This window comes from Oncorhynchus clarkii, chromosome 29 (genome assembly GCF_045791955.1).
Source record: "Oncorhynchus clarkii lewisi isolate Uvic-CL-2024 chromosome 29, UVic_Ocla_1.0, whole genome shotgun sequence".
NCBI classification, from domain to species: domain Eukaryota; kingdom Metazoa; phylum Chordata; class Actinopteri; order Salmoniformes; family Salmonidae; genus Oncorhynchus; species Oncorhynchus clarkii.
Window position 1 is genome coordinate 36,108,223 of NC_092175.1, and position 118,018 is coordinate 36,226,240.

The following is a 118,018-nucleotide window of genomic DNA, read 5'->3' on the forward strand; positions in this document are numbered from 1 at the left end:
TATATATATATATATATATATATATATATATATACACACAACATAATGGCAGCTGTTTTTAATTAAACAATTAAATACATATTATGTAAAGTGAAAAACACCTTGTTTACCATGTCATTCTCCAGTCTTCTTGGTTCGCTTCACTAGTTGTTTGTAACTGGGTCAGTTTGTATCACTAGTTGTTTGTAACTCGGTCAGTTTGTATCACTAGTTGTTTGTAACTGGGTCAGTTTGCTTCATTTACACCTGTATTTTTCCTACTTCTGGTTGAAAATAAATTCTATATCTGTTTTAAATCCGTGTGTATTGTATTTGTGTGTTGTAGTACTTGAGTCCAGGACTCGGACTCAAGTCACGATTTTCATGACTCGTGACTTGACTGGTATGACTGTCAGAATCTCCCTCCCTTGCATAATTCAACATGCTAGCTACAACAGCAGATGTTTGGATAGCTGCTGTATAAGCAGTCTAACGTTGCTTAGCTGTATACATATTTAAATATACTGTAGCTTCAAAGATCGTTGGACTGCAGCTTTTAGCGCTACCAAGGGACTCGTGACTCCAAACACTTGGACTTGAGTGACTTGAATGCTAGGGACTTGGACTTGAGTTCAGTGACTTGACTACAACACTTGTGTGTTGTTGTACACCGGCGTGAATCTGTGACTTTGGTAATGTGAGTTATGTCTTGTTCTAGTTGCAGATCCCTATGGGGACAGGCGTGACTGTTTCAAGGTACATCTCAACTGATATTTAACAACATTTCCTTCAGGAACATGCAGTGCAACAGTCTGGATAAATAAGCAGGGAAATGTTTCTCCTATTAGGTCCCACAGAGGGGATTTCGCCAATCAGAAAATCGTGACTGTGACAGTCAGCCAGCAGATGGTGTCTATGTACCATCGGTTAGAAAGCTCAATCTGATTTGAGGTGGTTTATGAATGGTTTGATTTCCAATAATTCAGCATGTTAGGGAAAAGATCAAAGACCGTTTTCTCTGGGACACGGTTGAATACATAGATCGAGGTTCTGTCTTGTGAATGTGAAACTCAACTGGATCCCAGATGAAACTCTATTGACTGTTGTTTCTTCTCACAGATGGCCGCTGTATCTCCTTGAGTCTGGCGAGAGAGACTACTGATTGTAGCTGCTGCATCGGCATGGTCTTCTGTCTGAGCAGCATCTGTTGCCGTGGGGTTAGGAGGCAAGCTGGGAGGAGGGGCCAAGAAATGTAAAGAGACATCTACATTTCTTGGGAGGGGCATGCGAGTATGAACTTGATACCAGCTCTAGACCCAGACCCTTCTCCATGCTAGGAGAAAGGGGGTTATTTCCTATACGCAGGGGAACATTCACAGCAGATGTTACTAATGGCTTTGCTGTAAACTCTGTGAAATCAATCCATTAGCAGGTTCTCACAATTGGCACGCTCTCAACACTCTTGCCTTGTCTCTGGCATGTCATTCTGTCACCAGAACAGTTAGTATTGTCAGTACTCGAGCTGGGAAACTGCCACTTTGATCTACTTGCCAGATTGGTATGAGGAGAGGCTCAGAGAGTGAGTTTAGAGCTGCTAGCATTAATCCCTTCAGCACAGAGCAACAGTTTGATTCCAGCTCTGTGTAGTTAATCAACGCTGCCATTAGTCTTGATAAGGACAGATTCCGCTCAGCAAACCAAGGAATGTTCTCACTGGAGCATGCCGTTGGCCCACAGAAACACGGATTGCCTCTGGTGGAGCTGTACATGGCTGGTGAAGGAGTGCTTTGCTAAAGTTAGATTTGTTTCTAACATTCCCAGGAGATAAAATGGTTTTATTATAAAACATTTAGAAAAAAACTTTTGTAAATCTATAAAGTAGAAAATCAAGCTTGCATCTCAAGGCCAATAGTGGCATGGTTTGATACAAATGTTATTGTTGCACAGTGCTCTACGAGAGCTGTCCGTGGGAGCACTGACACCTATCTGCCTCTCTGGCCTGTGCTGAGGTTCATTCACCTTGAAACACCATGAGCCAAAGTTAGTGGATTGCACATTTATCTTTTCCCCAGAAAGCACTCTCCCTATGTTAGTAATGTCACTGTTCAGTTTTTCCTCAAATTACATGGCTTCAGATTATTGGGAGATTATGGTCCACGGTTGGTTTGGGTCAAGAAGGCCAACGCAGACAAATCAAAGTGTATTGGTTGCGTGCACAGATTTGCAGGTGCAGCGAAATACTTGTGTTTCAACCTCCAACAGTGCAGTAATACCTAGCAATAAAAAAACAATACATACATAATCCAGAAAAAAATAAAATTAAGAAATATCAGAACGAGCAATGTCAGAGGCCGGAATATATATACATATATATATATATATATACACACACACACAGTACCAGTCATAAATTTGGACACACCTACTCACTCAAGGGTTTTTCTTTATTTGACTATTTTCTACATTGTGGAGGTGATTGTGGAGGTCAGGTCATCTGATGCATCACTCAATCCCTCTCCTTCTTGGTCAAATAAATAGCCCTTACACAGCCTGGAGGTGTTGTGGGTCATTGTCCTGTTGAAAAACAGATGATAGTCCCACTAAGCACAAACCAGATGGGATGGTGTATCGCTGCAGAATGCTGTGGTAGCCATGTTTGTTAAATGTGCCTTGAATTCTAAATAAATCACTGACAGTATCACCAGCAAAATACCATCACACCACCACCTCCATGCTTCACGGTGGGAACCACACATGCGGAGAACATCCATTCACCTCCTCTGGGTCTCACAAAGACACGGTGGTTGGAACCAAAAATCTAAATTTGGACTCATCAGACCAAAGGACAGATTTACACCGGTCTAATGTCCATTGCTTGTGTTTCTTGGCCCAAGCAAATCTCTTCTTCATATTGGTGTCCTTTAGTAGCAATTGGACCATGAAGGCCTGATTCACACAGTCTCCTCTGAACAGTTGATGTTGAGATGTGTCTGTTACTTTAACTCACTGAAGTATTTCTCTGGGCTGCAATCTGAGGTGCAGTTAACTCTAATAAATGTATCCTCTGCAGCAGAGGTAACCCTGGGTCTTCCTTTCTGTGGCGGTCCTCATGAGAGCTAGTTAACTCTAATAAATGTATCCTCTGCAGCAGAGGTAACCCTGGGTCTTCCTTTCTGTGGCGGTCCTCATGAGAGCCATTTTCAACATAGAGCTTGATGGTTTTTGTGACTGCACTTGAGGAAACTTTCAAAGTTCTTGAAAAGTTCTGTATTGACTGACCTTCATGTCTTAATAATGATGGACTGTCATTTCTCCTTGCTTAGTTGAGCTGTTCTTTCCATAATATGGACGTGGTCTTGTACCAAATAGGGCTATCTTCTGTTTACAACCCATACCTGGTCACAACACAACTGATTGGCTCTAATGCATTAAGAAGGAAAGAAATTCCACAAATTCACTTTTAACAAGGCACACCTGTAGTTTTAGATTCATTACAGGTGACTCATGAAGCTGGTTGTGTGAATGCCAAGAGTGTGCAAAGCTGTCATCAAAGCCCTAAAGGGTAGCTACTTTGAAGAATCTAAAATATATTTTCAAACACTTTTTTGGTTATTACATGATTCCATATGTGTTATTTCATAGTTTTGATTTCTTCACTATTATTCTACATTGTATTAATAAAGGCAAACCATTTATTTTTTTTATGCATGCCAGCAAAGCTTCTGCACAACACAAAACAAAACTTAACAGTACATTAGTTGCACTATAATGGTGACAAACGGTGCCCACAAACTGTTAGGGCCTACATAAAGCTGTCCCAACAGCAGAACTTTGTTTTCAGCACCAAATTATTAGGGTGATGCACATGGTCGACTAACAGTTTACTACACAACATACACTTAGTATTTATTTTGGAGCTACAATATACATACTGTGTCTTCCTGGCATATTATATAATTTATGCAGCAGCATACAAGACATTTTTGGACTCACTGTTGAGCTGTGTTCACTTGAACAGGAAGGTGGTGCGAAAGTCCTTCTTGTGGGCAAATGGTGCTTTATAGACAACTGGGAACTCGAGAAAAAAAACAAGGTTGAATCATGACGTCAGTGATCTTCAGGCCAGAGCCCTAGAAAGAGGCCCGAGTTTCCGACTTGGAATTCAGAGTTGGATGACCGTTCAAAATGTGATTTCCCAGTCGGAGCACATTTCTTTCAGAGTTCCCAGTTGTCTTGAACTCACTGAAGTCTGAGATTTCCCAGTTCTGAGTTTCCAGTTGTTTTGAACGCAGCAAAAGTTATGCTGGATTGACAGCATGGCCAATGGTATTCAACCTGTTTTTGCCCACTGTGAATGTTTATTCTTTTAAGCCTGGAAAAGAGACCCTTAAACCCAGACCTGGACCACACACCCTCTCCACCAAATATAAGGCAGGGAAAGGTCATGGAAGTGATTGCTTTGCAAACGCTTACAGTTAGCCACTGATTCTTTCCAAACCACTCATTGTTGAATTTGCGATTTCCAACTTGTCTAATGTTTATGTCCAACAGGCGATGAGCACCAATACATTCTATCTTGAAAAGGATCTGTCAGTAAATTCTCGACATAATTCATGATGATGACTGCTTGTCTAGCTCGCTAGCTAAGATTTTGAAAGTATGTAGACATGATCAGTCCAATCAAAGCTACGGAATATATAGTGTGATTTGATGTAATTTTATCTGTAGCCAATGACCTTCAGCCTTCTTGGATAGGCACTTCTAATGTAAATACTGTATATGGCAGCACCCAAGGGGTTTGAACTTTCTAGCTCTCCCTGTAGATTTTGCAGTGATGTAGTGTCCCCATGAGTGACAGAACACTGAGACAATCACGGCGCAACTAGAGAAGATTACCAACCCCAACACTCTGTGTTTTCCGTTGGCTGATCCGTTACCACAGAAAGCACTGAACTAGGCTGAAACTCCTGTATTTTGAAGCTGCTTCACTCAAGAAAGCAAATAAGAGACCATGTTTGTATGCGGCTTTATTAACTATATGGCTCTGCCCCTCCTGGCCTGAATGACGGGTCGTCACTGGAGGCAAGCGTAAATGACTTACTCACGTCGGCCATGGAGAATGAGAGTGCACAGTCCTCGAGCATCGGGGGCCGCATCAGGGGCTGGATGTTTTCCTCAAAGTGGGCAAAGAAGGTGTTTAGCTCTCGTCCGAGAGCTCTGTTGTATAATCACAACAGAGTACAAAATCAAGCTCGTTGCTATCCGGGTTCCTTGGGATGTCCCAACTCTGATGTTACCCCATTGAAGTTGGGTTAGGTAAAGGTCACAGTTAAGGTTAGGTTAGGGTTAGGATTTAGGGTAGGGATGTCCCAAGGATCCCAGATATCACAAAATCAATGTTGGCTCTTAAAGGGGCATTAGCCTACATTGGTGTAAAATGTTCAATGGCAATGTTGCATAAAGATGGAGGCTTCCATGTGCTTATCTCAACGCCTCATTTGCTAAGTTCACCGTATTGTATACTGCTGTCCGTTACTCTTTGTTTTCTACTGCCATTAACACAGTATACAGTGTATACTGCTGTCCGTTACTCTTTGTTTTGTATTAGGAAAATACCGCTTGACTTTTCCCCAAAGTGTTTTTACGTTACAGCCTTATTCTAAAATGGATTCTTCCCTCGTCAATCTACACACAATACCACATAAGGACAAAGCAAAAACAGGTTTTTAGAAATGTTTGCAAATACTGAAATATCCCGTTTACAGTATACAGACCCTTTACTCAGTACTTTGTTCACACCTTTGGCAGCGATTACAGCCTTGAGTCTTCTTGGTATGACACCACAAGCTTGGCACACCTGTATTTGGGGAGTTTCTCCATTTTTTTCTACAGATCCTCTCAAGCTCTGTCAGGTTGGATGGGGAGTGTCGCAGCACAGCTATTTTCAGGTCTCTCCAGAGATGTTCGATCGGGTTCATGTCCGGGCTCTGGCTAGGTAGGGCACTCAAGGACATTCAAAGACTTGACCCGAAGCCACTCCTGCGTTGTCTTGGCTGTGTGCTTAGGGTCATTGTCTTTTTGGAAAGTGAACCTTTGCCTCAGTCTGAGGTCCTAAGCACTCTGGAGCAGGCAGCCAGCTCTGGGCAAAGTCTTGGTGGTTACAAACATCTTCCATTTACGAATGATGGAGCCCACTGTGTTCTTGGGGACCTTCAATACTGCAGACATTTTTTGTTTCCCTTCCCCAGATCTGTACCTCGACACAATCCTGTCTCGGAGCTCTACAGACAATTCCTTCGACCTCATGGCTTGGTTTTGCTTTGACATGCACTGTCAACTATGGGACCTTATATAGACAGGTGTGTTTTTTTTCCAAATCATGTCCAATCAATTTAATTTACCACAGTTGGACTAAGTTGTAGAAAGATCTCAAGGATGATCAATGGAAACAGGATGCACCTGAGCTCAATTTCGAGTCTCATAGCAAAGGGTCTTATTAATATTTATGTAAATAAGGTATTTTGTTTTTTATTTATTAGTACATTTTTAGTAAATGATAACACTTTCTAAGGTATTATACATTTTGTATTGTAGATATGAAGTGGTGTAATAATTGTGGCAAATGTTTTTGTGTATATAGAACATTTTATGTTTAGGGTTTTCAATATATCACAAACTGATTCTGCATATGGGTTTACTGTTTTATCTTTTGTTTCTATTGTAATGTAAGTTTGTTTTAATGTGTTTGGACCCCAGGAAGAGTATCTGCTGCCTCGGCAGCATTTAATAGTGATTCCTAATAAATACAAATACAAAATACAAATGTACAAGGTATGACAGCGATCAGCTTTGGTTTAGTTTCCCTGACAGTGGTAGGCACTCTTTCCAAATGCTAACGTTTTAGCATTTGTGGCACAAATCCTATTCGTCATGGGACGAATTAGCATTTTTCATGCGTCATGTTCAAATGATTTATTGGTGAACTTCACAATCAATTTCAGATACTTTTGGATGATTTGGACATGATGCACTAAAAATGCTAATGTTGGTCCCATGACTTGAATGGGATTTGTGTCATGAATTCTAAAATGTTAGCATTTAGAAACAGTGCCAGGGAAACTAAACCACAGCATGGATTGCTGTCCTAACTTGTACTTTTGTATTTGTATTTATTAGGGATATCCAGCAGCTACTCTTCCTGGAGTCCAAACAATACAAAGGCAATACAAAATGTATAATACCACCATACAACATTATTTCAATGTACGTGTCTGTAGAGTGCTAGTGTTTGTGTGAGTATGCGTGTGCCTGTACCTGTGTGTCTCTTCACAGTCCCCGCTGTTCCATAAGGTGAATTTTTATCTGTTTTTTAAAATCTGATTCTATTGCTTGCATCAGTTACCTGATGTTGAAAAGAGTTCCATGTAGTCATGGCTCTGTGTAGTACTGTGCACCTCCCGTAGTCTGTTCTGGACTTGGGGACTGTGAAGAGACCTCTGGTGGCATGTCTTGTGGGGTATGCATGGGTCTCCGAGCTGTGTGCTATTAGTTTAAACAGACAGCTCAGTGCATTCAGCTTGTCAACACTTCTTACAAAATAAGTAGTGATGAAGTAAATCTCTCCTCCAATTTAGCCATAAAAGATTGACATGCATATCGTTAATGTTAGCTCCCCGTGTACATTTAAGGGCCAGCCGTGCTGCCCTATTCTGAGCCAATTGTAATTTTCCTAAGTTTCTCTTTGTGGCACCTGACCACATGACTGAACAGTAGTCCAGGTGTTACAAAACTAGGGCCTGTAGGAAATGCCTTGTTGATAATGCTGTTAAAAAGGTAGCGCAGTGCTTTATTATGGACAGACTTCTCTCCATCTTAGCTACTGTTGTATCAACATCTTTTGACCATGACATTTTACAATACAGGGTTACTCCAAGCAGTTTAGTCACCTCGACTTGCTTAATCTCCACATTATTCATTACAATTTTTTGTAATGAATAATGTTTTAGGGTTTAACTAATGATTTGTCCCAATACAATGCTTTATTTTTTATTTTTTATATTTAGGATTAACTTAATCCTTTCCACCAATTCTGAAACTATCTCAAATCAAATCAAATTTAATTTGTCACGTGCTGAATACAACAGGCCAACCTTACCGTGAAATGCCTACTTGCAAGCCCTTAACCAATAATGTTTTAAGAAAATAGTTAAAATATTTATTAAATAAACTCAAGTAAAAAAATACATAAATAAACACAATAAAATAACATTCAGCTTTTTTCAAAACCAGTGGCATAGTAAAGATTAGTAAAGTAAAGATTGAAAAAAGTAAGGGGCTTAGAGAGCTGCCCTGGGGAATTCCTGATTCTACCTGGATTATCGTGCAGAGGATTCCATTAAATAACACCCTCTGTGTTCTTTTTGACAGGTAAGTCTTTATCCACAATATAGCAGGGGGTGTAAAGCCATAACACATACGTTTTCTCCAGTAGCAGACTATGATCGATTTTGTCAAACAGCCCCCACAATCTTTTTATCTTACATTTTTCTCAACCAATAATTTGTGTAAGTGCAGTGCTTATTGAATGTCCTTCCCTATAAGCGTGCTGAAAGTCAGTTGTCAATTTGTTTACTGTAAAATAGCATTGTATCAGGTGAAACACATTTTTTTCCACAAGATTACTAATGGTTGGTAACAAGCTGATAGGTCGGATATTTGTGCCAGTAAGTACTCTTCTTAGATAACGGAATTACTTTTGCTTCCCTCCAGGCCTGAGGGCACACACTTTCTAGTAGGCTTCAATTGAAGATGCGGCAAATAGGCGTGGCAATACCGTCCGCTATTATCTTGAGTAATTTTCCATCCAAGTTGTCAGACCCCGGTGGCTTGTCATTGTTGACAGACAACAATACATTTTTCTCCTCTTCCACACTCACTTTACAGGAATTGAAAACTACTATGCTTGTCTTTCATAATTTGATCAGATATACTTGGATTTGTAGTGTCAGCGTTTGTTACTGGCATGTCATGCCTAAGTTTGCTAACCTTGCCAATGAAAAAATAATTAAAGTAGTTGGTTTTGTGATGAATGAGTACATACAGTGCCTTCAGAAAGTATTCACAACCTTTGACTTTTTCCATTGAATGCGTAAGGAAACCAACATATCATTCTGGAATTTGGGTGAACTATCATTTAAGGCTGATATTAGAGCTTCAGAGGGTAGGGCCAAGGCCGTTATGAGAGCTTCAGAGGTTAGGGCCAAGGCCACTATTAGAGCTTCAGAGGTTAGGGTCAAGGTCAAGGCCGTTATTAGAGCTTCAGAGGTTAGGGTCAAGGCCGTTATTAGAGCTTCAGAGGTTAGGGCCAAGGCCGATATGAGAGCTTCAGAGGTTAGGGTCAAGGCCGTTATTGGAGCTTCAGAGGTTAGGGTCAAGGCCGTTATTAGAGCTTCAGAGGTTAGGGCCAAGGCCGTTATTAGAGCTTCAGAGGTTAGGGCCAAGGCCACTATTAGAGCTTCAGAGGGTATGGTTAGGGTCAAGGCCATTATTAGCGCCTGAGGACAACACGATTCCAGACTGACAGACAGACCCCTTTGGGGATGTGGCACACCCTCCCCCTCCCCCTCCCCCTGTATCCACCCTGCAAGGGCGGTGGATTGAGGTGTTTCAAATCAACTCCAAGGACAGGCCATGTCAGTCTGATGAATAGGGAGCGTTGAATTTTGTTTGAGCGAAAGAACGCAGGCTGTAAATCACTCTGTAAAGGCTTTCTGCTGCCATGGGGCTGCCCTGATAGTAAATCATCTGTCCTATTTTCCATGGAGTCCATTAGTATTAGACGTGTCCTCGCTTGTCTCGGCCTGATACAGTAGCTCTGTTCACCCCAGTAACTCTCCCTCTGCCTGGGAAGATACCATAGATACCAGAGAAGGGCAGCTTAGTTTAACTTCTATGGTTACTTTCGTGTTGCTGTATTTATGAAGACACGTTTGAATCTATGTTTCGTCTAGTACTTATGCCTTGTACTTGTCTATTGGTGTCTGTAAAAGTGGGAAAAATAGGGGCATGTGACTAATTAAAAGTAAACCCCTGATGAATCAAACCCACCAGCAGTAGCATATGTTTTAAATAAGTGAACTGGATGAAAAACCTCAACCCATCTCTCTCCATCTCTCCATCCTCCCTGTATCCTGCCTCCATCCTCACTCTATCCTGCCTCCAGCTAAAAATAAGAGCCAAGAAGAACCCACCATCATTACAAGAGTTGCAAAATTCTGGTAACTTTCCCATAATTCCGGATTTCCTGCTTATTTCCCCGATTCTGGGAATCTGCCAAACGGGATTTCTGGAAAACCTGGGAATAGATATGGGAATGCTAGATTGTTTTCCTGTAGGTGTTTTGATGGGATATCATCTGTGATCCATACAGCCTCGTCTCCTTTGCCCTGCCCTTGACGAGCCAAGGAGAGCGCTTGCAGGAAACTAACCACTGGACTGGAAATTGGATCATGTGGTCTGTCTTTTCTGCTCAAGAACCAAACATCGTTGAGCTAAAGCTGCAAGCTCCTCACCATGCAAGCTGACCGCTGACCTTAATGGGAAGCATGTGGAGCTGCAGCATGAAACAATGAAACAAGTCTCCACTCAAATGCTCCAATAAAACCAATCCCAAATTGTTAGATTGTCTATAGATCGCAAATGATACAGATGCATGGATCAATTGGTTGGCCTCCTATGCATCTGGTAGAGGTAAAAGCCAATTTATGCTTGATCAGAAAATGTAGTCAGAGGCTTCGTATGGAGGGTGGGACACAATTGCACAGCCCCTGGAGGCATGCAGAGGCCAAATGCAGCTCCGTACTGCATCGCCCTGCACCACTCAAATGTTGTAACAATGTGGAGGACTCCGTAGCTCCGCATTGACATGATTGGTTGACGGTAGATGGAGGCGGTACATCCTGTATAAACACAAACTCACTTCCTTGACAACTTCCTTCACAGTAACTCTAAACGCAAGAAGTATAAAATCCCTGACATCTACGGAGGCTGCATCGCAGTAAATGCCTGTATGGCCACTTCAGATGTCGGATTGACCATGCAGAAACGTTAAGACGGTGTCGATTACAGGTCTATAGCTACGCATGTGTTTTTCCTGGTCTTGGAGAATGTTTGACTGTTGTCCTCAGGACAGCCTACATTGGGAGGTTAGAATGAGGAGTTTATAATTGTTTTCAAGTTAAGTCTCTCTCTCTCACAAACAAACACGCACACAGAGTCACAGATGGATCCTGGCGAGGGTTGCCGCAGTCGGGATACGTTTTGATGTAAACGGCCATGGACAGCGCCGCCTGCTTCTCCTTGCATCCACTATACTATAATCAGTCTCTCTCAATGTCACCAGAAACTCATTTTAAAAAAGAGAGCTCCCTTTTTACGTAGCAGATTGATTTGGTTTTCCCCGCCTCTGTATTGCTTCTGTTTTGTCACCACCGATTCCCATTGATATTCATCTCCATCACTGCAGAGCAGCTGTAGTTGTTGCTGAAGTTTGTCTCAGTTGTGTTGAATTCGCTCAAAACAGCCAGAGAGAAGCTATCATTCATCATAGCCTAGGACCCTCCAGAACATTGGTGTTGTGCAGGTGGTGGGCTTAGGGCAGTGCAGGGCGGGGCAGGGCAGGGCAGGGCAGGGCAGGGCAGGGACACCTGGAGGGAGAGGCTATGGTGTAGAGTATACAGTGTGACAGAGGCTGTAGAGAGTATACAGTGTGACAGAGAGGCTGTAGTGTAGAGTATGCAATGTGACAGAGAGGCTGTAGTGTAGAGAGTATGCAGTGTGACAGAGAGGCTGTAGTGTAGAGATTATGCAATGTGACAGAGAGGATGTAGTGTAGAGAGTATGCAATATGACAGAGAGGTTGTGGTGTAGAGAGTATGCAATGTGACAGAGAGGCTGTAGTGTAGAGAGTATGCAATGTGACAGAGAGGTTGTGGTGTAGAGTATACAGTGTGACAGAGAGGCTGTGGTGTAGAGAGTATATAATGTGACAGAGAGGCTGTAGTGTAGAGAGTATGCAATGTGACAGAGAGGCTGTAGTGTAGAGAGTATGCAATGTGACAGAGAGGCTGTAGTGTAGAGAGTATGCAATGTGACAGAGAGGATGTAGTGTAGAGAGTATGCTGTGTGACAGAGAGGCTGTAGTGTAGAGAGTATGCAATGTGACAGAGAGGATGTAGTGTAGAGAGTATGCTGTGTGACAGAGAGGCTGTAGTGTAGAGAGTATGCAATGTGACAGAGAGGCTGTAGTGTAGAGAGTATGCAATGTGACAGAGAGGCTGTAGTGTAGAGAGTATGCAATGTGACAGAGAGGCTGTAGTGTAGAGAGTATGCAATGTGACAGAGAGGCTGTAGTGTAGAGAGTATGCAATGTGACAGAGAGGCTGTAGTGTAGAGAGTATGCAGTGTGACAGAGAGGCTGTAGTGTAGAGAGTATGCAGTGTGACAGAGAGGCTGTAGTGTAGAGAGTATGCAATGTGACAGAGAGGCTGTAGTGTAGAGAGTATGCAGTGTGACAGAGAGGCTGTAGTGTAGAGAGTATGCAATGTGACAGAGAGGCTGTAGTGTAGAGAGTATGCAGTGTGACAGAGAGGCTGTAGCGAAGCAACTTCCACTTTAGTCAATTCAAATTTTCACTTATAGTCATGCATTGACGTCAATTTTGGTGAAAGGGTTTTCATAGAAAGTGACATGGATATTTACCAGTGGAAGTGGTTTGTGTCTAGATAAGCTGTTATGTGTTACTTACGCATAATGATGAACTACATCATCTCTAGTTATTATTGGTAGGTCTTGTCTATGTGGATCTTTCGGTGGCCAGAACTAAAGTGGGGAGGGGATGTTGGATCAGAGTGTTTATCGTTATTTTATAATGATAAGAATTCATCTAGAGTGCCTTCAGAAAGTATTCACACCCCTCGACTTTTTCCACATTTTGTTGCATTACAGTCTGACTTTAAAAAGGATTACATTTGTTGTGTCACTGGCCTACAGGCAATACCCCATAATGTCAAAGTGGAATTGTGTTTTTAGATACGTTTACAAATGAATTAAAATGAAAATCTGAAATGTTTTATGTCAATAAGTATTAAACCCTTTTGTTATGGCAGACCTAAATAAGTTCAGGAGTAAAAATGTGCTTAACATGTCACATAATAAGTTGCAAGAACCCCCTCTGTGTGCAGTAATAGTGTTAACATGACTGTTTAATGACTACTTCATGTCTCTACTCTACAAACACAATTATCTGGTGCGACAGATAGCCCAGTGGTTAGAGCGCTGCACTAGTAACCAAAAGGTTGCAAGATCTGTAAAAAATCTGTTGTTCCGCCCCTGAACAAGCAGTTAACCCACTGTTCCTAGGCCGTTATTGAAAATAAGAATACACATTCAACCACAAAGACCAGGGAGGTTTTCCAATTGCCTTGCAAAGAAAGGCACCTATTGGTAGATGGATGGTGTATCAATACACCCAGTCACTACAAGATACAGGAGTCCTTCCTAACTCAGTTTCCGGAGAGGAAGGAATCCGCTCATAGATTTCACCATAATGCCAATGGTTAATTTTAAGGAGTTACTGAGTATAATGGCTGTGATAAGAGAAAATTGAGGACGGATCAACAACATTGTAGTTACTCCACAATACTAACCTAAATGACAAAGTGAAAAGAAGGAAGACTGAACAGAATAAAAATATTCCAAAACATGCATCCTGTCTGCAACAAGGCACTAAAGTAATACTGCAAAAAATGTGGGAAAGCAGTTAACTTTTGATCAGAATACAAAGTGTTATGTTTGGGGCAAATCCAATACAACACAGTACTGAGTACCGCTCTACATATTTTCAAGCATAGTGGTGGCTGCGTCATGTTATGAGTATGCTTGTAATCGTTACGGACTGGAGAGTTTTTCAGCATAAAAAATCAACAAAATGGGTCGAAGCACAGGCAAAATCCTAGAGGAAAACCGTGTTCAGTCTGCATTCCATCAGACAGTGGGGGATTAATTAACCTTTCAGCAGGAGAATAACCTAAAACACAAGGGCAAATCTACACTGGAGTTGCTTACCAAGAAGACAGTCAATGTTCCTGAGTGTCCGAGGTACAGTTTTGACTTAAATCTGTTAGAAAATCTATGGAAAGACTTGAAAAAGATTGTCTAGCAATGATCAATAACCAATTTGACAGAGCTTGAAACATTTTGAAAAAAATAATGGGCAAATATTGTACAATCCAGGTGTGCAAAGCTCTTAGAGACTTGCCCAGAAAGACTCACAGCTGTAATCTCTGCCAAAGGTGATTCTAACATGTATTGACTTAGGGGTGTGAATACTTTTGTAAATGAGATATTTCTGTATTTCATGCTCAATAAATTTTCAAATATTTGTAAAAAACATGTTTTCACTTTGTCATTATGGGTATTGTGTGTAGATGGGTGAGACATTTTTATACATTTTGAATTCAGGCTGTCACAGAACAAAATGTGGAATAGGTCAAGTGGTGTGAATACTTTCTGAATGCTCTGTATTTATTGAGGGATTTTTCAGGGTTTATTTTTTCAATTGGGCCTTACAGGTCTGCTGCTCTGGTGTTAAAACTAGCTGTGAAAACAAACTGTTCTGGTAAACCCTGGTGATACTCTTCATTGCAACGTTCCCTTCCTTTCCATTCCACTTCATTCCTGTCCAACATTTCAACTGCTTTGATCATGGAATTGGAGACAGCACGCTTGGCACACTTTGCCAGCAAGGATCACATGCTGTTTCTGCTTAGCTCTCAGACTATCACAGGACCAATCTCTCTTTCTCAATTCATTACATCTTCACATACTCTAAGAGGGGAGAGGAGGAGGGGGAGAGGAGGAGGAGGCGAGGAGGGGGGGGGGGGGGAGGAGGAGGAGAGGGAGGAGAGGAGGGGGAGGATGATGAGAGGAGGGGAGAGGAGGAGGAGGCGAGGAAGGGGAGGGGAGAGGAGGAGGAGGGGGAGGAGGATGAGAGGAGGGGAGGAGGATGAGGGGAGGGGAGAGTAGAGGAGGAGAGGGGGGAGAGGATGCTCTGCATAGCTCTGCTATGTTGTTTTCCGCCTTTTACATCTGCGTGAAGACTAATTAACTAACAACAGACACCAGGGAAGCCCTGTGGGCCTTCTGGACCTACAGTGAGAACCAATCACATATTGCAGCAGACTACCACTTCCTGGGAGTTAGCCAATCAGCTTAGTGAGCTGACAGAGAAGTAGTGTCTGAGTCTGGTATAGTTCACGTTGTCAAAGTGTTAGCATGCGGTAATGGCAGCGCGGCTTGTACCATGCTTTACTGCTCAGACCTGCAGTGGTTCGTCTTCACTTGAAGAGCTTTTCTCTATGTCAGCATACCGTGCCTTGTTATTCCTGACTCTGTATTGAAATAACACATATGGAATCATGTAGTAACCAAAAAAGTGTTAAACAAATCTAAATATATTTTACATTTGAGATTCTTCAAAGTAGCCACCCTTTGCCTTGATGACAGTTTTGCACACTCTTGGCATTTTCTCAACCAGCTTCACCTGGAATGCTTTTCCGACAGTCTTGAAGGAGTTCCTACATATACTGAGCACTTGTTGGCTGCTTTTCCTTCCCTCTGCGGTCCAACTCATCCCAAACCAGATGATTTGTTCACTTACTCTGTGTCTCACAAAGGCACGGCGGTTGGAACTAAAAATCTTAAATTTGGACTCATTTTAGATGTAGCTATTCTAACAGAATATAACCCCATATAAAGATTATAGTAAACACAGTGCACAAATACGTATGCATGTATCTGTGGACGTGTGCTCTCCAGTGTTAGTGCATGTGTATCCTAGTGCATGTGTCTGTCAGTTAGTCCGCCTGCCCTCCCACGCATGTGAACCAGCCGCAGCCTCTGCAGGGATGTGATGTGCAGGGCCCGTGCCAGGCTAGTGCTGAGCTTTTCTGGGGGAGCAGGGAGCGAGGGAGAGAGGGATGGAAGAAGGGACGATTGGAGGGAATAGGAGAGTAAATGGGAAACACACGGCCTGGCAGGACACTCAGACTAGGCGGCGCTCCAGTTGTGGGCCAGCAGTTATACAACTGCAGCCCTTCTTAATAAAGAGCACACAACAGTTACAAGTCCCACTAGAGGGTCCCTCTCTCTCCATGGGACTAGCTTGGGCATCTATCCCCCAGTTGGGATCAAGTCCAGTGCACAGGGGTCAATCAAGGCCGAATATTGATTTTATAATAAAGAGACTAATTAATGCTCCTGTTTTTTTTTGTTTTTGAAATCAAACCATTCTAAGGGCAACAATTGGTTTGTGAGGTTTGGTATTAAAGTAGAGAAGAGCTTAGGCTGATCATGACACTACTAGGAAGCATCCAGTGTAATTATTAGGACAGTGAAATGTTTGTTGTTTTGTCTCTGTACTCCAGCACTTTGGATTTGAAATGATACAATGATGATGAGGTTGAAGTGCAGACTGTCAGCATTAATATGAGGGTATAATCATCCATGTCGGGTGAATTGTTCAGAAATTACAGCACTTTTTGTATATAGTCCTCCCATTTTAAGGGACCAAAAGTTTTGGGACAAATTCACTTACACTGTATGTGTATTAAAGTAGCCAAAAGATTAGTATTTGGTCACATATTCCTAGCACTTAATGATTACATCAAGCTTGACTCTACAAACTTGTTGGATGCATTTGTTGTTTGTTTTGGTTGTGTTTTCAGATTATTTTGTGCCCAGTAGAAATGAATGGTAAATAACGTACTTTGTAATTTTGGAGTCACTTTTACTGTAAATAAGAATGTAAATAAGAATATAATGTTTCTAAACTCTTCTACATTCATGTGGATGCTACCATGATTATGCATAATCCTAAATGAATTTGAGAATAATGATGACTGAGCAAGTTACAGAGGCAGGGGCTAAAGGAAAATATTCCTGCATATGGGAATATGCCTCTGGGGTTCGGTATTATAGCAAGTATTAATATACATGACCATCTGCTTTTACAAACACACTTTTCAACTAACATACTGTAGAGGCAGTCAGACAACTGGCCACGGTGTCAAATATTAATACACAATCCCTCATTTGGCAGGATGAGGAACATGAGGTCATGCACATCATATTATTTTTTAACCTTTATTTAACTAGGAAAGTCAGTTAAGAACAAATTCTTATTTTCAATGACGGCCTAGGAACAGTGGGTTAACTGCCTGTTCAGGGGCAGACCGACAGATATGTACCTTGTCAGCTTGGGGATTTGAACGTGCAACCTTTATGGTTACTAGTTCAACACTCTAACCACTAGGCTACCCTGCTACCCTGCCTATGGAGGCCTTTGGCGTGGAGTTCACATCTTGTTGGTTGTAGCTCGTCCTTGTGTAACGAGGTGGTTTGATGAACCACACTGTGTGATGAGCAACCCGTGCCTGAGATCTGAAGACTTAGGTTAACTCCTTGAGCAAATGCCAAGGCTTTAGCTCAGTAGGCTAACATAGTTGTGCCACCCAGACAAATTCAGGTTCACATAATCCATCTTGTTCACTTCCTTTAGAACAGTTTTTTTTATTTTTTTTATTTTTTATTTCACCTTAATTTAACCAGGTAAGCTAGTTGAGAACAAGTTCTCATTTGCAACTGCGACCTGGCCAAGATAAAGCATAGCAGTTCAGAGATACTGTGGTGTAAAAGGAGCAAAATAAATAAATACAGTATGGGGATGAGGTAGATAGATGGGCTGTATACAGATGGGCTATGAACAGGTGCAGTGATCTGTGAGCTGCTCTGACAGCTGGTTCTTAAAGCTAGTGAGGGAGATGGGAATCTCCAGCTTCAGTGATTTTTGCAGTTTGTTCTAGTCAGTGGCAGTAGAGAACTGGAAGGAAAGGTGACCAAAGGAGGAATTGGTTTTGGGGGTGACCAGTGAGATATACCTGCTGGAGCACGTGTTACAAGTGGGTGCTGCTATGGTGACCAGCGAGCTGAGATAGGGTGGGGCTTTACCTAGCAGAGACTTGTAGATAACCTGTAGCCAGTGAGTTTGGCGACGAGTATGAAGCGAGGGCCAGCCAATGAGAGCGTATAGGTCGCAGTGGTGAGTAGTGTATGGGGCTTTGGTGGCAAAACGGATGGCACTGTGATAGACTACATCCAGTTTGCTGAGTAGAGTGTTGGAGGCTATTTTATAGATGACAGTTTTACGAGGGTATGTTTGGCAGCATGAGTGAAGGAAGCTTTGTTGCGAAATAAGAAGCCGATTCCAGATTTCATTTTGGATTGGAGATGCTTAATGTGATTCTGGAAGGAGAGTTTACAGTCTAGCCAGACACCTAGGTATTGCGTAGTTATCCATGTATTCTAAGTCAGAGCCGTCCAGAGTAGTGATGCTGGATGGGCGGGCAGGTGCGGGCAATGATCGGTTGAATAGCATGCATTTAGATTTATTTGCGTTTAAGAGCAGTTGGAGGCCAAGGAAGGAGAGTTGTATGGCATTGAAGCTCATCTGGAGGTTAGTTAACACAGTGTCTAAAGAAGGGCCAGAAGTATACAGGATGGTGTCGTCTGCGTAGAGGTGGATCAGAGAATCACCAGCAGCAAGAGCGACATCATTGATGTATACAGAGAAGAGAGTCGGCCCGAGAATTGAACCCTGTAGCACCCCCATAGAGACTGCCAGAGGTCCGGACAACAGGCCCTCCGATTTGACACACTGAGCTCTATCAGAGAAGTAGTTGGTGAACCAGGCGAGGCAATCATTTGAGAAACCAAGGCTGTTGAGTCTGCCAATAAGGATGTCGTGATTGACAGAGTTGAAAGCCTTGGCCAGGTCGATGAATACAGCTGCACAGTAATGTCTCTTATCGATGGCGGTTATGATATCAGTAAGGACCTTGAGCGTGGCTGAGGTGCACCCATGACCAGCTCGGAAACCAGATTACATTGCGGAGAAGGTACGGTGTGATTCAAAATGGTCAGTAATCTGTTTGTTAACTTGGCTTTCGAAGATCTTAGAGATGCAGGGTAGGATAGATATAGGTCTGTAGCAGTTTGGGTCTAGAGTGTCTCCCCCTTTGAAGAGGGGGATGACCGCGGCAGCTTTCCAATCTTTGGGAATCTCAGACGATACGAAAGAGAGGTTGAACAGGTTAGTAATAGGGAACAAAAAAGAAAGAGAGGGTCCAGATTGTCTAGTCCGGCTGATTTATAGGGGTCCAGATTTTGCAGCTCTTTCAGAACATCAGCTATCTGGATATGGGTGAAGGAGAAATGGTGGGGGCTTGGGCGGGTTGCTGTGGAGGGTGCCGGGCAGTTGACCGGGGTAGGGGTAGCCAGGTGGAAAGCATGGCCAGCCGTAGAGAAATGCTTATTGAAATTCTCAATTATAGTGGATTTGTTGGTTGTAACAGTGTTTTCTAGCCTCAGAGTAGTGGGTAGCTGGGAGGAGGTGCTCTTATTCTTCATCGATTAGAAAGGCCTGCTCGCAGAAGTGTTTTAGGGAGCGTTTGACAGTGATGAGGGGTGGTCGTATGCACGCAGACCCATTACGGATGCAGGCAATGAGGCAGTGATCACTGAGATCTTGGTTGAAAACAGCAGAGGTGTATTTGGAGGGTAAGTTAGTTAGGATGATATCTATGAGGGTGCCCGTGTTTATGGATTTGCGGTTATATCTGGTAGGTTCATTGATAAATTGTGTGAGATTGAGGGCATCAAGCTTAGATTGTAGGATGGCCGGGGTGTTAAGCATGTCCCAGTTTAGATCACCTAGCAGCACGAGCTCAGAAGATAGATGGGGGCAATCAAATCACATATGGTGTCGAGGGCACAGCTGGGGGCAGAGGGTGGTCTATAGCAAGCGGCAACGGTGAGAGACTTGTTTCTGGAGAGGTGGATTTTTAAAAGTAGAAGCTCAAATTGTTTTGGTACAGACCTGGATAGTAAGACAGAACTCTGCAGGTTATCTTTGCAGTAAATTGCAACACCGCCCCCTTTGGCAGTTCTATCTTGTCGGAAAATGTTATAGTTAGGAATGGAAATTTCAGAATTTTTGGTGGTCTTCCTAAGCCAGGATTCAGACAGGGCTAGGACATCCGGATTGGTGGAGTGTGCTAGGGCAGTGAATAAAACAAACTTAGGGAGGAGGCTTCTAATGTTAACATGCATGAAACCAAGGCTTTTACGGTTGCAGAAGTCAACAAATGAGAGAGCCTGGGGGATGGGAGTGAAGGTAGACACTGCAGGGCCTGGATTAACCTCTACATCACCAGAGGAACAGAGGAGGAGTAGGATAAGGGTACGGCTAAAGGCTAACAGAACTGGACGCCTAGTACGTTCAGAACAGAGAGTAAAAGTTGTGCTGAATTTGACACACAATTCACAATTCAATTATTATTTTCAACAATCCAATGGTCATGAAGGGATTTATCTTATCATTCTATGAACTTGGTGTCCGCACGTTTCAATGAATTCCCTTTCAGGGGCCCATCGAAAATGATCTGCGGTGGAAGATAACAGAATATGGCCTGCCATGTGAGCCATGTGCGTAGTAGCAGTGAATTTATACCGCACTGTCACATAATATGATGGAGATTGTAAAGGCATGGAAAGTATATTTTAAACGCTACAGTGGCCAAATCTTCACATGTACAAATGTAGGATCTTAATTTGAAAATAATCCTGCAGGAACAGGAAATGTGAGTTACTATGTGAATTATAATTAATGGACATTTTTGTAGGCATTGGTACATTTTTTGGTGAGGGGAAAGTCAAGCCTAACATTTTTTTGTGGAAATTACAAACTCAGAAGCCTTTTTAAACCTCAAATACACTACACATTTTAAATGTCCTGCATTTCAGGGATGTTCTCCTTCAATAGGGTGATCCAATTAAAATCCTACACCTGTAATAAGAAGAAATGGGTTGTCTGCTTGGGTGGGAATAGCAGTTCTACTGTATGTTGGTTACTGTCATAATTCAGTCAAACGTAAAAGTAATTCACCATAATTTTTCTGTCACGTTCTGACCTTAGTTCCTTTTTTACGTCTTTATTTTAGTTGGTCAGGGCGTGAGTTGGGGTGGGCATTCTATGTTGTTTTTCTATGTTTTGTTCTGTTGTTATATTTCTATGTGTTTGGCCTAGTATGGTTCTCAATCAGAGGCAGGTGTCAGTCGTTGTCTCTGATTGGGAGCCATATTTAGGTAGCCTGTTTTCTATTGTGTTTTGTGGGTGGTTGTATCCTGTGTTAGTGTTTTCACCATACGGGACTGTTTCGGTTGGTTGTTTGTACTTTTGTTATTTTGTTCAGTGTTCTGTTGATTTATTAAATATATCATTATGGACACTTACCACGCTGCACATTGGTCTGATCCTTGCTACTCCTCACCTGAAGAAGAGGAATTCCGTTACATTTTCTAAACCATTGAAAGCTATTTTCAACTCAACTTGAAATATTACTGAACAAAAAATTAAAACGCAACATGTAAAGTATTAGTCCCATGTTTCATGAGCTGAAATAATAGATCCCAGAAATTTTCCATACGCACAAAAAAATGTATTTCTCTCAAATATTGTGCACACATTTGTTTACATCCCTGTTAGTGAGCATTTCTCCAAGATAATCCATCCTCCTGACAGGTGTGGCATATCAAGAAGCTGATTAAGCAGCATGATCACAACACAGGTGCACCTTGTGCTGGGGACAATAAAAGGCCACTCTAAACTGTGCAGTTTTGTCACACAACACAATGCCACAGATGTATCAAGTTTTGAGGGAGCATGCAATTGGCATGCTGACTGCAGGAAAGTCCTCCAGAGCTGTTACCAGAGAATGTAATGGTTATTTATCTACCAAAAGCTGCCTCCAATGTTGTTTTAGAGAATTTGGCAGTACGTCCAGCAAGTCTCACAACCGCAGGCGAAATGTAACCACGCCAGCCCAGGACCTCCACATCCAGTTTCTTCACCTGCGGGATCGCCAGCCACCCGGACAGCTGATGAAAATGTGCGTTCACACAATCAAAGAATTACTGGACAAACTGTCATAAACAGTCTCAGGAAAGCTCATCTGTGTGCTCATTGTCCTCACTAGGGTCTTGACCTGGCTGCATTTTGGCATCGTAACCAACTTCAGTGGGCAAAATGCTCACCTTCGATGGCCACTGGCACGCTGGAGAAGCGTGCTTTTTACAGATGAATCCTGGATTCAACTGTACCGGGAAGATGGCAGACAGCGTGAATGGCGTTGTGTGGGCGAGTGGTTTGCTGATGTCAACGTTGTGAACCTGGTGGCGGTGGGGTTATGGTATGGGCAGGCACAAGCTCCGGACAACAAACCCAATTGCATTTTGCATACACAGAGATACCGTGATGATATCCTGAGGCCCATTCATCCGTCGCCATCACATCCGTCGCCATCACCTAATATTTCAGCATGATGATGCATGGCCCGATGTCACAAGGATCTATACACAATTCCTGGAAGTTGTTAGTATCCCAGTTCTTTCATTGCCTGCATACTCACCAGACATGTCATCCATTGAGCATGTTTGGGATGCTCTGGATCGACACGTACGACAACATGTTCCAGTTCACACCAATATCCAGCAACTTCGCACAGCCATTGAAGAGTACTGGGACAACATTCCACAGGCCACAATGAACAGCCTGATCAAATCTATGTGAAGGAGATGTCACACTGCATGAGGAAAATGGTGTTCACAACAGTTTTCTAATCCATGCAAAAAATGTATTCCCAGTCATGTGAAATCCATAAATTAGGGCCTAATTAATTCATTTCAATTGACTGATTTCCTTATATGAACTGTAACTCAGTAAAATATTTACAATTGTTGCATTGACATTTTTTTCTAGGTGTAGTTTGCAGTGTTTCCCTAAGGTGCCATGGGTGAACAGTGTTATCCCCAGTGGCTGCAATGTGGGCAGTAGAAAGACAGTTCATCTGAACATCACTGATGTAAGTCTGGAAAACCACCTGGGTAATTGAATAATTTATGATTCTACCCCAAACAATCCATCAGTGGCCAGGAGAGTTTAGGGCTTTGGTGGCCAAATCACAAGTAATACAACTTGCAGACAGCGTCAGATGATGGGGTGGAAGACATAGCCCCCCTTGGCTGTGTGGATGGAGCATGTGAGGAGGGGGACAGCTGGCATAATGGAGTTGGATGATTCTGGATATCTATGTGGTTCATTCTAGGACCAGCCATCTCCCTGCTCCATGGGCTTGGAGCCCCCAGTCTAGGGCTAGCCTCCTCCCTGATCCATGGGCTTGGAGCCCCCCAGTCTAGGGCCAGCAGCCTCCCTGATCCATGGGCTTGGAGCCCCCAGTCTAGGGCCAGCCTCCTGAGCCCATGTCACTCCTCTAGAATAGTGACCTCCCTAGGGACATTGTTAAGCAGTCCTCTAGTCTGTAGCTCAGTTGGTAGAGCATGAAGCTTGTCATGCCAGGATAGTGAATTCAATTTCCCCCTAAAATGTAAGCATGCATGACTGTAAGTCACATTGGATGAAAGTGTCTGTCTAAATGGCATTTATTATTACTATTATTATTATTATTATTAGTAGTAGTAGTAGCAGTACTAGTAGTAGAAGTAGTAGCAATAACAGTAGAAGTAGTAGCAGTAGTAGAAATAGCAGTAGTAGCAGTAGTAGAAGTAGCAATAGCAGTAGTAGTAGTAGTAGTAGTAGTAGAAGTAGTAGCAATATCAGTAGTAGTAGTAGCAGTAGTAGAAGTAGTAGCAATAGCAGTGGAAGTAGTAGTAGTAGCAGTAGTAGTAGTAGAAGTAGTTGTAGTAGCTTTGGAAGTAGTAGAGGTAGTAGTAGTAGTAGCAGCAGAAGTAGCAATATTATTATTATTATTAGTAGTAGTAACAGTAGAAGTAGTACTAGTAGTAGCAGTAGTGGATGTAGTAGCAGTATTATTAGTAGTAGCAGTAGTAGTACTAGCAGTAGCAGCAGTAGTAGCAGCAGTAGTAGCACTAGTAGTAGCAGTAGCAGCAGTAGTAGCAGCAGTAGCAGTAGTAGTAGCAGTAGTAGCAGTAGCAGTAGCAGCAGTAGTAGTAGTAGCAGTAGCAGCAGTAGTAGCAGTAGCAGCAGTAGCAGTAGTAGTAGCAGCAGTAGTAGTAGTAGCAGTAGTAGTAGTAGCAGTAGCAGCAGTAGTAGTAGCAGCAGTAGTAGTAGCAGCAGTAGCAGTAGTAGCAGTAGCAGCAGTAGTAGCAGCAGTAGTAGTAGCAGCAGCAGTAGTAGTAGCAGCAGTAGTAGTAGTAACAGTAGTAGTAACAGCAGAAGTAGCAGTATTATTAATATTATTATTAGTAGTAACATTAGTAGTAGCAGTAGTAGTAGCAGCAGAAGTAGCAGTATTATTAATATTATTATTAGTAGTAACATTAGTAGTAGCAGTAGTAGTAATAGTAGTAGTAGATGTAGCAGTAGTAGCTATAGTAGTGGAAGTGGTCCTCTAGTCTGTAGCTCTGATGGTAGAGCAAGGCGCTTGCAACGCCATGATAGTGGGTTGCATTTCCCCCTGAACATCCGTACTTAATGTAGGCATGCATGCAATGTAAGTCACATTGGATAAAAGTATCTGTCTAAATTGCATTCATATGTATTATTATTATTATTAGTAGTAGTAGTAGTGGCAATAGAAGTAGCAGTAGTAGTAATAGCAGTAGTAGTAGTAGTAGTAGTAGTAGTAATAGCGGTAGTAGTAGCAGTAGTAGTAATAGTATTAGTAGTAGTAATAGCAGTAGTAGCAGTAGTAGTAGTATAGTAGTAGTAGTAGCAGTAGTATTAGCAGCAGTAGTAGTAGTAGCAGTAGTAGCTGTAGTAGTAGTAGTAGTAATAGTATTAGTAGTAGTAATAGCAGTAGCAGCAGTAGTAGTAGTATAGTAGTAGTAGCAGTATTGGTGGTAGTAGTAGTAGTAGCAGTAGTAGTAGTAGTAGTAGCGGTAGTAGTAGCAGTAGTAGTAATAGTAGTAGTAGTGGTAATAGCAGTAAAAGTAATAGTGGTAGTACCAGTAGTATTAATCATATCACTTGGGCTCCCGAGTGGCGCTGCGGTCTAAGGAACTGCATCTCAGTGCTAGAGGCGTCACTACAGAACCTGGTTCGATTCTAGGCTGTATCACAACCGGCCGTGATTGGGAGTTCCATAGGGTGCTGCACAATTGGCCCAACGCCGTCCAGGTTAAGGTTTGGGCGGCAGAAGGCCGTCATTGTAAATAAGAATAAGTTATTAACTGACTTGTTTAGTTAAATAAAGGTTAAATCAAATAAACCAAATTGTAGAAGCAGTAGTAGTACTAGCAGTAGTAGCCGTACCATTAGCTGTAGTAGTAGCTGTAGTAGTAGTATAAGTAGTAGTAGTAGTTGTAGCAGTAACAGTACTACTTGTAGTAGCAGTAACAGTACTACTTGTAGTAGCAGTAACAGTACTACTACTTGTAGTACTAGTAGCAGCAGTAGTAGCCGTACCATTAGCTGTAGTAGTAGCTGTAGTAGTAGTATAAGTAGTAGTAGTAGTTGTAGCAGTAACAGTACTACTTGTAGTAGCAGTAACAGTACTACTACTTGTAGTACTAGTAGCAGCAGTAGTAGCCGTACCATTAGCTGTAGTAGTAGCTGTAGTAGTAGTATAAGTAGTAGTAGTAGTTGTAGCAGTAACAGTACTACTTGTAGTAGCAGTAACAGTACTACTACTTGTAGTACTAGTAGCAGCAGTAGTAGCCGTACCATTAGCTGTAGTAGTAGCTGTAGTAGTAGTATAAGTAGTAGTAGTAGTTGTAGCAGTAACAGTACTACTTGTAGTAGCAGTAACAGTACTACTACTTGTAGTACTAGTAGCAGCAGTAGTAGCAGTAGCTGTAGTAGTAGCAGTAGTAGTGATATAAGTAATAGTAGTAATAGCAGTAGTAGTAATAGTAGCAGTAGTATCAGTACTAACAGTAGTAGTAGTAATCGTAGTAGCTGCAGTAGTAGTAGTACTAGTAGTACTAGCAGTAGCAGTAGTAGTAGTAGTAGTAGTCGTAGTAGTTATAGTAGTAGTGGTAGTAGCAGTAACAGTGCTAGTAGAAGTAGTAGTAGTAGTAGTAGTTGTAGTAGTAGTAGCTGTAGTAATAATAATAATAGTAGCAGTAGTAGAAGCAGTAGTAGTATTATTATTATTAGTAGTAGTAGATGCAGTAGTAGCAGTATTAGTAGTAGTAGCAGTGGTATAAGTAGTAATAGTAGTAGTAGTAGCAGTAGCTGTAGTAGTAGCTGCAATAGTAGCAGTAGTAACAGTAATAGTAGCAGTAGCAGTAGTAGTAATATCTGTAGTAGTGATAGTAGCAGTAGTAGTAATAGTAGCAGTAGTAGTAGTAATAGTAGTAGCAGTAGTAGTATTAGTAGCAGTAGCAGTATTACTATTATTAGGTTATGCTCCACAGACCATGGAAATGTCATTGGGTGATGGAAAGTGCTGGTTCCCACACCGATATGTCTTATGTCAATTTGTAAAGTTTGTAATCGATTTAAAGTGGGCAAATATTTGAGCTATATCGTTATCAATGTTCCCTGTAAGTGAGAATGTGACATTTAATAGCAATTGAGAGAGTGGATGTTTTTCAGCTGTCACTGTGAACACTATCAAATATCGAGAGAGAGAGAGAGAGAGAGAGAGAGCTTTAAGATCTGTTCGGGAGGGTTAGGGGCTGGTAGATCGTTTATCTAGAATCTCAAAGTCCGCCTCTATCCTGTGCGGTCTTTTTCTTCGGACCTGCAATGGATGTGACGACTGGATTTGCATTCTTTATCATTTTTCTGCAACTAATTCACGCGAATGGACTTTATATATCCAATAGCATAGGTATGTGGGATTTGTGATATTATAGGCTACGTTTAATACAGTTGTGTAAAGCTTAACCTAGGCACCACGGTTGAGAATATGTTCTGATCACGATTCGACTCTTGATGCACGTCAATTTTACAGAGGTTATTTCGTAGCCCAGAAATGTTCAATAATATTTGACAGAAACATACATATCCTGGAGTTGGTAAGGCTCTGTAGTTTGTTTATAAACAATGCAGTGTCTCAGTAAGGTTTCCATTTCTTTTGCATGACACCAACTTTTTCCACATTTATTTTGCATCCAAACACAGTTTACGTGCGCTCAAATTCAGCATGTAAAGAACATTCTAATGGCAGATTAATCATGCACTATTGATAAATCGTAAATTTGCTAATTTATAGTTGAAGTTTTTACAGCAGTTAGGCTATTAGTTTGCCTAACAACAACAACAACGACCTCTCCAAATAATAATTTACATTTTGACTTGAAAATAAATGGTTGGAATTAAATTAAACTTGACACTTCAATTTAATTCATTTAAATACGACCTCGATTATTTCAAATTGACAGCTTTGAGCATCACACTGTCTTGACGCGTGCTTCCCTGCGTCACCTACTGGGTGGGTCACTGCTTCCAATCTAAACTGAAGTGGACAAAAGTGATGGATACAGTCGTGTGTAGTCTTGTTGTAAACATAGAATTTGAAATTACTAAAGAATGATAGTCTGCCTACCTACCTACCGTGTAAAACGCATGCTCATCTGCGCGCGGGGAACGGGCGTGAACACTTTGGTAATTGGCACACCGAAGTTTAAAACGCTGTTTGATAGGCCTATTGTCCAGGTTTCTTGTTGCCTGTGGTTTATTTGATATGGTAGGGAATATACCAAAGTCAGTTGTGGCTGTAAAATATCTGATCTATATTAATCACAGATTCACATTGTATGATGTCATGTTTATCAAGTGAGACCCAGCATATTTATTTATTTACCCATGCTATTTAGATACCAAAGCTGTACCTGCTTGAGTGTGTGTGCGTGCTTGTGTGACTATGTGCATCTGAGCTCCTATGCATGATTGTGTGTGTATTGATCAGTGTGTGACTGTCTCTCCCTTTGCACACAGAGTCTCTGCAGCATGTCCTGAGGGAATATGGGGTGGTGAGGCCTGTGAACACTGACGCAGAAGGCCGCTTCCTCTCAGGTGCTGTCTCCGCAAATCAGCTGGACAGCCAGCACCAGCAGGTCTACAGACGCTGGAGGAGGGAGGCTGCAGCCACCTCAGACCCCAACCATGGAGACCTGGAGGAAGGAGATGGCACCGCCAGGCACAGGGAGACACTCTTCTACAACGTCACTGTGTTTGGCCGGGAGCTTCACCTGCACTTGCGCCTCAACTCCAGGCTGGTGGCCCCCGGAGCTAAAGTGGAGTGGCATGAGGAGGGCAACCAGACCCGCTACGAGCCTCTACTGGAGAGCGACTGCTTTTATGTAGGAGAGGTCACCAACGTCAGGGACACATCCGTCGCTCTCAGCAACTGTGATGGCCTGGTAAGTGCTGCATTGTTGAGGAATGTATCCCTCATGTATAGTTATTAACCTGCTAGTACGCCTGTAGAACGTATTAGGTAGCTTCAGTTGATCGACAGAGGGGGAAATGCCATAGTAATAAAGAGGGTTAGACTGAGGTCATCCAAGAGGCAGGAGAGGTTGAAAAGTGGAACCACTGCCCTGGTAGATTGTTGTGGTTGTGTATCTCTGCACAGAAGGACTGAGGATATTTTCCATGTAGGCAGATGTTTTTCATATGGTCTGCATCAAAATATAGGATTGTAAACAAAACTAAAGCTGTAATCTCATAATGAAACAAACTTCTCCCTGCTTGTCATTGCTGGTTGGCCTCCACCAGGCAGGGTGGCAGTATTCAGTATGCAGGTCATTGCTGATTGGCCTCCACCAGGCAGGGTGGCAGTATTCAGTATACAGGTCATTGCTGATTGGCCTCCACCAGGCAGGGTGGCAGTATTCAGTATGCAGGTCATTGCTGATTGGCCTCCACCAGGCAGGGTGGCAGTATTCAGTATGCAGGTCATTGCTGATTGGCCTCCACCAGGCAGTGTGGCAGTATTCAGTATGCAGGTCATTGCTGATTGGCCTCCACCAGGCAGTGTGGCAGTATTCAGTATGCTTGTCATTGCTGATTGGCCTCCACTAGGCAGTGTGGCAGTATTCAGTATGCAGGTCATTGCTGATTGGCCTCCACCAGGCAGGGTGGCAGTATTCAGTATGCAGGTCATTGCTGATTGGCCTCCACCAGGCAGGGTGGCGGCATTCAGTATGCAGGTCTCTGTGCTGTTGGAGGTGGGAGGCCCAGGGGAGGTTTTAGTGCCTGGAGGCTAACACTTCATATCTCAAACAGCTGCTTCATCCCCTCTCCCTCCCACCCTGCAGGAAATAAACCACGTCTCCTTATTAATGATCACATGAAATAGTTTAGCTGAAATCCCCTCTGTTTAATTAAATATACTCCTTAGAGACACACACACTAATACTCTCTCAAGGTAAGTTTCAGACAAGTCTGCGTTTAGAATTAGCGATAAACAATTTGTTAAAAAAAGACACCACTGTGATTTTCTTTCTTTACACCGCGTTGTTTCCCATGTCCCCTGGACAAACCACTCCGCAGTGCTAGGATCAGAACTGTCCAATAAACAGGTCCAGATTGCAGTGTCAGAAAACAACCATCAAGGGAAAGACTGGTCTTCAAACACGGACAGTCTCATTGGCGAGTGTCTGTCCATGAGTGACTTCAATTACTAGCTTCAGTTGATCGACAGAGGGGGCAATGCCATAGTAATGAAGAGGGTTAGACTGAGGTCATCCAAGAGGCAGGAGAGATTGAAAAGTGGAACCACTGCCCTGGTAGATTGTTGTGGTTGTGTATCACTGCACAGAAGGACTGAGGATATTTTCCATGTAGGCAGATGTTTTTCATATGGTCTGCATCAAAATATAGGATTGTAAACAAAACTAAAGCTGTAATCTCATAATGAAACAAACTTCTCCCTGCTTGGCATTGCTGGTTGGCCTCCACCAGGCAGGGTGGCAGTATTCAGTATGCAGGTCATTGCTGATTGGCCTCCACCAGGCAGGGTGGCAGTATTCAGTATGCAGGTCATTGCTGATTGGCCTCCACCAGGCAGGTTGGCAGTATTCAGTATACAGGTCATTGCTGATTGGCCTCCACCAGGCAGGGTGGCAGTATTCAGTATGCGGGTCATTGCTGGTCGGCCCCAGGTCATTGGTACTGCAGGCCAGGCATGAGTACCACCATTAGCAGACTGCAGCAGACCAGCAGCAAAGTGGAGCTTGTGTACATAAAGTGTCTCAGAGAAGGAAAGAGTGCTGATCTAAGATCAGGTCCCTCCGTGTATTCATTATGATCTAAAATATAAAACTGATCCTAGATCAGTACTCCTACTCCAAGATTCTTTATGAATACGGGTCCAGAGTAGGCTGCTGCACTGAGAAGGGCAGGGGCATGATGCTGGTCCTGGACCCCTGCTAAGAGACAAGTGAGTAAGGAATGCCCTACAAGCAGAGGCACAAGCTGTTGCCATTGCCACAGTATCTGTAGGAGGAAGTTACATCCACCAAATGATTCTCAGAAAAAAAGTGATGTGTTGGTATGGCCTCTTAGGTTAGATTTAGTGTGATTACCAGTCTCTTTAGCTAACATTTCACCCGCCACTCCTTGTCATTGCCAAAAAATACTGGTCTTTCGGCAATGTCAATGTTAAATATGCGCTGAATTTACAGCGGAGTTGCTCATTGGTTGTTGGAAAAAACATTATTATTTTCCATGACATCATGTGGAGCTTCGAAATTAGAATTTATAACAAAGTAAGTTGTATTTTGATGCTTAAAATCAAAACATAGACATTTTGTGGTTGAAATTGCTGTATGTATTTAGTTTGAGAATTTAGATGTGAGCATCTGAACAAACAAAAAACTGTTGCTTAGCAACCGAATACCAACGTGTTCTGTGGAGAAAAAAAGATAAGAGTTCCAAAATGTGCATACATTTTTTGTTGTGATTGGAAGATAGCTGTGAGGGTGATCGAATCATGATCAAATCCTCTGTTTTCCTCGAGCTCATTAATGATAGAACGTTAATATTTGAAGATGGCAGAAAGGCCAGTCTCCTTGGCACATGACATGGAGTGGATTAGCTAAAGAGACTGGTACCCAGGCTAAATTAGATTGGGTGGCCTGAGCAAATCTGCTGTGGCCTATGCTACAGACAGTTGTCATGGAAACCATCCTCTTATGCAATTTGTCCTGAGGGGTCAGCCTGTCAGTTTAAAGTCTCTGTGTGTGTGTGTGATATCTATCTATTTTTTCCCTCATCCCTTCTCTGTGTGATCTGTCCCATTTGACCTTGTTCCAGAGATGCATTGCGTTGCTGAATTATAATTAAATATAACTTACATATCACTTTCTCTGTGTTATAATATCATAGCAGTCAATCCTCTACTACAAGGGTTCTTAAACTTTTACAGCTCGAGACCCGAATGAGACATTGACCGTTCCACCATGACCCAAATCGTCCTCCAATGACACAAATTAAGAATAAATAGTGTATGATTATAGATGTATTGTCATAACTCACAGCCCACCTCTCACATGCCCAGGACCCACTTTGGGTACGGATCCATAGTTTAAGAAAGCCTTCTGTACTACAAACAGTAAGAACAGCTGGTAGTCTTATCCAACTTTCAATCAAGCCACCAAAGACACCATAATCCCATACAGACCACACGCTTCCCAAAAGTTCAGGAAATGAAGCAATTTTGCGTTGTGATGGTTTCTGTGTTGGTTGGAAATCCTTCAGCCTTTGCACGACATAGCCTATGTCAGCTGTGTTTAACCTAGTGACAAAGCTGCAACCTTTCTCAAGTTTCTGTCGTCCCAGGGGTCTTTTCTCAACATAAGCGGCGGCAGGGTAGCCTAGTGGTTAGAGTGTTGGACTAGTAACCGGAAGGTTGAAAGTTCAAATCCCCGAGCTGACAATTCTGTCGTTCTGCCCCTGAACAGGCAGTTAACCCACTGTTCCTAGGCCGTCATTGAAAATAAGAGTTTGTTCTTAACTGACTTGCCTAGTTAACTAAAGGTAAAATGAAAAAAATGTCACTTATTTAGTTGGGTTAACTTTTGTGCTATAATCAAGTTGTATGAATTTTGTTCATGTTGCTCATGTTGCTCCTCCTGTGGCTGGGGTGTTTGGAGCTGTGTCAGTAATTACACAACCTCTGAGCCTTCTCAAATCAATGTTGAGCCAAAATGCACCAAATTGGACCAGGGCTAACTGTTTCAGCCATCTGTCGCACCTCTCCCTGGTTTGGGTCACTCTCTTTGTGGTGTTGAGCGGGCCATGGAGAGGGGTGAAAGAGGAACACTTTTCGGGTATGGCCATTCCAGAATCCCCTGGCTCTCTATGGAGTAGCTGTGGCCTTTGGTTATTCCATTGGAAGGACAGAGTGGGGAGCCCACTGTGACTACACAGGCACACTTTCTTTCCTCTCACCAGGAGTTTAGATTCGTTTCTGTTTGAGTGTGGATGGAAACCTCAGTCCTAATTGTAGGATACAAGATGGCATTCTTCTGGTGTTATTTTCTTCCCTCTCTCCATCGCTCATCCATCTGGCTGTAGGCCCAGTCCAGCAGGCTATAGACCCAGTCCAGCAGGCTGTAGGCCCAGTCCAGCAGGCTATAGACCCAGTCCAGCAGGCTGTAGGCCCAGTCCAGCAGGCTGTAGGCCCAGTCCAGCAGGCTATAGACCCAGTCCAGCAGGCTGTAGGCCCAGTCCAGCAGGCTATAGACCCAGTCCAGCAGGCTATAGGCCCAGTCCATCTGGCTGTAGACCCAGTCCAGCAGGCTATAGACCCAGTCCAGCAGGCTGTAGGCCCAGTACATCCAGCAGGCTGTAGGCCCAGTCCATCTGGCTGTAGGCCCAGTCCAGCAGGCTGTAGACCCAGTCCATCTGGCTGTAGGCCCAGTCCAGCAGGCTGTAGACCCAGTCCATCTGGCTGTAGGCCCAGTCCATCTGGCTGTAGACTCAGTCCAGCAGGCTGTAGGCCCAGTCCAGCAGGCTGTAGGCCCAGTCCAGCAGGCTATAGACCCAGTCCAGCAGGCTGTAGGCCCAGTCCAGCAGGCTATAGACCCAGTCCAGCAGGCTATAGGCCCAGTCCATCTGGCTGTAGACCCAGTCCAGCAGGCTATAGACCCAGTCCAGCAGGCTATAGACCCAGTCCAGCAGGCTATAGACCCAGTCCAGCAGGCTGTAGGCCCAGTCCAGCAGGCTGTAGACTCAGTCCAGCAGGCTGTAGACCCAGTCCAGCAGGCTGTAGACCCAGTCCAGCAGGCTGTAGACTCAGTCCAGCAGGCTGTAGGCCCAGTCCAGCAGGCTATAGACCCAGTCCAGCAGGCTATAGACCCAGTCCAGCAGGCTGTAGGCCCAGTACATCCAGCAGGCTGTAGGCCCAGTCCATCTGGCTGTAGGCCCAGTCCAGCAGGCTGTAGACCCAGTCCATCTGGCTGTAGGCCCAGTCCATCTGGCTGTAGGCCCAGTCCAGCAGGCTGTAGACCCAGTCCATCTGGCTGTAGGCCCAGTCCATCTGGCTGTAGGCCCAGTCCAGCAGGCTATAGACCCAGTCCAACAGGCTATAGACCCAGTCCAGCAGGCTGTAGACTCAGTCCAGCAGGCTATAGACCCAGTCCAGCAGGCTATAGACCCAGTCCAGCAGGCTGTAGGCCCAGTACATCCAGCAGGCTGTAGGCCCAGTCCAGCAGGCTGTAGACCCAGTCCAGCAGGCTGTAGACCCAGTCCAGCAGGCTATAGACCCAGTCCAACATGCTGTAGACTCAGTCCAGCAGGCTGTAGGCCCAGTCCAGCAGGCTATAGACCCAGTCCAGCAGGCTATAGACCCAGTCCAACATGCTGTAGACCCAGTCCAGCAGGCTGTAGACTCAGTCCAGCAGGCTGTAGGCCCAGTCCAGCAGGCTATAGACCCAGTCCAGCAGGCTGTAGGCCTAGTACATCCAGCAGGCTGTAGGCCCAGTCCATCTGGCTGTGGGCCCAGTCCAGCAGGCTGTAGACCCAGTCCATCTGGCTGTAGGCCCAGTCCATCTGGCTGTAGGCCCAGTCCATGTGGCTGTAGGCCCAGACCAGCAGGCTGTAGGCCCAGTCCAGCAGGCTGTAGGCCCAGTCCATCTGGCTGTAGGCCCAGTCCATCTGGCTGTAGGCCCAGTCAATCTGGCTGTAGGCCCAGTCAATCTGGCTGTAGGCCCAGTCAATCTGGCTGTAGGCCTTGTCTAGTAGGCTGCGTGTTACATTCAAAGGGACATATTGACATGCTTGTCAGGATTTATAGTTGAGAGAACAGGCCCAGCTGGAGTGAAAAGAGCATCTTTGACCTGGAAGACACAAGGCCTCTGCGGTTGCGGTAGAGAACAGGTACACCTGAATACAGCTGACCTCCTTAGAGAACACTCATCACAAACATGGAAGCCAATAAATATCTTCTAATGTGTGTTTTTTGTTTGGTTCTGTGTCAGCTTTATTTCGGTGCCACGAGACTCAGTCCAATTACACAGATTTAATATATATATATATATATATATACACATATATATACATCACGTCATGGAATTCTTGACTGACACCGTAGCATTTAAAGTTGTTGATGTATTTCATGGTGTGTAGGAGGAGTGTGACCCGTATAGAAAGACGTTTCAAAGGAAACGAGTCTCAGAGCGCACATGGACAAAGGGTTGTTTGTGACTATCCAAAATGCAATGTGAAAGTGATGAGTGGGAATGAAGAGGAGGAGATTTGGTCTTGATGGTTTCCGTCTGGACCCGTCTGTAGTTACAGTAGGAGAATTGGTCGTGATGGTTCCCGTCTGAACCTGTCTGTAGTTACAGTAGGAGATGTGATGTCAGCCACCTGGCTCGTCCAATCCCTGCAGGAGTTGCATTCTCCAAAATGAAAACAGCAGTGTGCCGTGGATGTTAACCAAGATAATTCATAAGGCAGTCAAGACATGTGAGATCTGACCTGACCATTTTAACGTGTGTGTGTGTGTGTGTGTGTGTGTGTGTGTGTGTGTGTGTGTGTGTGTGTGTGTGAGAGAGAGAGAGTTTGAGAGAGAGGGAGACAGATTGTGTGCGTTAGACCAGACTAGAGCATATTTCACTTTATATAGTTATTGTTTTATTGGGCATTTATCTTTGTGTGTTGATATTAATATTGATGCGGTTGTGTTGATTCCTGACACCTGTTAGAGGAGTTCTGCTGCTGTGAGTTTGAGTGACAGCTTGTAATGAACAGTGAAGGGAGGCAGCCCAAAAGGGGTTTCAGTTTCTACTCTCTCTGATGTTCTACATTCCTGTTGCCAGTGGTTAACAGAGAAATGAAGGAGATACCTGGAATGAACATCAACAATCCAACTCAAATCAAAAGTAGCTTTGGCCTGTACATCATAGCACCTTTGATTCTTGCCAGGCTTGAAAATGAACATGGTTGATGATATTTTATTTATTTGAAACTGACGATTTTGACTTGTTTATGTTAATTCAGGACTTTATACTGTATCCAACTCAGGATTTGCTCCAGGACTCATTAATCCTTGAATCCCAGAGATTTGGTGGCACAATCTGAGTGTTTATTTCACTTGCCACAATAACAACTGGCACAATTCATTTCCAAAGTTCAACAAAACATCTCATCTCAGATTTGATTGAATGTAATCGATTGATAATGTGTTAGATTATGTTGAAAAGGCTGACAATTAACACAGTATCATGAGTGGAGAGCTGATTCAATTTGAGGTTGAGAGGAAGCTCGAGGAAGTTTAGAAATCCCTTCTTTGGAGCAGTGTGAGTGAGTGTCATGTAAACCAATGAATGACCTGTTCAATGAGAAACTAACACTGACTTTTTACAATGGAAAATATTGCCAACGAACATAAGGTCAGGCTTTTGGAAATATGGAAATATGTCTCTTAATCAAGTTTTATGGATATGGCCCCATATAGTCTTAATAAACTTTCCTTTCTAACACATAGATTGTGAAGACGCTGTCATTAGGAAACAACTTATCCGTTTTATTTCCAGTTTAAACACTGTATTTTCTCTTTTCTTTTCTCCCTTCCACTGAAATATAAATCCAGTAGTGAAAATGGAGAGTTTATTATAACTTTTAGTTACCCAGGGCTAGGTTTTACAATGGCTCTTTCATTCATATCAACTTGAAAAGATTACTATTGTCAACCCTTTCAAAGCTGTCATTACCTCAAAGAGGTGTACTTAGCTGCAGTATACGTTATCTGTCATTTCACACAGAGCTGTCCATTGTCAGAGCTAAGGTAGTGCTCACGTGATTCCACCCCTGTACAGACAGACAGACAGACAGGCAGACAGACAGGCAGACAGATGGCACCAAGGCAAAGTTGGAACATGTCATGCAGGCTTTGTGCTCCTCTTACTCCCTACAGACATAACTACCTCTGGATTAATGTATTTTCCTGCCCCCTCGCACACATACGCCACACACACATACGCCACACACACACTGAACACTGAAAAGTTAGGATATGAACAGCAGGTCTCCCGGGCAACCAGTCTCTTAACGAGGCAGCAGGCTGACCCTCTTGGCCAGATCCAACGATTCAAAGGCAGCACAGCGCTGCTCTCTCCATCTGAACCCTCCCTCCGCCTCAGGCAGGCCTGACTCTGAGCTTGGAAACCGGGACGGAGCTGCTCAGGCCCTCTCTCTCAGGCTCTGCTCTCCTATTTCACTCTTGGCAGTCCAGGCAGGCACTGGAGCCTCTCAGGCTTATGGAAAAGTCTCATTGTTACAGTGGAGCTGGAGCACATCTTCAAAAAGATTCTGCAATTCAGCATGGCTTATGCTAACTTTTCCTTCAATTCTCCTGTCAACGTTTACAATTTTGATGCCGTTTTACAGCTAAAGTTCTACAGAGTGGTGTGGGTATAATACCTGATTAGTGGACCACTGTTCCAACTGTGTGGGCACTGTAGACTTTTTCTGACAGTAAAGCTGGTAGCGAGAGCTAGTGATTTATTTGTGATTGTTAAGTGAAGTTGATCCCTCAAATGTTAGTTTACGATTTTCAATTGGCAAGAGAGGATTTGACATCTGGGAAAGTTATTTGTTTTTGAAAACAGAGTTTTATTTCAGATTATGGGTTCGGATGTCTATCACAGTGTAGCCAAATGGAAAAAATTAGTATGCAAAAACCCCAGTCTTGCACCATTGTTTAATATAAAATGACTTGACTTAGTTTATTTGTTTTTCATAGTTGCTGCAGTAAAATATAGCCTTCCCTGTCACAAGGGAGAATGGAAATTCTTGCTTTCAAGACTGAGGTATGTGCTTCATTCCTGCAGCCCAGAGTAGAATCTTTCCTTTATTCCCTAGCATGACTTTAATAAGCTGTTAGAGTTCTAGAGTTCCTGAGATGAGGTGACTGAGCAACTGATTTTCTGAGTGGAAGATGTGTACTTAGCCATGCTGCGTGGTAAGGTCGGTTAAGTTTGACTTCACAGTGGCTCAGAGAGCTGGCTAACCGAGGTGCAGATCTTTCCTTGGTAATTAAGAGTCCAGATCTTTCCTTGGTAATTAAACCTCGGAAGGATGTCACAGCTCCTTGTGTAATATTTCTCAGGAGGCTGTGATAAATGGCAGTCTCAGCAGCCCCTCTCTAGCTCTGTGGTCGGGGTCAGAGAGAGAAGCAGTATTGAGCTGACCCTGAACAGGCGTGTCTGTTCCAGTCACAGTGTGTTTTAAAGTTTACATTCGCATCCCTCCTCTTCCCCGTTTCTCATTTTCCACGACAGACACAGGATAGGGGACCACCTGGTTTGGGCTGTCACGACACATTTAGTCTGTCTGCATTTATGGAAGTAATAGTACCGCTGTTTTGGCTGATCTAAATTGTTGATCAGATGGTTGATATAAATTGGCCCCATATTGATCAACTCATGTCTCTTTGCAGTCTCATGTCATTTGTATTTTTGTCAATGTTGTCCTCTCTTCGGGCCGAGCTTTAAAGTGGTGGATATATTGATTATTATGCATTTCCCTTCTCAATTAAGTTATTCTCAAAGTGTTATTTAAAGTTGTTTTTCTTCCAGTTAGATGGATGCTTGTGATTGTAAAGTTCAACCCCCTTCTCATCTCATCTTTCTCAGGCAGGAATGATCCGCATGGGGCGGGAGGAGTTCTTCATCGAACCCCTGGAGCACCAAGGGGGTGGGGCGGGGGAGGAGGAAGGAGGAGATGGACGACATCACATCGTTTATCGCTCCTCTGCCATTAAGAGACCCCATGTCAATCAAACAGCGGACTCTTACCCCCAAGGTAAAAGGAACTTCAGTTACACCTCTACAGAACCTGCATGCCTTTTCTGACTGTCAGGAGACATGATGACATTCCTTCATAGGTCGTCATCATCTGTAACTTTAGAGTGCTGAATGCTGCTAAGCCTTATGTGGGTTTCTTCTAGACATTCCATTTGTGTCCCTGTTGAAATATCTGTTGAACTGGCAGTGAACTCTGCTTTATTGTACAGAGAGAAAACAAACGTATCCCTCTCCAAGCCCTTCTAGTTCTCCTTGTCTAGCCTGATGAACAAAATTCAAGCTATCCAGAGAAAGCATCTAATTTAACATTCGTTTTTTTTCTGATTTTAAGTATTGCCTGATTCTATAATGTAATCTTTAGTTCATTCTATACATAATCTGTCATGACATGTGATACACTCGTAAATACACTCTCTGGCATGTCTCTACAGAGCAAATCAGACTAGAGGATAGTTTGACACCCTTGTAGGACAAAGCAAAGGCTGCTAAACTCGAATTAACCAAATGTTCAACTTTTTCTTTCTCAAATGGATATCTACAGTATGCAGTCATTGGACTTATAATAAAGGATTCTCACTGGTGGGAAAGTACACTATGGTGCAATGTTCGTTTCTCTCCAGTTCATAGTCTAATCATCAAACTATTTAACCCCCCCCCCCCCCGACTTCCATTTGACCCTGTCCATTCCCTCCTCAGGGGTGGTCAGAGTTCACCAAAACTCCACTGACCAAGCAGATAGAAGATACAGTAATCTGAGTGGGTGGATAAAGACATGATAAAGTCATGAAAGGGATTCACATGTCACTTCAGTTCCAACCGCAGAGCTCAGCCCGAGGATATTGGGAGACTTGCTTCTCAGTCACTTCAGATGTGTAGGTTTTTTCTGAGTAGTTCTAGTCTACTCTGAAAGAATATACAAAATACATATATGTATTCCGGGCATTCTGCCTAGTTGGATTGTTATACACAAATTCTCATAAGACAAATGCACACATGCTCTCACACACTTTATATATACGTAAAGAACACGCATACACACATTTACACACATAATTGTATGAACTTCTAATGGGGAAACTGGAGACAGGAGAAACACCCGCATGATGGACTTTGGCATCAGCTGTGCGGATTGGATCGGAGGCTCAGATGTAGTCGCACAAATCCATCAGGGGTGCGTCGTTCGCAGCCAAGACGAGCTGCAGCCAGCCAACTCCTACGTGGCAGGGCTGAGTGCTGATGGGACATTAGCCTACAGTAAACTTCACTCCTCCACTGGAGGAGAGCATCGCTGATCTAGAGCAGTATCTGGATGGACCTTGTAAAGAGAACGAAAGGACATTGAGTAAACAATAAACATGACCATTGTTTTTAATATATTTAAAAGGAAAAAAGACACATTTTATTTTAAGTGTTACATTTTGCAACATAACTATCTTGAGGATCCATTGTCCAAGTATGTTCACTATTAGATTTGATGCCTCTTTGTGGAATGCCTTCCCTTTCTCATCATGCACATGGATTTAACTAACTAAACAAGGATTTAACTAACTAAACAAGGATTTAACTAATTAAACAAGGATTTAACTAACTAAACAAGGATTTAACTAATTAAACAAGGATTTAACTAACCAAACATGGATTTGACTAACTAAACATGGATTTAACTAACCAAACATGGATTTAACTAACTATACAAGGATTTAACTAAATAACTAAACATGGATTAAACTAAATAACTAAACATGGATTAAACTAACTAAACATGGATTAAACTAACCAAACATGGATTTAACTAACTAAAAAAGGAATTAACTAAATACCTAAACAAGGATTTAACTAACTAAATAAACAAGGATGTAATTAACAGGGTGATCTATGTTGTGATCTATTTAATAAACACAAAGGACCAGCAAAATGAATAGAAGAGTGTGGCGGTATTGCAGGAACAGCGGAATCTAGTGGTCAAACCTGGTACTTTCACACTACTAAATGGTAAATAATGCAAGTGATTTCAATTACACATTTCTCTGAATGGGTGGGAAAATGATCAACACATTCACAGGGAATACATTACATAGTATGGTGAAGCAATACTCCAAGCCACAGCTTCATACTACTTGTCAAACATAGAGAACTGATACTGTACTCTGGTTTTTGGGGCGGGATTGGCATAGGGTGTATTTTGGTATTTTATTAGGATCCCCATTAGCTGTTGCAAAAGCAGCAGCTAATCTTCCTGGGGTCCACACAAAACATGAAACAATACATAACTGTCAGAGTTGTGTGTAGGGAAGTCAGGCGCAGGAGAATCAAACTTAGTAGAATGGATTTGTTTAATGACTTTAAAACAAAACATAGCTCCAAAACAAATGAATAATATAAAACAGAGTGGGTACGAGGACCCGTCGCGCACCAATACAAACAACACAAAATCTGAACAATAAACTACCTCTGACAAAGACATGAGGGGAAACAGAGGGTTAAATACATAACAGGTAATGAATAGGATTGAAACCAGGTGTATAGGAAGACGAAAAAAACTATGGAAATTTAAAAATGGATCAATGATGGTTAGAAGACCGGTGACGTCGACCGCCGAGCACCGCCCGAACAAGGAGAGGCATCGACTTCGGCCGAAGTCATGACAGTACCCCCCCTGACGAGCTGCGCGTCGACACCGGTCTCGGGGACGACCCGGAGGGCGAGGCGCAGGGCGATCCGGATGGAGACGGTGGAATTCTTGCAGCAGGGAAGGATCTAACACGTCCTCCACCGGAACCCAGCATCTCTCCTCTGGACCGTACCCCTCCCAGTCCACGAGGTACTGAAGGCCCCTCGCCCGACGTCTCGATGTCCAGAGGGGGTGGAGGAACATCCCGCACTTCAGCTTCCTGGAGCGGGCTAGCCACAGCCGGCCTGAAGTAAAGACACATAGAATGAGGGGTTAATACGGTAATTTGTGGGTAGCTGTAACCTATGTCGTGTCTTTGGCTATGCCGGATTAAGTGATATGACATGCTATTCTGTAAAAGTATTTATCCGTAATTAATTTTACCTGATTGAGCTAATCATGTAAATGTAATTAACTAGAGAGTCGGGCACCACTAAATAATATTTATAGAGCTGTTATCTTCCGAATAAACTCTTAAAGACCTCGTAATATTTTACAATCAATAGCAGTCAATATTAATCATCATCTTAATTCAGTCTCATCTCAAAGTTGTAAATTCTTGGTTCTTGGAACAAAGGGAAAAAGCTGTGCTATTGTAAATACAGTATCTTATGCATTCTAAATTACCGCCCATTTGGAAAAGGAAAATGTAGGTAGGTTGATGGTAGATGGAAGGCCATGTTGCCCAACCGAGTCCTTTGTCCCTTGAAGAATGTCTCTGGTGGTCAATTGGTGGTCAATTGGATACGTTGTCATAACGTCGTTGTGTGGTAGACGGGATACTCTGTCTGTTCCTTCCTAACCCTCGTTTGCATCTGCTGTTGCCAACTTAACGGCTAGGAGGTATCACTTCTGTAGTGAAGAGTTCAAAGTTCATACCATTCGCAACCAAAGCTCACGCTGATGTTGGCTTCGTTCTGTAGTTATTATCTGAACCATTCTGACATAGGACCGTCGTCCTCACATCATCGGAACAGGGGGTTATGTTGTCGTCAAGGGCTTATATAGGAAGGGAGTGGAGGGTGTGTTTGAAAAGTTTTATAGCCCATGTCCCTTCACAAGGGCGGGCCACTGATTGAGCTGAGCCCTGTCTTATGAAAACCCAAATCTCACATTTTAGAAGCTAAAATCACATTTCATCCCATCATGAATAATTTCATATTCAAACATTTCATATTCACCAACTTTCTGGTGCAGTACGGCGCGCTGAAGGTGGACGTGTCTGGCATCCCAGGTTTCCTCCGCGCGCCTGAACCAATTGTCCACCGCAGGAGCCTCGGTCTGACTCTGATGCCAAGGAGCCAGAACCGGCTGATACCCTAATACACATTGAAAGGGAGAAAAGGTTAGTGGAGGAGTGGTGGAGAGAGTTCTGTGCCATCTCTGCCCAGGGCACGAACTTCGCCCACTCCCCCAGCCAGTCCTGGCAATAAGACCGCAGAAACCTACCTACATCCTGGTTAACTCTCTCCACCTGCCCGTTACTCTCGGGGTGAAAACCTGAGGTGAGGCTGACCGAGACCCCCAGACGTTCCATGAACGCCTTCCAGATCCTTGACGTGAACTGGGGACCCCGATCAGACACTATATCCTCAGGCACCCCAAAGTGCCGGAAGACGTGTGTAAACAGGGCCTCTGCAGTTTGTAAGGCCGTAGGGAGACCAGGCAAAGGGAGGAGATGACAGGACTTAGAAAAACGATCCACAACAACCAGGATCGTGGTGTTACCCTGTGAAGGTGGAAGATCGGTTAGGAAATCCACCGACAGGTGCGACCATGGCCGTTGTGGAACTGGTAAGGGTTGTAACTTACCTCTGGGCAGGTGTCTAGGAGCCTTGCACTGGGCGCACACTGAGCAGTAGGACACAAAAACCCTCACGTCCTTAGCTAAAGTGGGCCACCAGTACCTGCTATCAAGACAGCGCACCGTCCAACCTATGCCAGGATGACCAGAGGAGGGTGACGTGTGGGCCCAATAGATCAGTTGTGATCAGAGTGAACTGCCTCCTACTCAGTCCCAGATGCTAATATATGCACATTATTATTAGTATTGGATAGACAACATTCTGAATTTTCTAAAAATGTTTGAATGATGTCTGTGAGTATAACAGAACTCATATGGCAGGCAAAAACCTGAGAAAAAATCCAAACAGGAAGTGGGAAATCTGAGGTTTGTAGTTTTGAACTCACCCCTATTGAATATTGGTTATGTTGCACTTCCTAAGGCTTCCACTAGAAGTCAACCGTCTTTCGAATGTTGTTTCAGGCTTCTACTGTGATGTGGGACCGGAGGGGGGCTCTTTGAGTCAGTGGTCTGCCTACAGCCTCGTTCTCATTCACGCACTTTCACTTGAGAGGTAGCTGTTGTTCCATTGCTTTTCTACAGACAATGGAATTCTCCGGTTGGAACATTATTGAACTTTTCTGATAAAAACATCCTAAATATTGATTCTATACTTAGTTTGACAAGTTTATTCGACCTGTAATATAACTTTTTGAACGTTTGGTCCGAATGGAACAGATCGGGCATTTGGATTTGTTTACCAAACGCCCTAACAAAAGAAGCTATTGGACATAAATGATGGACATTATCGAACAAAACAAGCATTTATTGTGGAACCGCGATTCCTGGGAGTACATTCTGATGAAGATCAAAGGTAAGTGAATATTTATAATGCTATTTATGAATAATGTTGACTACCCAACATGGCGGATATTTCGCTGGCTGGTTTGGGCTCTGAGCGCTGTTCTCAGATTATGCTTTTTCCGTAAAGTTTTTTTGAAATCTGACACAGCGGTTGCATTAAGGAGAAGTGTATCTATATTTCCATGTCTAAAAATTGTATTTTCATCGACATTTATAATGAGGATTTATGTGAATTCATGTGGCTCTCTGCAATATCAAAATATTACATGTTTTGGAACTACTGAACGTAACACACCAATGTAAAATAAGATTTTTTAATATAAATATGAACGTTACCGAACAAAACATACATGTATTGTGTAACATGAAGTTCTATGAGTGTCATCTGACTGATAAAGATCATCAAAAGTTACTGATTAATTTGATCTCTATTTGTGCTTTTTGTGACTCCTCTCTTTGGCTGGAAAAATGGCTGGGTTTTTCCTGTGAGTTGGTGGTGACCTAACATAATCGTTTGTGGAGCTTTCGATGTAAAGCATTTTTTAAATCAGACACTGTGGCTGGATTAACGAGAATTCTATCTTTAAAATGGTGCCTAATACTTGTATGTTTGAGAAATTTAATTTATGAGATTTCTGTTGATTTGTATTTGGCGCCCTGCAATTTCATTGGCTGTTGGCGGAACCCCAGTCCTAGACAGGTTAACGTTCTGGGAGCCTGGTCTGTAAGAGAGGGTAACACACAAAACGTGGCCCACCTTGCCTGGCGAGGATTCAGTCTCCTCACTTCCCGGATGTACTCCAGATTGCAATGGTCAGTCCAGATGAGAAAAGGGTGTTTAGCCCCCTCAAGCCAATGTCTGCACACCTTCAAAGCCTTGACGACAGCCAACAGCTCCCGGTCCCCCACATCATAGTTTCGCTCCGCCGGGCTGAGTTTCTTCGAAAAGAAGGCACAGGGGCGGAGTTTCAGTGGCGCACCCGAGCGCTGAGAGATCACTGCTCCTATCCCAGCTTCGGATGCGTCCACCTCCACTAAGAACGGCAAAGAGGGATCCGGATGAGCCAACACAGGAACCAAGGTAAACAGAGCCTTCAGGTGCCTAAAAGCCCTGTTCGCCTCAGCTGACCACTGCAAGCGCACCGGGCCCCCCTTTAGCAGTGAGGTAATGGGAGCAGCAACCTGACCAAAACCCGGTAGTAGTTGGCAAACCCTAAGAATCGCTGCACCTCCTTTACCGTGGTGGGAGTCGGCCAATTACACACGGCTGCAATGCAGTCACTCTCCATCTCCACTCCTGACGTGGAAATCTGATGCCCTAGGAAGGAGACGGACTGTTGGAAAAACAAGCATTTCTCAGCCTTGACGTACAGGTCATACTCCAACAGGCGACCAAGCACTCTGCCTACCAGGGACACAAAGCTTGGCGCGTGTAGCGGAGTATATCAGAATGTCATCAATATACACCGCAACACCCTGCCCGTGCATTCTGCCCGTGAAAATCTCGTCTACAAAATATTGGAAGACTGATGGAGCATTCATCAACCCATACGGCATGACGAGGTACTCATAATGCCCTGATGTGGTACTAAATGCCGTCTTCCACTCGTCTCCCTTCCGGATACGCACCAGGTTGTATGCACTCATGAGATCCAGTTTAGTGAAGAAGCGCGCCCCGTGCAATTGACTCAATCGCCGTAGCGATAAGAGGTAGCGGGTAACTGTACCTCACTGTGATTTTATTGAGACCTCTATAATCAATGCACGGGCGCAAACCTCCATCCTTCTCCTTCACAAGAAAGAAACTAGAGGAGACGGGTGAAATGGAGGGCCGAATGTACCCCTGACGCAGGGATTCTGAGATATGTCTCCATAGCCACCGTCTCCGCTTGCGACAGGGGATACACGTGACTCCTGGGAAGTGCAGCGTCTACCAGGAGATTTATCGCACAATCCCCCCGTCGATGGGGTGGTAATTGATTCGCCTTTTTACAGAAGGCAAGAGCCAAATCAGCATATTCTGGGGGGATGCGCACGGTGAAGACCTGGTCTGGACTTTCCACCGTAGTAGCACCAACAGAAACCCCTAAACACCTACCTGAGCACTCTCGCAACCACCCCGTGAGAGCCCTCTCTGGCCAATAAACAGTAGGGTTATGACAAGCTAACCAGGGTAGGCCCAGCACCACGGAATACGCAGGAGAATTCAGGCCGCGCCTGAATCTAATAGCACCTTATGCTGGGAACGTGGGGAAAATTTAGGAAAAGTGACAGAGACAAACATATGTGCAACAGAGGGCTCTGGATGAGAATGGTGCCTACTCACCTGGGGTGACGCCAGAGTGCCCTGCCTGCTGCCTCGATTCCCAGAGGAACCAACCCGGCACCGACCAGCAGTATGACCTCTGCGACCACATATGGTGCACGAGCGGGAACCCCCTCCGGTCTCCCTGCGCACCGTCCCTCCCAACTCCATGGCTACAGGAGAGAGGGTGCGGGAGGATGGAACAACCAGACGCCGATCTAAACGTCCACGAGTAGCCAGCATGTTGTCGAGCCGGATGGACAGGTCCACCAGCTGGTCGAAGGTGAGGGCGGTGTCTCTGCAGGCCAGCTCCCGACGGACGTCCTTGCGTCGACTACAGCGGTAATGGTCGATCAGGGCCCTGTCGCTCCATCCAGTGCCGGCAGCCAGGGTCCTAAACTCCAGAGCAAACTCCTGGGCGCTCCTCGTCTCCTGCCTCAAATGGTAGAGGCGCTCACCCGCCGCTCTGCCTTCGGGTGGGTGGTTGAATACTGCTCGGAAATGGCGGGTGAACTCCTCAAAATGGTCCAACGCCACATCCTCTTCTCCACACACAGTGCTGGCCCCCTCCAGGGCTTTGCCGGTGAGACACGAGACGAGGGTGTAACTCATCTTACCCAGATGGAGCTGGGTGGACGGTGGCCAGATACAGGCTTAGTTGGAGGAGGAAACCCTGGCAACCGGCAGCATCTCTGCCGTACCCCTGTGGCATGGATAGATGGATCCTGCTGGGTTCAGGCGGGAAAGGGGCGCTCAGGGGAGACCCAGGTTGTGCTGGTGGAGGTGCTGGAAAAACTCCCTGTGTCTCCCAGCGGTCCATATTCTGGACAACGCGATCCATGGCGGCGCTGAGATTGTAAATCATCTCCGTATGTTCCATGACGCGCTCCTCCACCTCCATGGCCTGGGTACCTTCTCCTGCTGACTTCATGTTTGGTCAGAGATTCTGTCAGAGTCGTGTGTATAGGTGGCAGGGAAGTCAGGCGCAGGAGAATCAAACTTAGTAGAATGGAGTTGTTTAATGACTTTAAACAAAACATAACTCCAAAACAAATGAATAATATAAAACAAAGTGGGTATGAGGACCCGTCGCGCACCAATACAAACAACACGAAATCTGAACAACAAACAATCTCTGACAAAGACATGAGGGGAAACAGAGGGTTAAATACATAACAGGTAATGAATGGGATTGAAACCAGATGTGAAGGAAGACAAGACAAAACCAATAGAAATTGAAAAATGGATCAATGATGGCTAGAAGACCGGTGACATCGACCGCCGAGCACCGCCCAAACAAGGAGAGGCATCGACTTCGCAGAAGTCGTGACAAGAACATGAATCGACAAGAACAGATAAAGGACATAACTATATAAATGTATAATTTTGGAGATTCCTCATGTCTTACTCATTGGTAGGAAGAAGTTTGGTCCAAATCGGATGTTATTTACTATATTTATTGAATATTATCTGAATCCTATAAATTAAACAATTTGTCATGGCTTGCAGAAATAATAATGTTTTTTTCACATTGTTTGTAACTTATTTTGTACATAAAGTTGCTGCTACCGTCTCTTATTACCGAAAATAGCTTCTGGACATCAGAACAGCAATTACTCACCTAGAACCGAACAAAGATTTTTATTTAATGAGTCCAACGCAAAGGATATACTGCTTTCCGGAGACCAGGCCCAAATGAGTTTTCTGTGCATCAGCAGGACAGAGCAGCTACGTCTGTCAATAACAGTTGGTTCGCAATGTCTAATATTAAATAAGTCTTGAGGTATTGCTCGCCTAAGGTAGAGTACCTCATGATAAGTTGTAGACCACACTATCTACCAAGAGAGTTCTCATCTATGTTATTCGTAGTCATCTATTTACCACCACAAACTGATGCTGGCACTAAGACCGCACTCAACGAGCTGTATACGGCCATAAGCAAAGAAGAAAATGCTCCATGTCTGAGTCTGTAATACCAACATATTTAAAAGAGACCACTAAAGTCCCTGTGCCCAAGAACATGAAGATAACCTGCCTAAATGACTACGGCCCCATAGCACTCACGTCGTTAGCCACGAAGTGCTTTGAAAGACTGGACATGGATCACATGAACACCATCATCCTGGAAACCCTAGACCCACTCCAACCGCCCCACTAGAGCGACAGATGACTCAATCTCAATCACACTCCACACTGCCCTTTCCCATCTGTACAAAAGGAACACCTATGTGAGAATGCTGTTCATTGACTACAGCTCAGCGTTCAACACCATAGTGTCCCGAAAGCTCATCACTAAGCTAAGGACCCTTGGACTAAACACCTCCCTATGCAACTGGATCCTGGACTTCCTGGTGATAAGGGTAGGCAACAACACATCTGCCACACTTATCCTCAACACCAGGGCCACTCAGGTGTACATACTTAGTCCTTTCCTGTACTTCCTGTTCACTCATGACTGCATGGCCAGGCACGACTCCAACACCATCATTAAGTTTGCTGACGACACAACAGTGGTAGGCCTGATCACGACAATGATGAGACAGCCTATAGAGAGGAGGTCAGAGACCTGGCTTTGTGGTGCCATGACAACAACCTCTCCCTCAATGTGAGCAAGACAAAGGAGATGATCGTGGACTACAGGAAAATGAGGGCCGGACACGCCCCCATTAACATCGGCGGGGCTGAAGTGGAGCGGGTCTCCAGAACCTCAAAAAGTTCCACAGCTGCACCATCAAGAGCATCCTGACCGGTTGCATCCCCGCTTGGTATGGCAACCGCTCGGCATCCGACCGTATGGCACTACAGAGGGGAGTGCGTAAGGCCCAATACATCACTGGGTCCAAGCTTCCTGCAATCCATGACTTCTATAGCAGGTGGTGTCAGAGGAAGGCCCTAAAAATTATCAAAGACTCCAGCCATCCGAGTCATAGACTGTTCTCTCTGCTACCGCACGGCAAGCAGTACCGGAGCACCAAGTCTAGGTCCAAAAGGCTCCTACCAAAACAGCTTCTACCCCAAAGCTATACAATTAATCAAATGTCCACCTGGACTATTTACATTGACCTCCTTTGTTTTTACACTGCTGATACTTGTTGTTTATAATCTATGCATAGTCACTTTAACCCTACCTACATGTACAAATGACCTCACTAACCTTTACCCCCTGCACATTGACTCGGTACCGGTTCCCCCTGTATATAGCCTCGTTATGTAATTTTCTTGTGTTACTTTAAAAAAAAAAAATAGTTTAGTTTATTTAGTAAGTATTTTCTTAACTCTATTTCTTGAACTGCATTGATGGCTTGTAAGTACACATTTTATGGTAAGGTACCTGTTGTGTTCAACGCTTGTGACAAATAAAATTAGATTTGATTTGACATGGAACGACTCTTGCATGATTTCTACTTAAGTTTAGCTAAGAGTGTGTGTGTGTGTGTGTGTGTGTGTGTGTGTGTGTGTGTGTGTGTGTGTGTGTGTGTGTGTGTGTGTGTGTGTGTGTGTGTGTGTGTTTCACCGCCACACATGTTTTTCCTTGAAAGTCATTCCCTGAAATAACAACACTCCGTTTGTCCTTTGACTAATGGCTGTTGGATGGTGATTCTTTTTTTTGACAGGCGTCCCTGCTTCCCTCTGTACAAAGTCCTGTGCTGTCTTAGATGTTCTGACTACATCTTGTTTAGTGGTTGGGGTTTGTATATTGCATACCATAACACATTTCCTTTGTTTATTTATATACTCTGGACAAAAATATAAACGCTAATATATGGATTTTTTTATGCATCTGTTGGTTAAAGATACCTTAAAAAAGCCAGTCAGTATGTGGTGCGACCATCATTTGCCTCATGCAGCGTGACACATCTCCTTCGAATAGAGTTGATCAGGCTGTTGATTGTAGTCTGTAGAATGTGGTCCCACTCCTCTTCAATGGCTGTGCAAAGTTGTTAGATATTGGCAGGAACTGGAACACGCTGTCGTGCACGTCGATCCAGAACATTCCAAACGTGCTCAATGGATGACCTGTCTGGTGCGTACGAGGCCATGAAAGAACTGGAATGTTTTCAGCTTCCAGGAATTGTGTACAAATCTTTGCAACATGGGGCCGTGCATTATCATGCTGAAACAGGAGGTGATGGCGGTGGATAAATGGCACCACAATGGGTCTCAGGATCCCGTCACGGTATCTCTGTGCATTCAAATGGCCATCGATAATATGCAATTGTTTTCATTGCCCGTAGCTTAGGCCTGCCCATACCATAACCCCACCGCTACCATGGGGCACTCTGTTCACAATGTTGACATCAGCAAACTGCTCGCCCACACAATGCCGTACACAGTGCTATCTGCACGGTACAGTTGATTCTGGGATTCTTCTGTGAAGAACACACTTCTCCAGCATGCCAGTGGCCATCGAATGTGAGTGAAGGTTAGCCCACAGAAGTCGGTTATGACATCGAACTGCAGTCAGGTCAAGACCCTGGTGAGGACGACGAGCTCACTAACAGGGATGTAAACAAATTTGTGCACCAAATTGGAAAAATTCTGGGATCTTTTATTTCAACTCATAAAACACGAGACCAAAGCTATACATGTTGCGATTATATTTTTGTTCAGTGTATTTGATACATATACATTTGACACACATTTGACATGCATGGTGCATTTTTACACAGTAGTTATATAATTAAGATATTGTTTTTTAAATATACAGTGCATTCGGAAAGTATCCAGACCAATTGTGTCACACCCTGACCTTAGAGAGACGTTTTATTTCTCTATTTGCTGAGGTCAGGGTGTGATGTGGGGTGGCATTCTATGTTTTGTATTTCTTTGTATTTCTTTGTGTTTGGCCGAGTGTGGTTCCCAATCAGAGGCAGCTGTCTATCGTTGTCTCTGATTGGGAATCATACTTGGGTAGCCTTTTTCCCACCTATGTTGTGGGATTTTTGTACAGCTCTTGTAGCCTACGGAACGGTACGTTCATTTTGGTTTCACTTTGTTATTTTGTTGCTGGTTCTCATTTAAATAAATATGATGACCACAAATTACGCTGCACCTTGGTCTCCTTCAAACAACATTTTCCACATTTTGTTATGTTACAGCCTCATTCTAAAATGTATTAACTTCTTGGCGCACCAATCCCGTTAGCGGGATCATTTTCGTCAACATCCGCTGATTTGCAGAGCGCCAAATTCAAATTAAATTACAAAAAATATTAAATTTTCATGAAATCACAAGTGCAATATAACAAAACACAGCTTAGCTTGTTTTTAATCCACCTGGCGTGTCAGATTTCAAAAAAGCTTTACAGCAAAAGTTATCCAAGCGTTTATTTTAGGACATCTCTCTCAGCAGACAAAACATTACAAACAGCTAGCAGCAAAGTAGATTGGTCACGAAAGTCAGAAAAGCCATAAAATGAATTGCTTACCTTTGATGATCTTCTGATGTTTGCACTCACGAGACTCCCAGTTACACAATAAATGTTCCTTTTGTTCGATAAAGATTATTTTTTATATCCAAAAACCTCCATTTGGTTGGCGCGTTTTGTTCAGAAATCCACAGGCTCGTGCAGGTCATGACAGGCAGACAAATTCCAAATAGTATCCGTAAAGTTCGTAGAAACATGTCAAACATTTTTTATAATCAATCCTCAGGTTGTTTTTACAATAAATAATCGATAATATTTCAACCAGACCGTAGCGTTTTCAATAGGAGAGAGAGAGAAAATGTCTGCTCCAAGCTGTTGAGCATGCAAAACTCTGCTGGCACCCAGCTATGCACTGACGCGATGTGAACATTGTCGCTAAATTTTCAGAGTAAAAGCCTGAAACTATGTCTAAAGACTGTTCACCCCATGTGGAAGCCATAGGGAAAGGAATCTGGTTAATATCCCTTTAAATGGAGGGAAGGCATGCAATGGAAAAGGGAGTTTTGTTTCTCTTAGGCACTTCCTTGTTGAATTTTCCTCAGGTTTTCACCAGCAAAATCAGTTCTGTTATACTCACAGACAATATTTTGACAGTTTTGGAAACTTTAGAGTTTTCTATCATAATCTGACAATTATATGCATATTCTAGATTCTGGGCCTGAGAAATAGGCATTTTCATTTGGGTACATACACTCAACAGGTTAACACAGTGTCCAAAGAAGGGCCAGATGTAATCAGAATGGTGTCGTCTGTGTAGAGGTTGATCAAAGAATCACCCGCAGCAAGAGCAACTTCATTGATATATACAGAGAAAAGGGTCGGCCCGAGAAGTGAACCCTGTGATACCCCCATAGAGACTGCCAGAGGTCCGGACAACAGGCCCTCCGATTTGACACACTGAACTCTGTCTGAGAACTCTATCTGAGAAGTAGTTGGTGAACCAGGCGAGGCAGTCATTTGACACACACACACACACACACACACACATCCATGGAACAGTTGTCTCAACTTACGATAAACTGGTCTTACGCATCACTGTATGTAACCTACTGTGCTCATAGTTTTGTCCTGCTTTGTCCTCTTCTCAGGGCAGGGGGCTCTCCTCCTTCAACTGGGAAGGTTTCTTGTAGCTTGATTCATAGGCGCTTGTAAATTCCATCCTTTGCATTCCCCTCCATACCCACAGTACTGCCTGGAAGCAGAGCTGAGACTTGATCCCCTTTTCCTCCAGTGAATGTCTGATCGGAATGTATTCCTTGCGTCTCCCTCTCAGACGAATCGAATGGACCGGCCGTCCATTTTGTTCTCCTTTCCCCCATGTATTTTGATCTGATAGTTCCACAGTCTGAAGATTACCATGCAAGGGTCTTTAGCATTCTTTCACACCGATGGCATCATTCCAGATCTTCTGGTCATATATCCACATCAAATTCCTACATTTAACCTTTTAGTCATTTAGCAGAGTGACTTATCTTATCCAGAGCGACTTACAGTTAGTGCATTCATCTTAAGATAGCTAGATGGGATAACCACGTATCACAGGCTTAGTAAGTACATTTTCCTCAAAGTAGCTATCAGCAGAGTCAGAGCTAGAAGGGGGAGGGGGGTCAAGTGCTGGTTCAGGATTATTATTATAACATTTTTTGGGGGGTGGGGGGGATTAGGGGGGGAATTATTTAAAATACTGTTTGAAGAGGTAGTGTTTTAGATGTCCAGCTTGGACTGGGCTGAGCGGTAGCTGCCCTCCCATAGGAGTGGGAGGGCCAAGAGACCAGAGGTGGCAGAACGGAGTGCTCGGGTTGGGGTGTAGGGTTTGAGCATAGCCTAAAGGTAGGGAGGGGCAGTTCCTCTTGCTGCTCCATAGATAAGCACCATGGTCTTGTAGTGGATGCGAGCTTTCACTGGAAGCCAGTGGAGTGTGCAGAGGAGCAGGGTGACATGAGAGAACTTTTAAAGGTTGAAAAGCAGGTGGGCTGCAGCGTTCTGGATAAGTTGCAGGGGGTTGATAGCACAAGCAGGGAGCCCAGCCAACAGCAAGTTGAGTAGTCCAGACGGGAGATGACAGGACCTGCGCTGCTTCTTGTTTGAGGTAGGGTCTTACTCTACGTATGTTGAAGAGTATGAACCTGCAGGAGCGAGTCACTGCTTTGATTTGCTTTGATTTGGTGTTGTCCAGGGTCACGCCAAGGTTCTTTGCACTCTCGCAGGGCGACACTGTGGAGTTGTCAACCGTAATGGAGGGGAGACCTTCCCCTGGAGAAAGAGCAGCTCTGTCTCGTCAAGGTTGAGCTTGAGATGGTGGGCCGACATCCAAGCTGGGATATCTGCCAGGCATGCAGAGATGCGTTTTTCCACCTGGGTATCAGTAGGGGGGTAGTAGTTGAGTGTCATCCACATAGCAAGGATATGAGAGACCATGTGAGAATATGACAGAGCTGAGTGACTTGGTGTATAGAGAGAAGAGGAGAGGGCCTAGAACCGAGCCCTGGGGGACACCAGTAGTGAGAGTACATGGTGCAGACACAGATCCTCTTGACGTCACCTGGTAGGAGCGGCCTGCCTGGTAGGATTCAATCCAAGAGTGTGCAGAGCCAAAGATGCCCAGCCCTGAGAGGGTGGTGAGGAGGATCTGATGGGTCGAAGGCAGTGGATAGATCTAGGAGGATGAGAACAGAGGAGAGACAGTCAGCTTCGGCAGTGCGGAGAGCCTCCGTGACACAGAGAAGAGCAGTCTCTGTTGAGTGACTCGTCCTGAAGGGTCGGGTTAGGGTCACTTTTTTCTCGCCCTTTTCGCTCCCCAATTGGTAGTTACAGTCTTGTTCCATCACAGCAACTCACGTATGGACGAGAGTGAAGCAAAGGTTGAGAGCCATGCGTCCTCCGAAACACAACCTTGTCAAGACGCACTGCTTCTTGACACACTGCTCGCTTAACCCGGAAGCCAGCTGCACCAATGTGTTGGAGGAAACACCATACAACTGACAACCGTGTCAGCATGCATCTTTCCGGCCCTCCACAGGAGAAGCTAGAGCACGATGGGATAAGGAGATCCCGGCCGGCCAAACCCTCCCCTAACCAGGTCGACTTTGGCCCAATTGTGCGGCGCCTCATGGATCTCCAGGTCGCAGCCGGCTTCGACACAGCCCAGGATCAGATCTGAGTCTGTAGTGATGCAGTGCCTTAGACCGCTGCGACACTTGGGAGGCCCACAGGTCTATAGTTTTTGACATCAGATGAGTCGAGTATTGGTTTCTTGAGGAGGGGAGCGACTCAGGCCATTTTGAAGTCAGAGGGGACGCAGCTAGTATGAGTTGATGAGGGAAATGAGGAATGGTAGAAGTTCTCCAGAGATGGTTTTAAGAAGGGAGGAGCAGATGGGGTTGAGCGGGTAGGTTGTCAAGCGGCCAGACCGCGCTAGTCACAAGATTTAATCTGGAGAGAGAGGTGAGAAAGATATCAAGGTGTAGGTTAGTTCTGTGTGAGTGAGACCAGTGGACTCAATTGGCTGAGTGAATGAGTAGTGGATGTTGTCAACTTATTTTTAAAGTGGTTGACAAAGTTGTCCACAGAGAATGGAGGGAGGGGTAGGAGGTGGAGGATTAAGGAGGGAAAGGAGAAGGTGGAAAAGAGTTTCCTAGGGTTAGAGACAGAAGCTTGAGTGATAGAAAGGGGCTTTAGCAGTGGATACAGATTAAGAGAAGGTAGAGAGGAGGGTGTGAAAGGATGATAGGTCCTCCAGAAGTTTAGTTTTCTTCCATTTTCGCTCAGGTGCCCGCAGCCCTTTTCTGTAAGCTCGCAATGAGTCACAGCCACGGAGCAGGAGGGGAGGGGAGAACCAGCTGGGGGGAAAGGGGACAGTGCAAGTCATAAGATGTGGAAAGCAATGAGGGGAGGGTAAAGAGGCAGAATCAGGAGACAGGAGGGAAAATGATTTAGCAGAAGGGAAAGATGATAGGATAGAAGAGGAAATAGTAATGGGAGAGAGAGAGAGCAAAGATTACGGTGGCGCATGACCATCTGGGTAGGGGCTAAGTGGTTAGGGTTGGAGAAAAGGGGGACAGAAATTGAACGAAAGAAGTGATCAGAGACCTGGAGGGGGTTTTGCATTGAGATTAGTGGGCAAACAGCCTCTAGTAAAGATGAGGTCAAGCGTATTGCCTGCCATGTGAGTTGGAGGGGATTAGAAAACGGTGAGGCCAAAAGAGGCAAGGAGAGGAAAGAGAGAGTTGGAAAGAAAGAGTCGAAGGCAGATGTCGGGAGGTTGAACTCGCCAAGTACGAAGAGCGGTGAGCCATCGTCAGGAAATTAGCTTATCAAGGTGTCAAGCTCATTGAGGAACTCTCCAAGGGCACCTGGTGGGCAATAGATGACAACATTGTTAAGCTTGAGTAGACACGTGACAGTGACAGCATAGAATTCAAATGAGGAGATGGACAGGTGAGAGAGGGAGAAAAGAGAAAATCTCCACTTCGGAGAAATGAGTAGACCTGTGCCACCTCCGAGACGGTCAGATGCTCTTGGACTGTGAGACAAAACGTAGTCAGATGAAGAGAGAGCAGCTGGAGTAGCAGTGTTCTCTGGGGTGATCCATGTCTCTGTCAGGGCCAAAAAGTCAAGGGACTGAAAGGCAGTATAGGCTGAGATGAACTCAACGTTCTTGACCGCAGATCAAATGCTGGCAGAGACATGGAATTCCACATGGGTTGTGCGTGCAGGGTACACTAAACTAGAAGGGTTGCAGCCAAGGAGTGGGGAGCGTCTGTATAGCCTACAGGGAGAGGAGAGTACAGGTATAGAAAACACACATAGTTGCCCAAGCTAAAAAGGAGCAAACCTTTTATTGTCTGAATAACTAGGTAAGATACTCAAGTGAGAGAGGGGTGAGGAGCCTTCTTGTCTTTCCTTCCTCCAATAACTTCACAGAACTGTCTTTGTTTCGGCGACGGTCTTAGTTTTGCAGACGAGACTGCCACTGACATGACCAGCGCTTACAGCTGCCGCTGAGAAACCAGGGTAGACTGAAGTACAAACACTTATGTGTGATTGCTTATGAGAGGTGAAGCCACTCCCCCTTCAATACAGCCACTGATTACTGAAACAAGTCACACATTGCCCTGCCCCTGGTTGATGTGTCAACAAATTTTTGTAAGTTAATAGCAGTCAGCCGTTCACACACAGAGTAGGCTACTGGGAAGACAGGCAGGACTTAACGTAAATGGGCCTAGCTATCGAAAAGACAGTACTGAACAACAGATACATATCACTCCTGGAGATATCAGGAGTCCTCTAGCTATAGAATGATATCAGTTTGACCACGTAGCTGGAAAGGTCTCCATTTTCCTCGTTAATATTCTCATGTTGTTTTGTCTCATTATGTTTTCTCATGTTGTTTTGTCTCATTAGGTTTTCTCATGTTGTTTTGTCTCATTAGGTTTTCTCATGTTGTTTTGTCTCATTAGGTTTTCTCATGTTGTTTTGTCTCATTAGGTTTTCTCATGCTGTTTTGTCTCATTAGGTTTTCTCATGTTGTTTTGTCTCATTAGGTATTCTCATGTTGTTTTGTCTCATTAGGTTTTCTCATGTTGTTTTGTCTCATTTGGTTTTCTCATGTTGTTTCGTGGGGTGGCAGATAATCTAGTGGTTAGAGAGTTGGACTAGTAACCGGAAGGTTGCAGGGTCGAAGCTGAGCTGACAAGATAAAAATCTGTCGTTCCGCCCTTGAACAAGGAAGTTAACCCACTGTTCCTAGGCCGTCATTGAAAATAAGAATTTGTTCTTACCTAGTTAAATAAAGGTAAAATAAAAAATGAGGTTCTCATATTGTTTCGCCTTATTATGTTTTATTGCTAGTCCAATTCATCTTCAAAAGGCTGCAACTTTCTTTCCAAAAAGCTAATTGTGTTATCTTGTTCGTTCATGTGCACGCCTTGTTTGTGCGTGTCTGACACGGTAGCCTGTACATTATTTTCGAGCAAATCTACTTTTGTAAAAACAGATTGTAGAAGTTTGTTTGTTTTGGTGTGCATTGACAGCATTTTAGCTATGTTTTCCTGGATAGCCCTTAACAATAACCCCCAAAAAACAATCAATGCAGCAGTGGGAACAGAGCAGGGAACTGACAAATAAAGGGGAGGAAATGAACAGGAGATAAGTGAGTCCAGGTGAGTCCAATAACGCTGATGCGAGTGACGAGAGAAGGCAGGTGTGGGTGATGGATGGCAGGAGTGCATGATGCAGGGTAATCTGGCGTCCTCAAGCGCCAGGGGGAGGGAAGAGTGGGAGCAGACGTGACAGTACCCCTCCCTCTTGGGACGCCACCCAGCGTCCCACCTGGGCGAACCGGTCGAGACATGGGCACAGGGCAAGCCGGATGGGGCGTGAAAGCCCGGGGAACCAGCAGGAGCGTGAGAGCCTGGCGAGCCGGTTTGGCATGGGAGCCTGACGATCCGACTGGGGCCGGAGTGCATGATGCAGGGTAATCTGGCGCCCTCAAGCGCCAGGGGGAGGAAGAGCGGGAGCAGACGTGATAATCTTGCAGGATTCATCAGCTGGAATTGAAAGACTTGTTGCCATGTCCCTTTCTCTGCGAATAGTCATTCTAATGGAATCCAGAAAGATCAAAACCCTGTCCTCAAACTTTTAGATCAAAACTATGTCCTCAAACTTTTAGATCAAAACCCTGTCCTCAAACTTTTATATCAAAACTATGTCCTCAAACTTTTAGATCAAAACTATGTCCTCAAACTTTTAGATCAAAACTATGTCCTCAAACTTTTAGATCAAAACCCTGTCCTCAAACTTTTAGATCAAAACCCTGTCCTCAAACTTTTAGATCAAAACCCTGTCCTCAAACTTTTAGATCAAAACTATGTCCTCAAACTTTTAGATCAAAACCCTGTCCTCAAACTTTTAGATCAAAACTATGTCCTCAAACTTTTAGATCAAAACCCTGTCCTCAAACTTTTAGATCAAAACTATGTCCTCAAACTTTTAGATCAAAACTATGTCCTCAAACTTTTAGATCAAAACTATGTCCTCAAACTTTTAGATCAAAACCCTGTCCTCAAACTTTTAGATCAAAACCCTGTCCTCAAACTTTTAGATCAAAACTATGTCCTCAAACTTTTAGATCAAAACTATGTCCTCAAACTTTTAGATCAAAACCCTGTCCTCAAACTTTTAGATCAAAACCCTGTCCTCAAACTTTTAGATCAAAACTATGTCCTCAAACTTTTAGATCAAAACCCTGTCCTCAAACTTTTAGATCAAAACTATGTCCTCAAACTTTTAGATCAAAACTATGTCCTCAAACTTTTAGATCAAAACCCTGTCCTCAAACTTTTATATCAAAACTATGTCCTCAAACTTTTAGATCAAAACCCTGTCCTCAAACTTTTAGATCAAAACTATGTCCTCAAACTTTTAGATCAAAACTATGTCCTCAAACTTTTAGATCAAAACCCTGTCCTCAAACTTTTAGATCAAAACTATGTCCTAAAACTTTTAGATCAAAACTATGTCCTCAAACTTTTAGATCAAAACTATGTCCTCAAACTTTTAGATCAAAACCCTGTCCTCAAACTTTTAGATCAAAACCCTGTCCTCAAACTTTTAGATCAAAACCCTGTCCTCAAACTTTTAGATCAAAACTATGTCCTCAAACTTTTAGATCAAAACTATGTCCTCAAACTTTTAGATCAAAACCCTGTCCTCAAACTTTTAGATCAAAACTATGTCCTCAAACTTTTAGATCAAAACTATGTCCTCAAACTTTTAGATCAAAACCCTGTCCTCAAACTTTTAGATCAAAAGGTGCAAAGTTATGGGCAAAGACACAAAACATCCACATTAAATAACATGTAAAACAACCACTTTTTATGCAGTATTAATTTACCATCCTTACAAACTACTTAATGTAAATGTACATTAGTGTATTGTACATAGGCTGGTCATCTAGGTTTGTAGCTGTAGACTTTCCTTCAGCATGAAGAAAAAACAATGCACAATACAGTAATTGAGTACATTGAGACATCAAGTGGTTTGTGACGATGTGATGTGATCATGTGGCTCAGTTGATAGAGCATGTCGTTTGTAATGCCAGGGTTGTGATTTTTGATTCCCACAGGTGACCAGTATGTAATTGTATGCACTCACTACTGTAAATTGCTTTGGATAAGAGTCTACTAAAATGGAAAAGGAATGAATAGACCATTTCAGTTTTCACATAGAAATAAGTTGTATTTCAAGAAACTAGAAAACGTATATCAACGTACCGTATATCAAGTATTTTTATAGTCCACAAGTATAATCAGATTAACAGTTTTGTACAGATAATTATCAGACTCAAGTTACAAATGCTGGTAAACACTCAAATACATTTAGTTTTAATAATAAATCTCACAAAAGTTGTTTACTGGGCCTTTACTAGTTCTGTATTAGCAGACTGATTCAGACGTCTTCAGCGCAAGCAATTTTATTTATTCTGCAACCCCTGACCCCCCCCCCCCCCCCCCCCCCCCCTCACCCCAGTCAAAAATCGCAGCACCCCCACCCCCAAACTACTTCCCGCAGCTATAGGAGCTACTCACTCCCCATGCATCCTACTGGTACACGCATCCGCCTCCGAGTCTTGGAGCCGAGTGCCGAGTGCTTTTTGTTGACATTTAGACTGAAAGCATCTGATCCAGCCGATCTCATGAGAGTGGTTTCTCTGCTATGGCTTAGCTTTTGCATTGTCACTGAAACTTTCCCGGAGGCCCCCGTTGGCGAAGTACCTGCCACAAGGGTGCAACCTCCACAGTCCCACCGGGGGTTACAGCTAACAGCATTAGGACTGCACCAGGCACCATGCTATTTATACATGAAGTATAAACTCTTGAAGTAGCCAAGACACGCTAATAAAAAAAAACACCTGTGGTTCAATGCTTTCTCTTCAACCATTTTTATCATTACAAAGTGCAATCGTGTCACCATCTTTATTCAACTCACACTTCTCCTCTGTGTATAATATGAGGGGATCTTGAGGACTGCTACTGGGAAGCCCAGTATTAACACCATCAGCAATGACACACAGTATCTATCAACACTAATGAGGAGTCGATGTCCGCAGCATCAACGGTATAGAATCCCGGCACACGTGACCAACCCTCCTCTCTATCACTCTATTTATAGTCCACGGTAGAGAACACTGTTGTTCTTCAAAGGCTTTACCCTTGAAATATGATGACTTTGTTGTTTTTAAATTCCGTGTCAGTTGACTTTGTGATACTATAATGGGTGAGCAGCATCCACTTTGGCTCAGGGTGCCTGTGTTGGAATGTGCTGAGTTGTGGCTTTGATGGGTGGAATAAAGACTGGCCCTGGTGAGAGCTGAATGTAACCTGAGCAATGGGTGTTTTGTCCCCTGTCCCCTCTCTACTTCCCAGGCTGCTTGTGTTGCCAGGTCTGATCTGTCTATTCTAATGGACTGCTTGGGTTGCCAGGTCTGATCCATCTATTCTTATTGACTGCTTGGGTTGCCAGGTCCGATCCATCTATTCCAAAGCTTCAATCAAGATCCCAGAATTGACCTGGGCAGGAGTCCACGAAGACAGAATTCATCAAATAAAAAAATCAAATCAGATTTTATTAGTTGTGTGTGTCGAAAACAACAGCTGTAGACCTTACAGTGAAATGCTTACTTACAAGCCCCTAACCAACAATGAGGTTTAAAAAAAATACGGATAAGAATAAGAAATAAAAGTAACAAATAATTAAAGAGTAGTAACAATAGCGAGACTATATACAGGGGTGTACCGGTACGGAGTCAATGTGCTAGTTGATGTGCTAGTCAATAGGTTAGTGAGGTAATATGCAAAGATGATAACAACAGAGAGTAGTAGCGGTGTAAAAGAGGGCGGGCAATGCAAATAGTCTGGGTAGCCATTTGATTAGATGTCCAGGAGTCTTATGGCTTGGGGGTAGAAGCTGTTTAGAAGCCTCTTAGACCTAGACTTGGTGCTCTGGTACCGCTTGCCGTCTGGTAGCAGAATGTACCGTCTATGACTAGGATGGGTGGTCTTTGGCAATTTTTAGGGCACGGTGTCAGAGGCACACCAAGGAACACACACCAAGGAACTTGAAGCTCTCAACCTGCTCCACTGCTGCCCCGTCGATGAGAATGGGGGCATGCACGTTCCTCTTTTTCCTGTAGTCCACAATCATCTCCTTTCGTCTTGATCACTTTGAGGGAGAGGTTGTTGTGCTGGCACCACACGGCCAGGTCTCTGACCTCCTCCCTATAGGCTGTCTCGTTGTTGCTAGTGATCATGCATACCACTGTTGTGTCATCGGTAAAATGAATGATGGTGTTGGAGTCGTGCCTGGCCGTGCAGTCATGAGTGTACAGGGAGTACAGGAGGGGACTGAGCACGCACCCCTGAGGGGCCCCTGTGTTGAGGGTCAGCATGTCGGATGTGTTGTTAACTACCCTTACCACCTGGGGGTGGCCTGTCAGGAAGTCCAGGACCAGTTGCAGAGGGAGGTGTTTAGTCCCAGGGTTCTTAGCTTATTGATGAGCTTTGACGGCACGATGGTGTTGAACCCTGAGCTGTAGTTAATGAATAGCATTCTCACATAGGTGTTCCCTTTGTCCAGGTGGGAAAATAAAGTGTGGAGTGCAATAGAAATTGCATCATCTGTGGATCTGTTGGGCCGGTATGCAAATTGGAGTGGCTCTAGGGTTTATGGGATAATGGTGTTGATGTGAGCCATGACCAGCCTTTTGAAGCACTTCATGGCTACAGACGTGAGTGCTACGGGTCGGTAGTCATTTAGGCAGGTTACCTTAGTGTTCTTGGGCACAGGCACTATGGTGGTCTGCTTGAAACATGTTGATATTACAGACTCGGACAGGGAGAGGTTGGTCAGCCCATGCTCACAGTAAATGTCCTGGTAACCCGTCTGGCCCTGCGGCCTTGTGAATGTTTGAATGTTGACCTGTTTAAAGGTCTTACTCACATCGACTGAGGAGAGCGTGATCACACAGTCTTCCAGAACAACTGGTGCTCTCATGCATGTTTCAGTGTTATTTGCCTCGAAGCGAGCGTAGAAGTAGTTTAGCTCGTCTGGTAGGCTCGTGTCACAGGGCAGCTCTTAGCTGTGCTTCCCTTTGTAGTCTGTAATGGTTTGCAAGCCCTGCCACATCCGACGAGCGTCAGAGCCGGTGTAGTACAATTCAATCTTAGTCCTGTATTGATTCTTTGCCTGTTTGATGGTTCGTTGGAGGGCATAACGGGATTTCTTATAAGCGCCAGGGTTAGAGTGCCGCTCCTTGAAAGTGGCAGCTCTAGCCTTTAGCTCAGTGCGGATGTTGCCTGTAATCCATGGCTTCTGGTTGGGGTATGTACGTACGGTCACTGTGGGGACGAAGTCATCGATGCACTTGACAATGACTGATGTGGTGTACTCCTCAATACCATTGGAGGAATCCCAGAATATATTCCAGTCTGTGCTAACAAAACAGTCCTGTAGCTTAGCATCTGCTTCATCTACCCACTTTTTATTGATCTAGTCACTGGTGCTTCCTGCTTTAATTTTTGCTTGTAAGCAGGAATCAGGAGGATAGAATTATGGTCAGATTTGCTAAATGGAGGGCAAGGGAGAGCTTTGTGTTCTTCCCCCTCTGGTTGCACATTTAACATTGAGATAGAAATTTGGTAAAACTGATTTAAGTTTACATTCATTAAAGTCCCCAGCTACTAGGAGCGCCACCTCTGGGTGAGCGTTTTCTTGTTTGCTTATGGCGGAATACAGCTCATTCAATGCTGTCTTAGTGCCAGCCTCAGTCTGTGGTGGTATGTAAACAGCTATGAAAAATACAGATGAAAACTCTCTAGGTAGATAGTGTGGTTTACAGCTTATCATGAGATACTCTACCTGACGCAAGCAATAGCTCGAGACTTCCATAGATATTGTGCAACAGCTATTATTTACAAAAATACATAGTCCGCTGCCCCTTGTTTTACCAGACGCCACTCTTCTATCCTGCCGGTACAGCGTATAACCAGGCAGCTGTATGTTGATAGTGTCGTCGTTCAGCCACGACTCTGTGAAGCATAAGATATTACAGTTTTTAATATCCAGTTGTTAGTTTAATCTTATGCGTAGATCATAGATTTTATTCTCCAAAGATTGCACGTTTGCTAGCAGATTGGAAGGAAATGGGGGTTTATTCGATCGCCTACGAATTCTCAGAAGGCAGCCCGCCTTCTGGCCCCTTTTTCTCTGCCTTCTCTTCACGCAAATCACAGGGATCTGGGCCTGTTCCCGAGAAAGCCGTATATAATTTGCGTCCGGCTCATCAGTCTCTTACAAGGAGAAAAGGATTCTGTCAGTCCGTGGTGAATAAAAACGCAATTGTAATCGTAAAATCATTTTCGGTCATAAGAGACGGTAGCGGCAACATTTTGTACAACATAAGTAAAAAATAAGTTACAAACACTGCAAATAAACGAACAAAAACACAATCAGTTGGGGACACGTAAAACGTCAGCCGTTTTCTCCGGCGCCATTGTTGTTACCTCATATCAATGTTTAATAGCAGGACAGAAGTACATACAAAGACAACGCTTCAAGATTTTTTTTATTTTTTTTTATTTAACCTTTATTTAACTAGGCAAGTCAGTTAAGAATGATGACGGCCTATCCCGGCCAAACCCGGACGACGCTGAGCCAATTGGGCGCCGCCCTATGGGACTCCCAATCGCGGCCGGATGTGATACAGCCTGGATATATTGAGGAGTAATAATGTAATTTTAAAGATGGAATCCACATTAGGGGAAACTGCGTCACTGTCCGCCCCAGCACCTCTGTTATTGTTTTGGTTTTGTTGCCGTGTTTGTTTTTTACAGTAACTTCTTTGTTGGTGTAATATCCCAAATGGATGTGGCAGTTTCACCGTTAAGGATTCCAGTTTTAAAGAGAACTATGAAAATATTTGTATTGTGTCATTTACGACCTTTGTCTTCACCCTTCCATGATGTTATCTTTCATCTTTCATACATCTAGATTCTCTACATATGTTTTGCCAGAGATATAAAAAAAAATTGATTTAATGCCTGCAGTATATGAGTTCCTGTGCAGTTGGCAGGCAGCAGCAGGGCTGTCCAAGCACTCTGTCCTCTAGTCGAACCACTCTGTCTGTCTATGAATCAGACATAAATATGCTCCTTTAATGAACCTGAGGAGATTGTTTATTGTACAGGACAGAGACTTAATGAACTAATAGATGTATGTTGAGGAGGTTTTTCTCAAAAATATGACTGGCCTTATGTGAACCCTATTGCTTTGTTATTAGTCTGAGTTGTATCACTACTGGGCCAATAGGCTTGACTTTGTCCTGATAGAAAAGGCAGGAGCTCCCCTGTCATCATCCAAGCTAATTATAAATGTGGGTGGATATATACCGTTAATGCTTTTTGTGTCATTGAAATGATATTGGCAAAAGTGGCGATTGGTGAAATCTAAGATGAGGGAGGATCACTTTTTTTTAAATGAGTGTGGTCTTATAACAGCATATTGGATGACTGCCATTCATATTCCATTCCCCAAGCTCAATGTAACCTCGATAGGTTTAGGCTACTACATGATACTCACATTTTCCCTGTACACATTATGAGGTTGCTACAACCTTGCCTATGAATGAAAGTTTACATGTCAAGAGAATTTTGAATAATCAATGTGACAGAGTGTGGCTCATTCAATACCACCTTCCACACTCTTACCTGCATCTAGCCATTCTAAAATGGGCTAAATAAAAATCCCAAAATAGTTTTTGGAAATATTTGGAAAGTTTTGCAAAAACAGATACCATTATTATGTAAGGATTCAGGCCCTTTGATATGAGACTCGAAATTGAGCTCAGGTGCATCCTGTTTCCACTGATTGTCCTTGAGATGTTTCTACAATTTGATTGGAATCCACCTGTGGTAAATTCAATTGACTGGACATGATTTGGGAAGGCACACGCCTGTCTCTATAAGGTCGCACAGTTGACAATGCATATCAGAGCAAAAACCAAGCCGTGAGGTTGAAGGAATTGTCCGTACAGCTCAGAGTCCGGATTGTGTCGAGGCACATATCTGGAGAAAGGTACCAAAACATTTCTGCAGCATTGAACGTAATGGCCTCCTTCATTCTTAAATGGAAAAAGTTTGGAACCACCAAGACTCTTCCTAGTGCTAACCACCCTGGCCAAACTGAGCAATCGGGGGAGAAGGTCCATGATAAGGTGACCAAGAACCCGATGGTCACTCTGACAGAGCTCTAGACTTCCTGTGGGGAGATGGGAGTACCTTCCAGAAGGACAACCATCTCTGCAGCACTCCACCAATCAGGCATTTATGGTAGAGTGGCCAAATGGAAGCCACTCCTCAGTAAAAGGCACATGACTGCCCGCTTGGTGTTTGCTAAAAGACTCTTAAGACCACGAGAAACAACATTCTCTGGTCTGATAAAACCAAGATTAAACTCTTTAGCTTGAATGCCAAGCGTCACATCTGGAGGAAACCTATCACCATCCCTACGGTGAAGCATGGTGGTGGCAGCATCATGCTGGGGGGATGTTATTCCCTCGGAAGGGACTGGGAGACTAGTCAGGATTGAGGCAAAGATTAATGGAGCAAAGTACAGAGATATATTTGATGAAAACCTGCTCCAGAGCGCTCAGGACCTAAGACTGGGGCGAAGGTTCACCTTCCAACAGGACAACGACCCTAAGCACACAGCCAAGACAACGCAGGACTGGCTTTGGAACATGTCTCTGAATGTCCTTGAGTGGCCCAGCCAGAGCCCCGACTTCAACACAATCAAACATCTCTGGAGAGACCTGAAAATAGCTGTGCAGCAACGCTCCCCCAAGTGAAAGTAAAAAGAAGTACAACCAAATATCTTTACTCTTTCCCTTTCTCTCTGTCTCTCTTTCTATCTCTTGCTTCTTCTTATTGATGTCAATGTACCTAGAGGAGGACAGAAGCTAGCTGTCCTCCGGCTACACTATGGTGCTACGCTACAGAGTGCTGCTGAGGCTACTGTAGACCTTAATTGCAAAACAGTGTGTTTTATTCAATTATTTGGTGACATGAATATATTTAGTATAGTTTTATCTAAAAAGGATAACTTTTTTAAAGCTTCACTATTTAAAAATAAAACAATCTAATTCACAGAGGATGGCCCTCCCCTTCCTTTTCTGATGATCCTCTGATTGGCAGTTGCAGTACAGGATGGTATGAAGTTTTCCACCTTTCTGCGATACAGTATAGCCCATTTTGGACTTAGCAATGTACATTGGGGTCCAAAATTGTTGACACTCTTGATAAAAAATTAGCAATAATGACTGTATAAAATAAATAATTCAAATACTGAGCTATATCGTGTAAAAAAAAGGGACATCATATTATTTTATACTAATACAATTGCTCAGAGAAAGAGACTTTGTTTAACAAGTAATCATTTTTTTCTCTAAAGGGTTAACACCTCTAAAGATTCTAATGAATAAAAGATCAAAATCATACCCCCAAGACATGCTAACCTCCCCTGTTATTGGTAATGGTGAGAGGTTAGCATATCTGGGGGTATGATCTTTGATCCCATGTAACTTTCTCACTCATCATTATTCACGATTATCTGTAATCATGGTAGCATCCACATTAATGTAGAAGTGTTTAGAAACATATTATATTCTTATTTATAATAAAAGTGACTCCAAAATGTGTCACGTTCTGACCATCGTTCGTGTGTGTTTTCCTTGTTTTAGTGTTGGTCAGGACGTGAACTGGGTGGGCATTCTATGTTGGATGTCTTGTTTGTCTATTTCTATGTCTGGCCTGATATGGTTCTCAATCAGAGGCAGGTGTTAGTCATTGTCTCTGATTGGGAACCATATTTAGGTAGCCTCGGTTTCACTGTGTGTTTGTGGGTGATTGTCCTTAGTATCATGATGTCCTTAGTGTCCTGATGTCATTGTTCTTTGTTAGGTTACACAAGTATAGGCTGTTTCGGTTTTCGTTAAGTTTATTGTTTTTGGTAGGGTTTGTGTTTAGTTTGTTTCTTCATTAAACATGGATTGCAATAATCACGCTGCATTTTGGTCCGACTCTCCTTCTCATCAAGAAAACCGTTACAGAATCACCCACCACAAAAGGACCAAGCAGCGTGTCAACAGGCAGGAGCAGCGCGAGGAGATGCGCAATAAGGATTTCTGGACATGGGAGGAAATCCTCGACGGGAGAGGACCCTGGGCTAAACCAGGGGAGTGTAGCCGCCTAAAGGTGCAGCAGGAGAAGAGGCAACAGGAGCAGCCCAAAGAGGAGGTATGGACATGGGAGGACGAATTAGAAGGAAGAGGACCCTGGGCTCAGCCAGGAGAATATCGCCACCCCAAAGAAGAACTGGAGGCGGCGAAAGCTGAGAGGCGCAGATATGAGGAGGCAGCACGACGTAGCGGATGGAAGCCTGAGAAGCAGCCCCAAAAATTTATTGGGGGGGGGGCTAACAGGGAGTATGGCTACGCCAGGTAGGAGACCTGGGCAGACTCCCTGTGCTTACCGGGGGGCTAGAGAGACCGGACAGGCACCGTGTTATGCAGTGGTGCGCACGGTGTCTCCAGTGCGGGTGCATAGCCCGGTGCGGTATATTCCAGCTCCGCGTGTCGGCCGGGCTAGATTGAGCGTCGAGCCTAATGCCATGAAGCCGGCTCTACGCATCTGGTCCCCAGTGCGTCTCCTTGGGCCGGCTTACATGGCACCAGCCTTGCGCTCGGTGTCTCCGGTTCGCCTGCATAGCCCAGTGCGGGCTATTCCACCTCGCCGCACTGGCAGGGCGACCGTGAGCATTCAACCAGGTAAGGTTGGGCAGGCTCGGTGCTCAAGAGCTCCAGTACGCCTGCACGGTCCGGTCTTTCCAGTACCACCTTCACACCCCAGCCCTCCGGTAGCAGCTCCCCGCACCAGGCTTCCTGTGCGTGTCCTCGGCCCAGTACCACCAGTGCCAGCACCACGCATCAGGCCTACAGTGCGCCTCGCCTGTCCAGCGCTGTCGGAGCCCTCCTCCTCTCCAGCGCTGTCGGAGTCTCCCGCCTGTTTAGCGCTGTTAGAGCCTTCCTTCTCTACAGCGCTGCCGGAGTCTCCCGCCTGTTCAGAACTGCCAGTCTGCATAGAGCTGCCAGTTTGCAAGGAGCTGCCAGTCTGCATAGAGCTGCCAGTCTGCAAGGAGCTACCAGTCTGCAAGAAGCTGCCAGTCTGCAAGGAGCTGCCAGTCTGCATAGAGCTGCCAGTCTGCAAGGAGCTGCCAGTCTGCAAGGAGCCGCCAGAGCTGCCTGTCTGCAGGATGCCGCCAAAGCTGCCAGTCTGCAAGGAGCCGCCAGAGCTGCCAGTCTGCAAGGAGCCGCCAGAGCTGCCAGTCTGCAAGGAGCCGCCAGAGCTGCCAGTTAGCATGGAGCAGCCAGGGCCGCCAGTCAGCATGGAGCAGCCAGGGCCGCCAGTCAGCATGGAGCAGCCAGAGCAGCCAGTCAGCATGGAGCAGCCAGAGCTGCCAGTCAGCATGGAGCAGCCAGTCAGCATGGAGCAGCCAGAGCTGCCAGTCAGCATGGAGCAGCCAGTCAGCATGGAGCAGCCAGAGCTGCCAGTCATCATGGAGCAGCCAGTCAGCATGGAGCAGCCAGAGCTGCCAGTCGACCGGACTCTTCCAGATCTGCCAGTCGACCGGACTCTTCCAGATCTGCCAGTCGACCAGACTCTTCCAGATCTGCCAGTCGACCAGACTCTTCCAGATCTGCCAGTCGACCAGAATCTTCCAGATCTGCCAGTCGGCCAGACTCTTCCAGATCTGCCAGTCGACCAGACTCTTCCGGATCCGCCAGTCAGCCAGGATCTTCCGGATCCGCCAGTCAGCCAGGATCTTCCAGAACCGCCAGCCAGCCAGGATCTGCCGGATCCAACCACCTGCCTGAGCTTCCTCTCAGTGCTGAGCTTCCTCTCAGTGCTGAGCTACCCATCAGTCCCGAGCTACCTCTGTCCCGAGCTGTCCTTCTGTTCCGAGCTTCCTCTCTGTCCCGAGCTGTCTCTTAGGAGGGTCACCTATCTAGGGACGCTAAGGAGGTGGACAAAGACTATTATGGAGTGGGGTCCACGTCCAGCGCCAGAGCCGCCACCGCGGACAGATGCCCACCCACACCCTCCCCTATAGGTTTAAGTTGTGCGTCCGGAGTCCGCACCTTGGAGGGGGGGTACTGTCACGTTCTGACCATCGTTCGTGTGTGTTTTCCTTGTTTTAGTGTTGGTCAGGACGTGAACTGGGTGGGCATTCTATGTTGGATGTCTTGTTTGTCTATTTCTATGTCTGGCCTGATATGGTTCTCAATCAGAGGCAGGTGTTAGTCATTGTCTCTGATTGGGAACCATATTTAGGTAGCCTGGGTTTCACTGTGTGTTTGTGGGTGATTGTCCTTAGTATCATGATGTCCTTAGTGTCCTGATGTCATTGTTCTTTGTTAGGTTACACAAGTATAGGCTGTTTCGGTTTTCGTTAAGTTTATTGTTTTTGGTAGGGTTTGTGTTTAGTTTGTTTCTTCATTAAACATGGATTGCAATAATCACGCTGCATTTTGGTCCGACTCTCCTTCTCATCAAGAAAACCGTTACAAAATGACTAAATACATGATTTACCATTCATTTCTATTGGGCGCAATATAATCTGAAACAGATCCAAAACGATCCGCAAATGCATCTGAAGTAACAAGTTTGTAGAGTCATAAGTTTGATGAAGTCATTGGACGTCGCTGGAGTCTCCGGACTGAGGATCGTCGCTGGAGGCTCGGGACTGGGGATCGTCACTGGAGGCTCCGGACTGGGGATCGTCACTGGAGTCTCCGGACTGAGGATCGTCGCTGGAGGCTCGGGACTGGGGATCGTCACTGGAGGCTCGGGACTGGGGATCGTCACTGGAGGCTCCGGACTGGTGATCGTCGCTGGAGGCTCCGGACTGTGGCCCGTCGTTGGAGGTTCCGGACTGTGGCCCGTCGTTGGAGGTTCCGGACTGTGGCCCGTCGTTGGAGGTTCCGGACTGTGGCCCGTCGTTGGAGGTTCCGGACTGTGGCCCGTCGTTGAAGGTTCCAGACTGTGGCCCGTCTTTGAAGGTTCTGGACTGTGGCCCGCCGTTGGAGGTTCCGGACTGTGGCCCGTCGTTGGAGGTTCTGGACCGGGAAACGTTGCCGGAATCTCTGGACTGGGAAGTGTCGCTGGAAGCTCTGGACTGGGAACTGTCGCCGGAAGCTCTGGACTGGAAACTGTCGCTGGAAGCTCTGGACTGGGAACTGTCGCTGGAAGCTCTGGACTGTGGAAGCGCAATGGATACCTGATGCGTGGTGCCGGCACTGGTGGTACCGGGCTGAAGACACGCATCTCAGGGTGAGTGCGGGGAGCGGGCACAGGATGTACTGGACTCTGGAGGCGCACTGGAGGCCTGGAGCGTGGGACCGGTACAGGTGGCACCGGGCTGAAGACACGCACCTTAGGGCGAGTGCGGGGAGGAGGCATAGGACTTACTGGACTCTGGAGGCGCACTGGAGGCCTGGTGCGTGGTGCCGGCACTGGTGGTACCGGGCTGGTGACACGCACCTCAGGGCGAGTGCGGGAAGCAAGCACAGGATGTACTGGACTCTGGAGGCGCACTGGAGGCCTGGAGCATGGGACCGGTACAGGTGGCACCGGGCTGAAGACACGCACCTCAGGGCAAGTGCGGGGAGGAGGCACAGGACGTACTGGACTGTGGGGGCGCACTGGAGGTCTGGTGTGTGGTGCCGGCACTGGTGGTACCGGGCTGGTGACACGCACCTCAGGGCGAGTGCGGGAAGCAGGCACAGGACGTACTGGACTATGGAGGCGCACTGGAGATCTGGAGCATAGAGCTGGCACAATGCGTCCTGGCTGGATGCTCACTTGAGCCCGACAAGTGCATGGGCGCTAGCACAGGACGCACTGGGCTGTGCAGACGCACCGGAGACACAGTACGCAGAGCCGGCGCATGATATCCTGGTCCAAGGAGGTGTACTGGAGACCAGGAGCGCTGAGCCGGCACCATCCGTCCTGGCTGGATGCCCATTCTAACCCGGCAAATGTGAGGAGCTGGAATAGAGCGCACCGGGCTATGAATGCGAACTGGAGCGCATCACTGCATAACACTGTGTCTGACCAGTCACACGCTCCCCACGGTAAGCACGAGGAGTTGGCTCAGGTCTCCAACCTGTGTCCCCTCGTATCGTCACCGTTCCTCCTGCGCTATCTTCCATGGCAGGCGATCCTTTCCTGCCAATATTTCCTCCCACGTCTAGGATCCTTTACCGTCCAAAATCTCGTCCCATGTCCATGATGTCTGCTCCTCCTGAACACGCTGCTTGGTCCTTTTGTGGTGGGTTCTTCTGTCACATTTGTCGTATGAATCGGACCAAGGCGCAGCGTGGCATGCGTACATTCTTTATTATTAAAAGAATGAACACTGAACAAACTAACCAAAATAACAAAATGACACGTGAAGCTATACAAATGAGTGCTGACAGGCAACTACACATAGACAAGAACCCACAAACACCAAAGGGAAATGGCTACCTAAATATGATCCCCAGTCAGAGACAACGATAAACAACTGCCTCTGATTGGGAACAATATCAGGCCACCATAAACATACAAATACCTAGACCTACAAAATCCCTAGACAATGCAAACCCCTAGACAATATAAAAACTAGCGTATCCACCCTAGTCACACCCTGACCTAACCAAAATATAAAGAAAACAGAGATATCTCAGGTCAGGGCGTGACACTTTGACCCCTTCCTTTTTGATTAAAAAAGTATTACTTGTTAAACAAAATCACTATCTCTTGTGTTAGAATAAAATGTCCCAATTTTTTTGAGCACACAATATACCTCAGTATTTGATGTATGGATTTTATACAGTCATTATTGCTCATCTTTATCAAGGGTGTCAATATTTGTGTACTCCACTGTAAAGACAATAATCATACTATAAAGATGCCCTGCTAGTTAAATCCTTATGCTAAATATGGCATAGTATTCCCATTATGCAGTTTAGGTCATTTATCACAGCTACAAATAATCTCTACAGTAAGAGTTTGCATAATATTATTAATGTGTTGTTGTTGGTCTGGTTCACAATCAAGGATGCCAATAGTTGTGGCTGAACTGTGTTGTTGGACCGTCTCTATCAATCTGTCTCTCAGTCTCTGTGTGTTTCTCTACCCATATCCTCCCACCCTCGTTGAGACATTGAGATATTGCATGTGTAGAGAGAGGTTGAGTGGCATGGCTCCTTGGTTACATACCTGAGTGTGAAATCATCCGAGGCAAAGAGAGCTGTGTTACAGACAGATGTGCAGGGGAGGATGTCAGAATGATTTTCACTTCACCAATGAAGGAATGTGTATTCTTAGGAGCAAACCCAAGATTTTGCTATTGTCTTAAAGGCCCAGTGCAGTCCTCCAAAAAATATATTTTCTTGTGTTGTTATATTTATATTAACACGCTATGAGGTTGGAATAGTACTGTAAAATTGTGAAAATTATGATAATGCCCGTTTAGTGTAAGAAAAAAAAAGACTGCCTGAAATTTCAGCCTGTTTTGGTAGGATGAAGTTTTGGCCTGCCTGGTGACATCTCTGCCAGTTTTCCGCTCAGACCACTCCCATACAGTCCTTGCAAAATTCTTGCTTGAGAAATTGCTAAGAAGCTATTTTTTTATGCGAGTAAAGTCGTACCGTATAAAAGAACATCACAACAGCTATGATGGAAACAGGAAGTTTATAAATGCTTACAGATCATTTGTTCATTCGACCTGATGGGATATTTTTGTATCGGTAAAATTAAAGCTGCAATATGCAGGAATCACTCCGCTATTTCCTGGTTGCAAAAATTTGAATAGTTCAGTATAACAAAACAAAGTATCGTGTGTAGAGAATCATTGTACCATCTAAACCACTTTAAAATATATTTTCCATATCCAAAAATGTAGTGTTTGAAGCTGGTGTACACAACCAAAAGTAAAACACGCAAAAGCTAAACTTAAGAACAGGAAGCATAGAAATAATGGACATAGAACATATCTACCGCTTTTTAGACTTGCTTTCAGTGACAGATCTATAACTCACATTTCTATGTGATTTTGGTCCGGTTACCCAAAAAGTTGCATATGGCAGCTTTAATTATGCAAGAAACTACTTTAAATATGGAGTCACGTGATGATATGGTGTGTGGTCCTCCCACTAAGACACCATGCAATTGCCATGCAATGAAAACCATGCAATATATTATATTAGGCTACAATTAAAATAAGTTATGATGAACTTCACAGAGTGGTGAAAGTGCACGGTGATGAGCTTGATGTGCCTTTCCAATTAATATCGAGGGTCTTATTCTTGTGACATGATGATCAATGCTGGACTTATCCATACAAATCTCATCATGTAGACTAACCTACCTGCACAACCTACCTGCACTGTATCTGCAAACTGTTGGCTAGAACGCAAGTGCCCGGACCAGAGTAGGCACGTTTGCTTTATAACACAACAGTTTTCGGTAGAGTTGAAAATGCGATGGAAACACATTGAACCTTAGATTTTTAATCGGTACATGAAAATGTTCACTAGGTCATCATGCACTGATTTTTATCCCAACAAGCCAGTTTACTGGAAACAAACATTTTTTTTATGCATATTTTAGAATATTTGCATGGAAATCTGTCGCCAATTGGATGTAAACCTAGCTAGTAAGGTACGTAATTGTTACCCAGAAATTATTTGGTATTGAGATAAAAACTGCTGCATTGGGCCTTTAACTAATCTGTCTCTTTCAAACCCGGCTGGGGAGAAAAGCTATGCTCAGCCAAGGTTCATACAGCATTTGTCACGCCCTGACCACAGTCAGCTGTTTTTCTCTGTGTTGGTTGGGGCGTGGTAGTGTCTAGGGTGGGTCATCTAGGGTTTTTGTATGTCTATGTTGGCCTGATATGGTTCCGAATCAGAGACAGCTGTTTATCGTTGTCTCTGATTGGGGATCATATTTAAGTAGCCATTTCTCTTTTGTGTTTGTGGGATCCTGACTATGTTTAGTTGCCTGTCAGCAATATTTTGTATAGCTTCACGGTTCGTTTGTGCTTTATTGTTTTGGAGAGTTTTCAGTTTATTAAAAATGTGTGGAACTCTACTCACGCTGCGCCTTGGTCTCACTCATACAACACACGTGAGACAGCGTTGGAATAATGTCCTCTGACAGGATGTGTGTGTCAAATCAAATCAAATCAAATTTATTTATATAGCCCTTCGTACATCAGCTGATATCTCAACGTGCTGTACAGAAACCCAGCCTAAAACCTCAAACAGCAAGCAATGCAGGTGTAGAAGCATGGCCGTGTGTGTGTGTGTGTGTGTGTGTGTGTGTGTGTGTGTGTGTGTGTGTGTAAAAAAAAGGAGGATTATACTTTTTAACAAGCTGTCAGATCAACCTGTTTTACCACAAGACTTCCAAACAGCATAGAAAAGGTTATGCACCGTGAATTAGACGTTCATTTGTCTGTATGTTCCCAGAATGGCTATTGACTAATATATAAAATTAGCACTCCAAATTATACATACAAATCTAAAGTGATTTTATACCATTCACACGCTGGATTACTTACAAGGATACAGCACCAAACCATTTTTGGAAAATAATCCTATTTGAGTCAGTACTTCGTTTAAATTGTTTTTTTTATTGGCTAATATCATCCAGTTTAAATTAAATTCTGGTACAGTGCCATTAGATACCGTGAATTGTCTCTAAGGCCTTCTTCCCCATATATCTGTCTGTATGTTATGTTGTTCAGGGTCAGTTCTGGGTGGTCTGATGGACCTGCAGGCACTGTCCAGAGGAGTGCAGCAGCAGCATCACAAACTGAACCAGACCAGGAGGGCCCGGGCCCGACGCCAGGCCCACGAGGAACCTGAGCTGTTCAACATGGAGGTTCTACTGGGGGTGGACTACTCTGTGGTCCACTTCCATGGCAGAGAGAACATCCAGAAGTACCTGCTCACCCTCATGAACATAGTAAGTAACATATACTACATAACAATACACTACATAACACTACACTACATAAAACTACACTACATAAAACTACACTACATAACAGAACACTACACAAACCTATACCTATACTATACTACACTACATAACATGATACTACGCTACATAACACTACACTACATAACAGTATACTACACTATACTATACTACATTATATACCACAACACTACATAACTACATAACACTAAACTACATAACATTACACTACATAACATTACACTATGCTACACTACAGAACACTACATAACAGTACACTACACAACCCTATACTACACTATGCTACACAACACTACATAACATGACACTATACTACATACTACACTACATAACAGTATACTACACTATACTATGGTACATTACATACCACTACACTATATAACACTAAACTACATTACATACCACTAAACTTCATAACATTACACTACATAACATTACACTACATAACATTACACTACACTTAATAACACTATGCTACACTACAGAACACTACATACCACTACACTACATAACTCTGTACTATACAACACGACACTACATGACACAAAACTACACTACATACCACTAAACTACACTACATAACACTACACTACATAACACTAAACTACACTACTTAACACTACACTGCATACCACTACACTACATAACACTAAACTACACTAGACAACACTACACTACATAACACTATACTTACTATACTACACTGCAATACACAACACTACACAATACTACACTACATAACACTAAACTACACAACACTAAACTACACTACATGACACTAAATTACACTACATAACATAACAATATAATATACTAATATACTATATACTATATATATATACTATATATATATATATATATATATATATATACTATATACTATAATATACTACCTACGCTACACTGCACTACCTACATAACACTATACTACATACATATACTACACTTCACTATATAACGCTACACTATACAACACTAAACTAAACTGCACTATATGACACTACATGACACGCCACTACACTACATACCACTACACAACACGACACTACACAATACTACACTACATAACACTACACTACACTATGCAACACTACACTATGCAACACTACACTGCATACCACTATACTATACTACACTAGACTACATAACACTACATAACACTACACAATACTACACTACATGACACTATACTACACTACATTATACTATACTACACTACATAACTCTAAACTACACTGCATAACACTACACTTCATGACACTAAATTACACTACATTACATTACACTGCATAACAATATACTATACTACATAGCACTAAACTACACTATATAACACTACACTCCATAACACTAAATTACACTACATAACACTACACTCCATAACACTAAATTACACTACATAACACTACACTACACAGCACTACACTCCATAACACTAAACTACACTACGTAACACCAAACTACACTACACTACATTAATACACTACATAACACTAACCTACACTACATAACACTAAACTACACAACACTACATTACACTACATACCACTAAACTACACTACATAACACTACACTACATACCACTAAACTACATAACACTGAACTGCACTACTTAACCTGACACTACACTACATAACACTGCACAATACTACACTACATAACAATACACTACATTATATAACACAGCACTACAATACACTACATAACACTATACTGCACTACACAACACTACACTACATAACACTAAACTACACAACACTAAACTACACTACACAACACTAAACTACACTACATAACACTAAACTACACTACATAACACTACACAACATGATACTAAATTACACTACAAAACACTACACTAAACTACATAACAATATACTATATAACACTACACTATACTATATAACACTACGCTACACTACATTACACTACACTGCACTACATAACACTATACTACACTATGCTTTATAACGCTACACTACACACCACTACATTATACTATACTATAGTACACTACAAAATACTACATACCACTACACTAAGTAACACTAAACTGCACTACATAACACTACACTCCATACCACTAAACTACACTATATAACACAACACTACACTACATAACACTACACAACACGACACTACACTACATAAACACTACACTACACTATATAGCACTATAGTACACTACATAACACTACACTGCACTACGCAACACTACACTGCATACCCACTATACTATACTACACTAGACTACATAATGCTACACTACATACCACTAACTCCACTACACTACATAACACTAAACTACACTACATACCACTAACTCCACTACACTACATAACACTAAACTACACTACATACCACTACACTCCATGACACTATATTACACTACATAACAATTTACTATACTAATAACACTAAACCACAATCCATAACACTACACAACACTACACTTCACCCTGTTCACACATTCAGCCATTTCCACCTTTCTACCACAAAATCATTCTCTAACCTGTGTTATGTGCTTCCCTTTCACGTTTCAATCTGTTTCGTGTGTTTTTTCCTTTTTAATATTAGTCTGTTCCACCACCCATTTCTCCTCAGATGAATGTTCAGTAGATTCTGTGTGAGACCTTGTAGCATTATTCATTTGATTATAATGATTTTCTGGCAGTCTGGCCTCTCTGGCTTCAATCAGCCAGTTACCTGGCCAGTGAATACGAGTGAACAGAATCAGCCAGCTACCTAGTTAGTGAATACGAGCTAACAGAATCAGCCAGCACGTAATTAGTGTAATACGAGTGAACAGAATCAGCCAGCAACCTAGTTAGTGAATACGAGCTAACAGAATCCAGCCCGTGTCCTCTGGTGGGTCAGGACAAGGGCCAGTGCTAATGAGGTTATTAACACAGGGTTTGGGATGGGGTAGGGGGCACAGGCAGGGGGCAGATCCAGGAAGAGATATAGAGAGAGGAGGGCAGGAATGAAACAGGGGACTGGAGATTCGTATAAGAGAGAGGGCTGAAGAGTTTGTGTGAGCATGGAGAGATGGGTGCGATGGGTGTCTTGTAAATACTGATCATATGATTATTTGATTCAGCCAAGGCAGGAAACGGCTTCACAGCTGTATCTGTAACAGCAGGCCTTTACTGTTTCACTTGATTCAGTAGAGTACTATTCACTCTGCATGAAATTGGAAATCTTCATGACAGCTCATTTTCTAGAAATATCAGCTGTGAAATATTTGATGGGAAAAAAAGATCAATTGCACGACCCAGAAACACACTGTAGGACCGTTTTGTTATTCCTCATTGAGAGGAGTCATTTAGCTGTAATATGATCCACTGAAGCAGAGGAATAGGTTGAATCCAACTAAATTGTGTTGCTCTGCCTGACAGGGTGGCCATTCAGTGGCCCCCACTCAGGTCAACAGAAATATTACAAGACAGAGTTATTGTAGATGCCTTATAGTCAGTGTTATAGATCATTATAAAGGGTGTTATAAAGCATTATATACATGTTCTTCATAGAAGTGTTACTTAAGGCATTAGCCAACTTCAATTAATTCTGAATGCTGTGCTAGCTAAGACCAGAAGAGAGCACCCATTCCACCCGTTTTAAAGTCCCTGCATTGGTTGCCTGTTAGTTTCTATAGTTGTAAAATTGCTTTAATTATTTTTTTAAAGCATTAAATCAAATCAAATGCATTTATAAAGCCCTTCTTACATCAGCTGATGTCACAAAGTGCTGTATAGAAACCCAGCCTTAAACCCCAAACAGCAAGCAATGCAGGTGTAGAAGCACGGTGGCTAGGAAAAACTTCCAAGAAAGGCCAGAACCTAGGAAGAGACCTAGAGAGGAACCAGGCTATGAGGGGTGGCCAATCCTCTTCTGGCTGTGCCGGGTGGAGATTATAACAGAACATGGCCAAGATGTTAAAATGTTCATAGATGACCAGCAGAGTCAAATAGTAATAATCACAGTGGTTGTCGAGGGTGAAACAGGTCAGCACCGAGGGTGAAACAGGTCAGCACCTCAAGAGTAAATGTCAGTTGGCTTTTCATAGCCGATCATTCAGAGTATCTCTACCGCTCCTGCTCCTGAGTTAAAAACAGCAGGTCTGGGACAGGTAGCACATCCGGTAAACAGGTCAGGGTTCCATAGCCGCAGGCAGAATAGTTGAAACTGGAGCAGCAGCACGGCCAGGTGGACTGGGGACAGCAAGGAGTCATCAGGGCAGGTAGTCCTGAGGCATGGTCCTAGGGCTCAGGTCCTCCAAAAGAGAGGAAAAAAGAGAGACAGAGAGAAAGAGAGAAAAAGAGAGAGAGAATTAGAGAGCATACTTACATTCACACAGGACACTGGATAAGACAGGAGAAATACTCCAGATATAACAGACTGACCCTAGCCCCCCGACACATAAACTACTGCAGCATAAATACTGGAGGCTGAGACAGGAGGGGTCAGGAGACACTGTGGCCCCGTCCGATAATAACCCCAGGCAGGGCCAAACAGGCAGGATATAACTCCACCCACTTTGCCAAAGCACAGCCCCCACACCGCTAGAGGGATATCTTCAACCACCAACTTACCATCCTGAGACAAGGATGAGGAAAGCCCACAAGGATCTCCGCCATGGCACAACCCGAGGGGGGGCGCCAACCTGGAAAGGAAGATCACGTCAGTGACTCAACCCACTCAAGTGTCCCACCCCTCCTGCGTCAATGTTCAAGGCATTAAATGGCCTTGAACCGGAATACATGTCTGATATTCTTTTAACAAACGTGTCTGGTCGGTCCCTCAGATCTTCTGGCCCTGGTCTTTTACTCGTTCCGAAGTTCAGAACCAAAGCTTTTGGTGAGTTTGCTTTCAATCACTATGGTCCTGGCCTTTGGAACAGCCTACCAGAAGATCATAGGGCCTCAGAAACTGTTGAGATTTTAAATATCTTAAAGAGATTATCTGGTACTTTTGTATACGTTTTAGCCAGTAGTTCTGAAAGTAGCACTCAGGAGCCAAAAGTCGTCCCCGAAAAATGCTAACTACGTCACATATGTGCAGATATGTGCACCACGTCCTTGTTCTCTCTCTCTCTCTCTCTCTCTCTCTCTCTCTCTCTCTCTCTCTCTCTCTCTCTGTCTCTCTCTCTCTCTGTCTCTCTCTCTCTCTCTCTCTCTCTCTCTGCTGTGTCCACTGAGCCATTGGGCCTAGCCGCTTGCTAGCTGTCACTCAAATTCTAGGGTCTGAAGCTCATTGACTAGGGGGCTGGCCCACATGGGGGGAAAATGTAGGGAAAATGGCACGGCACAGCTTCAAACTAGAGATTTCTTTGCTAGTTGAGGTAAGACAGTAATCCTACTCATAGTCTACTCATGTATTAACTACACATTGACACATCCAGCACAAAGCAAGAGGTTTAAAAAATACTTTCTCAGTCACCAAAGTAGTCAGAGTCTTTACTTTACCATGCTTTTACATAAGGTGCTCTTAGTCATACTATCTATTTGATTTATTTTATCCCATTCTATTTACCTTATTTATTTTAATGCATTAGTCTCTCATGTCCATTGTTATTTTATTATTGTTTGAATATTTTATTTGTCTCATTTTAGAGAAAGAAAATATATTTGTATCTTTCTTAACTTGTATTATTTTATTTGTTGGGAAATGCATCCTCTGTGAGGGAATTTGCTTTATAAATTAAGTTTGATTTGCAGGCATTCAGACAGACAGACAGACAGACAGACAGACAGACAGACAGACAGACAGACAGACAGACAGACAGAGACAGACAAGCTCAGGGCTCAGGTGCAGCTGGCCCCGCCCATCAGGAGTGAGTTGCCCAGCCCCAGGATCCCAGGGGGTTTCGACCAAGGACATCTTCTGAAGGTTGCTTAGCAACTCTTATGTAGAAGAAGAGGAGAGAGAGCTAGAGAGCATGAGGGAGACAGGCAGTGTTCTCCTGACTGGTGACTGGTCCTTAACGGATCTGATAGACTCGCTTTGGAGTATTGTGTATTGGTGCCATTTCAACTGCATTCAACTGCATAATACATAAAGGAATCAGGTATCTGAACTCCAACGTAAGTTCTATAATATTGTCATTTTAGCCTTTGTCAAGAAACCCTGTAGTGGCCTATTCTAAAATGATAAGATGGCTACTATGTGTAATAGATTACATCTGATATAATAATACAGCTAAAGATTTTCCATCAGAGTTGGTTTTTGCATTATCCTATTTTTCCTCTCCTCCCTCACTCTCTCCCTCACTCTCTTATGCTTTCTCTCTCTCTCTCTCTCTCTCTCTCTCTCTCTCTCTCTCTCTCTCTCTCTCTCTCTCTCTCCACCTCTGTCTCCCACTGTCAAACTCTCAAGCTGTTTCATGGAAATCAAATTTATATTTAAAGAAAAAGATATACATTTTTGTCAGTCAGTCAGTCAGTCAGTCAGTCAGTCAGTCTGTCAGTGTGTTAGTCAGTCAGTCTGTGTGTCAGTCTGTTAGTCAGTCAGTCGGTCTGTCTGTCAGTCAGTGTGCATGTCTGTTCTGCTCTCTATCTGCTCCCTGTTCTCCATGTTCTCCTTGCCTCTCCTCATCAGAGCAGTCTCACTGATGGGACTGTCCTCCCTCTACACCTACCTCTCTCTCTCGCACACACACACACAGAGACAGACAAATAACCCCTCACTCTCCCTGCACTGTGTTTTGGGCCTCCTCCCCTGGGGCCCTGGCCAGGACAGGTAAGATGAGTAAATGAGTAATGAGACTGGGGTCAGACTAAGGTGTGACAGACTAGCAGATAGAGAGAGACAAACAGGCAGGCAGACAGACAGGCAGGCAGAAAGTGAGACAGACAGGGACAGATGGAGTCAGATACGGCCAGACGGGGTCAGAGGATCACTGGGATGCCATGTAAAGCGCCTGCCTCTCGTCTCTCACTGATCTCTGACAGTTGGGACTGGAACTGTGACAGAAGACATAACATACACTGAGTATCCATAACAGACTGACCAGGTGAATCCAGGTGAAAGCTATGATCCCTTATTGATGTCACTTGTTAAATCCACTTCAATCAGTGTAGATGAAGGGGAGGAGACAGGTTAAAAAAGGATTTTTAAGCCTTGAGACAATTGAGACATGGATTTTGTATGTGTGCCATTTAGAGGGGGAATGGGCAAGACAAAATATTGAATTGCCTTTGAGCGTGGTAGGGGCCAAGAACTGAAACGCTGCTGGGTTTTTCAACAATTTCTCGTGTCTATCAATGGTTCACCACCCAAAGGACATCCAGCCAACTTGACACAACTGTGGGCCAGCATCCATGTGGAAAGCTTTCGACACCTTGTAGAGTCCATGCCTGATGATATGAGGCTGTTCTGAGGGGGAAAAGGGGGTGCAATTAGGGCTGTTGTGCTGACCGTATTACCGCCACACTGGCGATCGCGAGTCATGAAGGCAGTCAAATTTCACGTGACCGTTTAGTCACGGTAATTAGGCTTCTCCAAGCTCTGATACTGCTGATGGTCATTAGTAGCCTACCAAACTTGCTAACTGCCTGGTACTTAGCACTATATTGTCCCTCTAATCACTCTGACATCAAAGCAAATGTAATCGAAAATCTAATCAAACACTTCCTGAAAGCCCATAAGCTCATGTTGTTCAACATTTCTATAGGCTATGTAATTACGAGAGAAAACAGAGTGATGGCCTCTACTAAAAAGAAGAGGACCCATCAGCTTTCTATAGGCTAGATCTACTATATTTATTTCTCAACTTTCCTAATATTAAGCACATTTATTGTCTTTACAACAGGAGTATAGCCTACCTGGCTATAGATAGATGACATAAATTTGATGACATGTATTTTGACATGTATTTTTTCCCACTACCCCTGTTTCAAGACAGGTGCATGATAATGGTCCATTCTAAATCAAAATAATGTCATACATATGTTATTTAATATATATATAAAGACAAGATTAAATCAATAATAGCCTGATGGGTGACAATATTATCCTATACCTTGTAAATTCTAAATTATCACTTGTGAATGACGCACAACATAAGAAATGCCTTTTTTTTGCGACTTTTTGGAATCATAGTCACACACCTCATGTAGCCTTGCCCATAAGCCTATATGTTGTGATAAGACTTGGATCACAACTGTAGAGGTCAAATAACTTCTTCAAATTAAGCACATTAATCTGCTTTACAAGGGGTGTGGAGCCTAACTGGAATATATAAGCAGTGCGTGAGTTTCAAGTTTGAGGAAGATAATTGTCACGCTCGTCGTACGAAGGAGACCAAGGTGCAGCGTGGTATGCGTACATTCTTATTTATTTAAAGAATGAACACTGAACAAACTAACAAAATAACAAAATGAACCATGAAGCTATATGGATAGTGCAGACAGGCAACTAAACATAGAACAAGATCCTACAAACACCAAAGGGAAATGGCTACCTAAATATGATCCCCAATCAGAGACAACGATAAACAGCTGCCTCTGATTGGGAAACATATCAGGCCACCATAAACATACAAATCACCTAGACTTACAAAACCCTAGACATACAAAAACTAGCGTACTCACCCTAGTCACACCCTGGCCTAACCAAAATATAAAGAAAACAGAGATATCTCAGGTCAGGGCGTGACAATACTTTTCACCATAAAAATGTACCTTTATAATAAAAGCATGACATGCATAATTGCATTTGCGGTCACTTTTGGTTATGTGTTATTCCCCCGCTGATGGAACATTTGCGCTTATAGCCTTCCGTGTGCGCATTGCTGAGCTTATAATGTGAAGAAATAGCTTAGTTAATAGTTTAATAGTTTATCAACATTTTAAGCTAAACGTTCGGATCTGTCGCATCGGCCACATTGTGTGGTTGTATTACAGTTTCCCAATCGCTTTCCCCCCAAAATTTTGGAACAGTCATAACCCTTGTGTTGTCTTAAGGGTAAAAAATGACCCGCCACAATGTTTAACAGCAGACAAAACCCCCTAAATTATATTTTTTAAACTTGAAATTTTATGACTTTTCGTAGAGTGACCCCAACATTAGAAAAAGTGAAACATCGCCTTTGTTCATTTTTCCATGATAGCTGTACACGACCAGGGTACAAAGACTGTCTTAGGGTTATTTTTGACCCGGCAGTTATAAAATAATTTACACACCGCATAAACCACAGACACACACACAATGAGAAATTGAGATTATGTGTGCTACTGATTGAACTCAGCCAGCAGCTCCTCAAGAGGAAGATCACCATGGTTGGCACAGTTAGAAAGAAGAAGCCTGAGCTCCCCTGCACTCCTCGCAACAAGAGGGGGAGAAGGCCTTCTCATCAAAGTTTACCTTCACCCCCACTCTAGTTTCTTACCTCCCAAAGAGGAACAAGTATGTGGTCCTCCTGAGCACACTGCACAAAATGGCTGAGATCAGCAATCATCCTGGACTACAACTACAACAAAGGAGGTGTGGACAACCTGGACAAGATGATTGGAATTTACAGCTGCAGGAGGATGACTGCCTGCTGGCCCCTGGTCATTTTTCATAACATCCTTGATGTGTCCTCATGCAATGCCTTTGTGATATGGAACAAGATCAACCCTACCTGGATGCCTGATAAGCGGAACAAGAGGAGTGTGTTCCTGGGGCAGCTGGGAAAGGCACTTGTAGCCCCACACAGCAGCTCTCCCGCACAGCAGCCTCTGCAGCGCTTGTGAAAGCTGTTCAGGGGGCTGAATCTTGTCCTGATCCACCTGAGGCTGCAGCTGGGGCAGGTAAGAGGAGGAGATGCCAATTCTGCCCCCCAAGGGACTGTAAAACAATACTATGTGCTGCACATGTGATAAATACATCTGCAAAGTCCATGCACACACACTTGCATACTGTCCTGCATGTGCTAATTAGAGTTGATTGATTTATGTTCATCACGTTTTTGTTTTGTATCTATTATCTTATTTGATTCTTATTTATTGTTGTTGTTTACACACCTTGTGGGTTGGGCAATGGTTAAAAAAAGGGGAGAAGACCAGTATTTTGTAGTTGAATTCCTCATTGTACAATATATAAGAATATATCATTATGTTGCCAAAAAAGTTCAAGACTGTTATTGTTTCCCCTTCAATAAAATGCATTCAAAACTACTTTCTGCACATTTCTACTACCTTCTTAAGTTATACAAGTGCTATCTCTTGCTAAAAAAGTCATGTTTACACCTATTCAGTACCTTTTAGCAATATAAATAAACCTCTACTTTAGGAAAGAATGTGTGTGTTGTGTTGTAATAAAAACGAGTGGTGTCCAAGTTTGTGATGAATGACAGGTTGTTTCCTCATGCAAAATAGATTTGGGGTTTGAAATTGAATTACGTTTCTTTATTTTAGGGGTTTAGTGAAGGTGGGTAATTTTTTAACCCTAGGACAAGGGGAGTATACAGAATGACAAGACCACACAAGGGTTAACATTCTCTAAACTGTAAGTGCAATTGTCACAGCTGATTTATGGGACATCACAACTCTATTGCATGTCTGCAAAATGTAGTAACACACCAAAAACATTTAATTCATGCTTCAAAACCTAGTTATTGTATCAGTAAATTGGCCAATGCCCCCAAAATTAAACTTTTTTTTTGTCATCGTGTGAGCCGTACTGGTCAAGATGTTTAGATGTTTTTTCACCATGGCAGTCAACCCTGGAAATGTTTGTTATACAAATTTCAGTTTTGTTCTACTTTTCTTTGACACTGACTGCTTACTGTACTATACCAGAAGGTCAGTTTTGCCTAGCTGAACGATATTGTGTATCACACTGAGCTTTTTAGATACCGATGCACATTTGTATGTGTACAGTAAATTTATTTTTGTAGCAATGTGTTCACATTTTCATGTCCATTTTTACATATAAAGTCATATATAGTGAACAGAAAATTTGCCGCAAAATGACATCCATGCAAAGAAATGAAAAACTGCAACAATGAAAAAACCTGTGGTAGTTCTGTAAAAAACAATAAATTGTGCCTCCTCACAGTACGTCACACTACAAGTTCCCATCTTCTTGGTGGACATCCTGTCGCTCTTGTTGATCTGCTCAGAGATTTTCGTCAATATTGACATCTGAGGTTTTCCCTTGCGATCCACCGAAGGGAAAAATCTTGCGTGGAGCAACCATCCCCTGTAACCATCCCCTGTAACCATCCCCTGCAATGATCGCCTGTGACCATCCCCTGCAATGATCGCCTGTGACCATCCCCTGTGGCCATCCCCTGTGACCATCCCCTGCAATGATCGCCTGTGACCATCCCCTGTGACCATCCCCTGTGACCATCCCCTGCAATGTTCGCCTGTGACCATCCCCTGTAACCATCCCCTGTAACCATCCCCTGCAATGATCGCCTGTGACCATCCCCTGCAATGATCGCCTGTGACCATCCCCTGCAATGATCGCCTGTGATGTCCCCACAAGCAGCATTCATGGCATCTAACAGAGACATCTGATCTTGCGCCCGATAGTCATATACTTTCCACCTCTATGCTTTAAAAAAACTATTCTATCCGATTCAGGAATGGGGAGGATGGTGGAAGGAACGCCATTGTTATCCTTTCACGTGCAGCAAACCATTCCTGAACAATGTTGGTTCGGTGGAAGCTGACATTATCCCATACAATTACTTAATTTGTCAAATCTGGTCTAATTTAACCTCTTTGGTGTTCTGGTGTTAGGTCTCTGTAAAGTGTTTAGGAAGGCCAGGAGAAGTTGGGTGTTATAGGGCCCAATGTGTGGAGTATGTGTGCTCACACCATTCTCAGAAATGGCAGCACACATTGTAATATTGCCCCCTTGTTGGCCTGGTGTGCCATTTGTGGCTCGGTGGCCAATGAGATTGGAGCCACGTCTCCTGTTTGTGGCCAGATTGAACCCAGCCTCGTCCACAAAAACAAGAATGTGGGTAATTTCATGTCCTTCCAGCTCCATTATTCTCTATATAGTAACACAGAAACAAAATGTAATGTTAGTTTTACGTAGCCTATTCTAGAATCAGACAATTTAGTAAAGTTGAAATGTTTTCTGTTCTTATGGCTATCTACAAATTCAAGAAGTCTATTCAGGCATCATTGAAGTACAGTAGAACTCCCTGTACAATATACCATGTGCACACCAATGGTTTACCTGGAGATACTGGTACCGCAGCTCCTACCTGAACATACTGGTAACGCAGCTCCTACCTGGACATCCTGGTACCACAGCTCTTACCTGGACATACCTATACCACAGCTTCTACCTGGACATACTGGTACCACAGTTCCTACCTGGACATACTGGTACCACAGCTCCTACCAGGACATCCTGGTACCACAGCTCCTACCTGGACATACTAGTACCACAGCTCCTACCTGGACATACTGGTACCACAGCTCCTACCAGGACATCCTGGTACCACAGCTCCTAACTGAACATACTGGTACCACAGCTCCTACCAGGACATCCTGGTACCACAGCTCCTACCTGGACATACTGGTACCACAGCTCTTACCTGGACATCCTGGTACCACAGCTCCTACCAGGACATCCTGGTACCACAGCTCCTACCTGAACATACTGGTACCACAGCTCCTACCTGAACATACTGGTACCACAGCTCCTACCTGGACATACTGGTACCACAGCTCCTACCTGGACATCCTGGTACCACAGCTCCTACCTGAACATACTGGTACCACAGCTCCTACCTGGACATACTGGTACCGCAGCTCCTACCTGGACATACTGGTACCACAGCTCCTACCAGGACATCCTGGTACCACAGCTCCTACCTGAACATACTGGTTCCACAGCTCCTACCTGGACATACTGGTACCACAGCTCCTACCAGGACATACTGGTTCCACAGCTCCTCCCAGGACATCCTGGTACCACAGCTCCTACCTGGACATACTGGTACCTGGACATACTGGTACCACAGCTTCTACCTGGACATCCTGGTACCACAGCTCCTACCTGGACATACTGGTACCACAGCTCCTACCAGGACATCCTGGTACCACAGCTCCTACCAGGACATCCTGGTACCACAGCTCGTACCTGAACATACTGGTTCCACAGCTCCTACCTGGACATAGTGGTACCACAGCTCCTACCAGGACATCCTGGTACCACAGCTCCTACCTGGATATACTGGTACCACAGCTCCTACCTGGACATACTGGTACCGCAGCTCCTACCTGGACATACTGGTACCATAGCTCCTACCTGGACATACTGGTACCACAGCTCCTACCAGGACATCCTGGTACCACAGCTCCTACCTAGATATACTGGTACCACAGCTCCTACCTGGACATACTGGTACCACAGCTCCTACATGGACATACTGGTACCACAGCTCCTACCTGAACATACTGGTACCAGAGCTCCTACCTGGACATCCTGGTACCACAGCTCCTACCTGGACATCCTGGTACCACAGCTCCTACCTGGACATCCTGGTACCACAGCTCCTACCTGGACATCCTGGTACCATAGCTCCTACCTGGACATCCTGGTACCACAGCTCCTACCTGGACATACTGGTACCATAGCTCCTACCTGAACATACTGGTACCACAGCTCCTACCTGGACATCCTGGTACCACAGCTCCTACCTGAACATACTGGTACCACAGCTCCTACCTGGACATACTGGTACCACAGCTCCTACCTGAACATACTGGTACCACAGCTCCTACCTGGACATACTGGTACCACAGCTCCTACCTGGACATCCTGGTACCACAGCTCCTACCTGGACATACTGGTACCACAGCTCCTACCTGGACATACTGGTACCACAGCTCCTACCTGAACATACTGGTACCACAGCTCCTACCTGAACATCCTGGTACCACAGCTCCTACCTGGACATACTGGTACCACAGCTCCTACCTGGACATACTGGTACCACAGCTCCTACCTGGACATAGTGGCAGTCCTATATATGACATGTAGAGCTGCTCTGTCATCAACATGAGGTCGTTGTGTAGTCCTATATATGACATGTAGAGCTGCTCTGTCATCAACATGAGGTCGTTGTGTAGTCCTATATATGACATGTAGAGGTCGTTGTGCAGTCCTATATATGACATGTAGAGCTGCTCTGTCATCAACATGAGGTCGTTGTGTAGTCCTATATATGACATGTAGAGCTGCTCTGTCAACAACATGAGGTCGTTGTGCAGTCCTATTTATGACATGTAGAGGTCGTTGTGCAGTCCTATATATGACATGTAGAGCTGCTCTGTCATCAACATGAGGTCGTTGTGTAGTCCTATATATGACATGTAGAGGTCGTTGTGCAGTCCTATATATGACATGTAGAGCTGCTCTGTCATCAACATGAGGTCGTTGTGTAGTCCTATATATGACATGTAGAGGTCGTTGTGCAGTCCTATATATGACATGTAGAGCTGCTCTGTCATCAACATGAGGTCGTTGTGCAGTCCTATATATGACATGTAGAGGTCGTTGTGCAGTCCTATATATGACATGTAGAGCTGCTCTGTTATCAACATCAACATGAGGTCGTTGTGTAGTCCTATATATGACATGTAGAGGTCGTTGTGCAGTCCTATATATGACATGTAGAGCTGCTCTGTCATCAACATGAGGTCGTTGTGCAGTCCTATATATGACATGTAGAGGTCGTTGTGCAGTCCTATATATGACATGTAGAGCTGCTCTGTCATCAACATGAGGTCGTTGTGCAGTCCTATATATGACATGTAGAGCTGCTCTGTCATCAACATGAGGTCGTTGTGCAGTCCTATATATGACATGTAGAGGTCGTTGTGCAGTCCTATATATGACATGTAGAGCTGCTCTGTCATCAACATGAGGTCGTTGTGCAGTCCTATATATGACATGTAGAGGTCGTTGTGCAGTCCTATATATGACATGTAGAGCTGCTCTGCCACCAGCATGAGGTCGTTGTGCAGTCCTATATATGACATGTAGGATTCACAAATAGATCATGTTACAGATAGTATATTGTATTCAAATTGTGCTGTACTACTGTACTACTGTATTACTGTATATTCCTCATACATATCTTACTGAACATTGTGGTTTTCACTTGCATTTACCTCAACAATAGTTGCTGTGTTGTTCTGAATGAAATGCTGTAACAAAAGTAAAGAACGGGTACATATTTACCTGTTTTCCCTACGGTATGTTTGCACAATTGATGACACTGTGAACCTGTTTACATTAGGCTGTACTCTCCGACAAGCCTCTTCCATTGTAAGACCATGGTTTATGACATGGTCCACAATTGAGGCTCTGATTTCATCAGGGACTCTTATTATTTGCCTTCTACCTCTTCCTCTATTATGTCTTCCCCTAACACCACCACCATGCATTCTTACACGTCTTCTTATTTCTCCTCCACCAGCATGTAACTGCTGTTCAGGGTTGTGATGTTCCTCCATGTTAATAAATAGTAGTGATTGTGCTGTGGGCAAGCTCCATATATATGTTTTCAAACTTGATTGGTTGATTTTTAAGATTCTGACTATTTCATTACTAGGTCACCTGGCAGGTAATTAGCCAATTTAGCAGACATCACAAACATTCCATGTCATAGATATTTATGGAATATACATGTACTGTATGTCTGGCAGATTTAGATCATTTAATGGATTATTTTGCATGTGATGGCTCACATGATGAAAGAATGTTTAGAAGTTGTGATCAGTTTTGATCAGCCATGTGCATGTAGTTATTGTGCAAATTGTAGACAATTGTACTTCCTCTTTTGCACACATGCCAAAGCACATGCAATTTGCTTAAATTAATAAGAAATTCAAATCTGGTGTGAACAAGAAACTAGTTGTTCAGAGATTTTAGCTTATTGTTTTAAAAAAAAAAAATTATAATTCGAGAATTGTGCAAAAAACTGTCTTTTGAGATCTATCGTATCCCACAACTGTCCCAGACTATGTTTGGAATATTTATTCCTCACACATAATAGAATAGGTCAACTTTTGTGCTGTGGAGGGTAGTAAATTGACATAGGCTAGTGCTTTTGTTGTTCATCAGGCCTACTTATGTTGTTGGCAGACGAAAACTAAACGTGGATAGATCTTCCAATATCTTACATATGCACCTAGCAATTGGATAAGGACGTGCGCAGTTGCTTCCCCAATGTGTCTGTCTTCACTTGTAGCCTGTGAGAAAGACATAATCAGGTGATGGAGAGCCATGTGAGTGAGTGGTGCATCAGAGCGTGCAGCAATCCGGGCCAAGGGCACAATGGCCACTGGACATAAAAGGCATGGATTTGTTTAGGGTGCATTACGGCCACACAAAGGGGATGCCACCTTTAAATTTGAGGCATTATCAAGTGCTTGTCAAATTGTGAATGGGAGACTGATGAAGTGTGTACATCCTGCGCAAAAAAACTAAGCAGAGCTCATGCTTTTCAATCAACTTTTTTCAAATCATCATTAGAGTCACATCATGCAGCCTTACAATGTATACAAATGTAAACATATAGCCCAACATTTGTAGAACAACTAAAGTTACATTATTAACTCTAAATTAAGCATATAGGAGTACCTATTTCTTTGTTACCCGCTCAATAGCCTCATCTGCGCACTCCCTCAAATAATTTGTTCAATTGTATTCTTCATACTACAAAATAACGCCACAGCGCTAGGTGCATCTCAATATTAGTGTTCACAATGTTTTATACGCTAATTGTATGTGTGGAGACTTTTTGAATAGGACTTCCTCTCAGAGAGAGAGACACATTTATATCACATTACAGGAAGAGCATTTCTGGGGAAGAGGTGCATTTCTAGAAAGAGGTGCATTTCTGGGGAAGAGGTGCATTTCTAGAAAGAGGTGCATTACTGGGGAAGAGGGTGCATTTCTAGAATAATTCATTGATCAAATTCCAACCTATCAATGTCAGATGAAGATATACCAGGTGCTGTTAACCAGGTGCTGTTAAGGTGATATGCATTCCAAATATCTGGTATTAATGCCCACTCTAGAATGCAATTCTAGCCAAGCAAAAACTAGTATTCAACAATGCTGTGATATAAGATCATGTGCTGTATTGTCAGGCCACATGCCCATGTCTGGTTTGTCTGTTTGTCTGTCTCTGCAGGTGAATGAGATTTACCAGGATGGTACCCTGGGTGCCCACATCAACGTGGTTCTGGTCCGGATCATCATGTTGTGTCCTGCAAAGGTAAGACACAGTAGGTCTCAGTCATTCACTAACATGGTCAGCGGATGTAACCTGTAGGAGGTAGACCGATCCCCATGTTGAAATACTCCTGTACTCTGTCTGGTATTAGGGTGGAGCGCTGTTGGAGCTTGGGGTTTGGTGGAGGTTGGTGTGGGGTTGATGGGGGGTTGGTGTGGGGTTGATGGGGGTTGATGGGGGGTTGGTGTGGGGTTGGTGGGGGGTTGGTGTGGGGTTGGTGAGGGGTTGATGGGGGTTGGTGTGGGGTTGGTGTGGGGTTGATGCGGTAGGACATCAGTTTGTGTTTTGCCCTCTCCCTGTCTGTCTGTATAATGTTTTAAATTCCCCCCCAATTTTTTTTTTAAGATTTAAAGAAAATAATCCACCTGTACTGTATCTACTTTTGGAAACAGTGTATTTAATAGTAAAACCCCGTTACTATAGCTACAGAATAAGGCTTTTTCTCATTTGGTGTGTTAGGTGTTACATGAATTGTATTATGAATTGCCTGTGATTGCCAGTTTATGTGAGAGAATTCCTCATTTGCTGTCATGGCATCGGTGTGCCACCTCTAAGGCATTTGGAACTTCAAGAGTACCACCTACTGGCTAGCAGGATATGCCACGAATACTTTGGAAAAAAAGTCATTTCAATGCACTGCAGACATTCTGGGAAATATACAACATCCTCTTACAGAGTTTGTAGGAAGGGACTGAGTTGATGTGATGACAGTCCTTTCCTGTATTGGCTCCAGTCTTTGAGTCTGATAGAGCTGGGGAACCCGTCTCAGAGTCTGGAGAATGTATGTCGCTGGGCCTTCCTGCAGCAGAAGGAAGACAGGAGTGATGCAGAGTACCATGACCATGCCATCTTCCTCACCAGACAGGAGTTTGGCCCCTCCGGCATGCAAGGTACTGGACATACTTATTAATATGCTCTCATACAATATACACATCAGGTGCTCTCGTACAATATACACATCAGGTGCTCTCGTACAATATACACATCAGTTGTGTGCATACAGTATACACACTCCTTTCTCTCTTTCTCTCTCTCTTTCTCTCCCTTTCTCTCTCTCTCTCTCTCTCTCTCGCTTTCAATTAAATTAAATTAGCTTTATTTGCATGATGTAACAATGTACGTATTGCCAAAGCTTACTTTGGAGATTTACAATATTAACATCATTAAAATAATAATAATCAATATGGTCAAATGGACAACAGTAACAACAATAATCAAGGGTCAAAATAACCTTACATTGAACAATAACAATTACAATAAGCAATTACAATAAGCATTTACAATAAGCATAGAGGACAGGTTGTCTCTCTCTCTCTCACACTTTTTCCCTCCTCTCCTCTCTCTTTCTCTCTCTTTACCTCTCTTTCTCTCGTTGCTTAGGTTACGCTCCTGTGACGGGTATGTGCCACCCAGTGCGGAGCTGCACTCTCAACCACGAGGATGGCTTCTCCTCTGCCTTTGTTGTGGCACACGAGACTGGACACGTGTGAGACACACTGTATACACACACCATTCAACACACAGTATACACACACCATTCAACACACAGTATACACACACCATTCAACACACAGTATACACACACCATTCAACACACAGTATACACAAACACTGTTCAACACACAGTATACACACACCATTCAACACACAGTATACACAAACACCGTTCAACACACAGTATACACACACCATTCAACACACAGTATACACACACCGTTCAACACAGTATACACAAACACCATTCAACACAGTATACACAAACACCGTTCAACACAGTATACACAAACACCATTCAACACAGTATACACAAACACCGTTCAACACACAGTATACACAAACACAGTTCAACACAGTATACACAAACACATGTATTACTACAGTTCGAGGCATTTACATTTTGTAGGTTAACTCTATTGAAAATGAATACAGCACACGGTACACCTGCATGCATACTCCCAGACGTGTAATTAGTGCCTGCTGTTTATGTGACGCGACCCTGTCCTCCCCTGTCAGGCTGGGTATGGAGCACGATGGTCCCCCTGGTAATGAATGTGGTGATGAGGTGCCCATGGGAAGCATCATGGCCCCTCTGGTGCAGGCTGCCTTCCATCGATTCCACTGGTCCCGATGCAGCCAGGAGGAGCTCAACAAGTACCTGAAGTGAGTCCAAGTCAACCCTGACCTCTGACCTCTCTCTGGTGCCACAGTTAGGACATACACATCTCTACCCCAGGATAACATGGCTTTATGTTGTCTTATGGTCTTGTACAGATTAGATTAGGTTCATTATGGAGGGAGGGAGATCTCTGTGTGTGTATTGCAGCCTTGTGGCTCATCCCTTATGGCAGGGTTCCAAACAAATGGTTTGGTGGTTTGAGGAAAATATACAGTGGGGAGAACAAGTATTTGATACACTGCCGATTTTGCAGGTTTTCCAACTCACAAAGCATGTAGAGGTCTATAATTCTTATCATAGGTACACTTCAACTGTGAGAGACGGAATCTAAAGTCCAAAAAAAAATCAAAAATCAAAAATCCAGAAAATCACATTGTATGATTTTTAAGTAATTAATTTGCATTTTATTGCATGACATAAGTATTTGATACATCAGAAAAGCAGAACTTAATATTTGGTACAGAAACCTTTGTTTGCAATTACAGAGATCATACGTTTCCTGTAGTTCTTGACCAGGTTTGCACACACTCGCTGGGCAATACGGACTTTCAGCTCCCTCCAAAGATTTTCGATTGGGTTCAGGTCTGGAGACTGGCTAGGCCACTCCAGGACCTTGAGATGCTACTTACGGAGCCACTCCTTAGTTGCCCTGGCTGTGTGTTTCGGGTCATTGTCATGCTGGAAGACCCAGCCACGACCCATCTTCAATGCTCTTACTGAGGGAAGGAGGTTGTTGGCCAAGATCTCGCGATACATAGCCCCATCCATCCTCCCCTCAATACGGTGCAGTCGTCCTGTCCCCTTTGCAGAAAAGCATCCCCAAAGAATGATGTTTCCACCTCCATGCTCCAGTTGGGATGGTGTTCTTGGGGTTGTACTCATCCTTCTTCTACCTCCAAACACGGCGAGTGGAGTTTACACCAAAAAGCTCTATTTTTGTCTCATCAGACCACATGACCTTCTCCCATTCCTCCTCTGGATCATCCAGATGGTCATTGGCAAACTTCAGATGGAACTGGACATGCGCTGGCTTGAGCAGGGGGACCTTGTGTGCGCTGCAGGATTTTAATCCATGGCGGCGTAGTGTGTTACTAATGGTTTTCTTTGAGACTGTGGTCCCAGCTCTCTTCAGGTCATTGACCAGGTCCTGCCGTGTAGTTCTGGGCTGATCCCTCACCTTCCTCATGATCATTGATGCCCCACGAGGTGAGATCTTGCATGGAGCACCAGACCGAGGGTGATTGACCGTCATCTTGAACTTCATCCATTTTCTAATAATTGTGCCAACAGTTGTTACCATCTCACCAAGCTGCTTGCCTATTGTCCTGTAGCCCATCCCAGCCTTGTGCAGGTCTACAATTCTATCCCTGATGTCCTTACACAGCTCCCTGGTCTTGGCCATTGTGGAGAGGTCGGAGTCTGTTTGATTGAGTGTGTGGACAGGTGTTTTTTATACAGGTAACAAGTTCAAACAGGTGCAGTTAATACAGGTAATGAGTGGAGAACAGGAGGGCTTCTTAAAGAAAAACTAACAGGTCTGTGAGAGCCGGAATTCTTACTGGTTGGTAGGTGATCAAATACGTATGTCATGCAATAAAATGCAAGTTAATTACTTAAAAATCATACAATGTGATTTTCTGGATTTTTGTTTTAGATTCCGTCTCTCACAGTTGAAGTGTACCTATGATAAAAATGACAGACCTCTACATGCTTTGTAAGTAGGAAAACCTGCAAAATCGGCAGTGTATCAAATACTTGTTCTCCCCACTGTAATTCATATAGTTTAAAATGACTAAAACCAAATGGAAACTGTGTAGAAATGATAATGGACCTACATTCATACAGTTTCTTGACTGTTCAACTCACTAATAATCAATGTGCACCATCAATTGACCCCCGCACCTCTCTGATTCAGAGCGGTTGGGTTAGATGCGGAAGACACATTTCAGTTGATGGCATTCAGTTGTACAACTGACTAGGAATCCCCTTTCCCATTCCCTTACATTTATATAGTTTCTTGACTGACCAGCTCACCAGTAATCACTACACAGTCAAGGAGCATCAAAAATTCCAAAAAACGATGGATAGAGAACTCAGTTTTTGCAAATGTAAACATTTTTGACGCCCTTGCCTTATGGGATTACAGTGTAAAACACAATGATTATTCAATTTTGAGATAATTATTTAAACTGATAGATCTTAACCAAACCCTTCAACTCCAATGAATATGTTTTCCTCCCTCAGCTCGTATGACTGTCTCCGTGACGACCCCTTCGACCATGACTGGCCGGCGTTGCCACAGTTACCAGGGATCCACTACTCTATGGACGAGCAGTGTCGCTTTGACTTTGGCGCCGGCTACACCATGTGCACGGCGGTGAGTCCTTCATCAACCTCACAGCCATATGTACCCGTATGCCCAAACAAGCTGTCGCCACACCAGCAGTGTCTAGCGCTGCTACCAATTTAATTGAATAGCCATCTCTTAGAAAGGTCACCATCTGGGCCCCAATGATGCTCAAATCCAACGGAGCCTCTCTCTTATGACCATCGTCCTTGACTTCATTCCTTGACTTCCTCCTTGACCCCTTTAACTAGGTCAAGGTCAGGGCGTGACCATAAAACTGTATACCATCTTAGCTTTTAAGGCATCCAGGGAAGCAAACATGATTTTTTTATGAACTCATGAGTTAAAAGCAGGCTGACTTCATCTGTTGGTGCAGTATGACCTCTTTAGATGAAAAAACACAGAACAATGCCGAACAAGTTTAATTGTCCGTCTTTAAAGAGGAAAGCTGCATTTCAGAGTCAGTTATATTTAAATGTGTTTCATTGTTTTGTTTCAAAAAGGCTGAACTATTTGGGCGAGATGGTTTTTGTTTGATGTGGAAAGAGGAAAATGAAAACAGCTGTAACAGCGGGTTTCTGGATCACATTCTGGAATAAATTGGAGGGAGTGTCTTTTGGATGCTTTGCTTCAATTTCTTGTCAAACTATTTCCTTAGCTGCAAAGGGTGGCCCGTTCAGCAAAGCAGGTAAGGCATCAGCCTAGGTCAGAGAAGTGTGTCCATAGCTTATTTGTCTAATGTTGTCCACAAACCAGGTGTCTGCCAGGGTGTTTAACTACGTTTGTGTCATTCAGAGCTAGTATATTATGAATCTGGTGCACTGTAAGGTGACATATTTTACAGACCTGTCTTCATGTGTACACACACCCACACGTAAACATGCCTCCATGATGTTTTCCATGTCTTTAGGTTCAGCTTACATGTATGTTCTCACACTGGTTGTTATTTTGATTGATGGTGATGGAATAAGCAATGATGGGGTGATTTCAATGTAGACTAAATCACTGTCGTTAAGTCGTGACTCGTGAAACATACTCCTGCGAATGTGTCTGACTGTACTGTGCTGTGAGTAATCTCTTGTGGACACACTATGTAAACATAACTAGTACATCTGACCAAATCACGGCAGATTTTAGTTCTGGGTTAAGCAAGATTATGCTGTGAGTGACAACATGTTTTGATATAGATTCATAGTATGGTTTCTTCTTTCTACTGTATGTACTTCACGTGTTCAATGTCTTGTTGAATGACCATGGTAATGTTTGTGCTTCACAACATGTACATATTAACATAGACATCCTTAATGACAGTATTAATTGTTGTTCTGACTAGACCCTACCGTGTGTAAGCTTACAACTATTCACAATATTAGAGCTACATTGGGCAGATATAGTATTCAGTGAATGCCAGCAGCGACAATTTTGGACGGTTGTGTACATACACTACAGTTGATGTTTTCTTGGTTGACATGTTAAGGCTGAGGGAAGCTTTCTTGATCAGCATCTGAGAGAGAGAATGAATCTGTTTCTTTTAGTACAGCACCTACGACCCCTGCAAGCAGCTCTGGTGCAGTCACCCAGACAACCCATTCTTCTGCAAAACCAAGAAGGGTCCGCCCATCGACGGCACTACGTGTGCAGCAGGGAAGGTACGAAAGGTTCCTCTTTACATGCTAGTGCTTTGCTTCAATGTTTCTGTCAACATATGCAGTGACAACTCTCTTCGTCTCTCTCTCTCTCTCTCTCTCTCTCTCTCTCTCTCTTTCTCTCTCTCTCTCTCTCTCTCTCTCACTCTCTCTCTCTCTCACTCTCTCTCTCTCTCTCTCTCTGTCTCTCTCTCTCTCTCTCTCTCTCTCTCTCTCTCTCTTCCTCTCTTTCCCTCTCTTTCAGCACTGCTTCAAGGGTTACTGCATGAAGCTGACCCCAGACATTCTGAGACAGGATGGTGCCTGGGGCCAGTGGAGTAACTTTGGCTCCTGCTCCCGTACCTGTGGGGGTGGTGTGCGCTTCCGCACCCGTCAGTGTGACAACCCAATGTGAGTACGGCACAAGACGACAAGCTGATAGGTGTGCTTTAATTCTCTGTTAACGATAGGAAAGTGTCTATAGTGTCTCAAATGTAAAGGAACTCCCGCTGTCTCTCTCCTTTGCCCTAACTCAGCCCTGCCAATGGAGGACGCACCTGCTATGGCAACAGCTATGAGTTCCAGCTGTGTAACCTAGAGGAGTGCTCCAAGCCCTTAGTTGACTTCAGGGAGGAGCAGTGCAAGATGTGGGAGCCCTACTTTGAGTATGACAACACCAAGCACCACTGGCTGCCCTATGAGCATCCTGACAGTAAGTCCACAGTGCTGCCTGGCTGGGAGTCAAAAGCCTTTGAAAAAGACAGAGGGACCAGTGCAGCGTTCATTCAGACGGACGTTAGCCCTATTTTTAAAAATGGGGACTGTGTTATAGCATAACTACCACTGTCTTGACAATTAGTTATTTACCCATACGGTAAATACATTTAAGCAAGTTCTCTCACATAAATGGACACAATAGGTTTGACATGCAGAAAACAAGACCCAACTATTTGCGACATTTTTACACTTAGAATAGAAGCTGAATATAATAATTATCCATCCTATCACCTCTCCTTTTTGATTAGTACTTTCTGTGCATGCCTTTCCCTCTGTACTGTCCAGAGATTGGACCAGTAAGCATAGGAGGTTTATAATGCCCTCACAGCAGCTGTTACCACTCAGGCCAGATGTGTTTTTTACTCAGAAGTTGGCTTGGAGGTTCTGTCGAGGCAGAGAGAGGAAAAAGTGTACACCACTGCTCTCATTTTCCCATTGTGAGGCCAGGACTTCCATGCCAAACCATTATAAAACTCTGAAGTTACATAACGTGGCCCATAGCAAAACAGACAGCTTAGCTTTAGGTGGAGAGAAGGGGGGAGAAGGAGGAGGAGAGTAGGGGGGGAGGAGGAGAAGGGGGATGAGAAGGAGGGGGAGGAGGGGGGGAGGAGGAAGAGGAGGAGGACAAGGAGGGGAGGGGGAGGGGGAGGGGGAGGGGGAGGGGGAGGGGGAGGAGGAGGAGGAGGAGGAGGAGGAGGAAGAGGAGGAGGAGGATAGGCATCTGGCTACACTGACATCAACATTACTTCACAGGGCTTCACAGTGTATTACCCAGTAGCTCAAGTCTCTGGACAATCATAATGATTTTTCTGAGTGGGATCAGAAGAGTAAACCTGGGTTTTGAGGACTGATTGGTTTACTGAGGAATCTGAGAGGCCCCGGCTCAAACAAATACACAGACAGCACTGCTGGTACACACACACACACACACACACATAAGCAGGCCACGCCACTCCACATGTCGAGGGAACATTGGTCAGGCCAGTGTTTGAATAAGGACACATGGAAAGGTCATTACTGAGAAATCTCCTGCTTTCCTCCACGGTGGAAAATTGTTACTGCTTTTTTTGATTAGCTTTATAAATGAAGGGTCTCTTTACTCCCTGAAACTGCCTCTTCCATGCTTGTGTTGTTATAGTCTTACATGTGTATCATCATGACTATAGTGCCTGCATACAGCCCTTAGCTGTTGTATATTGGCCATATACCACAAACCTCTGAGGTGCCTTAATGCTATTATAAACTGGTGACCAATGTTTTGTCATACCCGTGGTATACGGTCTGATATACCACGGCTGTCAGTCAATCAGCATTCAGGGTTCGAACCACCCAGTTTATAATGTAGAATTCTAAATACTGTTTGTTCAGATTTCCACAGTTTACCATGCCAGTGACTCAGAATGCATGCATGTCTCTAGAAAAACACATATTGTTACTACCTTAATGAAAGCCTGTTCAAAAGGTTAACACAGTAGTCAAAGAAAGCTGAAGACTTCTGTATGACGATAATTCCTTCATTAACCCCTGTATCCTGTCCCCCTCTCCTCTGCTCTCTGTACTGTAGTTGATGAGAGATGCGAGCTCTACTGCCAGTCTAAGGAGACAGGAGATGTGGTGGCCATGAACAGGATGGTGCACGATGGCACACGCTGCTCCTACAAAGACTCCTACAGTATCTGTGTGCGGGGAGACTGTGAGGTAGGCATCGCCCCGGTCTTGTGGACTTTTTCCACAAGTCATGCATGAAGGAACATTATCCTCCTCATTAAATATTACCGTAAACATTAAGTTGTCTTATACAATCTGCTGCTACTGGCTAGTTCCTCTGTTAGGGTGCATATGAAGTTAGGACTGTTTTTCATATAGGTTTCATAAACTGTTATCCATACTGATGAGAACCACTGCACCCACATGCATATTCAGTCACCACACACTCTCTTTGTCCTGAATGACCCATCCAGGTCCACTCCTCTCCCTGATCCTCTACTCCCATACACTGACCCATCCAGGTCCACTCCTCTCCCTGATCCTCTACTCCCATACACTGACCCATCCAGGTCCACTCCTCTCCCTGATCCTCTACTCCCATACACTGACCCATCCAGGTCTACTCCTCTCCCTGATCCTCTACTCCCATACACTGACCCATCCAGGTCCACTCCTCTCCCTGATCCTCTACTCCCATACACTGACCCATCCAGGTCCACTCCTCTCCCTGATCCTCTTCTCCCATACACTGACCCATCCAGATCCCAAACTCCCATACACTGACCCATCCAGGTCCACTCCTCTCCCTGATCCTCTACTCCCATACACTACCCATCCAGATCCCAAACTCCCATACACTGACCCATCCAGATCCACTCCTCTCCCTGATCCCAAACTCCCAATCACTAACCCATCCAGGTTCACTCCTCTCCCTGATCCCAAACTCCCAATCACTGACCCATCCAGGTCCACTCCTCACCCTGATCCTCTACTCCCATACACTGACCCATTCAGGTCCACTCCTCTCCCATATCCCAAACTCCCATACACTGACCCATCCAGGTCCACTCCTCTCCCTGATCCTCTACTCCCATACACTGATCCATCCAGGTCCACTCCTCTCCCTGATCCCATACACTGATCCATCCAGGTCCTCTCCTCTCCCTGATCCCATACTCCCATACACTGACCCATCCAGATCCACTCCTCTCCCTGATCCCATACACTGATCCATCCAGGTCCACTCCTCTCCCTGATCCCAAACTCCCATACACTGACCCATTCAGGTCCACTCCTCTCCCTGATCCCATACACTGACCCATCCAGGTTCACTCCTCTCCCTGATCCCATACTCCCATACACTGACTCGTATCTCTCAACAGCACGTGGGCTGTGATAACCAGATAGCCTCAGACATGCAGGAGGACAAGTGTGGCATCTGTGGTGGAGACAACTCCAGCTGTAAGATCATCAAGGGGAACTTCACTAGGAGCGCTAAAAAAGAAGGTGAGCCCCTCCTCAACTTCTTCTACCCTCATGTCCAGTAACATGACCCCCACCGCCAACGCACACATGTACAATCTCAGATAGGAAACATTGTGTCAACGTCCACAGGGATGCTTTTCTCAGTATCTGAAACTGTTTTTATACCTAGACCAGACTGTTGCTCATCTATTGTATTTTGTTTGTGGTTTGTTTCAGGTTTCCTCAAGATACTTGAAATCCCTCAAGGGGCCAGACATCTGTTGATTCAGGAGTTCAAGGCAACCCCTCACATCCTTGGTAGGTTTATTTATGTTGCTTCTGTGAATTTCAGAGTGGCTTGCTAATATCCAGGATGTTGGCCTCTATAAATCAGTAGTCTTTGGCTTGGTTAAGGAAGTTTGTTATTAATTGCTGCTTCAGTCAAGTTTTGGCTGTTTTGGGTTTGAGAGTACAGAATACTTTAGTCGACTACCCATAGTGCATCTGGACTGCTGGGAAGAGATCCAGCTTGGATGCTCATTTATACTGGCTCAAGAATCTAATTTCTTCGCAATTTTTTTCTTAAGGAGAAAATTAAGAAATAACATAAGAACATTTCTCAAAACCTTTTTGAGGAATACCAACTATAACTTTCTTCTTGATTAGGTTTAGTAAATCCAGGCCCTAATGCTCATTATCATAATCCTGACAAATATCTCTGGCTTATCCCTGCCATGATGACCAAGTTGAGAAAAGCAGAGCTCAGCCAAACATCAGTACATCCTGTTCTCCTTGTTGTCAGCTGTAAAGAACCAGGCCACAGGTCATCTGTTCCTGAACGATGAGAACGAGTTCCCAGAGTCCCGTACAGTGATAGAGAAGGGGGTGGAGTGGGAGTACCACAACAATGATGACATGGAGACCATCCAGACCACAGGACCTCTCAGATACACTGTTCTGGTCATGGTGAGTCATTTGTATACACTCAGGTCCCTGGCCAGTACAAATGACTGACATTACCTGAATTGATGTGCACATGTGTAGCGGACATGAGTCAGGCTCATGGTCTCGGGATGAGGTAGCCATTCCTGCGACTTCAAAATAATTGTCGCCATCAACCCAAGAGGGAATTTCCTCTTGGTCTAACGGTGTGTGTGTGTGTGTGTGTGTGTGTGTGTGTGTGTGTGTGTGTGTGTGTGTGTGTGTGTGTGTGTGTGTGTGTGTGTGTGTGTGTGTGTGTGTGTGTGTGTGTGTGTGTGTGTGTGTGTGTGTGTGTGTGTGTGCGGGGGTTTAGAGCCTGCCCGTTACATATGCCACAGTAATGTTTTTGGTATCATGGTTTAGTCTTTATCCACTTTAAGATAAAACCACCTCACCAATGGAAATATAGCGGTAGCTTCAGGAAATAATTCAACCTGAAATGTTCTCTGTGTAAAGAGTATCCACTATCCAGCCATATTGTTGGCTAAAACCTCAGAGCATCTGTTTACATCACGTGAAGTTACTTACAGAAAATCCACAGTAGTTACAGAAATGTACCATATCATTGTTTCTGTCATGTTAGCCACGTCTCAAGTTGCTCTATAACTTACTATTAGTCATTAATGGCTGTTGTGTTGTTCAGCACTGACTGACTGGTTATTGTAGCATCCATGATTTGTCTCTTTTGTTTGCATGTTGTTGTCAGAAATCACTAGGTGTTATAGTTCTTCTTTTTCCTTTGTATCAGAGTTCAGCTGTGAACAAGTGTATCGTTTTGGAATTTACAGTATCCTTTCTATCCCACAGATGCGTTCCCACGGTGACTCAAAGGTTACTCTCTCCTACAAGTACTTTCTCCACGAAGAGCTGCAGTCGTCCATTGAAAGTAACCTGGTGCAGGAGGACACAGCCTACTTTGAGTGGGCTCTAAAGAAGTGGTCTCACTGCTCTAGGCCCTGTGGAGGTAACAATATAACGTCCTCCTGTATTCAACTGTCAAATAACCTTGGATGTTGACCGACGTTGTTGGTGCTTCTGCCTCTGCATTTCTTGCTTATAGAGGTTTTAGGCTGGGTTTATGTAAAGCATTTTTTGAAAACTGCCGATGTAGAAAAGAGCTTTATAAAATACATTTGATTGATTGATTTGTTGATGTGAGTGGTATCCACTCTGTTCCCTCTTTAGGTAAGCAGTACACAAGGTTTGGCTGCAGGAGAAAGTCAGATGGGAAGATGGTCCACCGCACCCTCTGTGTGAACATCGACAAGCCCAGAGCTATCAGCAGGAACTGCAGCCAGAAAGAGTGCTCCCAGCCAGTGTATGTAAATGCATCAGTGTGTCTGTGTGTGTGTGTCTATGTGTCTGTATGTATGTGTGTGTGTGTGTGTGTGTGTGTGTGTGTGTGTGTGTGTGTGTGTGTGTGTGTGTGTGTGTGTGTGTGTGTGTGTGTGTGTGTGTGTGTGTGTGTGTGTGTGTGTGTGTGTGTGTGTGTGTGTGCTGTGAATGTTCTATGTAACTATTGTATTACTAATTCTGTATATAAGCTGTTAATATTCCTGTTGTTTCTCAGTAAGTCATTCTATTCCCACTCCTCCTGTATGGTGATGTGTCTGTCTTCTCTAATCTCCAGTTGGATCACTGGGGACTGGCAGGAGTGTAGTTCATCCTGTGGGAAGACTGGCTACCAGACCCGCTCTGTCCTCTGTCTGCAGCCCATCGCCGGCGGTGACCAACGTACCATCCACAGCAAGTACTGTAATGATGACAGGCCAGAGGGACGGCGACCCTGCAATCGCCAGCTCTGCTTTGCCAAGTGGGAAGTAGGACCCTGGTCCCAGGTTGGTAGATGTTGAAAGCCAAATGTGAATATTTCTCCACCATTACTGACAGCATTCCATGCAAACACCTGTTTCCATGATATCTTGAACAACTCAGAGGTGTGTGTGTGTGTGTGTGTGTGTGTGTGTGTGTGTGTGTGTGTGTGTGTGTGTGTGTGTGTGTGTGTGTGTGTGTGTGTGTGTGTGTGTGTGTGTGTGTGTGTGTGTGTGTGTGTGTGTGTGTGTGTGTGTGTGTGTGTTTTATTTAGTGTTCGGTGACGTGTGGCAACGGGACCCAGGAGCGGAAGGTTCTGTGCAACAGTTCTGATAACTCAGTGGGACTCTGCGTGGAGACCAAACCCATCACACTCAGAACCTGCCAGCTAGTCCCCTGCACAGGTGACTGTCCAATCAGAAAGCCTAACTTATTGAACTCAAGTACATAACAATTTATTACTGAAACAATATAAATAGATTTTCACATCATCCCCTTGTTTGTTTTGTTCTCAGGGGACGGAAGAAACGCTTTGATCCAGTGGCTGTCGCGGGCCAACCCAGAACTCCCTGGTCCCAAGATCTCCTCAAGTAAACATCCGCTCTATAGCTCGGAGCGAGGAGTCCGCTGCATGCCTCTGCTCACCTGGGCTCTACCCTTCTCTCTCTGCCTCTCTCTGCAGGGAAGAATGCCCTGATAGTGTCTCTCTCCTCCTCTTCTCCTCTACTCCTCTACACTGGAGGATGGCTCCTGCCTGCCTGTCTGTGGCTTCTCTGCCTGGCTGAGAAAGGGAGACTTCCTGTGCTGTGGTCTCTGTCTCTCTGGCTCTTTCTCTCACACGCACAGCACACACTCTCTCCTTCAGGGGTTTGACTGTACTGTAGGCTGTAGAGCTGGCCTTGAAATCCTCACTGAAGAGAGAAATGGAAGTTCTATCCCTGATAAGGCTTGATTAAGTCCTGGCTGTGAGCCTCTGAGACTATAGTCATGGCCTAGCCTCTGTATACAGAGTTGCTCACTGGCTACGTGTTATTGGGTTTGAACCTGGGAAACTCAAGGGAAGTGAATATGGAGAAACGCAGTGGATTTGATAACAAGAAGCAGGGGATTTGTTTTGGGAGAGAGTTTTCTTCCGTGGCTGTTAACACAAAGGTGAAGCTGACTCAGTAACTGGTGTCTGAGGGGCATTGAGAACGGAGCAGAAGACACATGTCCATTGTTCGCTGTAAAATGGACAATAAAGTTTTATTGTCATACAGTATGCATACACAATTATCAATGTAAATAGTTCCACAGAAATAAGGTGTGAGTTACTATATGCCTCTCTATTACTGACTGTTAGCGTATGTGTGTTTTTGTATCCATTCTCCCTAAATATTTACGTGAAACATCTAATGAGCATTAAAAAAATATGGACATTAATATAAGTAACCAGAGCAGAATGTTTATGCGGAGGTGAGTATGGTTTATTCTCACTTTCACAAAGGAATGTGAATTTTACTCTCAATGCATTTTGTGCAGTAGACAGTGGACACTAAAATGTGTCCTTATTTATCTAAATATGCTTGTGTGTTTGTGTAGCATTGTAAGGCGTTAGTTAGTGAAAAAGATGTTCTGATACCTCATGCAGTCATTTTGTCATAAACATCTGGGAAATAGCTTTGCCTTATATTAGGCTTTTGAGAGAAATGAAGACATAATGGCTTTTTTCTTGTTTATCAGAGTGATAAGGAATAGGAGAAGCTTCCTGAGGAAGAAAAAATAACTTGATGTTTACAACAAAATGGATTCTCAGCACCTTCATGTACAAAACAGTGATTGTCATTGATTGTAATTGTATCATGATTGTATCAATGTAGCTCAATTCTGGCAGCTGTGGGGAAAACAATGTGTCAACCAGATTTAAACTGCGACTTGGGAGTATCTACAATATATACAATTATTTTTGCCTATATTCAGTAGCATTTAAGACTTTTAGTTTCCCAACTTGGTGACAACAATGAATTGTATGCTTTTACCAGCCAACTTGTAGCTAAGGCCTGAACAGATGTGTTCCTTACTATATATTGGGCAAAAATGATTTTTGTCAGAGGTACTGGATTAAGTATTTTTAAGCGTATCAAGAGACACTAAATGTGCTGTTCCTTTTACACAAATAGGACATATTTATTGTTTCACTCGATCACCATTGTGTACAGTATATCAGTTATTGTTCATCTGTTTTGGCGTACTGATGTTAGGTAGTTGTTGACCAAACTGTTAACTGTCTCTACTGAATAGACAGTGTTCACGTATATGACAGGGAGAGTGTATCGTATGACTGTGGTTTCTCATTCATTTCAGCAGTACAGTCCAAACCCAACAAAATAAAACTGTCAATATATAATTGTTCAACTTTATGTCTGACAGATTATACACCTAGAGTGATGAATAGTCTGATGTTGAGTGATGAATAGTATGATGTTTGTCACATGTGCTCCCTCTCCGGCCTCTAGGTCACCAGGCTGCTCGTTATGGCGCACACCTGTCACCATCGTTACGCGCACCTGCACGTCATCAGACTCACCTGGACTCCATCACCTCCCTGATTACCTTCCCTATATATTTCACTCTCTTTGGTTCCTTCCCCAGGCGTTATTGATTCTGTCCCAGTGTTAAGTCTGTGTGTTGTTCGTGTTTCTTATTTTGTGTTGTGTTGTTTATTTATTAAAACACTCACTCCCTGATCTTGCTTCCCGACTCTCAGCTCACATTGTTACAATGTCGAGGGATGAATAGTACGATGTTGAGCGACTCTATCTTACCGTTCATATCTTTGCATCTGATTCAGCATGATAAACAAAGCATCTTGGCCCTTTCTGCTTTCTCTCAGTCACAGTAGACTTAGCTGTGACTTTCTCGCTGTTTCTGTCTTTGGGATAGATTTATGGTTGATTTGTTTATCATAAGAGGTTGGGTTTTGTTTCTGAGATGTGTGTTGCTTTGTGTTTCAGGGCAGTGTAAGGGAGATAGGTCAGCGTTCTGTCGTATGGAGGTGCTGAACAGGTATTGCTCCAACCGTGGGTACAGACAGATGTGCTGCAAGTCCTGCAGCGAGGGAAACTTCACCAGTACGGGCAAGACCTTCACCAGTACGGGCCAGACCTTCACCAGTACGGGCCAGACCTTCACCAGTACGGGCCAGACCTTCACCACTGGGCCCTGGAGATATACCACACTACCTGCTCCCACCAATCGCTCCTGCTCAACAACCCCCACAACAACCCTCACACCCAAACCCTCCACCGAGCTTTATACCACTGACTTTGCTTATGTTGACTATGACGATTATGAGGAGTATACAACCAAAACCAACGAGCACAACACAGCGAAAAAATATAGCCCTACCACCATCCCTGTATTAACACCCAGACGCCCCAGAAGAACAACCACCCCTTTGGTTACCTCCAGGAGTCCTACATCTCTCCCCACCATCACTGAGGAGACCACAGATCCCAGCACCACCGTCACCACCATTCAACCCACCACAGAACCCACCACAGTCCCCACCAGTCAGGGCCCATCGACTCTCAGAACTACAAATGTTCCCAAATCCATCACGTCCACCACAGCTTGGGTTGATGTTATTGAGAGGAAGTCCTGGACAACCCTAGCTCCATCCACTTCCAGACCTAAAGTAGACAAGAGATGGAAAACCATTCCAACACAGCGTAGGGTCAGTGTGATACGCATGCTTTCCACCATACCCCCCCACAGGACAGAGGACAAGAGAGAGAACAACTGGCTGGAGGTGCCGTACAGGATCGTTGGTGTAGACAATGATGTCTCTCAAAACCACTTTGTTCCTAGAAGACGGCCTCCATTCCGAGAAATGACACGGAACAAAAGAATACAAGAGCTCCTAGCTGAGAAAAGGAGGCAAGACTTACTCCTCAAACGAGCAAAAAGAGAACCGGGACCTTGATAGTCAGGCGACCTTAGATTCCCTTAGTCTTTAGCACATCCCAAAGCTATGCTACGGAGATTTTCCTGTTGAATGTTGCATTAGACATTTTACAGACACTCTTATCCGGAGCAATTAGGCTTAAGTGCCTTGCTCAAGGACACATCAACAGATGTTTCACCTAGTCGGCCCGGGGATTCAAACCAGCAACCTTTCGGTTACTGGCACAACGCTCTTAACCGCTAGACTACCTGCCACCAATGTGTGACATAATCCTGCTATAATGAAACCACTCATTCCAGATCAGAGCCTGTCGGTCATGTAAAAATGTATTGGTTATCTTAAAGATGGGAATTGGGCCTGCTTTGCTTTTTTATCCAATGAGGAAAGGGGATAGAAGTGAAAGAAAACGTACAAAACTGACACAATTGAGAAATGAATACCAACTAGTTTTCTGTAAATCCACTCTCTTGAGCGTTAATTGCACATTTGTACTCGCTGCTTGGTAATAAAGATAAATTGAATAGTTTTTTATGCTTTGACCCGGGTTCGATCCCAGTCAATACATATTGTTTATTTGTTTAGATTGTAAACAATTAATACATTACTTATTTAACAGCACTTGTGATAAGGAAGGAAGTCGCTGTTGTCAGTAGCAGGTTCAAAAATGCTTTGTGAATGCATTTTTGTATATTTGTTTTTACAAAACTTTTAGTACTATTATAGTAATGGTATACACCCTATTGAAACCGTAATCATATCCAAACTGTATAAGGCTAGCTTACACTATCTGTACATTCCACCCTTTCAATACCAACACACAGCACATGATGTCCAAGGCAAAATGTAAATATGACTCAAATTGTATTTCTAATATTTATTGAACTGTCTGTTAAATGATTTATGCTTTTCACACGCAGGTGCATGAGGCAGGTGCTCATAGGACCAGCAGCCATACAATCACTATGAAGTATTCTAACGCATTGGTAAATGGAAACAACATAAGCTGTACGTTTTCATACCTGATAATCTGATCATTTAATAAAACTGCAATTGAAAAATAATACTGTTGTCCTCCTTTGACTTTTGATCTGTGTTGAGAATGTAAAAAAAAAAAGTTATATACACATAATGAAGATTGCAATATGAATTAAATTAAATCTATTTTCAGTAATGTAGGGTAGGCCTGCAACAGCAAACCATCTCTAGCTTCCTCAGTGGTAATGGTGTGCAGTCGAGAACTAGATTGTCTATGATGATGAACAACATGGTGTCCACAGGGTGGCACTAAATTACTGATGTTCATCTAGTAGTAGATAATTCATGATGTAGGTAATATATGGTATAGGATAATAATAACAATAATAGTATTAATTATAAATATAATTTATAATAATAAATATATAATAATTATAAATATAATCATTATTAATATAATAATGATAAATAAAAAAATTATAAATATAATAATTATAAATATAAAATAGGGAATTCTCAAGTTGCGCAGCGGACTAAGGTACTGCATCACAGTGCTTGAGGCGCCACTAGAGACCCGGGTTCGATCCCAGGCTGTGTCACAGCCGGCCTTGACCGGGAGACCCAAATCGGCACACAATTGGCCCAGCATCGCCCGGGTTAGGGTAGGGTTTGGCTGGCTGTGATGTCCTTGTCCCGTCGCGCTCTAGCGACTTCTTGTGGCGGGTCGGGTGCCTGTGGTCGCCAGTTGTATGGCGTTTCCTCCGACACATTGGTGCGGCTGGCTTACGGGTTAAGCGAGCAGTGTGTCAGGAAGCAGTGCGGCTTGGCAGGGTCTTGTTTCGGAGGTCACATGGCTCTCAACCTTCGCCTCTCCTGAGTCCGTATAGGAGTTGCTGCGATGGGACAAGACTGTAACTACCAATTGGGGAGAAAAAGGGGGTAATAGCACAAAATAATCAACATAATAATTTAGAGAATAGTAATAATAAATATAATAATAACAATAGTAATAAATATAATAATAACAATAGTAATAAATATAATAATAATAATAATAAATATAATTATATAAATAATACATATAATAATAACAATAGTAATACATATAATAATAATAATAATAGTAATACATATAATAATAATAATAATAATAATACATATAATAATAATAATAATAATAATAAATATAATTATATAAATAATACATATAATAATAATAGTAATAATAAATAGAATAATAATAATAATAAATATAATTATATAAATAATACATATAATAATAACAATAGTAATACATATAATAATAATAACAATAGTAATACATATAATAATAACAATAGTAATAAATATAATAATAATAATAATAATAATAATAAATATAATAATAATAATAGTAATAAATATAATAATAATAGTAATAATAAATATAATAATAATAGTAATAATAAATAGAATAATAATAATAATAAATATAATTATATAAATAATACATATAATAATAACAATAGTAATACATATAATAGTAATACATATAATAATAATAACAATAGTAATACATATAATAATAACAATAATAATAATAATACATATAATAATAATAATACATATAATAATAATAATGAATATAATAATAATAATACATATAATAATAATAATACATATAATAATAATAATAATAATACATATAATAATAATAATGAATATAATAATAATAATACATATAATAATAATAATAATACATATAATAATAATAATACATATAATAATAATAATGAATATAATAATAATAATACATATAATAATAATAATACATATAATAATAATAATACATATAATAATAATAATAATACATATAATAATAATAATGAATATAATAATAATAATAATAGTAATAATATAATAATAATAGTAATAAATATAATAATAGTAATACATATAATAATAATAATAGTAATAATACATATAATAATAGTAATACATATAATATAATAATAATAATAAATATAATAATAATAATAATAGTAATACATATAATAATAATAATATAGGCTACACATGGAAAGTTTAAGTTCTTTATTATAGCCTTACTCTCAACAGATGAACATGAACCCCCTGTCATTATAATTATTTTGAACTTTGCATTCACTTTTCCATTTCTGAAGAGAACGTGAAGAATTTGTTTAAAATATTTTATATGGGCTATTATGTGTAACTATGTGGATTGTTTTGTGTTTCAGACGAGTCCAGCCATGTGTTTGTGTTGGTTGTTGTTTGTATTGATGTTTGTGTTGTTGTTTGTGAGCAAACAGCTGGAGGCAGGGCTTTCTCCTATAGAGCTCCATTTTTATGGAATGGTCTGCCTACCCATGTGAGAGACGCAGACTCTGTCTCAACCTTTAAGTCTTTATTGAAGACTCATCTCTTCAGTAGGTCCTATGATTGAGTGTTGTCTGGCCCAGGAGTGTGGAGGTGAACGGAAAGGCACTGGAGCAACGAACCGCCCTTGCTGTCTCTGCCTGGCCAGTTCCCCTCTCTCCACTGGGATTCTCTGCCTCTAACCCTATTACAGGGGTTGAGTCACTGGCTTACTGGTGCTCTTTCATGCCGTCCCTAGCAGTGGTGCGTCACTTGAGTGGGTTGAGTCACTGACGTGATCTTCCTGTCTGGGTTGGCGCCCCCCCCTTCGGCTGTGCCGTGGCGGAGATCTTTGCCTTGTCTTAGTAAGTTGGTGGTTGAAGATATCCCTCTAGTGGTGTGGGGGCTGTGCTTTGGCAAAGTGGGTGGGGTTATATCCTGCCTGTTTGGCCCTGTCAGGGGGTATCATTGGATGGAGCCACAGTATCTCCCGACCCCTCCTGTCTCAGCCTCCAGTATTTATGCTGCAGTAGTTTATGTGTCGGGGGGCTAGGGTCAGTTTGTTATATCTGGAGTATTTCTCCTGTCTTATCCGGTGTCCTGTGTGAATTTAAGTATGCTCTCTCTAATTCTTTCTTTCTTTCTTTCTTTCTCTCTTTCTTTCTTTCTTTCTTTCTTTCTTTCAATCTTTCTTTCTTTCTTTCTTTCACTCTCTCGGGGGACCTGAGCCCTAGGACCATGCCTCAGGACTACCTGGCCTGATGACTCCTTGCTGTCCCTAGTCCACCTGGCCGTGCTGCTGCTCCAGTTTCAACTGTACTGCCTGCGGCTATGGAACCCTGACCTGTTCACCGGATGTGCTACCTGTCCCAGACCTGCTGTTTTCAACTCTCTAGAGACAGCAGGAGCGGTAGAGATACTCTGAATGATCGGCTATGAGAGCCAACTGACATTTACTCCTGAGGTGCTGACCTGTTGCACCCTCGACAGCCACTGTGATTATTATTGTTTGACCCTGCTGGTCATCTATGAACATTTGAACATCTTGGCCATGTTCTGTTATAATCTCCACCCGGCACAGCCAGAAGAGGACTGGCCACCCCTCATAGCCTGGTTCCTCTCTAGGTTTCTTCTTAGGTTCTGGCCTTTCTAGGGAGTTTTTCCTAGCCACCGTGCTTCTACACCTGCGTTACTTGCTGTTTGGGGTTTTAGGCTGGGTTTCTGTACAGCACTTTGAGATATCAGCTGATGTAAGAAGGGCTTTATAAACAAATTTGATTTAATTTGATTTGTGTTGTTGTTTGTGTTGTTGTTTGCGTTGCTGTTTGTGAGCTGATGTCCAATTAGCTAAGGGTTACAACTGGTTGACGTTTTCATCCTTCTTCTACAAAATGCTGTGCAGGCCGGGGTATTCATCTACCAGACTGTCTGTGAAATAGAGACTGAATGATCACATTGGCCTAGAATTCTATTATGTTCCATCCTCACATTCATTTCATTGTCAATAATGGCTTCCCTTTTTTCTGTGGAAAATTCTTCATTGTTCTTGATGAGTAAGGAAAATGTTTAAGGTGTGTCCCAATATGTATCCACAAAACATTATGGAATATAAATCAAGTATGATTTATCTGTAGAATCATAACTTGAATTATTCAGTATGTGTTCCCAGTTTGGATAGGACGGTACTGCAACTTTAATGATTTCCGTGACTTTGCTTCCTCTCCTCAGACTGACTGTTTTGACATGCTTTTAGTACGAACCCGTTAATAATTTAACACGGAAATTGATGGTAAATGCTTTTGAATATGTACACTAAAGCAAGGAGACTTTGGCAAGTGAATAATGTTCAGGTGTTAAAGCTAGAATCCTTAATTTCAACAATAACAAAGTGTACACCCCGCCTCTGTTTTGGTAAAAAGCTCAGGGTTTGCCTTGGAGAAATGTAACCACTCTAAAATTCTTAGGCCGAGTTATGGATGCAAGGACTGACCATCCATGATATCAACGTTATAGTTTTAACAGTGTTTTGAGGCTCTACAGTGTTTGTTAAAATGTACATTGTTTATTAACATTGCCGTTTGTTTATTAACATTGAGTCTCATAGCAAAGGGTCTGAATACTTACACTACCGGTCAATAAGGTGAAGAGACTTGCTTGGGCCAAGAAACATGCAATGGACTTCAGACCGGTGGAAATCTGTCCTTTGGTCTTTTGAGTCCAAATTTGAGATTTTTGGTTCCAACCGCCCCGTCTTTGTGAGATGCAGAGTAGGTGATCAGATTATCACTGCATGTGTGGTTCCCACCATGAAGCATGGAGGAGGAGGTGTGATGGTGTGGGGTGCTTTGCTCGTGACACTGTCTGTGATGTATTTAGAATTCAAGGCACACTTTGTCGCGATACGAAACCTTCAGCCCCGCCCCTTGGCCGGCAGCGGGGTGCTAGAGGTGGTTAGCGTCCCGTTCCCTGGATTGGACAGGGCACTATAGATACTTCAGGTTATCCTGGCATAACCAGGACCGCTCGCGTAGCCCTGCCTCTCTTTCTATATCGAAGCGTTGTCCGCGTAGAGAGGTCTTTTGCCTTGTCACTCTCAACGGTCTAGCTCTAGCTGGGATGTGTGAACCCCACCTTTATCCTCTAGACTCTTTGCTTCACCACTAATTGGTCCTTGAGTTATTATTAAGCACTAGTCCTACCAGTCTCTATATGATTTCCCTGTGGTTGAGTGTTTCCCCTCTGTGATGTATCTAGTTTAAAGTGTGAAGACCTTTAGTCAACTTAGTCTCACTACTCTGCCCGTCGGCTATGTATCGCTTGGAAAATAAAACGTAGATAGATCGATAAGACAATTAAATGAATCACTACTGGACACACCTTCCTCCTTGTCTTTTAATGGTAACTCATTCTGTCCTAGAGCATTGATCCCCGTTTCCAGTGCCCCGGTAGCGGGGAGTGTCAGAGTTGTTATCTCCCGTGCCGTTAACTGTCTTTGATAGAACCTTTTACTCGAGACAAAATAAGACTACCGTTTATTTTTGAAAACACTCTGTTTTTTGTCTTTTACAATCAAACACATTTCAAAATACACCATTTGTTACTCGGTCACACACAGCGTTAATCAAAAACATGCAAATGCCTTAATGCTCTATAAAATGCCTGGTACAATGATAACACTTATCTCTATATTAAATGCTTATAATAGTTATATAATTACCTTTGAGAGATGACGAGGAGACCCACGAGATCAGGAGCAGAGTTTCAATCGGTCAGAGTTCTTTGAGAATTTAGTTAAGTAGCGACTCCCCTCTACTGGCTGAGAGGTTGAACTAGAGTCGGTGGTTTACTAAATTTAGAGATTCAAGTTTGGACTGGATGAGGGGACCCGTTGGTGATCCCTTGCCCCAATGGAATATCAAAGAGTCTGTAACACGCAACGAGGCCGAGGTTCTGAGACACACGCACCTGGTCAATATGCTTACAGGGTCAATTCAGATAACCATAGGTATAAACAAGAGATCAACTAAAGGACTAGAGTGACTCTCAGTCCCGTTGAACTACCGCAGCGTCCGTGGCACACAACGAGGCCGAGGTTCTGAGACACACGCACACACAGCTGTTCAATAGTTAAACGGTATATTGGAAAGTCACTCCTCAGATCCAACAAGTTCGAATCTTTAAGTAATTTGAATCAGGTGTCAATTTACCCGAAGTCAAATGGTTGTCTAAATGAATTCAGAATTCAAGAAGGACCTGAGCCCTAGGACCATGCCCCAGGACTACCTGACATGATGACTCCTTGCTGTCCCCAGTCCACCTGGCCGTGCTGCTGCTCCAGTTTCAACTGTTCTGCCTTATTATTTTTCGACCATGCTGGTCATTTATGAACATTTGAACATCTTGGCCATGTTCTGTTATAATCTCCACCCGGCACAGCCAGAAGAGGACTGGCCACCCCACATAGCCTGGTTCCTCTCTAGGTTTCTTCCTAGGTTTTGGCCTTTCTAGGGAGTTTTTCCTAGCCACCGTGCTTCTACACCTGCATTGCTTGCTGTTTGGGGTTTTAGGCTGGGTTTCTGTAGAGCACTTTGAGATATCAGCTGATGTACGAAGGGCTATATATAAATAAATTTGATTTGATTTGATTTGACAATGGCGGCAGATAGTATCTAATTATGTATAGAGTTTTGATATAATTTTGTTGTGTTTGTTTGTGGAAAGCATGACATCCAGCAGGTGTTATTTTAATCTTAATCTTCAGCCCTATGCTGTCTGTCTACAAGTCTAAAATTCTTGTATTCATGGTTATGGTGAGTCTCACTGCTATATTTATTTTGCCTGTTACATTCCCTTTGAGGGATGTTTGGTAAACCTTTACTTGGATAGTCCCAAGTAGATGTTCAGTAGATGTTTTAGTAGATGTTCAGTAGATGTTCAGTAGATGTTTTAGTAGATGTTCAGTAGATGTTCAGTAGATGCTCAGTAGATGTTCAGTAGATGTTCAGTAGATGTTTTAGTAGATGTTCAGTAGATGTTCAGTAGATGCTCAGTAGATGTTCAGTAGATGTTCAGTAGATGTTCAGTAGATGTTTTAGTAGATGTTCAGTAGATGTTCAGTAGATGCTCAGTAGATGTTCAGTAGATGTTCAGTAGATGTTTTAGTAGATGTTCAGTAGATGTTTTAGTAGATGTTTTAGTAGATGTTTTAGTAGATGTTTTAGTAGATGTTCAGTAGATGTTCAGTAGATGTTCAGTAGATGTTTTAGTAGATGTTCAGTAGATGCTCAGTAGATGTTTTAGTAGATGTTCAGTTGATGTTCAGTAGATGTTTTAGTAGATGTTCAGTAGATGTTCAGTAGATGTTTTAGTAGATGTTCAGTAGATGTTCAGTAGATGCTCAGTAGATGTTCAGTAGATGTTCAGTAGATGTTCAGTAGATGTTTTAGTAGATGTTCAGTAGATGTTCAGTAGATGCTCAGTAGATGTTCAGTAGATGTTCAGTAGATGTTTTAGTAGATGTTCAGTAGATGTTCAGTAGATGTTTTAGTAGATGTTTTAGTAGATGTTTTAGTAGATGTTCAGTAGATGTTCAGTGGATGGTCAGTAGATGTTTTAGTAGATGTTTTAGTAGATGTTTTAGTAGATGTTCAGTAGATTTTCAGTAGATGTTCAGTAGATGTTTTAGTAGATTTTTTAGTAGATGTTCAGTAGATGTTCAGTAGATCGTCAGTAGATGGTTCATTAGATGGTTCAGTAC

At 43.5% G+C, this 118,018-nt stretch overlaps 1 protein-coding gene across 2 annotated transcripts; it reads left to right on the plus strand.

Moving 5' to 3' along the window:
• The first annotated feature begins 26,731 nt into the window (after nt 1–26,731).
• Nucleotides 26,732–110,492, plus strand: LOC139387917 (A disintegrin and metalloproteinase with thrombospondin motifs 2-like). Of its 2 annotated transcripts, none has more exons than XM_071134287.1 (22): nt 26,732–26,909; nt 28,019–28,443; nt 38,170–38,338; nt 75,299–75,519; nt 92,714–92,797; nt 93,549–93,705; nt 94,196–94,301; nt 94,829–94,975; nt 97,236–97,368; nt 98,874–98,987; nt 99,229–99,374; nt 99,500–99,675; nt 101,305–101,438; nt 102,611–102,734; nt 102,930–103,010; nt 103,495–103,658; nt 104,481–104,637; nt 104,859–104,991; nt 105,304–105,511; nt 105,760–105,889; nt 106,001–106,075; nt 108,479–110,492. In XM_071134287.1, the coding sequence occupies exons 1-22, from the start codon at nt 26,825–26,827 to the stop codon at nt 109,447–109,449; spliced, it is 4,140 nt and encodes a 1,379-aa protein (XP_070990388.1). In that variant the 5' UTR covers nt 26,732–26,824; the 3' UTR covers nt 109,450–110,492. The 2 variants fall into 2 exon arrangements, with proteins under 2 accessions (XP_070990388.1, XP_070990389.1); XM_071134288.1 differs by lacking the exon at nt 108,479–110,492 and adding an exon at nt 107,981–108,331.
• Nucleotides 110,493–118,018: the final 7,526 nt, after the last annotated feature.

Coding starts and splice junctions, on each gene's coding strand:
- LOC139387917 (XM_071134287.1), top strand. CDS start 26,825: ATGGATGTGACGACTGGATTTGCATTCTTTATCATTTTTCTGCAACTA. Junction 99,375..99,499: donor CGTCAGTGTGACAACCCAAT/GTGAGTACGGCA, acceptor GCCCTAACTCAG/CCCTGCCAATGGAGGACGCA. Junction 105,890..106,000: donor CCAGCTAGTCCCCTGCACAG/GTGACTGTCCAA, acceptor TTTTGTTCTCAG/GGGACGGAAGAAACGCTTTG.